General features: G+C 44.4%; 2 protein-coding genes across 5 annotated transcripts; both read right to left on the reverse strand.

The window, feature by feature from the left end:
• Positions 1-9,073: 9,073 nt before the first annotated feature.
• On the reverse strand, positions 9,074-50,839 carry mrpl27 (mitochondrial ribosomal protein L27). 4 transcript variants are annotated; one of them, XM_085907012.1, is made up of 6 exons: positions 50,699-50,815; positions 44,368-44,414; positions 27,221-27,349; positions 12,071-12,138; positions 11,783-11,974; positions 9,106-11,225 (listed from the first exon to the last, which is right to left on the reverse strand). In XM_085907012.1, the coding sequence occupies exons 2-6, from the start codon at positions 44,411-44,413 to the stop codon at positions 11,052-11,054; spliced, it is 609 nt and encodes a 202-aa protein (XP_085763138.1). In that variant the 5' UTR covers position 44,414; positions 50,699-50,815; the 3' UTR covers positions 9,106-11,051. The 4 variants fall into 4 exon arrangements, with proteins under 4 accessions (XP_085763140.1, XP_085763138.1, XP_085763139.1 ...); XM_085907013.1 differs by lacking the exon at positions 44,368-44,414 and having other exon boundaries at positions 9,228-11,225; positions 50,699-50,839; XM_085907015.1 differs by lacking the exon at positions 9,106-11,225 and having other exon boundaries at positions 11,706-11,974; positions 50,699-50,805.
• A 19,397-nt stretch (positions 50,840-70,236) lies between these two features.
• Positions 70,237-118,408, reverse strand: LOC147058885 (zinc finger protein basonuclin-1-like). The gene is given in 9 exon segments (XM_085907163.1): positions 70,237-70,315; positions 70,317-70,359; positions 70,362-72,267; positions 83,265-83,500; positions 90,115-90,217; positions 108,864-108,938; positions 114,455-114,635; positions 117,965-118,239; positions 118,298-118,408. Coding segments are annotated over 9 exon segments (3,009 nt in total).
• Between the last annotated feature and the right edge of the window lie 3,488 nt (positions 118,409-121,896).

Consider the following 121,896-nt stretch of genomic DNA (forward strand, 5'->3'; position numbering starts at 1 on the left):
TCACAGCCAACACCTCGGTCCATGTGTGACAGCCAGTTTTAAAGGCTGTTGGCACTATCCCAGAGCATATGCGCCGCTGACGTCGGACTCGTCAGAGTTGCATTTCTAATTATTCCACAGACCCATGTAACGATATATAAAGTATATATCAAATATATTAAAACAATATTATCAAACCATCTGTGTCACTCCAAATCATTAAATCCATCGATCAAATGTCTCGTCCTTTATGTCAACAACGCCACGCATGCGCCGCACAGATCTAGTATATAACTAGATTGTAGCGTTAACAAAGTACGAGGAAAGACATGGGTTTGGTAAACGACTCTTTATTTAACAAAACTAAAGTTCAACGAGCCAACAACTACTGAACTGTAACGATGAAAACATGTACAAGTTGCTACACGAAATAAAACATGTCAAATAACTGTAACATAAATAAGTTTTTCAAACCTTGTCTCTCCAACTCATTAAATCCTTCAAACGTGGGGCCCTTCGTCATCTTCGTCATTCCGTGATCGAATCATTTGTCCTTTATGTAAACAATCAGCGAGCCGCGCCGCTGACGTCACTCACAGTTCAAATTACAGTAATCCCTTGCTACATCGCGGTTCGTTTATCACGGTTTCACTACATCGCGGATTTTTGAATTTTTAAATTTGTGAAAAAATTCACATATAAGTCGCTCCTGAGTATAAGTCGACCCCCCCACCCAAACTATGAAAAAAAATGCGTCCATTTTCTGAACCGCTTTGTCCCCACGGGGTTCGCGGGCGTGCTGGAACCTATCCCAGCCGTCATCGGACAGCAGGCGGGGGACACCCTAAACTGGTTGCCAGCCAATCGCAGGGCACACAGAGAGAAACACTCATCCGCACACGCACTCATACCGAGGGGCAATTTGGAGTGCTCAATTAGCCTACCAAGCATGTTTTTGAGATGTGGGAGGAAACCGGAGTGCCCGGAGAAAACCCACGCGGGCTCGAGGAGAACATGCAAACTCCACACAGGGAGGGCCGGAGGTGGAATCGAATCCACACCCTCCTAACTGTGAGAAAGATGCGCTACCCAGTGCGCCACCGAGTCGCCATAGAAAAATAATTGACAAATATTCTCAAACCATCCCCTGATCTTGAGCTCCCAAAAGGGCAAAGAAAAACTCAAAAAAACCCTAACAGGGGAAAAATGAGAAGCCTTGAGATGGGACCACAGATGGAAGGATCCCCCTTTAAGGATCACCAGGCTGCAATGGATGCAAAGAGGGCACATAAAATACACAATATGGACTCCAGCCGAATCGGCCACTACAGGTTAATTAAAGGCCATCTCATAGAAATATGTCTTTAAATGTGTCTTAAATGTTTCTACTGAGGTAGCAGTTCTAATATCCATTGGTAGGGCATTCCAGAGCTCTGGAGTCCGAATAGAAAATGCTCAAGACCCTGCAGACATTTTCTTGGCCCTCGGTGTCACTAAAAGACTAGTGTTTTGCGAACGAAGGTTACGAGACGGAACATAAGGAACAACTAGGTTGACGAGATATGAAGGCGCTAAGCCATGCAATGATTTATAGGTTAATAGAAGAACCTTGAAGTCACATCTTAAATGGACCGGGAGCCAGTGTAAGTTGGCTAATATTGGGGTAATGTGATCAAATTTTCTTGACCGTGAGAGCAGCCTTGCAGCAGCATTTTGTACTAACTGTAGACTTTTGATGCTGGACTTGGGAGGAACAGAGAATAATGCATTACAGTAGTCCGGGCGCGACGTGATAAACGCATGTATAATAATTTCTGCATCACCGGTCAAGAGGATTGGGCGAATCTTAGCAATATTACGAAGGTGAATAAACACAATTATGGTTATATTCTTAATGTGCTTTTGAAAGGAGAGCGTTTGGTCAAATATTACCCCGAGATTAGTCACAGTATCACCTGAGTGATAGTACGGTTATGAATGATTATAGTGGTTTCCTTCAATAAATGTTGATAACGAGCTGGAATTATCAACATCTCAGTTTTATCTGGGTTAAGACGAAGGAAGTTGAGAGACATCCATTGCTTAATCTCCGCGAGGCACGCCTCAAGATTACAACAGTCCCGCGGATCTGTCATTGATAACGGCATATATAATTGGGTGTCATCCGGGTAACAGTGAAAACTAATATTATATTTACGTATTATGTCCCCGAGCGGAATCATATAAATATTAAATAGAATTGGTTCAAGTACCGATCCCTGTGGAACACCACACGTAACCTTATAGCGCTCAGAGGACGTATTCCCATGGACCACTCTGTGCGTCTTGTAGATATGAGTGAAACCAGCTTAGTGCTGACCCTGAAATACCAACACAACCTTTAAGACGCTCTAATAAAATATCGAAGTCTACAGTGTCGAAGGAAGCACTAAGATCGAGTAGTAACAATACCGATGAAGTGTTTGAATCCATATTTATGAGGAGATCATTAGTCACTTTAGCAAGTGCTGTCTCAGTGGAATGATTAGCTCTAAAACCAGACTGAAAAGATTCAAATTGATTATTAGCGACCATGTAATCAATAAGCTGCTGCGCTACTACGTTTTCAAGAAGTTTTGCTATGAATGGGAGATTTGAAACTGGCCTATAATTACTGAGACAGTCTGGGTCAAGATTTGGTCGCTTAAGTAGCGGTTTAATGGTAGCAGTTTTAAAGGCTGTTGGCACTATCCCAGAGGAGACAGACAGATTAATTATATTTAAGACCTAAGGTTTGAAATAATTCTTTAAATAGTTTGGCTGGAAGCGGGTCCAGTAAACATGTTGTTTGTTTAACCACACTAACTAATTGTGTAAGCCTTTCGAGGGACACACTTTTAAAATTTGAAAGGGTTATTGCATGATCGTCAGCGCCGGTAGTCGGCGGTCTCGACTGAGCGATGGGAATGGTCATCTTGATCTCATCCCTAATGGATTCAATCTTTCGAGCGAAGAATTTCATGAACTCGTCAGCTGAGTGAAAGGAGCTATCGGGGGTCGGCTGGCGTAGTGTTAGCTTTGGCACTGTATCAAATAGGTATTTAGGATTGTTTTTATTCAGATTAATGACTTGCGAAAAATAACGAGTTTTTGCTAAAATAAGCGCATCTTTATGTTTCAGGAGGCTGTCACGCCATGCCTCATGGAAAACCTCAAGTTTGGTTAAACGCCATTTGCGTTCATGCTTTCTACATAATTGCTTAAGCGTACTTGTTTCATCTGTGAACCACGGAGTAGGCAATCTACGGCGGGTTTTCAGACGTAGCGGCGCCAAGAGTTGATGGCATTTAACAATGTGGCATTGAATTCATTTGTAAGATTATCAATAGAGCCGGTATATGGGGGGAATACGGCAGTTGCTGGTGGCAGTAGCTCGGATAGCGCAGTTGCAGTCACGGAGTTAATATTACGACTGCTATGATTCAGTTAGTCTGAAATGCCGAAGTAAGTGGCTCTGACGGTAAATTCATGTGGATATTAAAATCGCCCATGATTATTATATTATCCGGATTTGTCACTAGATCAGCCATGAAATCTGAAAATTCATCCAGGAAGCCACAGTAAGCCCCGGGTGGACGGTAAATAACAGCAAGATAAAATGAGAACAGTGAGAACTTCTAATGTTTTAAATTCGTTAATCGAACGAGGCGTAAATCTAAGATCAGAATCTGAGATGATGGCAACACCCCCACCCTTTTTTCGAGGACGCGCCACATGTGAGTTCACAAAATTTGGAGGCGAGGCTTCGTTAAGCGGGAGCAGTTCATTAGGTTTTAACCAGGTCTGGCAAAGACCAAATACATTTCGATTATGTTCCATGATGAGGTCATTAACGAGAACTGCTTTCGTATGAAGCGATCTAATATTCATAAAACCGAGTTTAAGTGTAATCGGTCGATCAGGGTTCGTATCTATCAAAGTATTTTTAAACGAAATGAAAGTAAGATTGTGTTCTCTAGGCCTGACATCACCTCTCAATTGTTTATTAGCGCGGTGGGATGATACGACCGTAGAGTCACCTGTGCCCCGGCCTGCTCTAAAGTGACCTGTCAAGAGTGGCTCAAACAAGAGTGAAGGCGCCTTCACGGTTAGGATGAAGGCCGTCCTTCCTCAGCAGGTCGGGGCGGCCACGCTTACGTGTCTGATTGCTGCTTGTTACGACGTTGTTGCTACCCTGGTTTCTATCCCTCCCCTACACTCTCATTCGCCAAAATGTCATGATCCAAATGAAGCAAAGTAGATACGGAGTGCAGAATTTTCAATGAAAAATGGACCATGTCCTATTTATTTATAGATAAGCAGGGAAAACCTTTGTGCTTGGTGTGTTTGCAAAAAGTTTTGGTTTTGAAGGAATATAATATTCGACGCCATTACAAGACTCTTCACAGCGAAAAATATGACGGCTTGCAAGGACAACTGAGAAGAGATAAAATCAACAAATTGCAGGCGGGTCTGAGGAAACAGCAGTCAACTTTCATCCAGAGCCAACAAGTCAGTGAACCAGCGGTAAAAGCCAGCTGCCTGATTACCAGCGAAATAGTATTAGCACCAAAGCTGTATTCCGATGGTGACTTTGTTAAATGATGCATGATGAAGGCGGCTGAACTTGTACGTCCCGAGAAGCGACAGGCTTTTGCTAATTACATTAGCCTGACAAGGAATACTATAGCAGAGAATTTCACACCTATCAGGAGATTTAGACAACCACTTGAAACAGAGAGTCAAGTCATTTATTGCATTTTCTGTTGCAATTGACGAGAGCACCGACATCACAGACGTGGCACAACTGGCCTTATTTATTCGTGGAATTGATGAGACATTGACTGTTACTGAAGAGTTTCTTGAGTTGGTGCCAATGTTGGACACCACAACAGCCGAAGACATGCGGATTTGAAGGGCAAATTTGCCTCCGTAGGTCTGGACAAATTTTATGAGTATCTACTACCAGGGTACCCCAAATTAACAGCCCCAGCTGCTAAAAGATTATGCATGTTTGGGACAACCAACCTTTGTGAACACATTTTCTCAGTAATTAATATCAATAAAACAAAAATACGTGCAAGGCTCACAAACAAGCACTTAAATGACATTCTGAAAGTGACAGCTAGTCAGGACATGGCACCTGGTATTGATGCACTTGTACAGGGCAAAAGTTGCCAAGTATCAGTATTGGGGAAGATGGGCAACAAGGGTGCAAGACCCGCTTGTGAAACTAATGTCTCCAAACAAACGCAGAGCCGGCAGACTGAGGAATAGCGGACGGGCAGTCATCCCGACCGTCGAAAACCGAGGCCTGTCGGTGCTTCAACTTAATGTCGAGGGCCTTACCACCGCCAAACTCGAAGTCCTTCGGCACCTGGCCGACTCCAACAGGGTTGCGGTCCTGCTCCTACAGGAGACGCACTGCACGACCAACAACATCCTCAAGATCCCTGGGTTCCATCTCGCCGGGTCCATCAACAGCAAGCAACACGGTGTAGCAACCTTCGTTCAGACTGCAATAAGCTGGGCAGCCTGTAGCCAATCCCCACCAGGCCCCAACATCGAGTGGATGGTTACTAAAATCCATGAAACTTCAGTCATCAACATTTACAAGCACCCACCATTGAAGCTAACCACGTCACTCTGTAACTGCACCCGCTATCTACGCAGGCGACTTTAACTGTCAGCACACAGACTGGGGGTACAACCTAGCAGAGTGGCGCTGTGCAAATGGGCCTCCAACACTGTTGCCCTGCTGTTGTACAACCCCAGGGAACCCCCAATCTTCTTTTCTGCACGCTGAAACACCACCACCAACCCGGACCTGGCCTTCGCCATTTGCCGCAGCAATGACCCAAGACCGGAGAGGCGTGTCCTTGACAGGTTACCCCGCTCACACCACCGGCATTCCATCATCAAAGTTCCATCACTGGTGGAACCGGTGCCAGAGAAGCCTGTGAAGAGATAGAACTTCCGAAAAGCCAACTGGGAGTCGTATGCTGAGGAGACGGAAAGGAGGCCAGCCGGCCTACCAGACCCAGAGTCCACAGATGTGGATGCAGCCTAAGCAGCCTAATGCCAGGTCCTCCTGTGTGCGGCAAAGAAGACCATCCCACATGGGTATAACAGGAACTACATCCCAGGCTGGGATGAGGAGTGTAGCTGCCTCCTGAGTGAACACTAGAGAGCCAGCTCCAGAGAAGAGGTAGACGTAATGACAGCAGCACTGCTCGAAAAGCTGGATGCCACCCGCAAGGCAAGATGGACAGAAGTCGTTGAATCAATCAACTTCACCCATTCCAGCCACAAGTCGTGGCAGACCATCAACCAGCTTACAGGCAGAAATACATCAGCCCACAGATGCCCAGTCACTGCAGATGCAATTGCCTCCCACCTACTGAAGAATGGCCGCTTCCCGGATGCAGACAAAGACTTTGCACGGCTGACATCGCGAGGTGTCTTGTATCTCAAGAGAGGCCAACGTCGATTCCAATCTCTCGGGAGCCTTTACAGCAGAGGAACTCAGTGAGGCCATGAGCAAGCTCAAGCCGGGCAAATCCCCGGGCCGTGACAACATCCACCCGGAGTTCGTCATCCACCAGGGCCCAGCAACATCTAGATGGGTTAGTGCTTTCTTTACATCATGCTACCGGAGGCTAAAGCTCCTGAAGATCTGGCGCAGGGCCTCTGTGATAGCTCTGCTGAACCCAAATAAAGATGCGAAGGACCCCAAGTCATACAGGCCCATCTCACTGTTGAGTGTCCCATTTAAGATCTTGGAAAGAATGATACACAGCCGCACAGAGCCAGTGGTGGACTCACAGCTCCCATGGGAACAAGGTAGTTTCTGTCGAGGAAGGTCAACAGCAGACCAGGTTATCCTACTCTCCCAAGACATCGAGAACAGCTTCCAGGATAAGGAGAAAAGTGGAGTGGTATACCTGGACCTAACTGCCACATATGACACCGTGTGGCACCAGGGACTCCACCTGAGGCTGCTGAGGATGATACGGGACTGGCACATGGTGCAGTTCATCATGGAGACGCTTTCTAACCGCAGCTTTACTCTCCAAACCAGCAGTGGAAAGTGCAGTAGGCTCAGAAGACTGGGGAGCGGGGTACCGCAAGGGTCAGTTCTCTCACCAATGCTATTTAACATCTATATATACAACCTACCGGACACAGCATCCAGAAAGTATGGCTATGCAGACGACCTTGCCATCTTGCTGAGCCGACCAACATGGAAAGTGACGGAAGACAGGCATTTTTGACTGACAAAAAGTCACCATATTGTGAATATTGGTGTACAGCTTTTAGCTTTTTAGCTTGTGTTTAACAAGAAAACAAGGTATTCGAGTGATGACCTCAGTGGTCTGAGGTCATGAGAGGGAATGAAGGAACATAAGAATTTGGTCTTGAAATAGTTCATTAGACATCTTGTGCATGAGAGTATGAAACTGCTGAGTGTGTGACAGTGGGAACAAAACAAAATATGTGGTTGGTGCGAGGACGTCTGCGTTCCAGAACAAAAAGATAACCCAGGAGCAGCATGGATGACAAGACCCACAGGGCCAGCTGGTGGATAACAACTGGTGACCCTATATGGAAAACTACAACCAGGAGGAGCGAGCAAGTTATTCGGCAGGAGAAGAAAGACCAATGAGAGCAAGCTAAAGTTAACTGCAGTTTACACATAGCCAATAGAATAATGACAGAATGCCTTTGTTGATGTGCCATTTGCATATTGTGTAGTATAATTAATGGCTGGGCAACTCGGAAGTAGAGTACGTCTGCTGGTGGCAACAGAGGCGTACAGAGGTGTATTGAGAGGGACCCGAGACCCAGGTGATGTATTAGATTTGTGTGTTAGGAATAAATCCACTCGTGTGTGAAAATCTTCCTGATACCTTTCTATTGCAGAACGAGCGCGCATATTGTTGGATGAGTGGCAGTTGGGTAAGGTCACAAATTGGAGTCAGATTAGTAACTCGAGTTCATGTTAAAATAGAAAAATATTCCAACAACGGCCTGAATGAAGACATGTGCACCATGGTAGCATACCTTCGAAAGTGGTGTCTCCAGCTCAGCATTGGAAAGACTGTTGCTGCGTCATACCATCTCAGCACCAGTGAAGCAAGGAGAGAACTCATAGTGAGCATTGAGGGCAAACGCCTGGAGGTTCAAAAAGCCCCAAAGTACCTTGGCGTGCGTCTGGATCGGACCCTATCCTTCAAACAACACCTTGAAGAACTGAAGGCAAAGGTGACATCCAGGGTTGCACTGATCCGCCGCCTTGCTGGAACAACGTGGGGAGCGTCTGCTAAGACCTTGTGGATATCAACTCAAGCGCTCGTCTTTTCTGCAGCTGAGTACTGTGCCCCAGCTCTTTACACCAAAAAAAAAAAAAGAAACAAAAGGAAAGACATGATATTCTGGTGTTTTAAAACATTGTATTGTATAATTTTAATGGTCCAGCCCACTTGACATTTACCTGGGCCGTATGTGGCCCATAATGTGAAATGAGTTTGACACCCGTGCTAACCAGTGCTCCACCGAGCCGCCTACAGAAATACCAAAACAGATAAATAGACAATAAAAACCTCGGACACAACAAAAACGACAAACGAAGTAAGAGATCCACAGTAGATGCCAGGTTATCTCTTCTTAGACTTCAAAATAAAACCTCACTAAACACAGTAAACAAGGCTTAAATAGGCAGGGGAAAAACAATATGGCAACCCAGGTGACAGCTGCGGGCTCAAGCGTCATCAAAATGCGATGTGTTCATAGGGAAGATGTAAACAGGAGCATCCCCACTCGAATTTTCTTGTCAAACTGCAAGGTATCATCTTGTAAGAGCATTCAGAAATTTTAGGAGTTGCAGCGCTCTCAATAGCATTGAACCAAATTACTTTAGATTTTTTTTTGTTTTAGTAATTTTTGGGGGGCTTTGCACGCTTTGCACTTTTATGTCCCAAATTATAAATGTTTTCTTGTTCTTTGGGAAAACAAGTTAAGAAATAATACAGTCACTAAAAGTGTTTAAAGTTGGTTGAAGCAAATATAATGTTACTTTAAATATTTTGGACTTCATTTGTACATCCTTTGTTTCCTACCTCAGTCTGGCACCCACAGCAGATTGTTTGTGTTTGCACATTCTGGACCACAGTCATGTTTTTGTTTCAATTTATTAAAGAAAAAAAGACAATTCTAGCATTTTCTGCTGTATTTCAGTCTGTGGGATGATAGAAGCACCTGGATACTAATGTGAATGGAATGAGAGAAATCAATAAGAAACTGCAAATACGCTGGAGGGTAATAGTAACCTTTTTTCTTTATTCGGGGGAAGAAAATAACAATGAACTTTTAATATTTGGAACAATGAACTTAGTTATTACATTTTCAATTATGAACTATGAACGGAACTAGTGCATTTTAAAAGTTGTGAACTTTGAACTAGTTCGTGTAAAAAATGAACATTCCGAACACTGCTTACCAGATACTGCACTTTGCCAGATCAAATATGGCGGTGTCATCGCCGTACGATTCTGCACTCTGCGGGCGTGTTAAAAAATAAACACAACACAATAGGACATGTGTTAGTGCGTACCCGCGAACCAGTGCTCGCACGTAAATTTTCCTAACGCACCCAGTATTACGTTGGGAGTGATCTACATTGACGCAGGTTTACAGGCGCGTTCGAAAATAAACTCCGAGCGCACCGATTCGACAAAAACTTGGTTGCTCAAATTTGCAGTTTGGTTATTACAGGAAAAGAAAAAAGGCGATCAAGTGCACATTTCACCTACTGCTGAATGTCCGCCAGAGGGAAGCATTATCCCATCGCAGAATGGGCGCGAGCGCACTCGGCTCGACCCGAACTTCTTGTGCTCTGGCTGGGTGTTTGGCGTGCTTAAAGGCCGCGCGGGTGGTAAAAAATTTACAGTGTCATTTACCTGGAAATTAAACCCAAAATAACAAATGTACAAAGTGCGCTCGGGTGAGTAGCTGCTGTGCTACGGATTTCATGAGAGCTCCGTGCAGAGGGGCTGCTGGAACTCTCTGTCGGCAGCTAGAAGTCGTGCGGAGCCCCAGCGGCTCATAGGAAATTGACAAAGTGTCATTTTGGGGGAATATGAATGAAAAAATTGCCTGCACTTCAAGCCACGGAGCTCACTCTTGCATTCATCCACGGAGCTGGCACTTCCAGCCACGGAGCTGGCACTTTTATCCATCCAACCACGGAGCTGGATCTGACTTCCAGCCATGGAGCTGGCTCTGACTTCCAGCCACGGAGCTAGCTCTGACTTCCAGCCACGGAGCTGGCTCTTACTTCCAGCCACGGAGCTGGCACTTCCATCCATCCAGCCAAGGAGCTGGCACTTCCATCCATCCAGCCATGGAGCTGGCTCTGACTTCCAGCCACGGAGCTGGCACTTCAAGCCACAGAGGTTGCTCTTACTTCCATCCATCCAGCACCGGAGGTGGCACTTGGTTCCAGCCACAGAGGTGGCTCTTACTTCCAGCCACGGAGGTGTTTCATCCATCCATTCATCCATTCATCCATTCATCCATTCATCCATCCATCCATCCATCCATCCATCCATCCATTTTCTTTCTCTTACTCCACTGGAGTCAGGTTGTGGGTGCACCAGCTTCAATAAAAACGCCGAGAATTCCCTCTCTCCAGCCAGTTTGACCAGCCCATCCCAAATAAACCCAAGGCGTTCCCAGGCCAGTCGGGCAACATAGTCTCTCCAACGTGTCAGGGTCGTCCCCAGGGTCTCCTTCTGGTCGGACACGTCTGGAACACTTAAGAGAAGCGTCCACGAGGAATCATAATCAAATGCCCGAGCCACCTCATCTGGCTCCTCTCTCCCGGACAACTGAGCTTCTTACCCTATCGCTAAGGGAGAGTCCAGACACTCTGCGAAGATAGTTTATTTCAGCCGCTTCTATCTGGGATTGTGTTCTTTTGGTCACTACCCATAGGTAGTGAACAAGATGAGGGTAGGAACATACAACATACATCGACGGGTAAAATTATAAAATTATATCAAGAGCTTCACCTTTCGGCTCAGCTCTTCACCATGATTGATTGGTACAGACCAGTCAGTTGTGAAATGTCTGTTGTGATGCAAACTGCAGCCGCTGCATCTCCCACTCCATCCCACCCTCACTCGTGGATACTTGAAGTCCACTTGGGGCAGGATCTCCTCCCCGGCCTGAAGAAAGCATTTAATTTTTTTACGATGGAGGACCATGGTCTCAGCTTTGGAGGTGCTGATTTTCATCCCAGCCGCTTCACACTCGGCTGCGAATGACTCAAGTGGGAGCTGGAGATCACAGCTTGAAGAAGCCAACAGCACAGCACCACATCAGCAAAAAGCAGAGATGCGATGCTGAGGTCACCAAATCGGACACACACAACGCCTTGGCTGCACCGAGAAATTCAGTTGATAAAATGAAGTTATGAACAGAATCGGTGACAAAGGGCAGCCCTTGGTGGAGTCCACCTTTCACCGGAAATGAATCTGACTTATTATTATTATCATTGCTATTATTACTATTATTATGGTTGTTTTTATTATTAACTGGATGCAAAACTTCAATCCAAGTTAAATGCTCAATGAGCTGGAGTGCGACGTCTTTTCTGAAAATTTGGTTCATCTAACAGTTTTTGGAGGCAGTATAAAATATGTGAATTCGGTGTTGTGACATTTAATCATAAGATGTTGTTTTTCGTCCTCACATGAGGGTTTAGAGTTTAGACCATGCTAACCAGTTTGAAGGTGGGTTCTTGCTCAACTGGAATAATGTTGATGAATGTTTTGTAAAGCAAAGTTCCATTGGCAAGCTTGGTGATTATCTGGCTCGTCTCCACACTGCGAGGGTGGGGGATGTAGACCTCCTTGGTGAATCTGATGCAACCATCTTCAAGTGCATAAAGAGTGTTATTGGTTCCCATCCCAACCTTCAAATCAGAATGACATATGCAGTGACTGTGTTAGTGTACTTACCAGTTAAACATCAAACGGCAATGACAGGAAAACAATAAACGTGCACTCACATGTGCTCCTGGGTGGTACCTCAGCAGCCTTTGTGTTGCCAGGATGTTGCCAGCATGGACAAAGTTTCCTTGCAATAACAGAAATTATATGATGAAAATTTCATAAAATACAGTGACACCTGAGAAGTTCTGGAAACACTAGATGAAATATTACCATAATCTGAGATAAAAATAGGTTTCATGGATTTTAAAGCAGGCAACACGTTTGGGCATTAGTTTGCACGTTCACCTGATATTTCAGATGTGCAGGTTGTGATTTTTGCTCCTGCTTTCCTGTGTGGAGTTTGCATGTTCTCGCCATGCCTGAGTGGGTTTTGTAAGGATACTCGCCTGTGTGCGGGCAGCGTTGGATTGATTTTCGTTTAGTGACGGTGTGCATGTGGGTGTGGCTGGTTGTTTGTTTCTAGATGTGCCCCGTGACTGGCTGGCGACAAGTTCAGGGTGTAGTCAGCTGGAATAGGCTCCAGCGCCCCCCTGCGACCTTGAACAGGATGAGCGGTGATGAGAATGTATGGCTAGTTTAAAAGCATTAAAAGACTGAAATGACAGCAGTAATTTGTTTTTGACAATTTATTTCACTTACAGCCGCCCCCAGCTAATTTTGTGCCTCACCAGCCAGAGCGATTGATACCGCTCAGTACATCATAAAGCGCCAGCTGTGTTGATAGGACAATCGGTGTATTTCTACATCAGCTATGAACGTATTTTGACTGCAGTTGTAGCATTGTGCCACTATGGAGGAGCTACACCAACAGCAGAACTGTAAAGATTCCAAAAAAACACCAAAGAAGGCACATATTGAATATTAATTTTTTTTTCTATTATTTTTTCCAGGAAGATGTGCAATCGACATCCTGATTTTCCCTAGCAGATGATGGCTCTAAGGTCCGTCTAATTTGGAAGCGCAAGTGGTGATTGAAAAAAAAAAAGCAGAATATACACATAAACACAGTCTCAGGAAATTAGAATATTGTGATAAAGTTCTTTATTTTCTGTAATGCAATTAAAAAAAACAAAAATATCATACGTTCTGGATTCATTACAAATCAACTGAAATATTGCAAGCCTTTCATTATTTTAATATTGCTGATTATGGCATACATCTTAAAAAAACCCTCAAATATCCTATCTCAAAATGCTAGAATATCATGAAAAAGTATACCGTATTTTCACGTTTAAAAGACGCACTGTAATAAAAGGCGCAGTCTCAGTTGTGTGCCATGACTGTTTAACACACACAGAGTGCAATGGCTCATAGGACGCGAGTTTTATATAAACAATCCACGCCCACACTTCCCCCGTAAACGTTCTCATTTGCATGTTCATTTATCAACAACACACACATGCATACAAGTGTGCGTATTTAAAAATGAAGCGGGAGCAAAACTGAGTTTGGTATTCACATTTTTATTACCGGTAATGGTCATCACTTAAACCCATCGAAGTCCTCATCCTCTGTTTTCAAATTGAACAGCAGCGCTAAATCTCCAACAGAAATGGCAGGTTCACTTTCTTCACTGTCAGAGTCACTTTCCGTGCCGTGTGGCTCCTCGGATATGATGCTGGCTTTTACGAAGGCTCGAACAACAGTGCCAGCAGACATGTAAGCATGTTAGCAAGCTCGGCGTTTATGTGCTTCATTTGTTTTTTCACATCGGCTGTGAAATGGACACGCATAGTGTCACAGATCAACAGCGATGGTGATGCGTGAAAAAACCCCACCTGATCTCCCTTACATATGTTTGTGTGTATATTTATAGATAATGAGACAGAGGATGACAGCGAGTGCACAAGTGTGTGACTGTATTGAACCGACGCCCGAGCGTCATGACGTAACAACACAACAGTGCCGCTGGGGCATACCATTGTATGTGGAGGCGGGCAGGGGGTTTCCACTCCCTCTAACATCTCCCCATTTATAGATGGTACCTTATACATTGCTTCAAGCTCCCGCAAAAAAATATAAGAAACAAAACTGTGGTGCAGACCAAATTTAAAATCATTCATACTGCAAATCCACACCCACAATTCTCCCTATAACGTTCTCACGGCGCTCTTTAATACATCCGCCTTACAAAAACAACACACATCGGGACCACCGCATGGCGCGCCGCACATTTTGAAGAAAATCTAAGACATCCTAATAAAATCTAAGACCCGCGCCTAATGAACGTGAAAATACGGTACTAGTAGGATAATCACTTGAATCGTCTAATTAACTTGAAACACCTGCAAGGGTTTCCTGAGCCTTGAAAAAGACTCAGCTTGGTTCAGTAAACTAAATCACAAGTATGGGGAAGACTGCTGATCTGACTGCTGTCCAGACAACCATCATTGACACCCTCCATCAGGAGGTTAAGACACAAAAAGAAATTTCTCAAAGGGCAAGCTGTTCACAGAGTTCAGTTTCAAAGCACATCTACAAAAAGTCAGTTGGAAGGGGGAAATGTGGCAGGAAACGCTGCACAACCAAGAGAAATGACCGCAGCCTTAACAGCTTTGTGAAGAAGAGTCGCTTCCAGAATTTGGGGGAGCTTCAAAGACAGTGGACTGAAGCTGGAGTCCAGGTATCAAAAACCACTGTTCACAGACGTGTCCGGGAAATGGGCTACAATAGCTGTATTCCCATGGTCAAGCCACTTCTAAACTCAAGACAACAGAAGAAGCGTCTGACTTGGGCTATGGAAAAGAAGCACTCGACAGTTGCAGAGAGATCCAAAGTCCTCTTTTCAGACAAAAGCAAGTTTTGTATTTCATTTGGAAATCAAGGCGCCAGAGTCTGAAGAAAGGCTGGAGAGGAGCAAAATCCAAGTTGCTTGAAATCCAGTGTGAAGTTCCCACAGTCAGCGATGGTTTGGGGAGCCATGTCAGCTGCTGGTTTTGGTCCACTGTGTTTCATCAAGTCCAGGGTAAATGCAGAATTTAGAACACTACATGCTTCCGTCTGCTGAAAAGCTCTATGGAGAGGATGATTTCATTTTCCAGCATGATCTGGCACCTGCCCATAGTGCCAAAACCAGCAGTAAATGGTCTACTGACCATGGCATTACTGTCCTTGATTGGCCTGCCAATTCCCCTGACCTGAACCCCATTGAGATTTTGTGGGGTATTGTGAAGAAGAAGCTGAAAGACACCAGACCCAACAATGCAAATGAGTTAAAGGCCGCTACTGAAGCATCCTGGGCATTCATAACACCTCACCAATGCCACAGGCGGATTGCCTTCATGCCACACCGCATTGGTTGCAGTAATCCGATTCCCAACCAAGTACTGAGTGCATTAATGGACATTTTCAAAAGTTTGATTTTGTTTTGCTGTTATTTTGCTTTTTTTTTTTTTTTTACTTGGTCTGAGGAAATATTCTAATATTTTGAGACAGGATATTTGAGTTTTCTTAAGCTGCATGCCATAATCAGCAATATTAAAATCATAAAAGACTTGCAATATTTCAGTTGATTTGTAACTGTTTTTTTTTTTTATTACATTACAGAAAATAAAGAGCTTCATCACAATATTCAAATTTTCTGAGACAGTCCTGTACAACCAGATAAAGTCTCTGTCTCTAAAAAAAAAAAAAAAACATTTATTACATGTACATATTAAACCTAGTGTAAATACTAAATACGTACTAATGACAACATCCCATACATGGGAATGAGAGGTGCAGCCAAGGCTCTCTACGCAGTCACCCGGTCCGACGGTAGTGGCACCGCCTCGGGTTTTGCAGCTTTGGGTGGGCACCGGACGACTCGGATACTGTCAAGTGATGACGATTGAGCTGCGGGTTTTTCCTTTTTAACTGTACTGTAACCTTCACTGCAGCGACAAATTCATTGCTCGCCAATCGCCACCCCATGAGGACAAGTGTTTCGAAAAATTGATTTGAAGAATACAAAAATATAATGACACTGCATTGTCATCATAAACGCCATACTTGCGCTGCAAGCAGCTATTGGCTCTTTGCAGCCATGGCAACGTGGGGGAAGTGGCACATAGGACTTTTTTTTTTTTAAATAAAGTACATGAGATTAAAGGACATGACTGTTGATAAATATGACCTAGGTAATGAGTTGTTAAATACCTGTATTTCTTTTTTTTCATTTAATTTGTATTTATCTCCATTGATGTGCATTCTGATCAATACAGTTCAACTTCAGCAAGCAAACACATCTACGCATCTATGCTTGACAAGGAACAGGATAAAGAAAGTCGTATAGTTCCTGTCCCCTTCCACATAATAATTAGTCTAAATGGCTTCACAAGTCCCCTCCGTGAGTCGTCACCTTATCGTGGTGGAGGGGTTTGTGTGCCCCTATGATCCTAGGAGCCAGGTTGTCTGGGGCTTCATGCCCCTGGTAGGGTCACCCATTGCAGAAGGGTCCTAGGTGAGGGGCCAGACAAAGCACGGCTCAGAAGACCCCTGATGATGATTACAATAAATGGACGTCGTTTTCCCTCGCCCGGACGCGGGTCACCGGGGCCCCTCTCTGGAGCCAGGCCTGGAGGTGGGGCTCGAAGGCGAGCGCCTGGTGGCCGGGCCTTCGCTCATGGGGTCCGGTCGGGCATAGCCTGAAAAGAAGACGTGGGTCCCCCTTCCAATGGGCTCACCACCTATAGGAGGGGCCAAAGGGGTCGGGTGCATAGTGAGCTGGGCGGCGGCCAAGGGCGGGGACCTTGGCGGTCCGATCCCCGGCTGCAGAAATTGGCTCTAGGGACATGGAATGTCACCTCTCTGGCTGGAAAGGAGCCCGAGCTGGTGTGTGAGGCAGAAAGGTTCCGACTAGACATAGTCGGACTTGCCTCCACGCATATTTGGGCTCTGGTACAAGCCCTCTCGAGAGGGGCTGGACTCTCTTCCACTCTGGAGTTGCCCACGGTGAGAGGCGTCGAGCAGGTGTTGGCATACTTATTGCCCCCCGGCTGGGCGCCTGCACATTGGGGTTCACCCCGGTGAGCGAGAGGGTAGCCTCCCTCCGCCTTCGGGTGGGGGGACGGGTCCTGACTGTTGTCTGTGTCTATGCACCGAACGGCAGCTCAGAGTACCCACCCTTCTTAGAGTCCCTGGAGGAAGTGCTGGAGAGCGCTCCTTCTGGGGACTCCATCGTTCTACTGGGTACTTCAATGCTCACGTGGGCAATGACAGTGAGACCTGGAAGGGCGTGATTGGGAGGAACGCCCCCCCCCCGATCTGAACCCGAGCGGTGTTCTATTATTGGAATTCTGTGCTCGACACAGATTTTCTATAATGAACACCATGTTCAAGCATAAGGGTGTCCATGTGTGCACTTGGCACCAGGACACCCTAGGCCGCAGTTCGTTGATCGACCTTGTAGTCGTGTCATCGGATTTGCGGCCGCATGTTTTGGACACTCGGGTGAAGAGAGGGGCGGAGCTGTCAACTGATCACCACCTGGTGGTGGGTTGGCTACGATGGTGGGGGAAGATGCCGGTCCGACCTGGCAGGCCCAAACGCTCTGTGAGGGTCTGCTGGGAACGTTTGTCAGAATCCCCTATCAGGAAGAGCTTCAACTCCCACCTCCGGCAGAGCTTTTTCCACGTCCCGAGGGAGGCGGGGGACATTGAGTCCGAGTGGACCTTGTTCCGCGCCTCCATTGTTGAGGCAGCCGACCGGAGCTGTGGCCGTAAGGTTGTTGGTGCCTGTCGTGGCGGCAATCCCCGAACCCGGTGGTGGACACCGGCGGTAAGGGATGCTGTCAAGCTGAAGAAGGAGTCCTATAGGGCCTTTTTGGCCTGCGGGACTCCGGAGGCAGCTGACAGGTACCGGATGGCCAAGCGGAACGCGGCTTCGGCGGTTGCTGAGGAAAAAACTCGGGCGTGGGAGGAGTTTGGCGAGGCCATGGAGAATGACTTTCGGACGGCTTCGAGGAAATTCTGGTCCACCATCCGGCGTCTCAGGAGGGGGAAGCAGTGCACGGTCAACACTGTTTACAGTGGAGATGGTGTGCTGCTGACCTCGACTCGGGATGTCGTGAGTCGGTGGGGGGAATACTTCGAAGACCTCCTCAATTCCACCGACACGCCTTCCATTGTGGAAGCAGGGCCTGGGGACTCTGAGGCGGACTCTCCAATCTCGGAGGTCGAAGTCACTGAGGTAGTCAAAAAACTCCTCGGTGGCAAGGCCCCGTGGGTGGATGAGATCCGCCCGGAGTTCTTAAAGGCTCTGGATGTTGTGGGGCTGTCATGGCTGACACGCCTCTACAGCATTGCGTGGACATCGGGGACGGTGCCTCTGGATTGGCAGACTGGGGTGGTGGTTCCCCTCTTTAAGAAGGGGGACCGGAGGGTGTGTTCCAATTACAGGGGAATCACACTCCTCAGCCTCCCTGGTAAGGTCTATTCAGGGGTGCTGGAGAGGAGGATCCGTCGGGAGGTCGAACCTCGGATTCAGGAGGAGCAGTGTGGCTTTTGTCCTGGCCGTGGAACAGTGGACCAGCTCTACACCCTCGGCAGGATCCTCGAGGGTGCATGGGAGTTCGCCCAACCAGTCCACATGTGTTTTGTGGACTTGGAGAAGGCGTTCGACCGTGTCCCTTGGGAGGTTCTCTGGGGGGTGCTTCGGGAGTACGGGGTGCCGAGCCAACTGATAAGGGCGGTTCGGTCCCTGTATCACCGATGCCAGAGTTTGGTCCGCATTTCCGGCAGTAAATCGGATTCGTTCCCAGTGAGGGTTGGACTCCGCCAAGGCTGCCCTTTGTCACCGATTCTGTTCATAATTTTTATGGACAGAATTTCTAGGCGCAGCCGAGGCGTTGAGGGGGTCCAGTTTGGGGACCTCAGCATCGCGTCTCTGCTTTTTGCAGATGACGTGGTGCTGTTGGCTTCTTCAGTCCGTGATCTCCAGCTCTCACTGGAGCGGTTCGCAGCAGAGTGTGAAGCGGTCGGGATGAGGGTCAGCACCTCCAAATCCAAGTCCATGGTCCTCGGTCGGAAAAGGGTGGAATGCCCTCTCCGGATCGGGGATGAGATCCTGCCCCAAGTGGAGGAGTTCAAGTATCTTGGGGTCTTGTTCACGAGTGAGGGCAGGATGGAGCGCGAGATCGACAGGCGGATCGGTGCAGCGTCGGCAGTAATGCAGACTCTGTACCGGTCCGTCGTGGTGAAGAGAGAGCTGAGCCAAAAGGCAGAGCTATGGGTCGTGACCGAAAGAACGAGATCCAGGATACAAGCGGCTGAAATGAGTTTCCTCCGCAGGGTGTCTGGGCTCTCCCTTAGAGATAGGGTGAGAAGCTCGGTCATCCGGGAGAGACTCGGAGTAGAGCCGCTGCTCCTCCACGTTGAGAGGAGCCAGATGAGGTGGCTCGGGCATCTCATCAGGATGCCTCCTGGACGCCTCCCTGGGGAGGTGTTCCGGGCATGTCCAACCGGTAGGAGACCCCGGGGTCGACCCAGGACGTGCTGGAGAGACTACATCTCTTGGCTGGCCTGGGAACGCCTTGGGATCCCCCGGGATGAGCTGGAGGAAGTGGCTGGGGAGAGGGAGGTCTGGGAGTCCCTCCTAAAGCTGCTGCCCCCGCGACCCAACCCCGGATAAGCGGAAGAAGATGAAGGTGAAGATGAATGAAGGCTTCACAAGTATAAAAAACCAAACAAATTCATCCAAATGTAATAAAAACAAACACCAAGAAAAAGTAACTGCAAAACTTTATGAGGTAAAAACCAAACACCTCACGAGATGATACAAAATATATACAAAACCAGACAAAAAATAACGAAATTAATAAATATAATGCGAAAGGTAGGCACTTAGGGCTTTTCATATAATCTTATTCTGTCTTCATATATTTTTTTTCAATTGGAATATATTTATACAATACTTTATCTCATTGTAAAGGGAATTCCATAGTTTAACCCCCACCCTGATATACACATTTGTTTTAAAGTTCTCTGTGAATACTGATGTTTGAAATGACCTTTCCTTCGATACCAGTGGTTCTTAACCTAGGTTTGATCGAACCCGAGAGGTTCAGTGAGTCGGTCTCAGGGGTTCGGCAGACCCTCCACTGCGGTATGTCATTTGTTGTGAGTTCATGCATTGTGTTGGTTTTACTCTTTGAACACGGTGATGTTCATGCATGGCTCATTTTGTGCACCAGTAAAAAACATCTGTCTTGAATTTGAAAAACAACAAAAATTTTTTTTTATTTTTTTAGAGGCGCGTGCGCATTTTTAAAGAGGTGCAAGTGCATATGAAACTGGTGGGGTTCGGTACCTCCAACAAGGTTAAGAACCACTATTCTATACATTCTCTGAGTGACGACAAACATGTTTTTGTAAATTAGCTGGTAATGCTTTATACTTATAGCCTTAAACATAACACATACTGTCTGTAATTCACCTAGGGGTGGTAGCTTCAATTAAACAGAATTAATAATCTTAGTGTATATGCCGACGACCCGACTGTGGTGGGTCTGATCACCGGTGGCGACGAGACTCACTACAGATCGGAGGTCGACCTTTTGGCCGCATGGTGCAGGGACAACAACCTTCTGCTGAACGTCAACAAAACCAAGGAGATTATCATTGACTTCCGGAAGGGTCACACCCACCACCTGCCGCTGACCGTCGACGATTCTGTGGTGGAGAGAGTGAGCAGGGGTGAGGACCTCTCCTGGACTACCAACACTGCGCCGGTGGCGAAGAAGGCTCAGCGCCGCCTATACTTTCTGCGGAAACTCAGGCGAGCAAGTGCTCCTCCCGCCGTCATGACCACATTCTACGGTGGCACCCTTGAGAGCGTCCTCTCCAGTTGCATCGCTGTGTGGGGTGGTGGCTGCTCTGGGTACAACATGAAGGCCCTGCAGCGCATAGTGACCACTGCGAGTAAAATCATCGGGGCTCCACTCCCCTCCCTGAAGGAAGTTTACGCCTCCCGTCTCACCCGCAAAGCGGCCGCGATTGTGTGTGATGTGAGTCACCCTGCTCACTCTTTGTTTGTACTTCTGCCCTCTAGGAAGAGATACAGATGCCTGCGCTCCCGCACCACCAGACTCAGAGACAGCTTCGTGCTCCAAGCTGTCCGGATCCTGAATTCCCTCCCCCCTCCGCTACATGACGTCCTGTTCTTTTGCGCTATGATCTGGCTGTCTGCTATTTGCGCGCTTGCTCCATTTTGCTGCTCTTATTTGTCTATCTATTTATTTATTGTTTATTTGGATAATTTGCTTATTACTTATTCGTTGCTCTTGTCTGTTCATTTTTACTTTATGTGCTATTTGATGTGAGTGTTGTGTACTGTCTAGTCACCGTGGGACGGCGGGAAATGTAATTTTGATCTCTTTGTGTGCCTTGACGTGAAGAAATTGACATTAAAGCGGACTTTGACTTTGTGTACTTGATAATCTGCTTTATTAATAATTCTTATAGCTCTCTTCTGTAGTAGATACAATGCCTTTGTGTCCTATGTGTACTTCCCACACAGTAGTTGATATATGGCAATACACAATACAATATACACATTGCCTTGTAATCTAACACATATTTTACCTCATTTAATATAAAATACTTTTAGACATCTTTTGACGTACATGAGCAATATGAGATTTCAATGTCAGAGCATTATCTAGTATCACTCCTAAAAGTTCAGAAACCCTTTCAATATTATTTGCATCTATTGACAGTTCCCTTCTTTTTTCTCTTACAAAAAAATCAAACTATGTTTTTTTTAAATTTAATAATCATATATTGACATCAAACCATCTATTAAATGTAATAATTTCCTCTTCAATAATGTTTGATAATGCTTTTAAGTCATGTCCTGAATTATAAAAGTTGGTGTCGTCCGCAAATAATACAAATTCACTTTGATACCTCACATATTTCATTAATATATAAAACAAACAATTTTGGTCCCAAAACCGAACCTTGTGGGATTCCACATTCAATCCTCATGTGTTCAGATGTATTAGCCACAAAATCCACAAACTGTTGTCTATTGTCTAAATAACTTTTTATCCAGTCTAAAACTACTCTCACACCAAATGAATATAACTTCGACAATAATATAGAACAATCTATAGCAGGGCGGCTCGGTGGGGCACTGGTTGGCACAACCGCCTCACAGTTAGGAGGGTGCGGGTTCGATTCCACCTCTGACCCTTCCTGTGTGGAGTTTGCATGTTCTCCCCAAGCCCGCGTGGGTTTTCTCCGGGCACTCCGGTATCCTCCCACATCCCAAAAACATGCTTGGTAGGCCAATTGAGCACTCCAGATTGTCCCTAGGTGTGAGTGCGAGTGCGAATGGTTGTTCGTCTCTGTGTGCCCTGCGATTGGCTGGCAACCAGTTCAGGGTTTCCCCTGCCTTAGTGCCCGTTGACTGCTGGGATAGGCTCCAGCACGCCTGCAACCCCCGTGGGGACAAGCGGTATAGAAAATGGATGGATGGGTGGATAGAATCTATAGCAGGGGTGGCCAACCCACGGCTCACTCCTTGCCTGTTTTCATTCGGCTCCTTTATGTTCATATCAACCTTTGTGGTTTTTTTTTTTTATTTTGGTGCGTATTCGTTTTACTTGAGTTTAATGTGGTATTTTCATCAAACGCGCATATGCATGAGGTGAAATCCCGCAAAGGAGGAGGGGCAAACCCATTCAAGGTAACAATTACCGGAATTTTCGGACTATAAGTCGCATTTTTTTTCATAGTTTGGGTAGGGGGGGGGCAACTTATACGCAGGAGCGACTTATGTGAATCTTTTTCACAAATTTTCAAAATTCAAAAATCCACGATGTAGTGAAACCGCGATAAACGAACCAAAATGTAGCAAGGGATTACTGTAATTTGAACTGCAAGTGAGGTCAGTGGCGCCGCGTGCCGGTTGTTTACATAAAGGACAAATGATTCAATCATGGGATGACGAAGATGACAAAAGGCCCCTTGTTTGAAGGATTTAATGATTTGGAGTGACACAAGGTTTGAAAAACGTATTTATGTTATCGTTATTTGATATGTTTTATTTTGTGTAGCAACTTCTATGTTTTTATCGTTACAGTTCAGTACTTGTTGCTACCTCAGTAGAAACATTTAAGACACGTTTAAAGACACATTTCTATGATATGGCCTTTAATTAACCTGTAGTAGCCGATTCGGCTGGAGTTTGTTTTTGCTCCCTCTCCCCGACCCCACTCCCCCCACCCCTCCCTGGCGGGGGAGGTGGTTAGGTGACACCCAAGCTGACGACTGCTATCTAGATTCTCGTGGACCAATTCAGCATGAGGGAACTGCAGCGAAATACCCTCCTAGAGGACACTGCCAGGACAATCGAAGGCACCTCCGACAGCTCTTCGCTTTGGCCTGGATATCCACTTTTTGATTTCCATATTATGTATTTATGTGCCCTCTTTGCATCCATTGCAGCCTGGTGATCCTGAAAGGGGGATCCTTCCATCTGTGGTCCCTTCTCAAGGTTTCTCATTTTTCCCCTGGTAGGGGTTTTTGAGTTTTTCCTTGCCCTTTTGGGAGCCCAAGATCAGGGGATGCTTTGAGAATAATTGTCAATTGATTGTCTATGTGAAGCCCTTTGAGACTGCTTGTGATTTAGGTCTATACAAATAAACTTGACTTGACTAGTAGTTGTTGGCTCGTTGAACTCATGTTTTGTTAAATAAAGAGTCGTTTACCAAACCCACGTCTTTCCTGGTACTTTGTTAACGTTACAATATACCGTAAATTTCGGACTATAAGTCGCGATTTATATGTGATTTTTTTTTTTTAAAAATCTGCGATATTTTTTGTGAAACCGCGATAAACGAACCACGATGTAGCAAGGGATTACTGTCATTTGAACTGCAAGTGACGTCACCCCTGCCGCGCAGCGGTTGTTTACATAAAAGGATGCGTGCGTAAAAGCCATGTCCTAGCCCCATCCACCTTCCCCGGAGAGCCACCCGCCCGAGCACCGGCCCCTGACTTCCATCCACGGAGGTGAAAGAGAGCTCCCGTCAAGAAGGACCGGGCATGCGTAAAAGCCATAATAGTTTTTCAAACCTTCTGTGTCACTCCAAATCATTAAATCCTTCAAACTCTTCGTCCTCCATGTCACTTACAAACAAAGCCGCTAATGATTCCGGTAGTACGTCATCTTCGTCATCCCGTGATTGAATCCTTTGCCCTTTATGTAAACAACCGCCGCGCGGCACAGGTGACGTCACTTGCAGTTTAAATGACAGTAATCCTTTGCTACATCGCGGTTCGTTTAGCGCGGTTTAACTACATCGCGGATTTTTGAATTTTTAAAATTTGTGAGAAAAATCACATAAGTCGCTCCTCAGTATAAGTCGCCCCCCCACCCTACTTATTTGAATAACTCTGAATGTTACGTCAGGTCGTTCTCAGCTCCTTGTTTGTGTATATGTCATGTTAGCATACCTTATCGTTTAGCCTGTTGTTGCTGGTTCATGTCTGTTCTTGGTGTTGTATTTTGACAAATAAATTTGCCCCAAAAGTGCGACTTATATCTGGGGTTTTTTTTCACTTTATTGTGCATTTTATGGCTGGTACGACTTATACTCCGGAGCGACTTATAGTCCGAAAAATACGGTAGTGTCAATTTCATTCTCAAAATGGCAGGGAAACAAATGCACAGCTAACCGTAGCCCATGTAAAACCGAGCAGCCGGGGGGAGGGTGGGTGTTAGTTCATGTGTGCATATGTGTATGATGTGGCTCTTTACAGTAACACAGCTAAGTGGCCCATTTAAAACTAAGCAGGGGGGGGATGGTGTAGTTCATGTGTGCTCATGTATATGATGTGGCTCTTTGCGGTAACACTGTAAAAAATTTAAAAGTACATTTCCAAGGCCATCTGAAGTTTGACATTTCATATGACATTCGCCCAATCCTCTTCTGGATAATCCAAATGCTCTATAGAAAACGTCTGGGTTCTGAGATTTTTGTTCACCGTTCTTCTGATCATTTTGACCCTATTATGAGATCTTGCGTGGACCCCCAGATCGAGGCCATTATTGACCAAATACATATTTCCCACCATAATGTGCAAGTAAATTCTTTAATAACCAGACAATGTGATTTTCTGTATATTTTTTTTTTAATTTTGTCTCTAAAAGTTGAAAATTGATGAAAATTACAGGCATCTTTCAAGTAAGAGAATTTGCACAATTGGTGGCTGACTAAATACTTTTTTGCCCCACTGTATGTTTATCTTTCAAGCATTTTGACTCAACCCAAATGAGAAATAATTTAACTTTTTTTTTTATGGCCAACTCGCTATGCCCGTCAGTGACGGAATTGTCCATCCACTTGTCTTTGCCGGATGTATCACGTCTTATTCCCCGCTCCTCGCCGTTTTCTTGTGTATCAGTGTTCGTTGTCATGGTTTTTGTCGCGTCTCTGTTGCGCGTCTGTGCACTCGCCCTTTCCTGCCATTGTCTACCTGTAATCAGTGTAATCGCCCTCACCTGCCCCTCGTTACCTGTCTTGTAATAAAGTCCTGTCTGCGTCTCACTCCCTTTCGGATCGTTCTGTTAGACTAGGGGTCACCAACCTTTCTTAAACCGAGAGCTACTTCCGGGGTACTGAAATAGCCAATTTGCTCAATTTAGCTTTCACTAAGTGTTATTATTGTCATTTCCAGTTCACGTGTGATTTTAACTACAATAGCAAAAATACAGTCAAACCTCGGTTTTCGACCACAATCCGTTCGAGAAGTAAATCGGTCGAATTCCAAATCTATTTTTCCCATTGCAAATAATAGAAAAAAAATTTGTCCGTTCCAAGACAACAAAAAACGCCTTTTTAAAAGCATTTTTTCATTTGCGCATTTTTGTACGATTGCGCGACTGCAGCGCACCGCCGAACGCACAACCGTAGCGCGATGCCCACCGCGCAGCTGCACCGCGCTGGTCGCATCATTGTGACAGAGCCGTCGCTGAAATTTAGAAAATATTTTTAAAGTCCTGATCTACTTTCCAAAATTTTAGTGGACCTCAGTGCGCAGGGAGCTTAATTTGGGCCGATCGCGCAACCGCAGCGCACGGGCGCTCACTGTCGCGTTGCTTTAAGAGCGTTTTTGTGTTTTAGGATGGCTTTACTGCCCCCACTTGCTTTCTTTGGAAGCATGATGAGGGGTTAATACAATCCTCAAAGTAACGAAAATACAATAACTACGGAGTCAGTCGGGATCCGGGCTGCGTGGTCGGGTTTTCTCGGGTCCTCCCGGCTCATATCGCGAAGTTCGACCTCCGAATTTTTTTCAACAACTGAAGCAAAAAAATCTCAATTGTTTTTGTTCAAATTTCGAGTTGTTTGAGAACCGGGGGGTTCGGAAACCGAGGTTTGACTGTAAAATAAATAGATGCAGCTCACTGACAAGTGCCGTTATTTGAGCTAATTTTAGAACAGTCCTGCGGGCAACGCATGCGGTCCTCACGGGCGACCTGGTGCCCGTGGGCACCGTGTTGGTGACCCCTGTGTTGGACTGTTAAGCCACTGTTAGTTTGTTTCTGTAGCCCGTCCTTTTTGCCAGTCCTGTTGTGCTCCCTGTTTGGCCGTCCTGTAAATTTCTGCTTATTCCTGCCAGTTAGTCCTACCATGCTCTCCTCCTTTTTTGTCCCCCCCCCATCCTCTCCTCCACCACTCTTTTCCCTTCAATAAACCATGGTCCAAGCTGCATTTGGTTGCCCTGCTCTCTTCCACATGTGACAGAATGTCCATTTTCCGAATGAAGGAAAAAAAAAACAGGGCGGACTGAGAATGGATACAAGTGGGTTTTCGCCGGTCTGTGTAATCGTCACTAACTAGGTCAAGTGCTGACAGACCTGTTGTGTGTTATGTGTTTGTTATGGTCTGTTCACCTGTGACGCGAAAGGAACTGTGGCGTAGGGTCCTTTGCACAAGTTTGATTGCTGATGTTCTCTTGCTTGTGCGAGTGTTACATATATCAGAGAAGATGTCACCTCAGTTAAATAATGTCAAAAGAACCACTTTCATTTCCTAAGCGACAATGAACTACTGCTTTATTCTTGTTGTATCTTATGTCCTGCCATCTTTGAGACTATCAAGAAGCACACAGCTGCTCAAGAATTTAGCAGCTCTTGGGGGTCAAAGACGCTTGAGGCTTCAAATTATTCAATAGACCAGTTTCATAAAGATATTTAAAACAACATTAGATTATTACCATCTTGCTTCTTGAGGCTGTATCTTTTGCCAGCACTTTTCCCACCATGGTTCTTGCTGCTCCCACCAGCCTTCTTGGATGCAAACCTCAGTGACCACAGGAGAAAGAACTGACCAGGATCTAAATGACCTGCAACCAATATGATTAAAAGCTTTGTAAGCAATCACCTATAAAAGCTAGATCTGCAAAGCTGCATAGTGCACAAGTACAGTCACCTTTGTTACTTTTTATTTTGCACAGAATTTGCTACTTTGTTTATGTTCGATATGGAAGAAATCTGGCTGTTAAAGACAAAAAATTGACTAAAGTTTGAAATCATTGAAATCAGAATTAGGGGTAAAAGCATAAGAAATTTAATTTGACTGAAAACAGTGGCCCCTCCGTGAGTCGACACCTTATCGTGGTGGAGGGGTTTGCGTGCCCCTGTGATCCTAGGAGCCATGTTGTCTGGGGCTTCATGCCCCTGGTAGGGTCACCCATGGCAGAATGCTAGGTGAGGGGCCAGACGAAGCACGACTCAGAAGACCCCTTACGATGAATAAAATATATGGTTTACCTAGTTTTCCCTCGCCCGGACGCGGGTCACCGGGGCCCATCTCTGGAGCCAGGCCTGGAGGTGGGGCTTGAAGGCGAGCGCCTGGTGGCCGGGCCTTCGCTCATGCGGTCCAGTCGGGCATAGCCCGAAAAGAAAATGTGGGTCCCCCTTCCAATGGGCTAACCACCTATAGGAGGGGCCAAAGGGGTTGGGTGCATCGTGAGCTGGCGGCGGCCAAAAGGCGGGGATCTTGGCGGTCCGATCCCCGGCTGCAGAGGCTGGCTCTGTGGACATGGAATGTCACCTCTCTGGCTGGAAAGGAGCCTGAGCTGGTGTGTGAGGCAGAAAGGTTTTGACTAGACATAGTCGGACTTGCCTCTACACATAGTTTGGGCTCTGGTACAAGCCCTCTCGAGAGGGGCTGCACTCTCTTCCACTCTGGAGTTGCCCACGGTGAGAGGCGTTGAGCAGGTGTTGGCATACTTATTGCCCCCCGGCTGGGCGCCTGCACATTGGGGTTCACCTCGGTGAGCGAGAGGGTAGCCTCCCTCCGCCATTGGGTGGGGGGACGGGTCCTGACTGTTGTTTGTGTCTATGCACCGAACGGCAGCTCAGAGTACCCACCCTTCTTAGAGTACCTGAAGGAAGTGCTGGACAGCGCTCCTTCTGGGGACTCCATCGTTCTACTGGGTGACTTCAATGCTCACGTGGGCAATGACAGTGAGACCTGGAAGAGCGTGGTTGGGAGGAACGGCCCCCCCGATCTGAACCCGAGCGGTGTTCCATTATTGGACTTCTGTGCTCGACACAGATTTTCTATAACCAACACCATGTTCAACCATAAGGGTGTCCATGTGTGCACTTGGCACCAGGACACCCTAGGCCGCAGTTCGTTGATCGACCTTATAGTCGTGTCATCGGATTTGCGGCTGCATGTTTTGGACACTCGGGTGAAGAGAGGGGCGGAGCTGTCAACTGATCACCACTTGGTGGTGGGTTGGCTCCGATGGTGGGGGAAGATGCCGGTCCGACCTGGCAGACCCAAACGCTCTGTGAAGATCTGCTGGGAACGTCTGGCAGAATCCCCTGTCAGGAAGAGCTTCAACTCCCACCTCCGGCAGAACTTTTCTCACATCCCGGGGGAGACGGGGGACATTGAGTCCGAGTGGACCTTGTTCCGCGCCTCCATTGTTGAGGCAGCCGACCGGAGCTGTGGCCTTAAGGTTGTTGGTGCCTTTCGTGGCGGCAATCCCCGAACCCGCTGGTGGACACCGGCGGTAAGGGATGCCGTCAAGCTGAAGAAGGAGTCCTATAGGGCTGTTTTGGCCTGCAGGACTCCGGAGGCAGCTGACAGGTACCGGATGGCCAAGCGGAACGCGGCTTCGGCGGTAGCTGAGGCAAGAACCCGGGCGTGGGAGAAGTTTGGCGAGGCCATGGAGAATGACTTCCGGACGGCTTCAAGGAAATTCTGGGCCACCATCCGGCGTCTCAGGAGGGGGAAGCAGTGCACGGTCAACACTGTTTACAGCAGAGATGGTGTGCTGCTGACCACGACCCGGGATGGCGTGAGTCGGTGGGGGGAATACTTCGAAGACCTCCTCAATTCCACCGACACGCCTTCCATTGTGGAAGCAGGGCCTGAGGACTCTGAGGCGGACTCTCTAATCTCGGAGGTCGAAGTCACTGAGGTAGTTAAAAAAATCCTCGGTGGCACGGCCCCGGGGGTGGATGAGATCCGCCCGGAGTTCTAAAAGGCTCTGGATATCGTGGGGCTGTTATGGCTGACACGCCTCTGCAGCATTGCGTGGACATCGGGGACGGTGCCTCTGGATTGGCAGACTGGGGTGGTGGTTCCCCTCTTTAAGAAGGGGGACCGGAGGGTGTGTTCCAATTACAGGGAAATCACACTCCTCAGCCTCCCTGGTAAGGTCTATTCAGGGGTGCTGGAGAGGAGGATCCGTCGGGAGCTCGAGCCTCGGATTCAGGAGGAGCAGTGTGGCTTTCGTCCTGGCCGTGGAACAGTGGACCAGCTCTACACCCTCGTCAGGATCCTCGAGGATGCAAGGGAGTTCGCCCAACCAGTCCACATTTGTTTTGTGGACTTGGAGAATGCGTTCGACCGTGTCCCTCGGGAGGTTCTCTGGAGGGTGCTTCGGGAGTACGGGGTGCCGGGCCAACTGATAAGGGCGGTTCGGTCCTTGTATCACCGATGCCAGAGTTTGGTTCGATTTCCGGCAGTAAGTCGGATTCATTCCCAGTGAGGGTTGGACTCCGCCAAGGCTGCCCTTTGTCACCGATTCTGTTCATAATTTTTATGGACAGAATTTCTAGGCGCAGCCGAGGCGTTGAGGGGGTCCGGTTTGGGGACCTCAGCATCGCGTCACTGCTTTTTACAGATGACGTGGTGCTGTTGGCTTCTTCAGTCCGTGATCTCCAGCTCTCACTGGAGAGGTTTGCAGCCGAGTGTGAAGCGGTCGGGATGAGGGTCAGCACCTCCAAACCCGAGTCCATGGTATTCGGTCGGAAAAGGGTAGAATGCCCTCTCCGGATCGGGGATGAGATCCTGCCCCAAGTTAAGGAGTTCAAATATCTTGGGGTCTTGTTCACGAGTGAGAGCAGGATGGAGCGCGAGATCGACAGGCGGATCGGTGCAGCGTCGGCAGTAATGCGGACTCTGTACCGGTCCGTCGTGGTGAAGAGAGAGCTGAGCCAAATGGCAAAGCTCTCGATTTACCGGTCGATCTACGCTCCTACCCTCACCTATGGTCACGAGCTATGGGTTGTGACCGAAAGAACGAGATCCAGGATACAAGCGGCCGAAATGAGTTTCCTCCGCAGGGTGTCCGAGTTCTCCCTTAGAGATAGGGTGAGAAGCTCGGTCATCCGGGAGAGACTCTGAGTAGATCCGATGCGCTTCCACGTTGAGAGGAGCCAGATGAGGTGGCTCGGGCATCTCATCAGGATGCCTCCCAGACGCCTCCCTGGGGAGGTGTTCCGGGCATGTCCCACCGGTAGGAGACCCCGGGGTCGACCCAGAACGCGCTGGAGAGAATATGTCTCTCGGCTGGCCTGGGAATGCCTTGGGATCCCCCGGGATGAGCTGGATGAAGTGGCTGGGGAGAGGGAGGTGTGGGAGTCCCTCCTAAAGCTGCTGCCCCCGCGACCCGACCCCGGATGAGCGGATGAAAACTGTGGGTGCTTAAAATGACTATGGTGAATTAACCAATACTCTTTGGGTGCAGACAGGACAACCAAATGCGACACTGAGTCTTTATTGATGTTTGGGGAAAGGGGAAGTGGCCATCCGGTGCAGAATGGTCTATGAATGAGGCGAAAGGTTGCTCAATGATCGGGCAGTTGGTCGGGGCTGGCACCTTTCGGGCGTGGTCGGTCAGTTGTGCAGACATGGGTCAGCAACTCGGAAGCAAGGCACAAGACAAGGTACTAAGCACGAGTAGCACGGACGTGGACACAACCAAACAGGAACAGGACCAGGTAACAAGACGAACTGACGGGTGTTGGTTGGATTCATGTGTTTTAAATAGCGTCCTTAACGAGCAGGGACAGGTGATTGTCTCTGATGAGTGGGCGTGGCTGATAATCTGTGGAGGAAAGTTACCAACTGGGGGGCAGGTGGCACGGTATGTGACACAGAGCACACATTGATTCTTTTTAAATAATATTGTACGTGATATGACTGATTTTCAAATACAAACTACAAACAGAAAACAGCATAATGGAGGAAATAAAATAAACAATGAGTGTCAATTAGAGCAGGGGTTTTCAACTGGTTTTGTCGAAGGGACCACCATTAAAACCAAAAAGCAACTCGGGTACTACCGCTTTGAAGGAATATTTTATTTTGCACCAAATGAAGATAGACATATGCATATTATTTATTTGGATCTCTATGTTTATTTTGGGAATCTCAGCTACATTTGACATAATTTGAATGGATAAATGATTATCAAAATTAGCTGGAAAATAATTCAGTCTAAATAATGAAACCATTTTATTTTTAAAATTGTTACAATTATTTACCATTATTATTTCGTCGGCCACCTACAATACTGGCACAAATGACTGTGGACCACCGGTTGACAATCCCCGAATTAGAGAATCTAATTTCTGGAGAAATTTTGTGTGAAGGCTGAAAAGAATTGAAAAAATTGTGAAATGATTTAGAATGATGTAAATATATACCTGAAATGAGGAGAACATGTGGAACATGTTATGACTTAAATCAGACAAAAAATGAACAGAGGAAAAAAGAAAATCCTAAAATCTGTCATATTTTGGGAATAATGAAAAATGTAGGTACACGAATAATATAGACAGAAATAATGTGTACCCCTGATAGATCGCAGTTGAACTACCACAGGCTCTGTTTCGCAGCTTTTTTGGGCGTGGTCAGCAAATTGTGCTTTTTTTAAGTGTATGAATGGTAAATGGTGACCACTTGTACAGTGCTTGCTGCCGCTCTGGCCCGAAGCGTGTTAGCATCGTTGACCACAGTCGAAAATGTATTAAAAATCCATTTTAAATTTCACCAGTGTGGCAGAAGACCTGTGGGCATGCTTTCGGAAATACTAAGTTCCGAATGCACTCTGCCTCGCCAAACACACCACTCTCAAAATTGTGGGCTCAGACAAAATTTTTTAAATAAGACAGAAAAACTACAAAGGTCTGCTGCTTGTAGCATTATGGTTGCATGGATTAAAGCAAATAAAAAAAAAAAAGCTCCTGACAAAGTTTTTTTCAGGTCAAAATACCGTAATTTTCTGACTAGAAGTCATGATTCTTTTCATAGTTGGGGGGGGGGGGGGGGGTTATACTCAGGAGCGACTTGTATGTGAACTTTTCCACAAATTTTCAAAATTCAAAAATCCGCGATGTAGTGAAACCGCGATAAACGAACCGCGATGTAGCAAGGGATTACTGTAATTTGAACTGCAAGTGATGTCAGTGGCGCCGCGCAGCGGTTGTTTACATAAAGGATTCGATCACGGAATGAAGAAGTTGACGAAGGGCCCCACGATTGAAGGATTTAATGATTTGGAGTGATTTACCAAACCCACGTATTTCCTGGTACTTTGGTAACGCTACAATATAGTTATACACTAGATCTGTGCGGCACACGTTGTTGACATAAAGGACGAGGAATTTGATCGATGGATTTAATGATTTGGAGTGACATAGATGGTTTGATAATATTGTTGTGATATGATAGTTATTTGAAATATACTTCATATATTGTTATATGGGTCTGTGGAATAATTAGAAATGCAACTTACGAGTCCGACGTCACCTGCGCATATGCGGCATTGTTTACATAAAGGACGATCGATGGATTTAATGAATTGGAGTGACGGATGGTTTGATAAACGTGTTATTTATGTAATGCTTATTTCCAAAATATAGTCCGAAAATTACGGTACTTATTTGAATAACTCTGAATGTTATATCAGGCCCGTTCTCAGCTCCTCGTTTGTGTGTACGTCACGTTAGCATACCTTATCGTTTAGCCTGTTGTTGCTGGTTCATGTCTGTTCTTGGTGTTGGATTTTGACAAATGAATTTGCCCAAAAGTGCGATTTATACTCCAGTGCGATTTATATGCTTTCTTTCACTTAATTGTGCATTTTATGGCTGGTGCGACTTATACTCTGGAGCAATTTATAGTCCGAAAAATACGGTATATTCCCCAGTTTATTTAACCGTGTGTTAAATACCTCGGTTGAAACACTGACAGCAGTTCCATTTTTTGCCGCACAATTGCTTCTTTGAGGTTTTCGTGTTAAAAGGAGTATAGTTTGCACATGCTCTGAGCCCAATAGACCTATTTTTCTGATACAGTAATCCCTCACTATGTTGAGGTTCATTTATTGTGGCTTCAGTACATCGCGGATGCCCCCCCCAAGAAAAATATAAAAAATTTAAAATGAAAATTATAAATCGAGGAACTATGGCATCAAAGTTGCCCGCACACCAGCAGAAGGCAGGGAATGCCCACACAATTGCAGCTATAAAAAAGTTGTTATCATAATAATGAGTTCTAAAAACATATTTACAGTATTGTACCTTGTTATAATTTTTTTTTCTAAGAGTTCTAAAACAGTTGACAGTCTGTACACTAGTACCTTGTTATAAAAAAGTTGTTATAAAAGTTCTAAAAACACATTTTACAGAATGTATAATTTAGCTACATCTACATGCTACACGCACACAAACGCGTCCACACACACGCACACACAAAGTTACACTGTTACAGGTTTATAACATCAACAGTATTAACATGACCACTTCGTAGCTTGCTTTAGTGAAATTTATTTTTGACTCGCTGCCCCACGTGAAGAATCGCTGTTGTGATGCCAGTTCAGCTTGGAGCTGCTTCACTTTATCAGTGCGGTCACTCCCTGTTAGCTTGTCATGTGTGTTAGCATGTTTAGTCTGACAGTGTCTCTTAAACAAGACAACCGCCTCTTTACAAATTAGACAAACACAGTTGGCTTGATTTTAACTGAAGTATTGTAACTCCCATTTCTCTTGAAAGCGACGGCCCTCAATGTCAACTTTCCTCATTTTCTTTGCAGTCGCCATGGAAGAAATGAGCGGAGAGGGGTGGTGCCCCCACACTTTGGTAATAGGAGGAATTACAGTTTAAAGTTTCATGACTTTTTTATTCAGTTTGACCGTGCAGGCGGGCCGGCCATAAATACAGGGATGAGAATGCCAAATGTGAAAAAACACTGAAAAGTAGCTGGGGTTCAGACCAGGATGATATATATATATATATATATATATATACATATATATACATATATATACATATATATACATATACATACATATACATACATATATATACACATATATACACACATATATATACACATATACATACACATATACACACATATACACACATATACACACATATATACACATACATATATATATATACATATACATATATACATATATATATACATATACATATACATATACATACATATACATATATACATATACACATATACACATATACACATATACACACATATACACATATACACACATACATATATACACACATATACATACATACACATATATACACACACACACACACACACACACACACACACACACACACACACACACACACACACACACACACACACACACACACACACACACACACACACACACACACACACACACACACACACACACACACACACAGCTCAAAATAATTAAAGGAACACTTTGAAAACACATCAGATTTCTATGGTGAAAAAAAAGTTGGATATTTATACTGATATGGACAGTTTAATGTCTCAGGAACAAAAGGATGCCACATCTTTTGATGGAAATAAAAGTTTTCACTCTACAGAGGGCTCAGTATATAGACACCCCAAAAATCAAAGTGAAAAAATGATGTGGCAAGCTCGTCCATTTTTGCCTAAATTTAATTTCTGCAATTCAAAACTCTTTTCAATATCTTGTGTAGCCCCCACATGCTTGTATGCATGCTTGACAACGTCGCGGCATGCTCCTAATGAGACGACAGATGGTGTCTTGTGGGATGTCCTCCCAGATCTGTCTAAGGGCATAAGTGAGCACCTGCAAAGTCTAACAAGCAACCTGGCGGCGTCTGATGGACCGAAACATTATGTCCCAAAGGTGTTATATCGGGTTTAGATCAGGTGATCGTGAGGGCCATTCAATTGTGTCAATTCCTTCATGCTCCAAATACTGTCTGCATACTCTTGCCACATGAGGCCGGGAATGTCTTGGATCAGGAGGAACCCAGGACCTACTGCACCAGCGTAGGGTCTGACCATGGGTGCAAGGATTTCATCCCAATACCCAATGGCAGTCAGAATGCCGTTCTCTAGCCTGTAGAGGTCTGTTCGTCCCTCCGTGGAAATGCCTCCCCAGACCATCACTGGCCCACCACCGAACCGGTCATGCTGAATGATGTTGCAGGCAGCATAGCGCTCTCCTTGGCTTCTCCAGACCCTTTCACGTGTGTCACAGATGCTCAGGGTAAATCTGCTCTCATCTGTGAAAAGCACAGGGCACCAGTGGCGGACTTGCCAATTCTGGTGTTCTATGGCAAATGCCAATCGAGCTCCACGGTGCTGAGTAGTGAGCATAGGGCACACTACAGGACGTCATGCCCTGAGGCCACCCTCGTGAAGTCTGTTTCTGACTGTTTGGGCAAAAACATTCACACCAGTAGCCTGCTGAAGGTCATTCTGTAGGGCTTGGGCAGTGCTTAACCTGTTCCTCCTTGCTCAAAGCAGCAGATATCGGTCCTGCTGATGGGATGAGGACCATCTACGGCCCTGTGCAGCTCTCCTAGAGTAACTGCCTGTCTCCTGGAATCTCCTCCATGCTCTGGAGATTGTACTGGGAGACATCAAATCTTCTTCCAACAGCACGCATGGATGTGTCAAGAAATCGCCTCATGCTTCCATGCTTAATGACTCTTGCTAAAGCCAACACGTGGAAAAACTGTTAAAAAAGATCAAGAGGGAGGAGCTTGAAATGGCCTCCACCTGCAAAACCAGTCCCGTTTTGGGGACCATCTCGTTGTTGCCCCTCTAGTGTACCTGTTGTTAATTCCATCAACACCAATGAAGCTGAAAGTGATTAACAACCCCCTCTGCCACGTGCCAGACCAAACCCTTATCAGAAAAGTATAATTGAATTCATGCCATACCCTGATAAAAAACTGTTCCTTTAATTTTTTTGAGCAGTGTATATTGTAGCTTTAACAAAGTACCAGGAAAGACGTGGGTTTGGTAAATGGCTCTTTATTTAACTAAACAAGAGGTCAACGAGCCAACAACTACTGAACTGTAACGATAAAAACATATACAAGTTGCTACACGAAATAAAACACTATGGAGCCTCGGTTTTCGAACACAATCCGTTCCAGAAGGCTGTTCGAAAAGTGAATCGTTCGAATTCCGAATCAGGTTTTCCCATTACAAATAATGGAAAAAAATTTAATCCGTTCCAAGCAAAACAAAACCAAAACGTCATTTTTTTCATTTGCGCATTTTTGCCCGATCGCGCAACTGAAGCGCATCGCCGAATGCGCAACCGTAGCGCGTCGCTGACCGCGCAACTGCACCGCACTGGACGCATTATTGTGACAGAGCCATCGCTGAAATTTAGAAAATATTTTGAAAGTCCTAATGGACTTTCCAAAATTTAAGTGGACCTCAGTGCGCAGGGAGCTTAATCTTGTCCGATCGCGCAACTGCAGCGCATTGCTGAATGCGCAACCATAGCGCGCCGCCGACCGCGCAACTGCACCGCGCTGGTTGCATTATTGTGAAAGAGCGGTCACTAGAATTTAGAAGATATTTTGAAAGTCCTAATGGACTTTCCAAAATTGAAGTGGACCTCAGTGTGCAGGGAGCTTAATTTGGTCAGATCGCGCAACCACCCGCAGTGCAGCGGGGGGGCGCTCACTGTCGCATTGCTTTAGGGAGTGTCTTTGTGTTTTAGGATGGTTTTACTGCTCCCACTTGCTTCCTTTGGAGGCATGATTAGAGTTGATGCAATCCTCAGAGTAACGAGAATGTAATAACGGACGGAGTCTGTTGGGAAAAATGTTATATATTATCATTAGATTCTTTATGTTCCTAATGGAAGATGTTCGCTCTATGGCAGTTTGACCTTGTGCCCAGGGAATTTCCAACCGATATAGAATGTTAAGAGAACAATGGTGTTTTTCATGGTAGAGGATGCATATGGCTGGAACCATGAGTCCCTTTAAGCAAGAACATCCTGGTTTGAACAATGACATCGGTGACATTGTTTTTCTGAAATCATGAGCTGAACGTACTACTGTGAACATGAGAAGCTGTACATTTGTCTAAACTCCACCCATTGCAATTATTCAATAAAAGAAGCCAGCCTGTGGCTGGAGCGCGGTTTGGGACACACACACACAGTGTGTCCCGGGCGCCCTCCTGCAGAAGTCGTTGGCTGATGAAGACAAGTCACTATCTTTGTGAAATTCTTGGTAAATATTGAAGACCCAACATTTTTGGGGGCTCGTCCGGGATCCCAAGAAACCTGCTCGCTGATCCGAGGAGTGTTGAAGACGCCAAATCCGTGCGTGGCAGGGGTCACAGGACGCCTGAAGGAAAGCCCTGGGGAGCGATGTTCTTCCACCAGGCCAGCAAAGTCCAGTTCAGCACCTCTCGGCGGCGACGATTGATGGGGTCATCGGAGAAGTCTTTCGCAGACCCGGGTGAGTCTCTTCATTGGCAACGTGTTGGGGTTCAAGTCCCCGGTGGGGTTCGAGTCCCCGGAAAAGAGGGTACCCTGGTTAGGACGGCGGAGTCCTTGTAATGAATTACGAGGAAAAGGAATTCTGTCTACAGATGTAACTTGTAGATGAAAATACACCTTGTGTTAGAAAATCCCGCGATGTGACCCCAGAGAAGAGGGTCCACGGTAAGGACGGCGGAGTCCTTGTAATGAATTCCGAGGTACAGGAATTCGGTCTACAGATCTAACTTGTAGACGCAAAAACACCTCGTTGTGTTGGAAAATTCCACAGCGTGAATGTGTGTGAATGGTAAGACATATCTTTCGAGATTGTGTTGCATGTAACATAGTGGGGAAAAAATAATGAATTTCTGTGGAAGCACAGGCAAGAATTCACGAAACTGGTCGAAGCAGGAATTGCCACAGGAAGTCATTGTCCCACTAAAGCAAACATTCCAGCTTTAGAAATCCCTACGATTTGACAGTTGGACTAAATTGATTAAAATAACAATGTATCAGGAGATGAGAAATATGTTAAATAAGTTACCAAACTTGAGGCGATTGTCATTAAAAGTGATGAGGTCGCACGTATGTTTGTCAGACAAGGCGCACTGTTAAGGCGTGGCTCAAGCAGACGAGCCTGAGGGAAAACCTTCTTCTGCTCCTCTGCAAAACATACATCTAAATTTAAAAGACCTGAAATCTCCCCCATATAATCCCGAAAGATGTCATGGTCAGTCAATTAGACCTATACAAACAAGAAGTATGACCAAGGCTGTTAAATTTCTCCAAAGTATAAACGATGCTGATGTATGCGAATGATGCAGGTGTCAAACCTTATTGGAAGATAAAGGCCATTAATATGAGAAAATCGTAAAACCAAAGCGTCAAATAGAAGATGACGTTTGCGCAGCGTTGTTTGTTGATGTTGTTTGTGTACTGTCTTTATTGTGGGCCCTTGTTTTGTCCTTGTGTTCTCTGTGTGTCTATGTGTTAAAAAGATGAATTTGGCTAAAATAGTGTGCAAAGAAATTTACTAGACTGTGGTCTATTCTATTTGCACCGCAACACAAAAAACTAAATTATTTTGAAACTAGAAAATGCAATTTTTGGAGAAATTGCGTGTGAAGGCGAAAAAGAAGATGAATAAATACTTTGGAAATGCAACAGAATAATGTTGAAGCAGAATTTAATCAGCTGAAAAATGTAGAAATTACAGGTGAAAAATGAATTTTGTGAAATTTTGCAGACATTTTAATCAATCAATCAATCAATCAATCCTTTATTGGCCAAGTTTGAGCGTGCCATACAAGGAATTAATAATTTAATGTGAAAATGTGACATTTTGTAATTTAGCAATTTCGGGAATGTTGAAAACCTTCCCTGGTGTGATTTGAATGTGCTAAATGATGTGAATTTTTGGAATAAGTCAAAATTGGAATGGAGTGAATTGGATGAATTATGTGGAAGGAGTGGCAAATCAAAAGGTGTGAGGAATAAATATAATAGTGAATGTTGTAGAATAACATAACTTCCTCTTCAAACTAATATTAAGAGAGAGGGAAAACAAAGAGATTTGTTTGTGGGCAGAAACTGGTCCACACTGGATTAATGTGTGGCCCTGATGAGAAATTCAAAAGAAAGAGAGAACATGCTTTCTGGAATTGGATGAAGCAAAATTGTGAATTTAAGACATTGCAATGCTAAATTTAAGAGGGAATTATTGTTTGGTTGCGTTATAAGACTATACTAACAATAACATGCGAGTTAAACCCGAGAGAATGAGTTAGTTGAACTTAAAACCAACAAAAACGCTCAGATTATTTTGATGGTAATTATTTGGTGTCATTTTTTAGATTGGTGGATTCTTTTATCAAGAACCTTGAGATAGGATAAATTCGAATGAGTGTGAATTGAAAATGATGTATGACTGTGTTAACAGCTTGAAGAGAGCTTGAAGAGAATGAGACGTGTGTAATGGAGGCTGTGTGTGTGTGTGTGTGTGTGTGTGTGTGTGTGTGTGTGTGTGTGTGTGAGAGAGAGAGATGCAAATGAGCAGAAATTAACGACTGATAGGATGAGAGAAAAATGCAGGCTGAGTTACCTTTGATTTAGAATCTTAGTGAAAAACATTTTTAAGCGTGTCCTGTTTGGGTTAAGCATGATCCACACGGGAACCTAAAAAAAAACTCTTTATGAGAATCACCCCCACTTAAGAAGGGTTAACACCTTTTGAAAACAAACTGGAAAATGTGTCAAATGCAAATTTACTGCCGCCTGATTTTTCTTCCCGTTCACAGGTCAACAACCGCCCCAAGCCAGGAGACTGGGATGACATAAAGGTTGTCAAAAAGGACAAACTGGGCAAACTATGGTGGGAGAGACCATTCCAAGTCCTACTTGCCACACCCACTACCGTTAAGATCACAGAAAGACTTAGCTGAATACATCTCAGCCACTGTAAGCTGCAGAGCGCTTGGCTTCTAGGCCCTGGTCAGGGTGAAGTCTGGCTACAAAGGGGGTGTCAATTTTAGTTTGGAATCAGTCTCAAACCAGTGAAGCACTAAGAACCCTGGCCATTTAGCTCCCAAGGGGTTCAGGTGGCTTTGTGGAACTGAACAGAAAATGGCACTCAAGAGTGCTTGTCTGTGCTGTGGCTGTAGCATGCTTGCAAATGACATGGAGTGTCCAGGATCCCAAAGGGGAACGTAGAACTTCCGCTTGAATCAAGAGAATGACGACCAAACTGTTGACAAAGTATATAAAACTAAACCCAGACATACCACATGCAGACAACATGTGGTACCAGTATGTGTCAATGTCGACCAAGGACAAAGATGGTCATACAATGAGAACTTTGAGGACTGGTCATGGGACCCCAGAAACCCATACAAAACCAACACTTGTTACCAGTGAGTAAAGTTCACTGTGAGATCCGACCCAGGAAGCGTGCTGTGTGTGTGTTTCAGACTCCCCCTTCCTCCATGCAAGTTCACCTGGAGGCCAAAGTGATGGACATTAGTGAAGTGAAATGTATGGCCTCTATGGGAGAATGCTGTCTCAGTCAGTGATCCTAACGCTACCGCCCTGAACTCACAGAAAGAAACCTGTGATCAAATTATTTAGGAATGATCTCAATGTGACTGTGAAGGATGAAAGATGCCACAAGTGGCCTCAACAAAAAGGCTACCTGGAATGAAGTACACGTGTTACATCCAAGGAAATGAAACCCACAAATGCATTGACGACGACTGGGTGGGAGCCTTGAACATCTCCACTGAGTGCCAGGATAGCAGTGTGTGCACCTAACATACCACACCTGAATATACAGCATCATCAGATGACAACGGCACACAACTCTTCTGGACGTCGACACAGGGTTGTTGTGCCATCACATCCCCTGTGTTTCCAACGGAATCATGTTGATGGAATTAAGGTGGGAAACGCAAGACGCTGCATCACCACCATGAGTCTAGAAAATAGTGGCTCTGTGGACCACGAGGCTACGGAGTCCTTCCAAGTCAATGGGATGGCACATATGCATGCCTCCGTATTTGTGTCAGATCACACTGTGTTCCTCAGTCTGACACATTTTCAGGAACATCGTCAGCGAATGACACGTGCAGCTGTTGCTCCCACCTTCCGTCCTCATGACAGTGTCTGGTGCTCAGACGTACCAGATGAATGCAAACATAGAAACACAGGACAAAAAGGTGGTGCTCTGACTTTTCCCATGGGAGACGATGACACCCACATTGAGGTTGCTCTAGAAGCCCAACCTTCGTAGAGCTATGTTCCATCCCTTTTGGTGGCCGTTTGACGGCAATTGGAAGCAGTTTCTCTTGAAAGTTACAGTTTTTTAATTGCCATGCCACTATTTCTCTGTATTTTTACATTGCGCATCATACTTTGTATTCGTCACATGGTGACTAAAATGTTGACATCAGCATTTGCTGTCCAAAAATGTGATGTTTGTCCGGCGTGAACAAGATGACAGTGACCAACTTGCGTAATTTGATGCCTACCCTGTTTGATGTTGAACATGGCCAAAGCCAGATGGAGAGCTGTAGTTCTGATAAATGAATTTGTGATTTTCCATTCTTTATGTTACTATCCTATGTTATGCATGCATGTACTCATGAACTCATACATGTACATATACACCGTAATTTCCGGACTATAAGTCGCGGTTTTTGTCATAGTTTGGCTGGGGGGGGGGGGCGGACTTATACTCAGGAGCGACTTATGTGATCTTTTTCACAAATTTTCCAAATTCAAAAATCTGCGATGTAGTGACACCCCGATAAATGCACCGCGATGTAGCAAGGGATTGCTATCATTTGAACTGCAAGTGATGTCACCTGTGCATTCGATCACGGGATGACAAAGGGCCCCACGTACTACCGGCATCATTAGCGGCTTTGTTTGTAAGTGACACGGAGGAGGAAGAGTTTGAAGGATTTAATGATTTGGAGTGACACAGAAAGGTTTGAAAAACTATTATGGCTTTTACGCACGCCCGGTCCTGCTCTCTTTCACCTCTGTGGATGGAAGTCGGGGTTCGGCGCTCGGCCGGGTGGCTGTCCGGGGACGGTGGATGGGGCTCGGACATGGCTTTTACGCATGCCCGGTCACACTCAATGGAGCTTTCTTTCCCCTCTGTGGATGGAAGTCGGGGTCACTCCTGAGTATAAGTCGCCCCGCCACCCTTCTTCATCTTCACCTTCATCTTCTTCCGCTTATTCAGGGTCGGGTCGCGGGGGCAGCAGCTTTAGGAGGGACTCCCAGACCTCCCTCTCCCCAGCCACTTCCTCCAGCTCATCCCGGGGGATCCCAAGGCGTTCCCAGGCCAGCCGAGAGACGTAGTCTCTCCAGCGCGTCCTGGGTCGACCCCGGGGTCTCCTACCGGTGGGACATGCCCGGAACACCTCCCCAGGGCGGCATCCTGGAGGCATCCTGATGAGATGCCCGAGCCACTTCATCTGGCTCCTCTCAACGTGGAGGAGCAGCGGCTCTACTCCGAGTCTCTCCCGGATGACCGAGCTTCTCACCCTATCTCTAAGGGAGAGCCCGGACACCCTACGGAGGAAACTCATTTCAGCCACTTGTATCCTGGATCTCGTTCTTTCGGTCACGACCCATAGCTCGTGACCATAGGTGAGGGTAGGAGCGTAGATCGACCGGTAAATCGAGAGCTTTGCCTTTTGGCTCAGCTCTCTCTTCACCACGACGGACCGGTACAGAGTCCGCATTACTGCCGACGCTGCACCGATCCGCCTGTCCATCTCGCGCTCCATCCTGCCCTCACTCGTGAACAAGACCCCAAGATACTTGAACTCCTCCACTTGGGGCAGGATCTCATCCCCGATCCGGAGAGGGCATTCCACCCTTTTCCGACCGAGGACCATGGACTCGGATTTGGAAGTGCTTACCCTCATCCCGACCGCTTCACACTCGGCTGCGAACCGCTCTAGTGAGAGCTGGAGATCACAGACTGAAGAAGCCAACAGCACCACGTCATCTGCAAAAAGCAGAGACGCGATGCTGAGGTCCCCAAACCAGACCCCCTCAACGCCTCGGCTGCGCCTACAAATTCTGTCCATAAAAATTATGAACAGAATCGGTGACAAAGGGCAGCCTTGGCGGAGTCCAACCCTCACTGGGAACGAATCCGACTTACTGCCGGAAATGCGGACCAAACTCTGGCATCGGTGATACAGGGACCGAACCGCCCTTATCAGTTGGCTCGGCACCCCGTACTCCCGAAGCACCCTCCAGAGAACCTCCCGAGGGACACGGTCGAACGCATTCTCCAAGTCCACAAAACACATGTGGACTGGTTGGGCAAACTCCCATGCACCCTGAAGGATCCTGCCGAGGGTGTAGAGCTGGTCCACTGTTCCACGGCCAGGACGAAAGCCACACTGCTCCTCCTGAATCCGAAGTTCGACCTCCCGACGGATCCTCCTCTCCAGCACCCCTGAATAGACCTTACCAGGGAGGCTGAGGAGTGTGATTCCCCTGTAATTGGAACACACCCTCCCCTCCGGTCCCCCTTCTTAAAGAGGGGAACCACCACCCCAGTCTGCCAATCCAGAGGCCCCGCCACCCAAACTATGAAAAAAAAAACACGACTTATAGTCTGAAAATTACGGTAAATCCCTCAGGTAAGCAATAGTCGCCATAACACCACGGATTAGAGAAGGTTTCAGAAAAGAAAGCAAGAACACTGCTGGGAGGCTACCACACATGACAGCAGGAAGAAGAAAAAAGAATTGCTTACAGTATTCACACTGTAAAAAGAGGATTTTACCCTGCATTACTTGGATGAGGACTTTGGTGATGACTTCACTCTCCATTCTACAAATCAGATTAAGCACACGGGGACAATCAAAATTGTGATTATACCACCTGTGACTCTTACATTGACTGCATTGACTGAAAACCAAGGAGATCAAATGAATGACAATTCAAGCTCTGCTATAACAGCAGATACAGTGTCTTCAAAAGACACAATTCTCTCTCCACAGTGCTGCCAGTGCTGTCAATTTAGGATAGCATGGTAGGAGATACTTGAAAAATGTGTCCAAGCCCACAGAGGCAAATTTGTCCTTCAATTCCACATCACATTGCAAATCAATGATTTCAAGTTGCATGTCAATAGGCACATCGGAAAATCTGACTGAATGGTGGAAACTGTGAATTCTCTCTCAAGTTTGCTAAAGACCTGAAATAGTTTCTCAGACTCCCTCAGCAACCCTGAAATCTTGTCTTTGTACTGTTTCACATCAGGATTAACACTTGCTGCGCACACATCTCAGAGACAGGGAAAATGAGCAGGGTCTCTGCTAGTTATCTGCGTCTCCCATGACGCGAGCTTTAACTTGAATGCACATGTCACCAGGTCCGTGGCCTAGTGGTAGAGTGTCCGCCCTGAGACTGGAGGGTTGTGGGTTCAAACCCCGGCCGGGTCATATCAAAGACTATAAAAAAGGGACCCATTGACTACCTGCTTGGCACTCAGTATTAACGGGTTGGAATTGGGGGGTTAGATCACCAAATGATTCCCGGGCGCGGCACTGCTGCTGCTCACTCCTCCCCTCTCCCCCAGGGGATGGATCAAAATTACGTGGGGATGGGTTAAATGCAGAGGACAAATTTCACCACACCCAGATGTATGTGTGTGACGATGATCATTGGGACTGTTGGAACTTTATATGCTGTCATAACACTATTACGATTTTTTTTGCATCCCTGTAACATTCTGTTCAGAATATTCAAGTGCTCTATAATACCAACCATAAATGCAAGGTCCTGAAGCCAAAGTGGGCACTGTAATTCCTTAACAGGTTTTCCCTTTTTTTCCATAAATTTCCTCTCAGAGTACGGCTTTGACGCGAATGCTACTTGGCTAGCAATTACGTAGCTGGCTTTTACCGCAGCATCATTGCCATCTCGGCTCCGGGTGAAAACAGATTGTCGTTTCCACAGACCAACCAACATTTCATTTACCTTCTGTTTTCTCAGTTCTCCGTACAAGCTGTTTTTTTGCTGTTTTTCACCATGCTGAGTTTCAAAGTGGCACCAAATATCGTATTCCTTAAGCACCGAAACTTGCTGCATGTACACCAGGCACACAGGTTTCCCATTCACCTCTGTGAACATATAGGGAGAAGTCAATATTTTCTTGAAATATCTGACACTCTGTGTCCACCTTTCTCTTTGTTTGTCAAAGAAATACCACTGGTGAGGGTGCCCGTTCCAAGAGAAAAAGTGGGTAAAGCGATTGAACTGGCTAAAACACGCATCTAGCGACCAACATTTATTTATTTTTTTTAAATATAATGCAAATTCATACCCGGGCCGGACTAAACCACCTGGTGGGCTGGTTTCGACCCGTGGGCCGTACATTTGACACGCCTGGCGTAAACCTATGTATTTTATGTAATGGTGGGTGATATGACGGTATTAGATCGTTAAAGAATTTCCTGTGTTGACGATCTCATGCCGCAGAAAGATCTGGAGATTGTCTGTAGGGCACGTTGATGACGTCATAAGATGGCGCCACGGAAGGCCGCCTCGGTGACTCGTTCTCTGCTACTTTTTGTTATTTTGTATGTTTTTTGCATCTTCTGCTGCCCATCCCGGATCATTTTTAGCAGAGAAGAAATGTTAAACATCGGACAGTCTTCTCCTGGTACTTTCTCTCTGGTTTTCACTGACCCAGGCTGTTTGACGGAGATTTTAGCCAGAGCGGCAGCGCTCTACAAGCTATGCCAAAGACGGCAGCGTGGCAAGCGCGCCGGAGCCCTCGTGAAGTTAAGGCAGAGACTGTTTCGTGCTCCCCTACTATCAATTCAGCTGGCGAATGTCCGCTCCCTGGCGAACAAGATGGACAAACTGCTGCTTCTCATCCCAAGGATGTTGGCAGATCTGCTGCCCTGCGGTTCACTTAAACGTGGCTCACCGAACTCATCCCCGACCATGCCGTGCAGCTGCCTGGATTTCGGCTACTATACGCCGATCGCAGGACGAAGCTCACGGGAAAAACAAAGGGAGGTAGTCTATGTTTCTATATTAACGAAGGTTGGTGTACTGATGTCACAGTGTTGAAAGAGTCTTGCAGCCTTTTTCTAGAGACACTTCTCATGAACTGAAAATTCATGATTTGTTTTTTTTATTACATTTTTAGTCACCACGCGTATGCTCTTTGATTGTAATGGCGGCTGTTTACATTCCACCACACGCACGTGCGATCGAAGCCACGCAGCTGCTGGCTGACCAGGTAACAGACAAGGAGAAAAAAATACCAAACTCACTGATTATTGTTTTTGGTGATTTTAACAGAGCGAACCTCACACACAAACTCCCCAAATACAGACAGCACATAACGTGTCCCACCAGAGGGGCACAGACACTGGACCACTGCTACTCCGCAATAAAGGACGCATACCGCTCTGTGCTCCGTGCAGCTTTATGACTCTTGGACCACTGTCTAGTTCATCTGATCTCAACCTACAGGCAGAAATTAAAAACTTCGCCTGTGGTGAGGACTGTGAGGAAATGGACAGTGGAGTCAAAGCAAGACCTCCAAGCCTGCTTTGACTGCACCGATTGTTTTTTTTTTGAAGGTACAACTTCAGACTTGCATGCACTCACCGATACTGTGACATCATACATCAGCTTTTGTGAGGACTTGTGTGTTCAGACTAACACCTTCTGCACGTACAACAACAAACCGTGGTTTACACTAAACCTCAGGATGCGGCACAAAGCCAAGGAGGCTTAAATATAATTCATCTGTCTGTCTCCTCTGGGATAGTGCCAACAGCCTTTAAAGCCGCTATCATTGAACCGGTACTTAAGCAACCAAATCTTGACCCGGACTGTCTCAGTAACTATAGGCCAGTTTCAAATCTCCCATTCATAGCAAAACTGCTTGAAAAGGTAGTAGCGCAGCAGCTTATTGATTACCTGGTCGCTAATAATCGATATGAATCTTTTCAGTCTGGTTTTAGAGCGAATCATTCCACTGAGACACCACTTGCTAAAGTGACTAATGATCTCATAGCTATGGATTCAAACACTTCATCGGTATTGTTACTATCGATCTTAGTGCTGCCTTCGACACTGTTGACTTAGATATTTTATTAAAGCGTCTTAAAGGTTGTGTTGGTATTTCGAGGTCAGCACTAGGCTGGTTTCATTCGTATCTATCAGACAGGACGCACCAAGTGGTCCATGGCAATGCGTCCTCTGAGCTCTATAAAGTTACGTGTGGTGTCCCACAGGGATCGGTACTAGGACCAACTCTATTTAATATTTATATGACTACGCTTGGGGACATAATACGTAAATATAATATTAGTTTTGAATGTTACGCGGATGACACCCAATTATATATGCCGTTATCGATGACAGATCCGCGGCACTGTTGTAATCTTGAGGCATGCCTTGCGGAGATCAAGCAATGGATGTCTCTCAACTTCCTTCGTCTTAACCCAGATAAAACGGAGATGTTGATAATTGGTCCAGCTTGTTATCAACATTTAAGGAAACCACTATAACTATAGATAACCATACTATCACTCAGAGTGATACTGTAACTAATCTCGGGGTAATATTTGACCAAACGCTCTCCTTTCAAAAGCACATTAAGAATATAACCAGAATAGCATTTTTTCACCTTCGTAATATTGCTAAGATTCGCCCAATCCTCTCGAATTATTATATATGCATTTATCACGTCGCACCTGGACTACTGTAATGCATTATTCCCTGGTCTTCCCAAGTCCATTATCAAAAGTCTACAGTATGGCTTAGCGCCTTCATATCTCGTCGACTTAGTTGTTCCTTATGTTCCGTCTCGTAACCTTCGTTCGCAAAACGCTAGTCTTTTAGTGACACCGAGGGCCAAGAAAATGTCTGCAGGGGCTAGAGCATTTTCTATTTGGGCTCCAGAGCTCTGGAATGCCCTACCAATGGATATTAGAACTGCTACCTCAGTAGAAAACATTTAAGACATGTTTAAATACATATTTCTATGATATGGCCTTTAATTAACCTGTAGTGGCCGATTCAGCTGGAGTTTGTTTTTGCTCCCTCTCCCCGACCCCACTCCCACCATCCCACCCCGGCAGGGGAGGTGGTTAGGTGACACCCAAGCTGACGGCGGCTATCTAGATTCTCGTGGACCAATTCAGCATGAGGGAACTGCAGCGGATTACCCTCCTAGAGGATACTGCCAGGACAATCAAAGGCACCTCCGACAGCTCTTCGCTTTGGCCTGGACATCCACTTTTTGATTTCCATATTATGTATTTTATGTGCCCTCTTTGCATCTATCGCAGCCTGGTGATCCTGAAAGGGGGATCCTTCCATCTGTGGTCCCTTCTCAAGCTTTCTCATTTTTCCCCTGGTAGGGGTTTTTGAGTTTTTCCTTGCCCTTTTGGGAGCCCAAGATCAGGGGATGCTTTGAGAATAATTGTCAATTGATTGTCTATGTGAAGCCCTTTGAGACTGCTTGTGATTTAAGGCTATACAAATAGACTTGACTTGAAGCCTACAGAAGTGGCGACCGTGACCTGTTCAGAGAGGCCAGGAACACACTGAGGCCGAGAGATCAGGAAAGCTAAGAGGTGCTATGGGGAGAGTTTGGAGAGACACCTCTCTGCCAATCCTGATCCCTCATCAGTGTGGAAAGGCCTGCAGAGCATCACGGGCTTCAAGGGACCAACCCACCATCCTGTGGAGAACCCAAGGCTTTCAAACCAGCTTAACAGGTTTTACTGCAGGTTAGAATGGTCCAACCAGACAACAGGACCTCCTGCATCACAATCAACTTCCACACATCCCCACACAACCCCCCTGTTCACACCTCCATCGCCGTTATCACCTACTCTCTGTCTTTCAGAAGCCACGCCTGCACGACAGATCCGTGAGGAGGAGGTGTATCAGATGTTCCGGCGACAGAAGGTCAGGAAGCCGACCGTGACCTGTTCAGAGAGGCCAGGAACACACTGAGCTGAGAGATTAGGAAAGCAAGGGAGGAGCTATGGGCAGAGTTTGGAGAGACACCTCTCGGCCAATCCTGATCCTTCATCAGTGTGGAAAGGCCTGCAGAGCATCACGGGCTTCAAGAGACCAACCCCCCATCCTGTGGAGAACCCAAGGCTTTCAAACCAGCTTAACAGGTTTTACTGCAGGTTTGAATGGTCCAACCAGACAACAGGACCTCCTGCATCACAATCAACTTCCACACATTCCCAGACAACCACCCTGTTCACACCGCCATCGCCGTTATCACCTACTCTCTGTCTTTCAGAAGCCACGCCCGCACTACAGATCCGCGACGAGGAGGTGTATCAGATGTTCCGGAGACAGAAGGTCAGGAAGGCACCAGGACCAGATGGTGTATCCCCCTCCTGCCTGAAAGTCTGTGCTGTTAACTAATGAGTCTTGTTTAAAATGTTTATGGGGCAAAAATAATTTTGAACTCATGTAAATTTAAGGTATTTCATACAGTTTGTTCAATGTTATCTGACTCTTCAGATATGAATGAAAGGCAGAATTTGTGTTTTTAGAGTTGTTCACATCTGCCTGAGTGGCTTATTATTGGTTATTTTGTCATTTAAAAAATAAAGACAATCGGGACAATGAAATGTATTTAATAACTGTGTATTTGGATGACATTTTTGTAGTTAAAAAAATGGCCCCTTCATTTGATCAAATCTGGCCCACCTTGCATAAAGTTTGGACACCCCTGGCTGACCACAGGGGTTATTTTCGAACATAATTTTCATACAAAGTCGTCCATTAATTAACTTTGTTGCTTTTATTTAATAGGTGGCGAACGACGCTCGCCGTCGGAGCACATTAATCAGAATCAAGGTTGCGGCTGGCTTAATTTAGTCAGTCTGGAAACGTCTAGTATTAACTCTCTCTGCTCTTATGTAAATGTTTTTTTTCAACATTTACACAAACATCTTACAAAACGTTTGATACAGTGCATAAATTAACCACAAAGTCAATTATTTCAATCGTACATGAAAGTTCATCCAAAGTACTATTAATGAAAACGATGTATTCATGGTTGTCTTTTAACAGGTAGCAAAGTAAAGTGAAAACAGTAAAACATCCATTACCAGCAGCAATGTATCTGATGTAGCAGTGTCGCAGCATGGCCATGTGAAACGTTTAAGTTATGTCCGATCAAGGTCTTGTCGGGACGCAATCTGGTCTGATCAGATCAGGGGGCCAGCGCCTACTGATGATGTCACGCTACGGCAAGTCCAATGAGACGAACCACGCTAAACCGCATTTATCATGTAATGCCGCATTATTTTCTTTTAAAATTATTTTATTGTGCACTTGGAGTCACTGATGTAGGAACGTGCAATGGATCCCCCCAGGTGTTAGAGATATTTTATTATCTGTTTGGGGTCAATTGTTTTCGCCTTTTGTGCGTGTTATTTTTTTTGTTGCTCTCTCACACACACACACACACACACACACACACACACACACACACACACACACACACACACACACACGAACCTCTGCTCAGTCAAATTTATTGTGTGACATTATCATGTCACGCACCAACATGACAATGACAGAAATTTGAGACAGACCGAAGACCACATTTTCAACAATGAACATTGTGTGCATTGTATCACACAAACAAACTCTCAGTTCAACAAAGTCCACAAACAAAAACATAATAATTTACAATAGCGTTTTTTCACTGAGTATGCGTGGCGGGACAGACCATTCGTCTTAGATTGTCTTTTCAGGAGACAAGATTTTAATAACGTCACTGAGGCATTTTTTAACATACTTCCCTTCATTATATGGCTTTTTAGCCTGTGCAATGTTTTAGCCAATTGAAACAATGCAAATGTGACAGTCTCTGAGTGCTTCATAATTTTTTTGAAAAACTGTACCTGTTTTTCTGCCTGACTTTTCAAAGCGTCCAACTTGCGCTTGCGAAATTCAGTCCCTTTTGGAAAGTCCTTATCGATATTACCATGATGTGAGCTGAAGTGGTGCTGAACATTTGAAGCTTTTAAATGCGCTAATGACTTCAGACAAATCAGGCAGAATGGCTTGCCATTGCGTTCAACAGTCAAGTTTAGTCAAGTTTATTTATCCATCCATCCATCCATGGGGTCGGGTCGCAGGGGCAGCAGCTATAGGAGGGACTCCCAGTCTTCCCTCTCCCCAGCCACTTCATCCAGCTCATCCCGGGGGATCCCAAGGCGTTCCCAGGCCAGCTGAGAGACATAGTTTCTCCAGCGCGTCCTGGGTCGTCCCCGGGGTCTCCTACTGGCAGAAAATGCCAGGAACATTTCCCTAGGGAGGCGTCCAGGAGGCATCCTGATGAGATGCCCGAGCCACCTCATCTGGCTCCTCTCAACGTGGAGAAGCAGAGGCTCTACTCCGAGTGTGTCCCGGATGACCGAGCTTCTCACCATATCTCTAAGGGAAAGCCCGGTTACCCTGCGGAGGAAGCTCATTTCGGGCGCTGGTATCCTGGATCTCGTTCTTTCGGTCACGACCCATAGCTTGTAACCATAGGTGAGGGTAGGAGCATAGATCGACCGGTAAATTGAGAGCTTTGCCTTTTGGCTAAGCTCTCTCTTCACAACGACAGACCGGTACAGAGTCCGCATTACTGTCGACGCTGCAACAATCCGCCTGTCGATCTCAAAAAGTCAAAGTCAAAGTCTGCTTTATTGTCAATTTCTTCACATGTTAAGACACACAAAGAGATCGAAATTATGTTTCCCACCGTCCCACGGTGACTAGACACATTACACAACACATAGAAGCAAATAGCACAAAGAGTAAAAACGAATAGACAAGAGCAATGAATAAGTAATAAGCAAATAACCCAATAAATAAACAATAAATAAATAAATAAATAAATAAATAAATAAATAAATAAATAAATAGACAAATAAGAGGAGCAAAATGGAGCAATTGTGCATACAGCAGACAGCCACAATATAGCGCAAAAGAACAGGACATTATCAGCCGAGGGTGGAGGGGGTAAAGAATTCAGGATCCTGACAGCTTGGAGTATGAAGCTGTTGGTGAGTCTGGTAGTGCGGGATCGCAGGCATCTGTACCTCTTCCCAGAGGGCAGAAGATCAAATAAAGAGTGAGCGGGGTGACTCACATCACACACAATTGTGGTCGCCTTGCGGGAGAGACGGGAGGTGTAAATGTCCTTCAGGGAGGGGAGTGAAGCCCCAATGATTTTACTAGCTGTGTTCACTGTGCTGCAGGGCCTTCATGTTGTCTTCAGTGCAGCCACCACCCCACACAGCGATACAACTGGAGAGTACGCTCTCAATGGTGCCACGGTAGAATGTGGTCATGATGGCAGGAGGAGCACTTGCTCGCCTGAGTTTCCGCAGAAAGTACAGGCGGCGCTGAGCTTTCTAACACTCCAAGTCAAGTCAAGTCAAGTTTATTTGTATAGCCCTAAATCACAAGCAGTCTCAAAGGGCTTCACATAGACAATCAATTGACAATAATTCTCAAAGCATCCCCTGATCTTAGGCTCCCAAAAGGGCAAGGAAAAACTCAAAAACCCCTACCAGGGGAAAAATGAGAAACCTTGAGAAGGGACCACAGATGGAAGGATCCCCCTTTCAGGATCACCAGGCTGCAATGGATGCAAAGAGGGCACATAAAATACATCATATGGAAATCAAAAAGTGGATGCCCAGGCCAAAGCCAAGAGCTGTCGGAGGTGCCTTCGATTGTCCTGGCAGTGTCCTCCAGGAGGGTATTCCACTGCAGTTCCTTCATGCTGAATTGGTCCACGAGAATCTAGATAGCCATCGTCAGCATGGGTGTCACCTAACCACCACCCCAGCCGGGGAGGGGTGGGGGGAGTGGGGTCGGGGAGAGGTTAATTAAAGGCCACATCATAGAAATACGTCTTTAAACGTGTCTTAAATGTTTCTACTGAGGTAGCAGTTCTTATATCCATTGGCAGGGCATTCCAGAGCTCTGGAGCCCGAATGGAAAATGCTCTAGCCCCTGCAGACATTTTCTCGGCCCTCGGTGTCACTAAAAAACTAGCGTTTTGCGAACGAAGGTTACGAGACGGAACATAAAGAACAACTAAGTCGACGAGATATGAAGGCGCTAAGCCATGCAATGATTTATAGGTTAACAGAAGAACTTTGAAGTCACATCTTAAATGGACCGGGAGCCAATGTAAATTGGCTAATATTGGGGTAATGTGATCAAATTTTCTTGTCCGTGAGAGCAGCCTTGCAGCAGCATTTTGTACTAACTGTAGACTTTTGATGCTGGACTTGGGAAGACCAGAGAATAATGCATTACAGTAGTCCAGGCGCGACGTGATAAATGCATGTATAATAATTTCGGCATCACTGGTCGAGAGGATTGGGCGAATCTTAGCAATATTACGAAGGTGAAATAATGCTATTCTGGTTATATTTTTAATATGCTTTTGAAAGGAGAGCGTTTGGTCAAATACTACCCCAAGATTAGTTACAGTATCACTCTGAGTGATAGTACGGCTATCTAGAGTTATAGCGGTTTCCTTAAATAAATGTTGATAACGAGCTGGACCAATTATCAACATCTCAGTTTTATCTGGGTTCAGACGAAGGAAGTTGAGAGACATCCATTGCTTGATCTCTGCAAGGCATGCCTCAAGATTACAACAGTCCCGCGGATCTGTCATTGATAATGGCATATATAATTGGGTGTCATCCGCATAACATTGAAAACTAATATTATATTTACGTATTATGTTCCCAAGCGGAGTCATATAAATATTAAATAGAATTGGTCCTAGTACCGATCCTTGTGGGACACCACACGTAACTTTATAGAGCTCAGAGGACGCATTGCCATGGACCACTCGGTGCGTCCTGTCTGATAGATACAAAGGAAACCAGTGTAGTGCTGACCCCGAAATACCAACACAACCTTTAAGACGCTCTAATAAAATATTGAAGTCAACAGTGTCAAAGGCAGCACTAAGATCTAGTAGTAACAATACCGATGAAGTATTTGAATCCATAGCTAAGAGGAGATCATTAGTCACTTTAGCAAGTGCTGTCTCAGTGGAATGATTAGCTCTAAACCCAGACTGAAAAGATTCATATCGATTATTAGCGACCATGTAATCAATAACCTGCTGCGCTACTACTTTTTCCAGCAGTTTTGCTATGAATGGGAGATTTGAAACTGGCCTATAGTTACCAAGACAGTCCGGGTCAAGATTTGATCGCTTAAGTAGCGGTTTAATGATAGCGGTTTTAAAGGCTGTAGGCACTATCCCAGAGGAGATAGACAGATTAATTATATTTAGAACGGACGGTCCTTAGATTTGAAATAATTCTTTAAGTAGTTTGGTTGGAAGCGGGTCAAGTAAACATGTTGTTTGTTTAGCCGCACTAACTAATTGTGTAAGCCTTTCGAAGGACACGCTTTTAAAATTTGAAAGGGTTATCGCATGATCATCGGCGCCGGTAATCGGCGGTCCCGACTGAGTGATCGGAATGGTCATCTTGATCTCATCCCTAATGGATTCAATCTTCCGAGCAAAAAATTTCATGAACTCGTCAGCCGAGTGAAAGGAGCTATCGGGGGTTGGCTGGCGTAGTGTTAGCTTTGCCACCGTATCAAATAGGTATTTAGGATTGTTCTTATTGAGATTAATGACCTGCGAAAAATAACGAGTTTTTGCCAAGATAAGCGCATCTTTATATTTCAGGAGGCTGTCGCGCCATGCCTGATGGAAAACCTCAAGTTTGGTTAAACGCCATTTGCGCTCATGCTTTCTACTTAATTGTTTAAGCGAACGTGTTTCATCTGTGAACCACGGAGTAGGCAGTCTACGGCGAGTTTTTAGACGTAGCGGCGCCACCGAGTCAATGGCATTTAACAATGTAGCATTGAATTCATTTGTAAGATTATCAATAGAGCCGGTATATGAGGGCAATACGGCAGTTGCTGGTCGCAGTAGCTCAGATAGCGCAGTCGCAGTCATGGAGTTAATATTACGGCTGCTGTAATTCTGATTGCTCTCTTGTCTTTGACTAAGAACTAAAATTTCAAATTTTATTAAGTAGTGATCAGACAAAACAGTAGTGTATGGCAGTACTGTTATATTAGAGGTTGCCAGTCCTCGGGATAATACCAAATCTAAGGTATTACCATTCTTATGCGTTGCTACCTGTACGGCTTGCGTAAAACCAAACGTATCAATAAGAGTCTGAAACGCCGAAGTAAGTGGCTCTGACGGTAAATTCATGTGGACGTTAAAATCGCCCATGATTATTATATTATCCGCGTTTGTCACTAGATCAGCCACGAATTCTGAAAATTCATCCAGGAAGCTAGCGTAAGCCCCAGGTGGACGGTAAATAACAGCAAGATAAAATGACGGTAAAGCGGTAGATCAGACAGTGAGAACTTCAAATGTTTTAAATATGTTAGGCGAACGAGGCGTAAATCTAAGATCGGAATTCGAGATGAGGGCAACACCCCCACCCTTTTTTCGAGGACGCGCCACATGCGAGCTCACAAAATTTGGAGGCGAGGCCTCATTAAGCGGTAGCAGTTCATTAGGTTTCAACCAGGTCTCGCAAAGACCAAATATATTTAGATTATGTTCCGTGATGAGGTCATTAACGAGAACTGCTTTTGTATGAAGCGATCTAATATTCATAAAACCAAGTTTAAGTGTAATCGGTTGGTCAGGGTTTGTAATTCAGAGGATTTTTGAACGAAATGAAAGTAAGATTGTGTTCTCTAGGCCTGACATCACCTCTCAATTGTTTATTCGCGCGGCGGGACGATACGACCGTAGGAATTTGATAGTAAACATTTGGTACACACGTAATATTATCTGAAACAGGCACCATATCATCAGCTATACCGGTCGGGGTGGAGCGTTTGGATTTGTCTGCCACCTCAGTAGAAAGTGTGTTCATGTGTATTGTAGCACTATTCAAACTGTGACGCTCTAGTCTACACAAGGAGCTATGTGCATGCTGGAAGTCTAGCCTAGCGCTAGTTAACTTTAACTTAACTGCTGCCGGGCGAGTTGGGTTCGGCGCTAGCCTGGTCCGGACACCTCCGCGCTTTCCCCTCTTCTGCCTCCTAACTCCAACCTGCCCTCACTCGTGAACAAGGCCGCAAAATACTTGAACTCCTCCACTTGGGGCAGGATCTCATCCCTATCCAGAGGGCATTCTACCCTTTTCCGACCAAGGACCATGGACTTGGATTTGGAGGTGCTGACCCTCATCCCGACCGCTTCACACTCTGCTGCGAACCGCTCCAGTGAAGAAGCCAACAGCATCACGTCGTCTGCAAAAAGCAGAGACGCGATGCTGAGGTCCCTAAATTGGACACCCTCAACGCCTCGGCTGCGCCTAGAAATTCTGTTCATAAAAATTCTGAACAGAATCGGTGACAAAGGGCAGCCTTGGCGGAGTCCAACCCTCACCGGGAATGAATCCGACTTACTGCCAGAAATGGGGAACAAACTCTGGCATCGGTGATACAGGGACTGAACCGCCCCTATCAGTTGGCTCGGCACCCCGTACTCCTGAAGCCCCCACAACAGAACCTCCTGAGGGACACGGTCAAACACTTTCTCCCAGTCCACAAAACACATGTAGACTGGTTGGGAAAACTCCCTTGCACCCTCAAGGATCCTGCCAAGGGTGTAGAGCTGGTCCACTGTTCCACGGCCAGGACGAAAACCACACTACTCCTGAATCTGAGGTTCGACCTCCCGACGGACCCTCCTCTCCAGCACCCCTGAATAGACTTTACCAGGGAGGCTGAGGAGTGTGGTTCCCCTGTAATTGGAACACACCATCCGGTCCCCCTTCTCAAAGAGGGGAACCAGCACCCCAGTCTGTCAATCCAGAGGCACCGTTCCCGATGTCCACGCAATGTTGCAGAGGCGTGTCAGCCATGACAGCCTCACAACATCCAGAGCCTTTAAGAACTCCGGGCGGATCTCATCCACTCTAACTGGCGGACACGTCCCTCTAGCAGGGACAATCTCTCTAACAGAAGGGTGCAGTTGGTGCACGAAGCCGTACAAACCTCTTGATCCGCAGCCATACTTACGTGTCCGATGATTGACGGTAGACAAACGGCCACCAAACAATAGCAACTCGGAATGCTAGCTCGATTTAACGATTTAAATGATCAGCTTAACAGCAAGATTTGAAAATGCCTAAAAACGATCCTGATGATTTGAAGCAGATGTGCTGCAGTCAAAACGTCCAAACGCAGTCCCAGTTCTAATCACTTCTGATAATAATAATAAGCCAGCATTTCTTCTCAAATGCTGCTTGTTCTGCAGCGGGCTATGAGCCAGTATTCATTCTTAAATGCTTCATGTTAAAAAAGAAAAGAAAGACAAAGAAAGCGAAAGAAGAACAATGTGCGCAGCTAGGCTCTTGTTGATAAAAAAGAGAAATGGTCATTGTTTATAAGGAAGTGTACCGACTCCGGCAGTTGGGACTGAATGAATGTTGTAGATGTTGACCACGTCCCCGCGCATCAGAGACAGCTTCCACGCGTCTCTGGAGATGAAGTCATAGCGAGCCACGGCTAACACTCTGGGAGAAAACACTAACCAGAAAGGAGATCCTTTTGATATCCATCTTGACAACTATCCTTTGATATGTAAACCCAAACATAAATTATTTTAATCCTTTTGATATACATCTTGACAACTATACTTTGATATGTAAACCCAAACATAAAAAAAAAAAAAAAAAAACATAAGTTGCACCGGAGTATAAGTCGCACTTTTGGGGCAAATTTATTTGTCAAAATTCAACACCAAGAACAGACATGAACCAGCAACAACAGGCTAAACAATACGGTATGCTAACGTGACATATACACAAACGAGGAGCTGAGAACGGGCCTGATGTAACATTCAGAGTTATTCAAATAACTATTACATAAAATAACACTTTTATCAAACCATCTGTGTCACTCCAATTCAATAAATCCATTAAAGGAACATAAGAGTTTGAGCTTAAAGTAGTTCATTAGACATCCTGTGTATGAGAGTGTGAAACTGTAAAGTGCTGAGCGTGTGACGGGGGGGAGCAAAACAAGATATGTGGTGCAAGGATGTGCAAGAATGGAATGTTCCAGAACAAACGATAACCCAGGAGCAGCAAGGAGGACAAGATGACCCAGGGGCAGCTGGTGGATAACAACTGGTGACCCTGTAAGGAAAACTACAACCAGGAGGAGCCAGCAAGTGATTCTGCAGGAGAAGAAAGACCAATGAGAGCAAACTAAAGTTAACTGCAGTATACACATAACCAATAGAATAATGACAGAATGCCTTTGTTGCTGTGCCATTTGCATATTGTTTAGTATAACTCATTGCTGGGCAACTCGGATGTAGAGTACGTGTGCTGGTGGCAACAGAGGCGTACAGAGCTGTATTGAGAGGGACCCGAGACCCAGGTGCTTGTATTAGATCTGTGTGTTAGGAATAAATCCACTCGTGTGTGAAAATGCCGGCTTCCTGATACCTTTCTATTGCAGAACGAGCGCGCATATTGTTGGATGAGTGGCAGTTGGGTAAGGTCACAAATTGGAGTCAGATTAGTAACTTGAGTTTATGTTAAATTAGAAATAAATTCCAACACCATCGATCGTCCTTTATGTAAACAATAAAGTCGCATGTGCGCCGCGTATGCGCCGCTGACATCGGACTCGCTGTAAGTTGCATTTCTAATTATTCCATAGATCAATATAACAATATATAAAGTATATTTCAAATAACTATTATATAACAACAATATTACCAAACCATCTGTGTCACTCCTAATCATTAAATCCATCGATCAAATTCGTAGTCCTTTATGTCAACAACGCCGCGCGCGCCACACAGATCTAGTATAAAACTATATTGTAGCGTTACCAGAGTACCAGGAAAGACGTGGGTTTGGTAAACGGCTCTTTATTTAACAAAACAAGAGTACAACGAGCCAACAACTACTGAACTTAAACGATAAAAACATATACAAGTTGCTACACGAAATAAAATGTATCAAATTACTATAACATAAATAAGTTTTTCAAACCTTGTGTCACTCCAAATCATTAAGACCAAGATCAGGGGATGCTTTGAGAATAGTTGTCAATTGATTGTCTATGTGAAGCCCTTTGAGACTGCTTGTGATTTAGGGCTATACAAATAAACTTGACTTGACTTGAAATCCTTCAAAATTTATACTCAGGAGCGATTTATATGTGAAATTATTCCCAAATTTTCCAAATTCAAAAATCCGCGATGTAGCGAAACCGCGACAAACGAACCGTGATGTAGCAAGGGATTACTGTAATTTGAACTGCAACTGACGTCGGCGGGGCGGCACACACGTTGTTTACATAAAGGACAAAGAATTCGATCACGGGATTTAAAGACTTGGAGTGACCGAGATTGATAAAATTGTTGTTTCTAATTATATGGGCCTGTGGAATATTTTTAACTGCAACTCACAACGATCGTCGTCCGACGTCGGCAGTGTGGCGCACACGCAGCGAGAAATTCGATCGGTGGATTTAATGATTTGGAGTGACACAGATGGTTTGATAATATTGTTGTTTGTATGATAGTTATTTGATGATGGAATCTCCCGTCGGATGAGTAGACTAGCAGTTATTTCCTTTTAGCGTGGCTCCTCATGTGGGAGCGTAGCCCTAACCCTGGGACACGCAGTCTTCCACAGATACTGCAGGGGATTTTGTCCAGTGTTGACGAGAGAGAACCACGTTTCCTGTGGTTTCTCTTTTCTTGGATGGCTTCTGTCCTTGCCTGTTCAAAGCTCTCGAGTCCTTGGGTGACTTGATGTCTCCACCTTTCCCTATCGGCAGCTGTGTCCTCCCAGTTTGCTGCATCGATGATGCAGCTCTTGAGGTTGGCGTTCAGGGTGTCCCTAAATCGGAGACGGGGTCTTCCCAGGCCACGCTGTCCCTCCTTCAGCTGACCATACAGCAGCATCTTTGGTATGCGGCTATCGGACATACGGACGACATGACCTACCTACCGGAGCTGAGCCTTGGTCAGGCTTTCAATGCTGGGGAGGCTGCACTTCTGCAGGACCTCGAGGTTTGACACTTTGTCCTGCCACTTGATCTTACATATTGAACGCAGGCACCTCTGGTGGAACTGTTCCAACTGCTGGGTGTGGCGACGGTAGATGGTTTCACAGCCATAGAGCAGAGCACTCAACACTACTGCTCTGTAGATAGCAAATTTTGTGTGAAGCTTTAATAATAATAATAATAATAATAATAATAAATTATATTTATATCGCACTTTATATTCGGAGGAATCTCAAAGTGCTACATGGCAAGTAAAAACAAGAATAAAAAGCAAGGACAAGTATAAAACAACTGGACGACAACCAGGATATAAAAACAGGAATTACAGAAATGCCAAATTAAAGAAGTGAGTTTTAAGTCCGGTTTTGAAAGAGTCAGTGGATTGGGGTGCTCTTAGGTGGTCGGGGAGGGAGTTCCACAGTGTGGGGGCTGCATGGCAGAAGGCCCGGTCGCCCATGGTACGCAGCTTGGTGTTGGGGACATGGAGAAGGTGAGAATTGGATGAGCGGAGGTTTCGGGTGGCAGATTTGGGGGCAAGGAGTTCTTTGAGGTATGGGGGAGCATGTCCGAGGATGCACTGGTGAGTGAGAAGGGCGATCTTATAATTTATTTGGAATTTGATGGGGAGCCAGTGCAGAGAACGGAGGATGGGTGTGATGTGGTCGCTTTTCCGCACCCTCATCAGGATCCTAGCAGCGCAGTTTTGAATGTACTGGAGCCTCTGGAGGCTCTTGTTAGGGATCCCGATGAGGAGTGCGTTACAGTAGTCTAGCCTGGAGGAGACAAAGGCGTGGACAAGTTTCTCAGCATCTGTCAGGGTAAGTGTGGGGCGGAGTTTGGAAATGTTCCTGAGGTGGAAGAAGGAGGTTTTGCAGATGTGTTTTATGTGTGACTCTAGGTTGAGTTGAGAGTCCAGTATCACACCCAGGTCGGTGACAGTGGCTGAGAGGGGGATTGTGTGACCGGCGAATGAGATGGTTGTGATTGGGCAGGTATGGATCTGATGGGAAGTGCCAAATAACATGGCTTGGGTTTTATCGCTGTTGACTTGTAGGAAGCTGAGATTCATCCACGCCTTTATCTCCTCCAGACACAGTGAGAGGATGGATGAGGGAGATGGATGAGGCTGGTTTGCAGAGGGTGGGGGGTTGAGTTTGAGGTATAGCTGGGTGTCGTCCGCGTAACAGTGATATGAGATGCCGAACTTCCTGATTATATTGCCAAGGGGTAGCATGTAGAAAATGAAGAGGGTAGGACCGAGTACAGATCCCTGGGGGACACCGGAGGTGACTGTGTGTGTGTCTGATTTTTTCCCTCCCAGGGAAACGTACTCGGTTCGGTTCGAGAGGTAGGACTGAAGCTAGGTTAGAGCAGTGCCAGAGAATCCAGTGGAGTGAAGTTGGTTAAGGAGGATGTTGTGGTGGACAGTGTCAAATGCAGCGGACAGATCCAACAAAATGAGGAGTGACGAGGAGCCTGCATCGGCAGCCATGAGAAGGTCGTTGGTGACCCTAACAAGGGCTGTTTTGGTGCTGTGGCCAGAGCGAAAACCGGATTGAAATTTCTCAGCGATGTTATTGCGGGTGAGATGGGCGTGAAGTTGGGCTGCTACCACTTTTTCCAGAACCTTGGAGAGAAATGGGAGGTTTGATATTGGCCTGTAGTTGGCAAGGTTGTCCGGGTCAAGCGAGGGTTTTTTGAGCAGGGGGGTAATAATGGCTGTCTTCAATGCAGGGGGTACAGAGCCAGACTGGAGTGAGAGGTTGATGACATTGGTTATTAGGGGACTGATAGCTGAGATTTGATGTTTAATGAGGGCTGTGGGGAAAGGGTCCAGGGCACATGTGGAGGGTTTCATCTTTTTGATGATGTCCTCTACCTCCGACTGCAAAATAGGGGAGAAACAGCGGAGAGGCTGGACTGACCCAGGTGGAATGAAGGGGAGTGGAGGTGAAGTGGAGGGGCAGTGGAGGGGCCAGAAGAGGAGAGGAGCTGGGTGCGAATGTTGTCAACCTTAGCGGTAAAGAAGGTCATGAAGTTATTGCACACTACATCTGAGGATTCCGTTGGAGTGGTGGGTTGGGGTTTGAGAAAGTGGTTGATGGTTGAAAATAGCTGTTTTGAGTTTCCAGGGGTATTGTTTATGATGTTGGAGTAGAACTGGGCACGTGCAATCCCAAGGGCTTTTGAGTAGGCCTTCTGATGTTCTTTATAGGCCTGTTTGTGCACGGTCAGACCTGAGGCATTGAGACGACGCTCCAGGATGCGTCCAGTTGACTTCATCAGCCGCAGCTCACTGGTGTACCAGGGGGCTGAGCGTGAAAAAGTGACTGTTTTGTTTTTTATGGGGGCGTGGATACCTAGAAGTTTGGCCAAAGAGTTATTGTAATGATCCACTGCCTTGCTGACTGATGGAAAGGTCGCAGAGGAGGAGGAGAGAAGCAGGAGGTCCTGTGCTAAAGTGTCTTGGTTGATGTATTTGAAATTTCTGAAAGAGATTTGCCGCTTGGGTTTGGAGAGTGGGCGTGGGAAAGGCAGTTCCATTTGAATAAGTTTGTGGTCAGACACACCAACCTCGTGAACTTGTAGGTTGCTTATGGCCGATGAGGAAATGACAAGGTCAAGTGTATGCCCTTTGTCATGGGTGGGGACATTTACATGTTGAGTGAGGTGTAAACAGTCCAATAGTTGCAACAGGTCAGAGGCAGGGGGGCGGGAGGGGGTGTCGACATGGATGTTAACATCACCTAATATGATTAAATTAGAGGAAGTGGAGGTACAGAGGGTAGTGAGTAGATCGTATAGTTCTGGAATGAAAGCGGAGTTTGGTTTAGGAGGGCGGTAAATAAGTAAAACTGTGACAGGATATGGAGGTTTACATTTGAATGAGAGGGATTCGAATGAGGAGTGATCAGGTAGAGGGAGGGGGGACAGCTTTAGATCATGACGATGGAATACAGCAAGGCCACCGCCACGGCCAGTGCTGCGGGGTTTAGTTATGTATTTATAACCAGAGGGACAGGCTTCGTTGAGGAATTGATAGACATCCGGTGGTTGCCAGGTCTCAGTCAGGCACATTATGTCTAAGCCTTTGTCCAGGATGAGGTTGTGAATAAATGATGATTTCTGGGTGAGTGCTTGGATGTTGAGGAGATCCATTTTGATTGTGGATGTGGGGCTGCGTTTAGGTAGGGGGCGAAGAAGAGAGAAATCCACTCCACGTCTTCTGTACCACATGAAGTGCAGTCCACTGTGTGTTGGAGTGAAATTCAGTTCGTTTTGTCCTGGCCACCCCGGGGCTGCTCCGTGTTGAAATCCGTTCCGTGCCAGAGAGATATCCATTCCGTGTTTTCCCGGCAACCCGGTGTCTGTCTTGAGTCGGAGCCCGCTCCGTGTAAGAGTGGACACCACACCATGTTTTTCAGGCCACCTGGAGTACTGCAGCCCCGCTTGGTTGCTACAATAAGATCCAAGTGTGCCGGGTCTCTGATGACGTGTTGGACATGCGACGGGATATCGGGCGGTGGAGGAGCAGATGGATGGAATAGCGTTATGGGCAGGTTGGGAGAAAACAAAGTTACGATGGGTACTTCTGTGGATGTAACGAGGTCTGCGGAGAAGTCCGAGTTCTTTGATGACTGAGACACACCCTGGAATGGTGTGATTACTCAGCTCCAGCAAGCGGGGGATGGAGTAAGTTAATATAGTGCCGGTTGGAGAAAGCTGAATTTGCGTGTTAGCCATTTGCTAGGCTAATGGCTAAAAAATAAATAAATAAAACACTAAAAACACTAAAAATAAACTAATTCTGGTGGAGAATTAAATAAAACACTAAAAACACTAAAAATAAACTAATTCTGGTGGAGAAGCGGCGAACAATCAGCGCCAGCGTCCTCTCCTCAGATTGCTCACCCAGGTCAAACCACCTTTATACCATGGTTTTGCCACAGCCTCTTTGTCAGGCTTCCAAAAGATGAGCTAGCTTTGGAGATGCGCAGTGAGATCTCGCTGTCCAGAGATTGTGCTGCCTAGGTAGCAGAACCTCTCCACGGTCTTGAGGTCCGTGTTGTCAATGGATACTGATGGTGGGGGGAGCACAGCAGGGGTCTGAGGTTACGGGGGCGGTTGGAACATGGCCTCTGACTTCCCCAGGCTTATAGTCAGCCCAAAGCGCTTACAGGATTCTGCGAAGCGGTTCACAATGTGCTGGATGTCGTCTGCAGTTGTAGCTGTCAGAGCACAGTCATCAGCAAAGAGGAATTCCCGCAGTAGAGCCTCAAACGCCTTAGTCCTTGCCTGGAGCCTCCGCAAGTTGAAAAGCTTGCCACTGAAACGGAACTGGATGTAGACACCTCGGTCACAGTCTGTGAACGCGTCCAGCAGCATTGCAGAGAACAGGATGGAGGAGAGGGTTGGCGCCAGGACACATCCTTGCTTCACTCCGTTCCTGACTGGGAATGGCTCAGATACTTCACCATTTTCTAGGACCCTGGCTTGCATCCCATCACGGAAGGAAGCGATGAGAGAGGTCAGCTTCCCTGGGCAGCTAAACTTGCCAAGGATCTGCCATAGGCCCTCGCGATTGACTGTGTCAAAGGCCTTGGTGAGGTCGACAAACACTTTATAGAGACCCTTATTCTGCTCTCTGCACTTTTCTTGCAGCTGTTGGATGGCAAAGATCATGTCACAGATACCTCTGCCTGCATGGAAACCATTTTTGGATTCAGGGATAACGTTCTCAGCAACATGGTTTATGAGCGGGTTGAGGATCATTCTCGCCAAGATAATAGTTATATAAGATCATAGATGATAGTTATTTGATATATACTTTATACATAGTTATATGGACCTGTGAAATAATTTGAACTGCAACTGACAAGTCTGACATCGGCAGCGCGCCGCACACGCGGCGTTGTGTATAGAAAAGACGACAAATTCGATTGATGGATTTAATGATTTGGAGTGACACAGATGGTTTGATAAACGTGTTATGTTATAGTTATTTGGATTACTGTTAATATTACCTCAGGCTCATTCTCAGCTCTTCGTTTGTGTTTATGTCACGTTAGCATACCATATCTAGCTTAGCTTGACCCCCTCCAGTTTGCCTACCAGGCAAACAGGTCGGTGGATGATTCAGTCAACATGGGACTGCACTACATCCTGCACCACCTGGACACCCCAGGAACGTACGCCAGGATCCTGTTTGTGGACTTCAGCTCGGCGTTCAACGCTAGCGCTCCTGACATCCTCCAACAGAAGCTTTTCCAGCTCGCGGTGCCTGCCTCCACCTGTCAGTGGATCACCAGCTTCCTGACCAACAGGAGTCAGCGTGTGAAGCTGGGGAGCATCACATCTGACACCCGGACCACCAATACTGGCGTCCCTCAGGGGTGCGTCCTCTCACCACTGGTCCTCTCTCTCTACACCTACGATTTTTCCTCAGGTGACTTTCCTGTAAAGCTCCTGAAGTATGCAGACAACACCACCCTCCTCAGACTGATCCGGGACGGTGATGAGACTGCTTACAGACAGGAGGTGGAGCGGCTGGTCCACTAGTGCCGCCAAAACGACCTGGAGCTGAACCCGCTCAACCGTGGAGATGACAGTGGACTTCAGGCGAGACCCTTCAACATTTTCACCCCTTACTATCCGCAGTAATACTATACTCTCCTCAGACACCTTCAAGTTCCTGGATACCACAATCTCATGGGATCTGAAATGGACCGGCCACATAGACTCTGTCCGGAAGAAGGCCCAGCAGAGGCTGTACTTCCTGAGACAGCTCAAGAAGTTCAACCTGCCGCGGGAGCTGCTGAAGACCTTTTACACTGCCATCATCCAGTCTGTCCTCTGCACCTCCATCACTGTCTGGTTTGGATTGGCCTCCAAACCAGACAAGCACAGACTGCAGCGGACAATCAGGACTGCAGAAAAGATAATTGGAATCAACCTCTCATCTATCCAAGACTTATACCTGTCCAGGACCAGGAAACGTGCAAGACCCTTCTCACCCAGGCTGCAGTCTGTTTTAACTACTCCCCTCCGGACGGCGTTATAGAGCTCTGTACGCCAAAACCAGCAGACACAGAGACAGCTTCTTCCCCCAGGCTGTTGCTCTGATGAACTCACACCACTCTTAGAGTCTCAGAGTCATTGCTGTGCAATAACATCCTCCACACACCTTTTGTGAATTGTCTACACTGTTTGTATCATGTGTCCTCTCTGCATCCATTGCAGCCTGGTCATCCTGGAAGAGGGACCCTTCCATCTGTGGTCTCTTCTCAAGGTTTCTCATTTCCCCTAGTTGTAGTTTTGAGATTTTCCTTGGCCTCCCGGGAGTTTAAGATCAGGGGATGTTTGAGAATATTCGTCATTTTTTACATGTCCTGAGTGTTGTTAGTCACCTAAATGTTGAACAGAGGCTGTGACGTACCGAAGTAAAATTCCTTGTTTGGCACGCTCAAACATGACGAATAAAAATTCTTGAATTTTGAATATCGTTTAGCCTGTTGTTGCTCATTAATGTCTGTTCTTGGTGTTGGATTTTGTCAAATAGATTTCTCCCAAAATGCGACGGAAATATGTTTTTTTTCACTTTATTGTGCATTTTATGGCTGATGTGACGTATATTCTGGAGCGACTTTTAGTCCAAAAAAATACAGTAGTTTCTCTCGAGCGTCCTACCACAGAACTTGCACCATGCTCTCTGTGTCTGTTTGCTGGTGGCAGGAAGCTCCGTGCTCAGTGTGAACTTCCTTCACTTGTCCCACTATGGCCCTGCAGTTTTCACAGCGAAAACTTCGCTTTTCTGCAGAGCTGAAGGCACAAGTCCAAAGTCAAGGCCTTCTCCCTCAGTAGTCTTACCCGCATGCTGGCATCGTTAATCCCCACACAATCCTATCCCTCAATGTAGCAAAATTAAAATTTTCAGCAAAAACTTTGGATTTTGTGACATAACTGTCAACTGATTCAGTAATGCCTGGTGAAAAAATTATATCCACAGTTTTATTCACTGTTGGACTGCAGTAGGTGTCAAACTTCTCAGTCATGTCCTTCAACTTCAACTCAGCCTCTGTGTCTCTCATTAGTGTATCAAGCAGCTCTCTGACACTTTCTCCAACCAGATAACTGAAGAGCCTCTTCTCTCGTTATCCTTTGCCACAGTCATTCCAACATAAAGTTGAAACTTGTCCGTCTGTCTTCCATGTCTTAGACAAGTTGCTGGAGTTGAGAACACGTCTGTGGAGCTTTTGATGGTAGCTGCTGATGGTAGCTTGTCTTGCAATACTAAGCGTTGCTAACTGTTAGCGCCGCACGTCTTCTCCAGTCGAAACAACTAGACCAGAAGTGGGCAAACATTTTGACGCGGGCTGAATTGGGTTCTAAATTTTGACCGGGGGGGCCGAACCAGGAGCAGATGGATGTAGTGTTTGTGTGAAGTCATAGAAATGACATGTAGAGGTTATTGCAAAGAAGGTTTTTACTTTTAGTAGGTAGTAAAGCATGGATATTCAAAGAAAACTTTTTGAAAACAAACGCAATTATTAACAGCATTAAAAAAATATTTCACCAAAGAACTACTGTCAGTGAGTCTCATTAAATATTACACCGTTATTATGAATAATAGTTTCCATCACTTCAGCGCCTGCAGGTCTGATTTATGAAATATGTTCATCAAATGAGCCGTAATCACATCAAACGTCAAACATCACCAAATACATCATCTTGAAGAATCAGTGAAAGAATACATCTAAATAAAGTAATAAAGGAATCAATAGTATTGTTGGTCTCCCTTTGTAGCTAGTGCATCGTGTTCTGGAGTAAAATTTGTGGTAATTTTTAGGATAGAGCCCAGGTGTCGGTCCATTAACCTAGATCTGTGACGGGCTTTGTTGACGTTCATGTGGCTGAACGTCTGCTCACACACGTAGGTCGAGCCAAACTGTCCACTCTTTTTTAACAATCGTCACTCCGTGTCCACCTTTCTTTTCCTCGGGCCACTCATTTTGATGGAAGGATTTCAGGGGAAGGTTTGTGGGTGGCATTAGCGGATAACTATCTGAAAGCTCAGCGCGCGAATTACGAGAATGCTGACGTCACAGCCCACACTCGAAATTCGGCACCGATGGAAATAGAGCGGAGTGCGCCGGGTCCGTGCTACTTTCGTACACGCACTTTCGGGAGTAAATACGCGGGCGGGCGCTTCCTCATCTACTGGGGAAACATAGTAATTGCAGGAAAAATGACCACAAAAAAAAGTTTTGTCATACAATTTATTCAGGTTTGGTGGGCCGGATTAAACGGCCCCGTGGCCCGGATGTGGCCCGCGGGCCGTAGTTTGCACATTCCTGAACTGGACACAACTCACCAAAGAAGTGAGGCAAAATCCTCTGGCGCTGCCACCAAGTTATAGTGTCTGTGATTATAATAAGAAAACACATCCAGCTTGTTGCTTTGTGCCAGCTTGGTCAGCATTTATTGTACGAACGGATTTACACTGTCAATTCTTTCTCTCTTATTATTGCTTCAACTCTTTATATCAGTACGCATACATTTGGTACAAGTGATAACATTATATCATACTGTTACAGTGATTGGAAAAATAGTAATAACAATGACAAATGGCCTCGATGGGACCGGCTCGTTTCTGAGAAACAAGCTCAGTGCTCCCACTAATTCAAGGTAATTGTGAGTTTTATTTTTCTGTCGTTTATACTTGTTTTTATGCCAGTCCATCGTATTTATATATTTATTATAAATGTATTATTTAGTTAAATAAATGTATTGTTTATTTATATAAAGGCCGGTCCGTGAAAATATTTCTGACACGTAACCGGTCCGTGGCGCAAAAAAGGTTGACCACTGGTTTAAAGCACCTCCTTTTTTCCTTTTTGGATAGACGACGGAGGAGATACCCATATGTGGACTTCAGGGGAAATGTGAGTCTAATGATCCCTTACCAATTTTAATTGAACATGTAACGATGTATGAACAATTCATCTGCCATATAGCGTCTCAGAACATGTCGTATTTTCGTATTTGCCAAAATAAATGGATAAAATAGAAAAAGATAACTTGCTAAAACATGTTAACTTTTATCATTTTCCTGATAAAAAGATACATAAACTGGGCTAGTTAATGAAAAATGAACCATCCTCGCTTTCTCCTCCCTTCAAGGAACATATACATAACATAACCTATACTGTAGAAAACATTTAAGGGACATCTAGACATTATCATTACGATAAAAAAAAAAAAAGGGGTGTCACACAATGTTGTTAGCGTGTACAGAGATGTTTCAGATCACATGGACTGGGTTGATAATTTCGGAAACAAATGTTTAACTCAATTATTAGCCCCTATTTTGCTCACCACTCCACTTATGTATGAATCACAGTTGGCTTAGGCTATTGTTAATATGCACTCAGTTAACCATTTCATGAATATGAAGCTACCGCACTGCACCACTTCCATTGTATGATTTAACACACTCGTCTACGTCCTTTTACGTATTTTATATTCACGCAAGATGCAGGCTTCTCTTTTTCTCACTGATCTGGCTCCTGCGCAAGGGAAACATTGCACTGCAGCACTGCATTGCACAAGTACATCTTCTTATGGTGCACATTTTTGTAGTGCAACAGACACTGTCAAGGTTCTTAAAAGTCTTACCATAGATTTCATAGTGGGGTATCTTATCCTGACAGTCTACACAGCCCTCAGATGCTTCTTTCTTGTGGTCTAAAAGTTGAAGAGCATTCTCATTTGTCAGCCAATGCTCACTGTATTTTCGCTTTGAAATTTGTTCATCTTCATATTTTGTATTTTTACACTCTGTGCCATCAATTTCCTCATTAAAGCTGAGTTCCTGACTGTCCAACTGATTGTTACGAAGGCTCTTGATGAAATTGTTTTTTAAAGAAGAGGATGAACTAATAGTAGTTACTGTTTTTACTTGCTGTATGGTGTCATCCTTATGCTTTTGTATGGTTTGGTCTGACAAATACTTTTTACCTTTCCTTTCTTGAGCTTCATGAAAATATATTCCTTTCTCTTCATGCTCAAACTCAGCCTCCATGAAAATAATTTCCTTTTTTGCTCCATGACAACCACGGGCTTCTTTGTCTGGGTCGAGCAAAGGAATTTTCTTTTCAAAGTTAGTCCCCTTATCAGTCTGGTCATTTTGCTCCAACATCCCCTTTTCTATCTTTATGGGCATACTTGACTTTCGAGACTTTTTTTTGGGAATGGGGTCAGCATTACAGATGTCATGAACAGTAGTATGTTTAACAGACACCGATGGTGACAGTAGGGGGAGTGAGGGTAGTATTCCCGTAGCATGGGCAATTTCTGCTGGTGTAACAAGGCTGCGATAGAAAGGCAGGACTGGCTGTACTGTCTTTAAATTGGGAAAGAGAATGCCACGCTGGCCTATACTGGGGAATGAGCTCTTGTGTATCTTTAGGCCACTATCCACTTGCTCCACCGTGTAGCTATATATTGATCTGTGACGTTTTGCAGAGCAAGTTGGAATGGATGTGACTTGCTCAGATATTTTCTCTCCAGGATAGTATTCATCAGCAGATAAAATGTCCTGTATGTATTTTTGTCGGTTGTTGCGATTCAAGGACATGTGAAGTCGTGGGTTAGGATTTGCACTGTGGCGGTTGCGACTGCGCAGTGAGCTAAATACCATATTGCATCCCTCAATTGTACACTTGTGCTTTATCTTAAGGTGCACTGCATTGTAATGGATTTTAAGTGTGCCTTTGTCATAGAATGTCTTCTCACAGGCATTGCAAAATACACGACCCTTCTTCAGAGATCCTCCACCCCTACTTCCTATTGAAATCCCCAATCCAGTGTGCCCAATGCGCATCCTACCAAAGGCTGACATTTGAATCACATCAGAGATCATGGAGGTTGTGGGGGGCCCATCAGAGTAGTTGTCGCCAGTAGAAAAATCTCCCACCTCAATCTTTGTTGTTGAGGAAAGACATTCCACCTGGTTGTCTTGAAGAGCAGTGGATGTGACAGAGTTGGTACCGATATGGCTGCTGTCTGCTGAAGATGTAATTTGGCGGATTTTCTCACTAGTAATCTTTTTCTGCGCTTGATCACCTTGCCTTTGACTCTGGTGCTTTACTGACCCGTGGCATGACTCCTGGTATTGCTCATGAAGCTGCTGGCATGAACCTGTTGGAGAGCCAAGACATTGAGCTGGAAGAGAATTTAAGAGCTGGAAAGGCAATATGAAGGCCATGCTTTTAATAAGTTTCTCAAAGTGTTGCATGTTGTTGCCTTTCTGCTTCTCTGCTTTGGTTGTAGACAAGATAGCAGAAGAGCATGACTTGTTTCGCTCATTGAATGTATGAATATCTGAGATGGTCCGAGTGCTGGGAACTAATACTGATTGACCCTCCTTGTCTTGTAGAGCCATGAGTTCCACGATGGATTTGGTTTCACCAAAGCGCAGAAACTGCTGCAGAGTTGCAATCTCCTCCTCAAATGTCATAATAGCCCATCGATCCAGTACTTTTCCTGCTACATCCTACAGACAGAACAGGGGAAATAAATAGCAAAATTCTAAAGGTTATTCGGAAAGGGTATATAAATCGATACAATAGAATGAAAGTGAAATGGAAACAAAGAACATTTACGCATTAGTCTTGTGTTCTGCATTACACATTCATATTTATACTGTAGGCTTGATGACAAACCCTGCCCTAGACATGACTGCAGAAGAGAAGAATCAGATAAGGTTTTGGCACAGAGAAAAAAACTGAGATATTTTATACGGCCATATAATAATACAATCAATTCTACTCATATAAATGTAGATTGTATTGTATAGATAAATATAGATTTACACCATTTGTGTTGATTTCTGATTCATATCAATCATAATAACATACCGTATTTTTCAGACTATGAGTTAAGTCAAGTCAAGTCCAGTCAAGTTTATTTGTATAGCCCTAAATCACAAGCAGTCTCAAAGGGATTCACATAGACAAACAATGGTCAATTATTCTCAAAGCATCCCCTGATCTTGAGCTCCCAAAAGGGCAAGGAAATACTCAAATAAACCCTACCAGGGGAAAAGTGAGAAACCTTGAGAAGGGACCACAGATGGAAGGATCCCCATTTCAGGATTACCAGGCTGCAATGGATGCAAAGAGGGCATATAAAATATATAATACGGAAATCAAAAAGTGGATGTCCAGGCCAAAGCGAAGAAGAAGCGTCGTGTTTTTTTTTTTCATAGTTTGGGTGGGGTGGCGACTTATAGTCAGGAGCGATTAATATGTGAAATTATTCACAAATTTTTACTTGATCATTTAAACATTACTTATTAGTATAATTGATAACTTCACATGTTATTTTTAGTATAGTTGATCACTTCAGATGTTATTTTATCTTTATCTTCATCTTGAACATATTCAAAACATGAAAAATAGAGAAAAAACAAACAAATAAAGCAATTAACACTTTAAAGCGCCATGTCCAAGTCCATAAAAGAAACAAATAAACCAAACAAAAAACAACTGAAAAAAGGAATACGGTAATTTTCGGACCATAAATCGCTCCGGAGTATAAGTCGCATCAGCCATAAAATGCACAATAAAGTGAAAAAAGACATAGATAAGTCGCATCGGAGTATAAGTCGCAATTTTGGGGCAAATTTATTTGTCAAAATCCAACACCAAGAACAGACATTGACCAGCAACAACAGGCTAAACGATACGATACGCTAACGTGACATATTCACAAACGAGGAGCTGAGAACGGGCCTGACGTAACATTCAGAGTTATTCAAATAAGTATTACATAAATAACACGTGTCACTCCAAATCATTAAATCCTTCAAACGTGGGGCCCTTCTTCATCCCGTGATCGAATTCTTTGTCCTTTATGTAAACAACCGCCGCGTGGCACCGGTGACGTCACTTGCAGTTCAAATGACAGTAATCCCTTGCTACATCGCGGTTCGTTTATCGCAGTTTCACTACATCGCGGATTTTTGAATATTTTTGATAAACGTATTATTTATGTTATAGTTATTTTAATAACTGTTAATGTTATGTTAGGCCTGTTCTCAGCTCCTCGTTTGTGTTTATGCCACGTTAGCATACCATATCGCTTAGCCTGTTGTAGCTGGTTCATGTCTGTTCTTGGTGTTGGATTTTAAATTTTACATTTCTCCCAAAATGCGACTTTTACTCCGGTGGCACTTATATGTTTTTTCCCCCTTTATTGTGCATTTTAAGGCTGATGCGACTTGTACTCCGGAGTGACCTTTAGTCTGAAAAATACGGTATATACAGAACTAGTATTTGGCATTTTGTGTGTGAAGGCGAAGAAGCTGAATAAATACATACTTCGAGAATGCTACAGCATGATGTCAAATGATCTCATAATCTAATTTTATACAACTGTAAATAAGCTGAAAATGTTGAAGATGGAATGCAAGATGAAAAGGTTAAGTTGGAATGGATTGAATCGGTCAAAATGTAGAAATTAGAAGTGAAAAATTAAATATTGCAAAATTTTAAAAAGTGGGAAGTTTCGGGATAGGTAGGAATAAGATTAACAGCTTAAAAGTCTGGCACTTCCGGTTCAATTTAGGACACTTCTGGTTTGTGTGGGGTATTTCCAGTTCAATTTGGGGCACTCTTGGTTTGTTTGGGGCACTTCTGGTTCAATTTGGGGCACTTCCAGTTTTTTGGGGCACGTTTGGTTCAATTTAGGGCACTTGTGGTTGGTTTGGGGCACTTCTGGTTCAATTTGCGCCACTTCCGGTTCATTTTTGGGCAATTCTGGTTTACTTCCTGCTAAATTAGGGGGAACGTCCTGATCGTGTGGCGGCAGCATTTTCTTCCGCCAATTTTTTGAATGTATTTGTGTGATCTGTGGCTGCAGCATTTTTTCCCGCCATTTTTTGAATGTGTATGTGTGGTCAGTTGGCCACGGCGTCCCCCCCGCGATCTTTGAATGTGAGTCAGATACGTGACTGTTGTAATTTGCTTGTCAAAAGACTGCTGGGGCGTATTCCCCAGGGTGTCTTTCCCCCCCCTGCGATCTTTGAATGTGAGTCAGATACGTGACTGTTGTAATTTGCTTGTGAAAAGACTGCTGGGGCGTATTGCACAGTTGCCGTAATGCTAGGAAGCGATGCGACCTTGTAATTTACTAATCATACTAAAACGTACTGAAACATTTTGGCAGACCGCTGTGTACAACCAGGATGGATCAACAAATTCATCAATTGATCACTTTTTAAGGCTCTCTGCATTATGAGGTGCACTGTTCTTTTGAGTAAATTTTAAGTTTTTAAGTGCCTAATAGTGTGGAAAGTACGATAAGTCCGCAACACAGCAAGCGAAAAATATAGAATGTGAGAAGCTTGACAGGCTAAAACTAATTGGTAAACTAATGTGAAATGCAGTCATGAAAAACAGTACAGTCTGAATTATGTGTCTAGAATTGTATTAGGCTGGTGAGAAACTAAAACACATTAAAATACCAAAAATACACTCGTATATTGCTCAGGGTCACCTCTGTAAATGCGCTGACAGCGAACACTCTGTTGTATGACTTAGCATGTCAATATGGCGCTGCCTTCAGTCCAAAGTTTCATTCACTTTTATTCCAAGCCAGCACTACTTTACAGACACATGTTTAGCAGAACTCTATAATGCACGTGTTTAGCAGAACTCCATAATGTCACAAAACGTTCATTCTCCGATTGACAATATCCAGCGGGACATTTGTTTTACCATGGACATAAAACATTAGTTCATTGACTATTTATGCTCAGCTGGACAGCACAACGACCGAACGATAACACTCAAATGATAACACTGTCTTCACAAAAGTTGTTGGGTTCACACACACAGCATCGGTGATCTGCGTGAATTCGAAACCATATTTCTGTGTGTGTGTTTTCCATCAGCACACAGGGCATGTGATGCGTCAGTAGTGTTGGCGTAGTAGTGCCTGTAGTTTGCGCATGCTGCATGCTGGTTCTGCTTGCCACCTTTCTGCTTTCAGCTACCGCCACCGTCTAGCTCTCTGTTTCCGGAGGTGAAAAGAGGAGCCGAGTACATAAGCCTCCTCAGCCAGTACACAGCCTCTCCATTGCCAAGACTTGCACACACCTCCTCGTGGCCACACACGGTAACTGGTACCTTGCGGTTCCAGGCTAAGTTGTGCAGTATCTCGGAGCAGTAGTGGGCCCCAGGGGTGGCATGTAGGCCCACCGGTGTGTGGATACGCCCTACTGTCCATCAACCACTGTGGGTAAACAGCTCCAGCTAAGGGTAAATAATGAAGACCTCAACGGTGGACCAGGTGGAGGATGATGGCTGACCTAAGGGGAGCATTACAACGGGTGGGAAGGCGGATGAAGGCTGCAGCAGAAAAGGGTCACCAGTCGTCTTGAGCTCCATGCCACTGGATTCTGACCCCGATCTATCAAGGACAGTGTGGTGACTGTCTGTGCACCAGTCTCCCCACTTTAAACAAAGTCACGCACAGGCATCCTTATCAGGGAATCCACCTTACATCCCTGGTCCTATGGCGACCAGTAAGTGGCGACGGGGGCAGGAATGTGAGATCTGGAAGCCTCTAGTCACAAACTGGCACATCAGGTGGTGGGTGTTGGGTTCAGTCGCTAGGCTCTTGGAACGAGGCAGAAAGAGCCTTATGGCAGCCGCACCCATGACTGAGCAGCTCTTTTTAGGGTCCACTCTGCTCACCCCATATGGGGCTAGAAAAGGTGCCCTAAAAATAGCCTGCCTCAAATCTCCCGACTGAATTACCGCAATCAGAGGGCTCATCACTTGCGGTCGAAAACATAAAATCATGATGAATTTTGGAGCCTGGAATGTGCGCACTCTAATGGATAGTGCAACCAATGACAGACCGAAGAGGAGAACTGCGATCACACTAGAGAACTGAGGAGATGCCGGATCGACCTGGCTGCCCTTCTTGAGACCCGCCGGGCAGATGAAACCAGCTCAGTGGCCTAGAACCAGCTCAGTGGCCTAGTAGTAGAGTGTCCTCCCTGAGACTGGAAGGTTGTGGGTTCAAACCCCGGTCGGGTCATACCAAAGACTATAAAAATGGAACCCATTGCCTCCCTGCTTGGCACTCAGCATTAAGGGTTGGAAATGGGGGCTAGATCACCAAATGATTCCCGAGCGCGGCACCACTGCTGCTCACTGCTCCCCTCTCCCCCAGGGGATGGATCAAAATCACATGGGGATGGGTTAAATGCAGAGGACAATTTTCACCACACCCAGATGCATGTGTGTGACGATGATCATTGGGACTTTAACTTTACTTTTGAAAGACAACAAAAGTAGGAGAAAGGAGGCTACACTTTCTTTGGAAAGGGAAAGCTGCTGATGAACCCAGGATCCATGGTGTTGGGTTTGCCATCAGGAACCACCTCATTAGTCACCTCTCTGAACTTCCTGTGGGGATCAATGAGTGTCTCATGACTATCCGTCTGATGCTTGACAACAACAAGATGGCAACAGTTGTGAGTGCCTATGCCCCTACCTTAGACTGTGGAGGAAGTGAAAGAGACCTTCTACGCCTGCCTAAATGAGACACTGTCAAGAATCCAGAGAGGATAAGATCATTCTCTTAGGAGATTTCAACGCCAGGGTCGGCCGAGACCAAGACCTCTGGAAGGGCACCATAGGAGAGGAAGGCATCGGGAACATCAACTCTAATGGAGTTCTGCTTCTCAGCATATGTGCTCATTTCGACCTCACCATCACTAACACACTCTTTCACCAGAAAAAAAAACTTAAGGCATCCTGGAGACACCCTCGCTCCAAACAGTGGCATCTCATTGATTATGTCGTTGTACGAGCCAGGGACCGTCGTGATGTGAACATCACAAGGGCCATGATTGACACCGATGACTGCTGGACAGATCATCGACTCATACGCTCCACGTTATCCATCAAACTCAGGAGGAAGAGGAGGGTACAAAAGAAGCAGATCAGGCCAAGACTTAACCTTGGAGGTCTGAATAACACTGTCATTCAACAGAGGCTTCAGGCCTGTCTTGGGGAAAGTCTTCAACAGGAAAACCCTGATAACATCAAACAGCACTGGAGCCTGCTCAAATCCACTATCCTTGATACCTGCAAAACCACCCTTGGATACAAGTAAAAAAAAAAAACATCGGGACTGGTTTGATGAAAACGACTGCGATAGAACAGCTCATCTTCAATAAAAGGAAAACCTTTCGTGCCTGCCAAAATGACATAACATGCCAGATCAAATGAGCGGCTCACTCCAGAACTAAGGCGGAAGTCCAGAGCCGTGTGAGGGAACTCAAGAACTCCAGGTGGACAGAAAGGGCTCAAAGTCATTGCCCGTGTTCTGGCGAACCGAATGCTACCACTGTCTGAGAAAATACTCCCAGAATCACAGTGTGGTTTCTGTCCATCCAGAGGTACAGCCGACATGATCTTCACAGCACGCCAACTCCAGGAGAAATTCCGTGAACATGGGCAGCCTCTGTATATGGCCTTCATAGACCTGACAAAGGCCTTTGACACTGTAGACTGCCAGGCCCTGTGGAGTATACTAACAAGGTATAGCTGCCATGAGAAGTACCTAAGGATACTGAGGCATGTCAGCCACAGTGCTCACCAACAGTGGCTCAGAGTTCAAGCCCTTCGAAACTGGTGTGAAAAAGGGATGCATCATTGCACCAACCCTGTTCGCAATCTTCATAGCTGCAATACTCCACCTTATTGGCGAGGAGCTGCCTCAGGGGATCCCAATTGTCTACAGGACTGATGGCAGGCTCTTCAACCTGCTCAGGTTCAAAGCCAAGAGCAAGGTCTCCAACACCACCATCATGGAGCTCCAATATGCTGATGATTACGCCATCGCAGCACACTCTGCCGAGGACCTCCAGGGCATCCTGAATGTGTTTGCTAAGGCATACAGAGCCCTGGTTCTAACATTGAACATCACAAAGACCCAGGTCCTACATCAACCTCCACCCAACCCACCATAAAAGTGGACAACACCCCACTTGAAACTGTTGACCACTTCCCCTACCTTGGCAGCCTTCTTTCATCTAAAGCTGACAGACTCAGAGATCAACCTGGCTGAGCTGTGCTAGTGGAGCGTATGCAAGACTCAGGAAAAGAGCCTTTGAAGACCAGGATTTAAAGGCCCAAACAAAGCTCCTGGTTTACAGGGCTGTTGTCCTCCCTACCCTGTTGTATGGAGCTGAGTCTTGGACCACCTATAGCCGGTACCTCAAAGCCCTGGAAGGGCATCACCAGAGATCTCTGCGGAACATGCTGAGGATCAGTTGGGTAGACAGATGCACCAACATCAGCATTCTGGAGGAAGCAAACATGCTCAGCATCAACACCACAATAATGCAGCACCAACTCCGATAGACAGGTCACGTCATCCGCATGCCCAACACACGCCTCCGCAAACAGATCCTCTACTCACAGCTGAAGAAAGTTCAGTGAGCTGCCGGCGGCCAAAATAAATGCTTCATGGACAGGATCAGCCTGAAGAAGTTTCACATCACATCAAATGACTGGGAGCACTGTGTACTGGACAGGCGCACTTGGAAAAAATCCTTGGAAGAAGGAGCTACATATCATGAACTGGAACTCCGTGGCATCGCAGAAACGAAGCGAAAGCACTGCAAGGAAAGACAGAAAAAGGCTCTCCCACCACAAACCACCTTGACTTTCCCATGCCCATACTACACCAAAATATGTGGATCGCAGATCGGCCTCCACAGCCACCTGAGGACCCACAAGTAGATGACCCTAGGAGGGGACAGTCATACTCACTTCGAGTGACCGCCGATGATGATGATGATGGTGTGTGTATGTATGTGTGTGCATGTGTGTGTGTGTGTGTGTGTGTGTGTGTGTGTGTGTGTGTGTGTGTGTGTGTGTGTGTGTGTGTGTGCATATTAACAGTGATGGGGAAACTGAAACACAATTTTTTTTTACTTGAAGATGCGGAACTTGTGGCTGTCAGTCTGCTCTGCCCCGCCCTCACTCTGCTGATCACCAACACCTCATCACTCTAACAGCCTTCACCTGCTCACCATTCAGACAAGCCAATATATACATATATACAGCCTTGCTCTACTCATTCTTTGCCAGATTGTTTACGTTCCCATGCCTGATGTAGATATAGATTACAAAAATCTGATTAGCTAAAAATAACAATCAGTACATATACGATTAGTTTAACTTCAAAATATTCAGATTTAGCCACATGAATATGGATTTTGAACATTTGGTTTGAATAATCATTAAACACTAATAAAACACAGTGTTCAGTGGCTTGCATGAGAAATTCTTAAACATTGTTGGAAAAGGAGGGGGAAATGTTTCTATACAAAAACATGGGCGGCAAAGAACAGTAGCTCTGATCATGTTGGGAGAGAACAAAACGTTATTAGGCATCAACATTGAGGAGGAGAAAGTATAAACTGTCCAGGGACTAACAAATAAGGCATTTGGAATCACCAGTGTTGAAAGAGGTGGTTCGAGTTATGTTTGCAGGAATGGACGCTGTCCAAGAGACTAGCAGTATGGCAGAAGTCATGTGAAGAGTCTGAAAAAGGACAAGACCAACAGCCTCCACCTTCATAAAATTGTAGAGAGAGTAAGCAAACCTATATATTGTAAGGATTGCCTGAATTAGTATTCGCTTTTTTAAACTTATTTATGAATGCAGACTGTAATAATACAGTACAATAAAATTTAACAGAATTTTTTGTAAGTTTGATTTGTTTCAGGTGCATTTTCCTTAAAGGCATTACAGACGATCCTTCCAACAGCTCAGTAACAAGAGCTATGTCTATTTTTGAATACTATGCATGTGCAGGTCCTTCCTCCCCACCCTTCCCATAGAGTGCGTGGTTTTTTTCGGACTATAAGTCGCTCCAGAGTATAAGTCGCACCAGCCATAAAATGCACAATAAAGTGAAAAAAAAAACATATATAAGTCACACCGGAGTATAAGTCGCACTTTTGGGGCAAATTTATTTGTCAAAATTCAAAACCAAGAACAGACATGAACCAGCAACAACAGGCTAAACAATACGGTATGCTAACGTGACATATACACAAACGAGGAGCAGAGAACGGGCCTGACGTAACATTCAGAGTTATTCAAATAACTATTACATAAAATAACACTTTTATCAAACCATCTGTGTCACTCAAATTCAATAAATCCATCGATCGTCCTTTATGTAAACAATGCCGCGTATGTGCCGCATATGCGCCGCTGACATCGGACCCGTTGTAAGTTGCATTTCTAATTATTCCACAGACCCATATAACGATATAGAAAGTATATTTCAAATAACTATCATATAACAATATTATCAAAACATCTGTGTCATTCCTCATCATTAAATCCATGGATCAAATTCCTCGTCCTTTATGTCAACAATGCCGCGCACGCCGCACAGATTTAGTATATAACTATATTGTAGCGTTAACAAAGTACCAGAAAAGAAGTGGGTTTGGTAAACGGCTCTTTATTTAACAAAACAAGAGTTTAACAAGCCAACAACTACTGAACTGTAACGATAAAAACATACTCAAGTTGCTACACAAAATAAAATATATCGAATAACTATAACATAAGTTTCTCAAACCTTGTGTCACTCCAAATCATTAAATCCTTCAAACGTGGGGCCCTTCATCATCTTCGTTGATGCCCCAGTGATCAGTACCGGTATCCCCTGCCATGGGAGATGGAACGCATTGAGATTGAGTGAAAGGCGGAAGACAATACCAGGTTATTTTCTATAAATTCCTTTTCTTTTATCACGTTCTCACTTGCATTCTATGCGAGGTGTGTTCAATGACCACTCATACAGTCAGAAAACTCTTCAATTGCACCAAAAAGTCCTAACGAGTACGTAAGCACATTAAAGGGAGTACGTGGAAACATAAAATCATTTATTTGCCTGTCTTCTCAGAGATATCTTTAGCGAGTGTAGAAAAGTCAGGAGGTCAAAAATGAAGAAACGCTTATACTTTATAAGGTTTGGAAAAGCAAAAAAAAAAAAAAAGAAAGCTGTTGTTTTGTTTTGTTTGTGTGTTTTACACAGAATAATAGGACAAAAAGTGTGACTTTTGGGATAGTCCGGCACGCATTATTAGCTTTTACACTGATTTTAATGGGAAACCTTGCTTCCACTTAACGCTTCTACTCACAACGCCGAATGCAGAACCAATTAAAGTTCGTAAGTAGAGGTACCACTCGATATATGTATATTACCTTATTGAAGATTTATTAAATTTTCAGGTTTGTCTTTTTTTCCCCCCTCATAACTGACTATGAAAAACTGGACAAATGACGGAATTATAATGTTAATTTTCAGTCCTAAATTCTACAATTTCTGTGTTGGGAATTTAAGAGTGTTCTATAAATTCACGGCAAAAACTGGTGTGTTAATATCTACTATTTATCGGGTAGGTCGCGGAGGCAGCAGCTTTAGCTTTCCCAAACTTTCCTATCCACCGTCACTTCTTCCAACACTGCCGGATTCCCAGGCCAGACATAGTCGAGCCAGCGTGTCCTGGGTCCTTTCCGGAGTGTACTGCTGGTGGGACATGGAGGAGGTACACTAATCAGATGCCTGAGCCACCTCATCTGGCTCTTCTCAATGCAGAGGTGCAGCCAAACTTCTCAACCCATCTCTAAGGAAGGGCCTGGACTACCTGCCAAGGAAATCCATTTTGTTTGCTTGGATCTGGGATCTTTCTGCCATGACCCAGAGCTTGTGACCATAGGTTAGGGTAGGAACAAAAGAGCAACCGCTAAATCGAGACATTTTCCTTTTGACTCAGCTCCTTCTTCACCACAACAGACCAGTACAAGGTACATGACAGCTGCACTAATCCGAAAGTCAAAGTCGGCTTTGTTGTCAATTCCTTTACATGCCAAGACACACAAAGAGATCGAAATTGCGTTTCCCATTATCCCACGGTGACAAGACATAAAACATCCAAGGAAACAAAAACAAAAAGTAAAAACAAGAACGCACATACAATGAATAAACAAGAGCAATGGACAAAAAAGAAAGAAAGAAAGAAAGAAAGAAAGAAAGAAAGAAAGAAAGAAAGAAAGAAAGAAAGAAAGAAAGAAAGAAAGAAAGAAAGAAAGAAAGAAAGAAATAAGAGCAAAAATGGAGCAAATGTGCATACAGCAGAGTTCAGGATCCTACCAGCCTGGAGTATGATCCTGATCCGCCTGTCATCCCACACTCAATCCTGCCCTAATTCGACTGAATACTATAAAATTTGAAAATAATTGATACAATTAAGAAATGGCATGAATAAATAAAAAAGAGAAGCAAGAGAGATGATTGTATGTTTGCATGCAACTGTGTGTGGTTGTAGAATCGTCACTTTACAGACCGTAAAGTCTATTAGTCTTACTGAGCAAAAGGGGAAACAAGTTAAGCTTAAATATAAATCATCTAAGTAAATGTAAGTCACTTGTTTTTACCTGCAGTACATATCCTCGTATGTAGTCCTGTAGTGTCCAGTCAAGTGCATTGAGGATCCTGATAACCTCTTCTTGCTTGAGAACAGAGAGAAGGCGGTCCAAAAGGATCTTAAGGCGTATGGGAATAGCTTGGGTCCCATACAGCATCAAGCTGCAGATGTCAAACACCACGCTGGTATTCACAATCTCCACCTGGCCATGCTGATACATCTCCTGCACCTTCAATTTACTAAGGGCTAGAACATAAAAATGGGTGGGGGTTGGTGAGGAGGGAGTCACATTCCCCAAAAGTTAAATTTGTAGTACAGTACCACAATGTGGAAACAAAACACTCGTTACATTTGTTTTTGTTTTTTTGCCAATGGGATTGTGAACTAATACAAAATAAATGTTTACTAAAATATTGTTAAATTTGTATATTTGTACAGCCAAAATATGTTTTACAGCCCAGGAAGTTTATACAACTATTATCTGTCGACTGTGAGTAATGTGTGCAGTGTTGTACCAGATCACGTTCAATAAAGGAGTTCAATCAAAAGATATTTATAAGCTTACCGTAATTTTCAGACTATAAGTCGCGTTTTTTTTCATAGTTTGGGTGGTAGGGCGACTTATGCTCAGGAGCGACTTATATGTGATTTTTTTCACAAATTTTCAAAATTCAAAAATCCGCGATGTAGTGAAACCGCGATAAACGAACCGCGATGTAGCAAGGGATTACTGTCATTTGCACTGCAAGTGACGTCACCGGTGCCGCGCGGCGGTTGTTTACGTAAAGGACAAAGGATTCTATCACAGGATGACGAAGGGCCCCACGTTTGAAGGATTTAATGATTTGGAGTGACTCAAGGTTTGAAAAACTTACTTATGTTATAGTTATTCGATATATTTTATGTCATGTAGCAACTTGTATATGTTTTTATTGTTACAGTTCAGTAGTTGTTGGCTCATTGAACTCTGTTTTGTTAAATAAAGAGCCGTTTACCAAACCCACATCTTTCCTGGTACTTTGTTAACACTACAATATAGTTATATACTAGATCTGTGTGGCGCGCGCGCGGCATTGTTGACATAAAGGACGAGGAATTTGATCGATGGATTTAATGATTAGGAGTGACACAGATGGTTTGATAATATTGTTGTTGTATGATAGTTATTTGAAACATACTTTATATATTGTTATATGGGTCTGTGGAATAATTAGAAATGCAACTTACGAGTCCGATGTCAGCGGCGCGGCGCATATGCGGTGCATACGCAGCATTGTTTACATAAAGGACGATCGATGGATTTAATGAATTGGAGTGACACAGATGGTTTGATAAACGTATTATTTACGTAATATTTATTTGAATAACTCAGAATGTTACGTCAGGCTCAATCTCAGCTCCTCGTTTGTGTATATGTCACGTTAGCATACCGTATCGTTTAGCCTGCTGTTGCTGGTTCATGTCTGTTCTTGGTGTTGGATTGAATAAATTTGCCCCAAAAGTGCGACTTAAACTCCGGTGCGACTTATATATGTTTTTTTCACTTTATTTTTTATGGCTGGTGCGACTTATACTCCGGAGCGACTTATAGTACGAAAATTACGGTAATTGGTTATAACTATTAATGGCGAGCTACAGCTGGGCATCAACTTCATATTTTGGGCCAAGTGAAGGGAGTGCATTTTTGCTTCGTGGACAGTTTTGTTTTTGTGAATGCGCTGATTCTAGGGTATTGAAGGCAGTTCATTTTGTTAAAGGGTGCCATGTTTTCTCTTCTTATGTGACTTAGATTTAGACCTGCTAAAAGTACTGTAAATAAGGCTTAATTAGGTAGGGGAAAACGATGTAGCAACACCGGCCACAAACAGTTGCATAGTGCGTGCGTCATCAAAATGTGATGTGTGCTTAGAGGAGCAAAGAAAGTGTGATGACACTTCAGTCGATGTAAACTCAGTCGCACGACAAGCATCCCCACTTGCACTTTCTTGTCAAAAGCAACGGATAAGGTATCGTGAGCATTTAGGGTTCTATGAGAGCATTTAGGATTTTTATGAAAGGTTGCAGTGCTTGCGCTCAGTGGCGTTGAACCACAAATTACTCTTAATGAGTGTTTTTTGTTGTTTTAGTAACTTATTTGGGCTTTGCACCTTTACCTTTGCACTTTTATGTCCCAAATTCTAAACGTTTTCTGGTTCTTTGAGGCAACAAGTTACAAAATAATAATTTCACAAAACATGAAAAGTTAGTTATAGCAAATATAATGTTATTTTAAATGTTTTGCACATCCTTTGTTTCATGCCTCAGTCTGACATCTAGACTGTTTGTGTTTGCACATTCGGGGCCACAGTTATATTTTTGTCTTTGTTTCCTCTCGTATTTGAGACTGGAGGGTGGTAGCAGCACCTGGTATTAGTGTGAATGGAATGAGTTAAAACAATGAGAAAATGCCGATATGCCATAGGGTAAAAGCTCACAGCAACTTTTTTATTTGGGGGAAGAAAACAACTGAACTTTTCAATTTTGAAACAGTGAACTTAAGAAATTCAATTATGAACTATAAATTGAACAAGTTCATTTTAAAATTTGTGAACTGAATTTTGAACTTGTTCATGTAGAAAATGAACTTTCCCAACACTGGATGTGCGTATTATTTAACACATTTACTCTACATAGTTTGGGCAAAATATTTTTAGAATGTGCAAATTCAAACAATGCAAGAACCACAAGTAAAGCATGTCCTTTGCCATGCAATTTATGTCAAAAATTAAACGTGAAGGCTGAGCTTTGAATGATATTGAACAATGTGGATTGCTATTAAATGACCTGGAATGAGCTGAATATGTTTAAGTTGGAATCGTTTCAATTGTTTGATATACCATATTTTTCGGACTGAAAGTCGCTCCGAAATATAGGTCGCATTAGCCATAAAATTAACAATAACATGAAAAAAACATATACAAGTCGCTCCGGAGTATAAGTCGCATTTTGGGGGAAATTTATTCAACAAAATCCAACACCAAGAACAGACATGAGGCGAGCAACAACAGGCTCAACGATAGGTATACTAACGTGACATAAACACAAACGAAGAGCTGAGAACGGGCCTGACGTAGCAGTTATTCTAATAACTATTACATAAATAACACGTTTATAAAACCATCTGTGTCACTCCAATTCATTAAATCCAGCGATCGTCCTTTATGTAAACAATGCCGCGTATGCGCCGCATATGTGCTGTGCCGCTGACATCGGACTCCTAAGTTGCATTTCTAATTATTCCACAGACCCATATAACAATATATAAAGTATATTTCAAATAACTATCATATTACAACAATATGATCAAACCATTTGTCACTCCAAATCGATCAAATTCCTCGTCCTTTGTCAACAACGCCGCGGATTGACGTCAGCCTCGTCGTTATTCCACAGATCTAGTATATAACTATATTGTAGCGTTAACAAAGTCGACTTCCATCCCCGGAGGTGGCATTTCCAGTCACGGAGGTGAAAGAGAGCTCCATAGAATCAGACCGGGCGTGCGTAAAAGCCATGTTGGATAGCCAACCGGCCGAGCGCCGTCCCCTGACTTCCATCCACGGAGGTGAAAGAGAGCTCCGTAGAGTAGGACCGGGTGTGCGTAAAAGCCATGTCCGAGCCCCATCCACCGTCCCCGGACAGCCACCCGGCTGAGCGCCGGCCTGCGACTTTCATCCACGGAGATGAAAGAGAGCTCCCATCGAGAAGGACAGGGCGTGCGTAATAGTTTTTCAAACCTTCTGTGTCACTCCAAATCAGTAAATCCTTCAAACTCTTCATCCTCCGTGTCACTTACAAACAAAGCCGCTAATGATGCCGGTAGTATGTGGGGCCCTTCATCATATTCCACATCCCGTGATTGAATCTTTGTCCTTTATGTAAACAACCGCCGCGCCACTGACGTCGCTTGAAATTCAAATTACAGCAATCCTTTGCTACATCGCGGTTCGTTTTTTGCGGTTTCCCCCCTTTTTTTTTTTTTTTTTTACGAAAATTTGTGAAAAAAATCACATAAGTCACTCCTCAGTACAAGTCACCCCCCACCCAAACTAAGAAAACAATCGCGACTTATAGTCCGAAAATTACGGTATTTGGAGTCTGGGGATGAATCTCTAGAAACTCTGATTTAGTCATAAGTTGAGAGTTTTAAATGGTTACAAATTGAATCAGTCAAAAATGTCAAAACTAGATAAAAAAAGAAAAAATCTCTTGTTCAAATTGGAGGTAAAATAATTAAAATACGGGGCCAGAAAAAATCACATCATATATTTTTGAAAATTAATTTAAAACTAGAGCTCCAGACAGCTTTAAAGGGCCCTTACAACTTTGGGGTACTGACACTTTGAGGTACGTTGGTACATTGGGGCCGCCCATAGTTTCAAGACAAACTGATAAAACCTCTAGAGTCCCTCTAGATTATGCAACATCCATAAAAGGCCAAAGATTAGGCCAATTTGAAAAAGAAAAATCAAAATGGTAGGCTGCCTGTTAGGTTTACCAAATTGCTCCAAAAGTCATTATTGTTGGTCTTTGGCTGTTTACACACACCACCAAATTTTAGTAGATATACATATACTAATGTAGAACTGGGGCTGTTAACAAACTTTAGGGGACACGGCCTGAGCCATTTTTTTTAATCGCATGATAAACTAATAATTTATTGATGATTTTGCCTGCCCTGATGTGTGCAAAGTTGAATGAGTTTTTGTGCAAGTTTACATAGACCATCAAATTTAATGTTTCAGGGAAATCTGAGTCCTGAACTATCTTGCAAGCCAATATAAAGTAGATCTTGTTGACCTGTGAGGAGAAAAACAGTAAAGAATAAAACATATGTTTCCTGTAACCACTGACACTACCATGACAATGATATATAAGTTTGGAGATGTCCTTCAGGCCTAAACTGTCATCTAATGTGCAAAATTTGACAAGATAGGATCCTGTGGGTAATGTTACAGCAAATTTTAAAGTCAAAGCTGTCACGTTTCTTCTCCACATTGATCCTGGAGGCTAACTTTCCACCACACACATTGCAAGCGGCCCTCGCGCTAATTAGCGCTCATCGCTGTCACCTGTTCCTCATTACCCGTTCATCTGTATATTTAAATACCGGTCTCCTCTTGGTCAGTTTGTCTGCTCGCTGGATTTCTCACAACTGATCTCTGCTACTAAATCCTGTCTGGCTCGACCATGATTGATTCAGACCCTGCCTGACACGACCACGATTGCCTGTACCCAACTGCGAGTTTGCTGTGCGTTGCTTGACCTGACGACGCTTGTTCCTCTCTCCTGATATCCCCCGTCTGCCTGCCCTGATATTTGCTGCCAGCCTATCTATATCTGACTTTCTGGCTGCCTCCCTTCGACCCCGTGAACACCTAGCCGTGTCCTGACACCTGTCACTACCCAATTCCACCTTTTCCTTGACCACTGTCCAGACTCTCCTTCCTCCTCGGTCCTGTTTTCCCGTTGCTGCTACCCTGCCCAGACCTTCATTCTCCCACTTTCCTTTTCCATTCCTACTAAACTTAAGTTTGTGCTGCATCTGGTTGTCCTGCCCCGTTCGTGACAAAGGCCATACTGAATTTTAAAGTAAATTCAAAAGGCCTGCCTTCCTGTTTGTTGACCATAGAGCCTTTTTGTAGGTCTTGGGCTGTTACATATACCACCATTTTTTCATAGAACTACTTAAAAGGTATAACCAAAGCTGGGAAATAAACTCAAGTAAAACTGGCTGGAATTGAATAATTGCAATTCCATTCATTTTAATGGGAAATATTAGTACCTTGATTCATGAATATTTCAGGTTACAAATGAGCTCGTGGACCCAATTCAGCAATTTGATGTTCCACTGTCATTAAAATGTAGTCCAACTGACAGCAGGGCCCAACACACAGCAAACTATGCATTTTCTGAATACCCTCTTAATTATACTGACTACAGACATGCTCCATATTTCGGACTATAAACCGCTACTTTTTGCACAAGCTTTGAACGCCTGCGGCTTGTAGTTCGGTGCGGCATATCTATGGTTGTGGACCGCTGTTGTGCGGCACCGTTTTGCTGGACAGAGCGATGTGTGACCAGACACAGGGTCACTGGGGAGAAGAGCAGCGTGTTGATCGCATGTCCGTCCACCAGGCAAATAGTGCTACATTATTGGCACGAACAAGAGACAGAATGAGATTAAGACCGACATTACCGGAGAAAGTAAGCTTTCATAAACAAACCATCATTATGGGAGATGAAAGAAAATTGAGCTGCTGCATTTAGTGTAGAGGTTTCCTCTGGCCACGAGACGGCACTGGGCTATTTTTGATGACATCTTGCTGCGTCACCCTTTTCAGAATTTTTTAAATCCGGGTCATGTCTTCTCGGGAGCTTTATGTGGAGCTTGAATCGCATTCCCAACTTTAACCCTGTAAGTGGTCCTATTTCATTTATTATTAGTTGTGTGTTGCTCATGTTCCCTGCATATTAAGTCTATTGTAGTTGTCGCTGATGTTATGCATGTTTGCAGAGCTCCATCTCTTCATCTCAATAAATATAATGTTAATAAAAGGTATGAGTCCCCAAAGAACCATCCTTTTCCTGATCATCCTCTTTCAATTCTATTACAAATGATAATTCAACATTAAAACACCTGCGGCTTGTATATGGATATTACAAGATTTCCCCCTAATTTTTGCTGGTGCATTTTATAATCTGGTGCCGTTTATAGTCCAGAAATTACAGTACTGTCGATTAGGAATGGCCTGTCATCCATTTTCAGAGCTGTGGAACTCCAAGTCAATTGTATGAAAAAGGATTTCAGATCTTACCGTGTGCAACCCAGCCATGCTTGCAGTTTTCACACTGACGTCTTTTCTGCTTTCCAGGCTTAAAGTTGTCACAGTTGCAATTCAACAAAGTGCAACAGGTAGCCTACCAAAAAAAGTATAAATGTCAAGGTTCAAAATGTTTTGAAAATGATAATTTTTCACGTGAACAATAAAAACAGAGCAGTAAACAGTTAGGTAAATATCTCATTTTAGCAATTTTAATAATTTAAATTTTTAGTTCTGGCTTGTGCTTTATTGCTCTTTTTTTAACTATGGTCAAGTAAAAAAAACAACAACAACCCTTTTCTCATCCCTCAGTAACAAAACACATCAGTGAACAGCTATAAAAAATGTCCAATTAGGCTAATCCAAAACAATTCTGATGCTGCTTACTCTAACACAATAAACATCTCAAACAGGTGCACAGAATGTTCAACAGGCTGAAACATACACCCTCTGAGACGCACGCGCATGCACACACACACACACACATACGCGCACACACACGCACACAAGTCAAGATTCAAGATTCAAGAAGAATTTATTCGCCATGTTTGAGCGTGCCAAACAAGGAATTTGACTTCATTACATCACAGTCTCTGTTCAACATTTAGGTGACTAACAACACTCAGGACATGTGAAAATGACTGGATTATAAGGCGCACCCTCATTGAATTTTTTTGTTTTAGAAATTATTTCATATATAGGGCGCACTGGAGTAAAAGGCGCATAATATAGAAGCTATACTGCAACAAACTGAGGTTGACCAGGGTATGCATCCACTAGCCAATAACCAATGAGCCCTTTGTAAACAATCGAGTTTCTCAGACTATCTCCTATAAAATGATCAGAACTGACTAAAGTTCGATCTAACGCATTAGTACTGCTTACCTATGTTTCCCTTCCATATCGATACGTAAATTCCCATGAGCCTCAGCAAAGTGTAAACAATCGCGTTTCTCAAGCGAGCTCCTATAAAATGATCGGAACTGACTAAAGTTCGATCTAACATATTGGTACTGCTTACCTATGTTTCCCTTCCATATCGATCAGTAAATTTACTCGAAACATTAACAGAGCAGCCTATTTTGAAATGAAATAACCTCACGGGTACAACAGCTATTCAGTGACGCCCCCTGACCACGGTTGCCGTAATGTTGGGAAGCGATGCGACCTTGTAATTTACTAGTTGTATTATACCGTACATTTTGGCAGAGCACTGTGTACAATCAGTATGGATCAACAAATTGATCAATTGATCCATATATAAGGCGCATCGGACTATAAGGTGCACTGTCGGCTTTTGAGAAAATTTTTGGTTTTGGGGTGCGCCTTATAGTCCGGAAAATACGGTATACAGATTGCAAGGCAGTCTTGTGTTATCTGATGATGACCATGGATCGGTATGATTAGGTTGACATCTGTACTGGAAAAAAAAAGACAACAGTGAAGGTTTACGATGTGGTGGCTGCGCTCAATGTTGACATTTTTTTCTGTTGTAGACGCTACACAAATGTCAATGACAACGTTCAATATGCGCGCTCGTGTGACTCGCGCAGAAAGCCCTCAGGAGGACTGCTCTGATAGCGCTGGTAAAAGCGCTGTATTCATATTTCTTTTACAGAGTAATCCCAAGGTCTACAATGGGTGGTGCCTGATGTACATAGAGTTCATCTTTGTCGAAGCTGTTGGCGACACGCACAGAGGCCACGGATGATGAAACAAGGACTGCAATGGCTTTAAAAAAAAAAACGACTCCAAAGGGGGCTATCAAAAGCCCACAAGAGAGTGATGTTTATATTGTTTTTCGCCGACCTGGTTGTTTTGTTTGATATGTCCTTCATAAAACATGCATATATATATATTGTAACGTAGTAGTTTTGTTCTATTAAATAGCCACCATTTTTTAATACTGTATGTATAGTTTTACATTTTTAAACATATGATTCAAAAACATTGCACATTTATTTTTTTAAGATGGTTGGATAATGTTTGAAAAAAAAAAATTTTAGGTTCTGCAGGTCTGTATCAGGCTGTCAGTGATCAGCAGACGGTGCACCCTGACAGTTTCATCTTCGCTGGTGATTTTAATCATGCTGACCTGAAGTTTGTCTTTCCAAAGCTTCACCAGCATGTTAATTTTCCAACTCGTGGTGACAGCTTCCTGGACCTGGTCTACACTGCACATAAAGCAGCTTTCAAGGCCACCACCCTCCCCCACATCGGACTTTCTGACCATGTCACCGTTCTGCTTACGCCCGCGTACAGACAGAGAGTGAGAACTTCCAGGCTGGTTCGCAAGCGAGTTAGAGTGTGGCCTGAGGGGGCCTCTGATGCTCTTCAAGACTGCTTTGGCACTACGGACTGGGAAATGTTGAAGCAAATGGCCACATGCAACGATCGGACGGACATTGAGGAGTACATCGCAAAGTGCATTGATGATGTGACCCTCACTAAGTATGTCGTCGCTCGGGCTAACTGGAAGCCATGGCTGACAGGGGCTGTCCTCGGGCTGCTGAGGGCCAGAGACAAAGCGTACAGGGCTGGGGATGTAGCGGGCGTGAGATCAGCCAGGGCGAAGCTGTCCCGGGGCATCAAGGATGCAAAAAAGGTGTTCTCTTCCAAGATCACTGCCCACTTCAAGGACAGCAGGGATGCTCGAGGCCTGTGGCGAGGCATACAGACCATCACGGACTACAAGGCCGCGCCGCGGAGCTGTGAGGGCGACGTCCCTCTGCGCAACGAACTGAACCGCTTCTTTGTTCGCTTCGACGCTCAGAACGACACTTGCCCGCTGAAGCCCCCTTCCCCTCCGGGCGAGCAGCCCCTGTGCCTCTCTGCCATTAGCGTGAGGAGGGCGCTTGCTGCTATCAACACCCGTAAGGCGGCGGGCCCGGACAACATCCCGGGACGGGCGCTGAAGGACTGCGCTGAGGAGCGTCTTCACGGACATCTTTAACATTTCGCTGCAGCAGGCCATCGTCCCGTCATGCTTCAAGGCTGCCACCTGACCCCCATCGTCATGAAGTGCTTTGAGCGGCTTGTCTTGGCGCACGTCAGATCTGTTCTTCCCCCCACCCTTCCAGTTTGCCTTCCGACCCAATCGGTCCTCTGAGGATGCTGTCTGCTCTGCCCTCACCCACCTGGAGAACAGAGACTCGTATGTGAGATTGCCGTTTGTGGACTTTAGTTCTGCATTCAACACCATTGTTCCACAGCGTCTCATTTGCAAGCTCGACAAGCTGGGCCTCAGTACCTCCCTTTGCAACTGGCTACTGGACTTCCTCTGTCAGAGGCCTCAAGTAGTCCGTGTGGGAGACAATGTCTCCGGCAGCATCACGCTGAGCACGGGGGCCCCTCAAGGCTGCGTGCTCAGTCCACTGCTCTTCACCCTGCTGATGCATGACTGCACTGTGACCTACAGCAGCAACCACATGCTGAAATATGCCGACGACACGACTGTGGTGGCTCTGATCACCGGTGGCGACGAGACTCCCTACAGATCGGAGGTCGACCTTTTGGCCGCATGGTGCAGGGACAACAACCTTCTGCTGAACGTCAACAAGACCAAGGAGATTATCATTGACTTCCGGAAGGGTCAAACCCACCACCTGCCGCTGACCGTCGACGGTGCTGTGGTGGAGAGAGTGAGCAGCACCAGATTCCTGGGGGTGCACATCAGTGAGGGCCTCTCCTGGACCACCAACGCTGCGTCGCTGGCGAAGAAAGCTCAGCGCCGCCTGTGCTTTCTGTGGAAACTCAGGCGAGCAAGTGCTCCTCCCGCCATCATGACCACATTCTACCGTGGCACCATTGAGATCGTCCTCTCCAGTTGTATCGCTGTGTGGGGTGGTGGCTGCTCTGAGTACAACATGAAGGCCCTGCAGCGTATAGTGAACACTGCAAGTAAAATCATCGGGGCTCCACTCCCCTCCCTGAAGGACGTTTACGCCTCCCGTCTCACCCGCAAAGCGGCCGCGATTGTGTGTGATGTGAGTCACCCCCCTCACTCTTTGTTTGTGCTTCTGCCCTCTAGGAAGAGGTACAGATGCCTGCGCTCCCGCACCACCAGACTCAGAAACAGCTTTGTACTCCAAGCTGTCCAGATCCTGAATTCCCTCCACCTTAATAAAAGAAATATTAAAGAAATTAAAGAAGGCATCTGATGATGTAGTGTTTTGGGTAACAGAGAGAGAGAGTGGAGAGAAAGCTCAGAAAGCACTGTATTGCAGGCAGGAGGATGATGAGACGGGGCCTATCAGCAGCCAGGCAAGGAAAATAGATAACACATAAGAGCTGAAGTGGAAGGAGGAGAATTAGAAGAAATAAAAGAGCGCAAAAGAAAACACATGCTACAACTTTAAACAAAAGATCATAGAGAAGTTGAATCTGCAAATACATGACATAGATGAACACTAGGGGTCACCACCCTCCCCCCTTATGGGTCAAGAGACAGAGCCACCAGACAGAAAAGCCTGCTAGAAATGAATTGGTTAAAGAAAATGGGAGCAGACTATCGATTGAGACCTAAAAACAAAATGTTGCTTTCAGCCCCATTCGCTGAAGACATGAATATTGAAGATTCAGAATTAACCCCAAACATGCCACTATATCCAATGATACAAGTGGCCAACCCAAATTATGATCCAGGTAATGAACAAAGAGAACAAAGCAAAATGATAATGAAACTTTTGATGAATATCGAGTGCGCATGACAGTAGTGTTTAAAATACACAGTGGACTGGTAGAAGATAATGCACCCCAAGGTGCTTATCAGCAACAATTAAAAAATGCCATCCGTGCAGGGTCCAGGCCAGCAATACATAGCTGGATGACCAAACATTATATAGGCATGAACACCGGAACTTTAGAGGAATACATAAATCACGCTCTCCATGCAGAAAAAGTAGTCAAAGAAAAAAAAACGTGAAAACAAAAGACACTTTTTGGTAGATCAGGATAGTGACACTTTTTACCAAAATACAGGCAAAGGGTGGAAAGGCCAGAGGGGGTGAGGAGCATCTAACAGAGGCTTCAGGGGCAGAGGCAGAGGGAAAGGATTTGTCCAACCTAGTCAAATAGAATGGAGTTGCAGAGAAGAAGGTCAGATGGCACGTGACTGCACAAATGAACAAAGACAGTTATGACTAGGCCAAGATCAAATTAAATAAGTGGGAACCTGGCTGCCAAAATTAAAGAGAAATTAGCTGAAATATACAGGAGATTTGTGTTAAAAGGAAAAATTAAGATAAACACTGAAGTTAAAATTTGCAAAATGCATTGAAAAGAATTACAAATAGCTTCTAAAAGTAAAATAGAGAATAAATCAGACAAATGAGACGAGCAAAAAGGTGTGTTCTTAGTGCGCTCTATGTGGTCTTTTATGTTGTGCGTCAACCTTTTGTGCTAGTGTGTTTGTGTGTGTGCGCGCAGAAGATCTTCATGAGTGGGTGTGTATATGTGGGTGTGAGTGAGATGTGTGTCCTATGAAAGAAATTAGTCATGGAGAATGTTCAGGAGGCTGTTAGTGATAATAGGGAAATTGAGAAGTGGACGATGGTGTGTTTAAGTTGGTTGGAGAAACTCAGATGAGCAAGGTGTGGCAGTAGAGAAAATAAGGCGTGTGTGGCAGTAGAGAAAATAAGACGTGCGTGGCAGAAAGTGACTAGATCGGTGGCTCGATAGGACGAGAATAAGAGCCACCAAATGTTGCGTAGAAGACAATGAAAGATGTCGAATGTGAACATGATGAAGGGGGCAACAGCAAAGTTGGCCTGCCCTTTGAGAGGGTGAGACTGATGAGCGTGCCTGCGCTCGCGCGTAGTCGCAGGTCTGGGCCGGCATCGTGATTGTTGCAGGAAATGGCCAGCCTGTGTCCAATCAACATAAATGCACGGGGGGCGCTATGGCTGCGGGCGAGGCAGGGACAGTGTGAGTTTCTCAGAGAATGTTTGAAGCAGTAATGCTTAAGGAAGATGTGACAATATTTGCATGAAGGATAAAAGGCACTGATGAGAAAAAAAGTATAACCAAAATGTAAAAATAGACGACGTTTGTGAACTGTGTCTCTGCTGTTTTTGTGTTGTCAGTGTTATGTGTTAAAAGGATGAAATTGGCTAACATAGGTGCAGAAAAGAATTTATTAGACTGTAGTCTATCTGATGTGCACCACAACACAAAAACGATTTTGTAAAAATAGGAAGTGAAGAAAAGCAAGCAATTTGTTTATGGGCAGAAACTGGCCCACACTGCATTGATGCCTAGCCATGATGAAACAAAATTTGACAGATGGAAAGAACTTGCTTTCTGGAATTGGATGAAGCAAAATTATGAAATAACGACATCTCAAAGCTAAATTTAAAAGGAATAGTCGATTGGTTGTGTCAAGACTATATAAGTTTTTACATTTGTGAATAAGAGAGCGATTGAGTTAGTTGAAGTTAAGAAACAACAACAATTAACTATTATATTAATTTACTAGCAGTTATTTTGTTGATTTTTATTTTTTTTCGATTAGTGGATTGGTTTGTCACCTTGAGGAAGGAAAAATTAGGATGAGGAACACGAGTTGAGACAACCAATTACACACGCAGAACATGTTTGGACTGGGACACTGAGAAGCATTTTGAAAGATGTGTCAAATTAAATGATGATGGAATCGTATGTAGTAATACAACACTTTACTACATATGGGTTCTCTAAGTTATACATTTAAGATAAAACATAAATTTTGATTTTTATTCAAATTTATAAGATTCTTGTGGTAAACGATGAGAAAATTATTGAAAAGTAACTAAAGAAACTACAAGAAAGTGAAAATGTCAAATACTTTGTAAGCTGGGTTGTTCCCCATTCGGGGAAGCCATCCATTTACTTGCTAAGCTAGTTGTGGAAGCAGTCCAATTGCCACGGAAAGTAGCTATATGCACGTGTGCAGGGCACACACACATGAGACTGATAAGGTGTCAAGAGGTAACAGGCTTGCAGACAGAACCGCATAGTTGCAGCGTAAAAGACACTTCAATTTTTTTACACACAAGAAGCAGATTAAATCACTGAAACATTTTCAAAGATGTGCAGCGAGAAAGTCCATAGACTGAAATTCAATAATGGACGAAAAGAGGGGCAAGAGTAGACAATGGCATCTATCAATAACCGGAGGACAGACCTATCCTACCAAAGAACCTATACAAATGGGCAGGAATATTGAGCCATGGTGCGTGTCACATGGCTCAAGAGGAGGGATAGTGGGGCAGTTCAGTCGGCTTTATACAACATATGGATTTGATTCATATTCAAAACATTTCTTAAAAAAAAAATGTAGAGCTTGTTTAACATGTGCTAAACACAATCCACAAGGTTATAATGCCAGGTCATAATAGATGCATTCTCAAAATGGATTGAATTGGCTTCAAAATAAACACTGAATGCCTTAACAGTGACAAAAACGTTAAGTAAAGAAATAATACCGGGATATGGGATTTACATTTTCATTATAATGGGGGACACTTTGTAAATCAAGTAATAGGTAGAATTAGTACAATGTTCCATAAAGACTTAAACATCACTGTGCACATCATCGTCGAAGTGTGAAAAAGTGCATGGAAGGAACTGGAAGATCATGGACAAAATGTTTAGACCTGGTCGAACTGTACATAAACATTACGTACTGTGGGTTTAACCCGTATGAAAAATTGTTTGGGCGACAATATAGATTACCATGTTTTAAAACCAAGTGGGAAACTAAGGATGATTCAAATTTGGCAGATTACATGAGAAAAATATTTAAAAGGCAACAAAGAACAAACCGCGTTCTCATAAAAAGTAGTGAAAAGGAAATGCTGGTATTCTTCCAAGTGGGAAGGGCCAAATTGAATATTGATAACTCCACCAACTAGCATTAAAATTGCAGAAAGCTCGGTTGAGGTGGACCTAGCAAATTACAAAAGGGTCATTTCTTTTGAGGTAACATTCAAACGGAAAAGGTGAGCCAAAGGAAGCCTTACGTCTTAGAGAAATCCCGGGAACAAGAAAATGGAACAATGACGTTATTGCATGTTGGGTGGCTAAATCTGTTGCCATTTTGTTAACTTCAACAATATGGTATTTGTGGGAACTAGGAATCATAATGAATAAGACAGAGATGAGTGGGCAACTTATATAGATCACCCCCAAAATTATGCTGCATTGTGTCAATTTAAAAGATCAATTTGACCTTTGCAGTGTGATCCGTTGTGTCGCATCTGAACTGCCATGGAGAAAGTATGATGTTTATTTGTGTACTTTGTCAACAACCGCTGTCGATGTGTAATGGAATTAATATCTCTAAAATGAATGTAGATAATTGGTTTCAGGTAACTATAAGAGTAACTGGTAAAAGAAACAATTGATTGCTAATGGCAAAACAAGCTGCAAACCAGAAAAAAAATGTCATATGTATGGGTTTGCGACCGATTCTTTATGTTGTACCGTTGCCATTGACCAAAGATTGTGTGAAATCTGTCACGTCTACTGGATTGTGAAATGTGTGACAGAGCATTCTATATAATATCCTTCTTCTTCACCTTCATCTTCTTCCGCTTATCCGGGGTCGGGTCGCGGGGGCAGCAGCTTTAGGAGGGACTCCCAGACCTCCCTCTCCCCAGCCACTTCCTCCAGCTCATCCCGGGGGATCCCAAGGCGTTCCCAGGCCAGCCGAGAGACGTAGTCTCTCCAGCGCGTCCTGGGTCGACCCCGGGGTCTCCTACCGGTGGGACATGCCCGGAACACCTCCCCGGGGAGGCGTCCAGGAGGCATCCTGATGAGATGCCCGAGCCACTTCATCTGGCTCCTCTCAACGTGCAGGAGCAGCGGCTGTACTCCGAGTCTCTCCCGGATGACCGAGCTTCTCACCCTATCTCTAAGGGAGAGCCCGGACACCCTGCGGAGGAAACTCATTTCAGCCGCTTGTATCCTGGATCTCGTTCTTTCGGTCACGACCCATAGCTCGTGACCATAGGTGAGGGTAGGAGCGTAGATCGACCGGTAAATCGAGAGCTTTGCCATTTGGCTCAGCTCTCTCTTTACCACGACGGACCGGTACAGAGTCCGCATTACTGCCGACGCTGCACCGATCCGTCTGTCGATCTCACGCTCCATCCTGCCCTCACTCGTGAACAAGACCCCAAGATACTTGAACTCCTCCACTTGGGGCAGGATCTCATCCCCGATCCGGAGAGGGCATTCCACCCTTTTCCGACCGAGGACCATGGACTCGGATTTGGAAGACCCCGGACTGTTGAACAACTGAAGCGGTTCATCAAGCAAGAATGGGAAAGAATTCCACATGAGAAGCGAAGAGAATTAGCCTCCTCTCTTCCAAAACGTTTATTGAGTGTTATTAAAAGGAAAGGTGATGTAACAAAGCGGTAAAAATGCCCTTTCCCAACTTCTACTGCACGTGTTGCAGCCATAAAATTCTAAATTAATTATTTTTGGAAAAATAAAATAAAAGTTATGAGTTTGAGCATTAAATATGTTGTCTTTGTAGTGTGTTCAATTGAATATAGGTTGAAAAGGATTTTCAAATCATTGTATTTTGTTTTTATTTACATTTGACACAATTTCCCAACTTCAACCGAATCCGGTTTATAGTTGCATATAATTTAAGTTTGTTTAAGGAACTGCATACCAGTTACCTCACATTTACTTAATGTGTGTTGAAGTGTTTTGGGCTAGTTACTCATTATTATTGTGTGTTGTGTTAGTTTACCAAGAAGATAAACTTAGCAAAGGTTTAGTTGGATTGTTCGACAGGAAAGCGCCATTCAACATGCTTCAAGTTGTCTGATCACAGTCGAGGACGAGTCAGCCAACCATGGAGAAGACAGCCGGTTGAGGAAACAGGACAGACTCTGCAATTCTAGTGCTGGGGTCACGGGCCAACAATTAAATGCTGAATCACACCACACTACATTCCTTAGATAGGCAGCGTTGCTACAGTTCCAAACCCCCTCCCTTTAGTGTAGCAACACCTTTGTAACCAGGGCAACCAAAACATTAAAAAGAGGAGTACGCAGAGTAATGACTCAGAATTGATGGAGATTGTAACTGAGTTTTCTTTCTCTATCATTCTCCTCGCGAGTAAGCCTATCCTGGTTGTCTTGTCCTCTTTGTTCCAGCGTGTGATTTAATGTCTGATCGTACTTAGACCTGACAGAGACCCACTTACATCGTCAATGACTACTGTACCACTGCAACATGTATGTACACGAACGTGAAACAAGAAATGGTATCGCCACTATATATCATTCTATTCTATTCTATTCTATTCTATTCTATAGAAAAAGACATATATTTTGGTAAACAACTTTTTATCCTTAATTAAATTATAGATTACAACTTTAAAGACATTTCAAGTGCTCATTCCATGGTTGTAGAAAATCCAATAAAGAATAAAATAGTCAAATTGCTTTTCTAAGTTTTTTTCATCACGCTCTATTTTTATATTGCAGATCAGAGCAGAGTTTTTACGAGTTACAATGGTTCCCTCGGAGACAAAAGTCATCGCTGAAGTGGGCAAATATATTCCCAAACAGTTTAAAAAAAGTTAAAAGGTAAGTGTTTGTAATTGTAATTGTTAGGGTTGAATAGATTAGGTTGATCATATTATGTTGGAATGTAATCAGTGGTGATTGACCTAAGCTTGTCCTGTCTTAACAAAGTAGTAGAACAAAGTGCTAAGATCCTTTGCACTGATTGACCAATTGTAGAAGACGCAATCAAAGTTGTTTTGTCTACTCAACATCGTAAAACATCCCCCGCTATGATGTGATCAGAGGCCAGGTGTTTCACCCCCACCTTGGCCACAACACATGTAAATTGTCACCCCCACCCTTCTTTTCTCAATAAATACTCTCTTGCATGGGTGCAGCGGCAGACTTTGTTCGGACAGTGCTGTGTCAACAGCAACGAACAAATTCTCCACTTGCAGAATTTGTTCGGACATTGTTGTATCTACAATGACGAACAAATTCTCCACGTGCAAGTGTTCAAAGGGCATACTGTCTCCTGTGTTGTTCTTGCACAGTAAGTTAGAGTCGGAACATCTCTAACATTTTGGTGCCGTGACCCGGATCCAACATACCCACTGCTGATCGACGGAGGACGACGTGCTGCATTGTCGACAAGCCAGCGTCCATTAGGAGGACCTGGTAAAGAAAAGACCTGGCAAGTAAATTCTTCGCTGGGCCAGCATCTAAGGTCTGCCTTCGTCGAACAACAGTGGATTGACGGAATCCGGCAGTGCAACGAACCAGGGGACAAGTAAGTTAAAGCCCTAAAAATTGTGTGATTGTGTTGTTGTGAAAGGGGTTGAAAGAAAAAAAAAGAAAAAAAAAAAAAAAGATACGGCTTTGGTTTGTCCGAGCTATGAGATACGGCTTTGGTTTGTCCGAGCTATGAGATACGGCTCTGGTTTGTCCGAGCTATGAGATACGGCTTTGGTTTGTCCGAGCTATGAGATACGGCTTTGGTTTGTCCGAGCTATGAGATACGGCTTTGGTTTGTCCGAGCTATGAGATACGGCTTTGGTTTGTCCGAGCTATGAGATACGGCTCTGGTTTGTCCGAGCTATGAGATACGGCTTTGGTTTGTCCGAGCTATGAGATACGGCTTTGGTTTGTCCGAGCTATGAAGTTTACGGTTTGGTTTATCCGAGCTATGAGATACGGCTTTGGTTTGTCCGAGCTAAGAAACAGCTGGGGTTCTCGCCCCAGGGGAAGGAACAGGCTAAGAAAAAGAAAAAACAGAGCTTTTTCTTAATTGAAGAAGGGCATAGATTCTTTTTTTGGTCTGTTTTTCCGAGCTGTTTGCATGAAAGTTGTGTGATTGAGAGTGTGAATGGTAGTATAAATTTAAAAAAAAAACAAAAAAAAGGTCAATTCACTACTTTTGGTTCAGATGCTTACTTAATTTTTTTTGTAAAGCATGTCCTGTTTGTGTAGGTCAATTCACTACCTTTGGTTCAGATGCTTACTTAATTTTTTTTTGTAAAGCATGTCCTGTTTGTGTAAAACATAATCCACAAGGAAACATGAGACCTAAGAGAGGCTCGTTTCCAAAACCATCTTACCCATTCCAAATCATGCACATGGATTTTATTGGACTCACAGAAAAGAACCTGTGATCAAACTCTTTTGGATTAATGTCAACGCAACTGTTAAAGGACGAACGTTGCCGCAAGTGGCCTACACAGAGAGACCAGCTGAAGTGAACTATACATGTTACATCCAAGGAAACAAGACCCACAAATGCATCAACGACGACTGCTCTCCAGGAGGACACTGGATGGGAGCTTTGGATGTCACTGCTAAGTGTCAGGATGAGAGAGCCATTTCAAGTGGTTGTCCGATGCTGCCCGCCAACTGGACAAGTGTCTGCACCAGTGTGGGTGACAGACCACACCTACAGGATACAACATCATCAGCTGACGACAGCACGCAACTCTTCTGCACGTCCAACTCTTCTGCACGTCGACGCAGGACCGTTGTGACCTTTGACTCTCATGATCCTGTCTGGGGATGGTTCTGGACTTGATGACTGCAACACGACGGTTCCAGCAAGGAAGCATATCCACCATCACCAGCGTCCCCGCCCCCAATTCAAATAGAGGCAGAATAATCCTCTTCCCCCTTGGTGGCCAGGTAGTCTACCCTGGCCACTGAAGACGACAACCACACGGCAGACACTTCCAGGTTCTCCCCCGACGAAGCAGTGCTGCAGAGGGGGTGAGAATTGTGCTCACCCTCCAACAGTGGGCGTGCCAAGCCCCCGACGGCTGAACAATCACGAGCAATTTTTGTCTTGACTGTTGTTATTGGTAACATTCTGGTCGCCTAAGGCAGAGGGACCGTGTGAGACTTTTCCTGCATTATAACATCTTGCCGCAGGTTTTTCACTCACACACTAAAATTGATCTACGTAGATTGCAATGATACGCTGTTTCTGTGTGTTTGTTGTTTTGGTTTTTTTGTTTTTTAAATTGTTTTTCTTGACAACATCATATGATAAACAGGAGGGATATGTTAGGGTTGAATAGATTAGGTTGATCATATTATGTTGGAATGTAATCAGTGGTGATTGACCTAAGCTTGTCCTGTCTTAACAAAGTAGTAGAACAAAGTGCTAAGATCCTTTGCACTGATTGACCAATTGTAGAAGACGCAATCAAAGTTGTTTTGTCTACTCAACATCGTAAAACATCCCCCGCTATGATGTGATCAGAGGCCAGGTGTTTCACCCCCACCTTGGCCACCACACATGTAAATTGTCACCCCCACCCTTCTTTTCTCAATAAATACTCTCTTGCATGGGTGCAGCGGCAGACTTTGTTCGGACAGTGCTGTGTCAACAGCAACGAACAAATTCTCCACTTGCAGAATTTGTTCGGACATTGTTGTATCTACAATGACGAACAAATTCTCCACGTGCAAGTGTTCAAAGGGCATACTGTCTCCTGTGTTGTTCTTGCACAGTAAGTTAGAGTCGGAACATCTCTAACAGTAATCATTTGTAACCTTTCTAAATTACACAGTGGACATCAAAATTAGAAGAGAATGTGCCATCAAATTGCTCGTGATCTACTTAGGTTGAGCAACTTTTAAAAGAATAGCAGTGACATAAAAAATATATATATTGTGTAAAAGTTGTTCATCCTCAGTCAGTAAGACTGCTATCTTGATGAATTACACATCTACAAAACATCCATCCATTTTCTGAACCGCTTAGTCCCCACGGGGGTCGCGGGCGTGCTGGAGCCTATCCCAGCCGTCATCGGGCAGTAGGCGGGGGACACCCTGAACCGGTTGCCAGCCAATCGCAGGGCACACAGAGACGAACAACCATCCGCACTCGCATTCATACCTAGGGACAATTTAGAGTCTTCAATCGGCCTACCAAGCATGTTTTTGGGATGTGGGAGGAAACCGGAGTGCCCGGAGAAAACCCACGCGGGCTCGGGGAGAACATGCAAACTCCACACAGGGAGGGCCGGAGGTGGAATCGAACCCGCACCCTCCTAACTGTGAGGCGGACGTGCTACTCAGTGCTCCACCGAGCCGCCCATCTACAAAACAATTTCTTGTAATTTTCATAATTGTGGTTTGAGGATAATTTAACAGGAATGTGTATAGTTTTTTTTATTTGACCTTTCATTCCAAATGAATATTGCCTCCAAATATTGGTTGTGGGTCTATTCAAATGCTAATGTTCGGGGTTAGCCCAGATTGAAGTACCATAATTTTCGGACTATAATTCGCGTTTTTTTGTCATAGTTTGGGTGGGGGGGCGATTTATACTCAGGAGTGACTTATATGTGATTTTTTTCACAAATTTTCAAAATTCAAAAATCGGCGATGTAGTGAAACCGCGATAAACGAACCGCGATGTAGCAAGGGATTACTGTCATTTGTGACGTCACCGGTGCCGCGCGGCGGTTGTTTACATAAAGGACAAAGGATTCGATCACAGGATGACGAAGGGCCCCACGTTTGAAGGATTTAATGATTTGGAGTGACACAAGGTTTGAAAAACTTATTTATGTTATAGTTATTCGATATATTTTATTTCGTGTAGCAACTTGTATATCTTTTTATTGTTACAGTTCAGTAGTTGTTGGCTCGTTGAACTCTTGTTTTGTTAAATAAAGAGCCGTTTACCAAACCCACATCTTTCCTGGTACTTTGTTAACACTACAATATAGTTATATACTAGATCTGTGCGGCGCGCGCGCAGCATTGTTGTCATAAAGGACGAGGAATTTGATCGATGGATTTAATGATTAGGAGTGACACAGATGGTTTGATAATATTGTTGTATGATAGTTATTTGAAATATACTTTATATATCATTATCTGTGGAATAATTAGAAATGCAACTTACGAGTCCGATGTCAGCGGCGCGGCGCATATGCGGTGCATACGCGGCATTGTTTACATAAAGGACGATCGATGGATTTAATGAATTGGAGTGACGAAGGGCCCCACATACTACCGGCATCATTAGCGGCTTTGTTTGTAAGTGACACGGAGGACGAAGACTTTGAAGGATTTAATGATTTGGAGTGACACAGAAGGTTTGAAAAACTATTATAGCTTTTACACACGCCCGGTCCTTCTCGACGCGAGCGCTCTTTCACCTCCGTGGATGGAAGTCGGGGGCCGGCGCTCGGCCGGGTGGCTGTCCGGGGACGGTGGATGAGGCTCGGACATGGCTTTTACGCACGCCCGGTCCTATTTATGGAGCTCTCTTCCACCTTCGTGGCTGGAAGTTCAGTAGTTGTTGGCTCGTTGAACTCTTGTTTTGTTAAATAAAGAGCCGTTTACCAAACCCACATCTTTCCTGGAACTTTGTTAACGCTACAATATAGTTATATACTAGATCTCTGCGGTGCACGCGCGGCGTTGTTGACATAAAGAACGAGGAATTTGATCGATGGATTTAATGATTTGGAGTGACACAGATGGTTTGATAATATTGTTGTAATATGATAGTTATTTGAAATATACTTTATATATCGTTAATGGGTCTGTGGAATAATTAGAAATGCAACTTACAACAACGTCAGCATATGCGGCCCATACGCGGCATTGTTTACATAAAGCACGATCAATGGATTTAATGAATTGGAGTGACACAGATGGTTTGATAAACGTGTTATTTATGTAATACTTACTTGATCAAGTCTGAATGTTACGTCAGGCCCGTTCTCAGCTCCTCGTTTGTGTATATGTCACGTTAGCATACCGTATAGTTTAGCCTGTTGTTGCTGGCTCATGTCTGTTTTTGGTGTTGGATTTTGACAAATATATTTGCCCCAAAAGTGCGACTTATACTCCGGTGCAAATTATATATGTTTTTTTTCACTCTATTGTTCATTTTATGGCTGGTGCGACTTATACTCCGAGCGACTTATAGTCCAAAAATTACGGTATATACGTCTCTCAATCGTTTAAACAGTAGTCTAACTTCCCAAGCACATTTGATACGATACAACTAATAATATGATTTTGACAACAGCCGAACAGTACAGTTTCTTATTTTTCTGCGTTATTGCTATTTTTGTGCAGTTATAGGCAAAGGAAGAATTTGACATTGAGAAATTGGAGCAAGAAACTTTTTCACCTGGGGAGAGAAGATCCTTTGAATCACCAGAAGACATTTGCATGAGTGCATTTATACTACAGTATGGATGCATATTTTTTCAATTTGAAAGACGACCAGAATTACAGGCTGTGTGCTATATAAGCTGGAGAGTAAATGTATTGATGACATTTTCCAATAATTAGTTATAGTTACTCACTACTTGGTAAAAAAGTAACTATGTTAGTAACTGAATTACTTCATAATAAAAATAACCAGAGAAAGTAACTATTTGCGTTACTATAAAAAAGTTGCTGTATGTCAAAGAATTTAGATTTTTCTGAGCAGTTTACACAAGTCAGTTGAAATGAGTAGAACAGATAGGTTAAGGTACATGACCATCTATATGTTCTTAAAGTACTTTGTTCACAACAAAAGTAAACATATCAACAACATGAAGTGCGTTTAACTCCATCCATCCATTTTCTGAACCGCTTAGTCCCCACGGGGGTCGCGGGCGTGCTGGAGCCTATCCCAGCCGTCATTGGGCAGTAGGCGGGGGACACCCTGAACTTGTTGCCAACAAATCGCAGGGCACACAGAGACGAACAACCATTTGCACTCGCACTCACACCTAGGGACAATTTGGAGTGCTCAATCGGCCTATCAAGCATGTTTTTGGGATGTGGGAGGAAACCGGAATGCCCGGAGAAAACCCACGCGGACACGGGGAGAACATGCAAACTCCACACAGGGAGGGCCGGTAACCAGGGCAACCAAAACCCTGGTCAAGCGTGTTGTTCAAATTCTTGGAACATAATGACCGTACACAAATGCATCGTTCACTTGATCGACATAAAATCTGTGTCTATCAGACTTATTGGCCTGGGCAATGATGTATCATTGATATATTTAAGCTCAGCAAGCACATGTAGAATATATGGCAATTGATGCCACAAAGGTGCACTTGGCAATTCTTTGAATCTCGTGTTCTTTTAAAGCCCGCTTGGTACTTAATATTTCCCCCCACTACCTTTTATTAGTCTACTAATGGATGGGATTCACTGTGCATTTCTTCAAGCTGCGGAATATCAATTTCACACGGCTGTTTCTAGTGTCAAGTGTAGAATTTCAGGTACTGACCGTTACGTTAACCAAAGTTAAAGTCCAAAATAAAGTCAGAATTCTGAGAATAAAGTCAGAACTCTGACTTTAAAGTCAGAATTCCCAATTTCTGACTTTAAACTCAGAATTCTGACTTTATTCTCAGAATTCTGACTTTAAAGTAGGAATTCTGACTTCTGAGAAAAAAAGTCAGAAACCTGTCACCCCTCGTTTTTTTTTTCTTCACTGGCCCTAATCCTCTTCCGTAATAAACACGTCTCTGGTTTAGCCAATCATAATCACTTATCTCATTGTTAACCCACCCAGTCTCCACTTTGTGTGTGGAACAGCCAGGGTTGCGTCAGGATTACGCAGTTCATTCAACCAATACATAGTAATTCACCGCATTTAACGTTCAGTAACGATAACCGCGTTATAATGACGGAAACAGTAATTCGTTACCACGTTACGGAAAAAATAACGGCTTTACCTAACGCCGTTATTTTAAACGCCGTTATCCAAACAGTGCCCTCTTAATAGTTCATTGAACCTGATTACTTTTTTTGATATTTATCTAATCAGATATTTCTTTAATTGTTTTATAAAATAATTTAGACTTTTTGTGTTTTCCTCACCATGTAAAGAACAGTGTTAATCATAGTATAAAATTATTAAATTTTATTCAGAAAGCTTGAGCATTTTTTGTTGTAAGAATAGTGTGTCTGTATGTGTGTGTGTGCGTGTGTGTGTGTGGTGTGCGTGTGTATATGCGTGTTTGTGTGTGCGTGTGTGTGTGCGTATGTAAAATGAGTTCCAATGTATTAAATTGGTTACATTCAGGAAGGATTTTCATGTTAAACTGAACGAATTTGTTCCATTAAGTAATCAATCCTATTTAATTACTTCAAATTAGGGCAAAAATATAGTATATGTATCGGTCGGTTTTAAATGACAATAATTGGAGGTAAAACGCAGAGGTTACACCAGTTGAATAGTTGAATATGGTGCATTACTATTGAAGCCGAAATATTGACTGTGACGGATTACCTCAATTTTCTTTTAAGGTTAATTAGGGTTTTTTGTTTTTTCGATCTAGGTTACCTTTCAAATATTAAATAATAAAATAAAATACTCTGCATCACAGTGCATGTAGCATTTAAGTATAAAAAAATAATAATACTGTGCTTATTTTCCAACCAGTTGCAGTACATAGCCTTCATCAGATATTAAACAATGATGTGATCCATGCATAAGAATAGAGGAACTTCCCAATCTAATTTCTTTGCTTCATGTGAAGTCAGGGTCATATTTTGTACACTTCTGAAAAGCATCCTTTATTTTTGGATGAGTATGATGCTGCTGGCTTTGCTCTGGCCTGTCCTCCCACTTGCCTAATTATAATGCTCTACGATGCTGGACATAAAGTTAACGGTACTTCGCCAAGCAGCTCATAAAGGCTAGGCTTATCATAGCAACACTATTCGATGTGGGCAGCAACGGTAACACGGGAATCAAAATGTACCCACCTTGAATTCCTTGTAAAAGTCTGGATGTCGTTCTTTTAGATCAGGGTGTTGAGCTTTGCGCAGTTGTACTGTGTCCTCCAATTGAAGGCGCGTCGCGAGTGAAACTTAAACTTAACAGTCAGTGCGTTTACATGACACTTGAGAAATTCGGATAATTGCCGTTATCCAACACGATTTACCATGTATACACCTTTCTCCGATAACCCTAACCCGCGCAACTGAAAGTTAAAAATAAACTGACTCCAAGTTGAATCACATATTACAAAGCCCCAAAGATGTCTCTTTCAAAGCCTGCAGTGAAGAGAAAGGTCGGTGATGCGCACAGATAATTTCAGGAAAGGTGGGGAGTGCAATATTTCTTTGTTGAGCACAAGGGCACCTCGACGTGTCATTTTTGCACTGAAAAAGTTGCGGTGCACAAGGAATACAATTTGAAACTTCATTATACAACAAGACATGCTCAGGAGTACGATAAATACCAGGGAGATGAGTGTTGGCTCTCTCATCTCCCTGGTATTTTCGGTTGCCAGTCTTACAAAACGTCTGCTGAGGCAACAAGGTTTCTTTAAGAAAGCAACCACAGAGAATAATGCAGCAGTTGAAGCTAGTTACGTCGTTAGTGAGATTTTTATAAAAAAAAATTATTAATTTATTTAATTTATTATTTTGTGTTGAAAATAAAGATATTTGAGAACATTGGCATGTTTTATTAGCCCTTTTGTAGTCAGTCAATATGTGGTTTCTTCAGTCGTCTGTATCTGCTGTATGATCATTATTATTTTATTTATTATTACAGATTGATTGATTTTTTAAATTAATTTTTCATTCATTTATTTAATTCATTATTTTGTGTTAAAAATAAAGATATTTGAGAACATTGAAATGTTTTATCAGCGCTTTTCTTGTGGAAATCCTGATGCGGCTCAGCCTCACTTAGACTCTCCCTCTACCGCCCCCCAGGTAAATAGAATTTGAGACCCCTGTTTTAGATGTTTCACTAAGTTGGATGTGTTTCCCTTCTTGTCTAGAAATGATGATGGCATCTTTCGCATACAGATATTTGAGGATCAACTATTAATCCCAAATGCAAAGTACCTTAAATGCACAATACGTGACTTTTTTGTGTTTTTCTTTTCAACAAATAGATGTGCTGCTATTGCTGCAGTTGTAGATGACGCCAATGCGCGTGCCACTGCCATGTTGCATGCTGTGAGAGCACATGTACAGTAGCAGGGAAGCACGTCATCAGACGCTGCGTGGGTTGCTAGATAACCACTCTTTTACACCCCCCTAAACAAAACAAAAGTGGCAGCCACATCTCCCTCTTTCCTTTGTTACCAATGTTACTTTGGGTATTGCTGAAAAGCCAGGACCGTCATTTTTTTAGAATATTGCCTTCGACTTGGTCCCAAAGTATCGGTTCTCGTTACAACCTAGTGGCGAGAAGGGAAAAATTATTGATGTGACCACAGAGAATCTTATAAATTAACAACAATGATAAATATGAAACTTTTTGAAGTGTATGTAAATGAAGGGTTGCCATATTGGCCAGGGCCAGCTTTGTAAAATAACCACAACGTTTCTCTCCTTCAAATGCTTAGTGTTTCTTTTACACGTTTGAGATAGACTGATACATTGATTTTTCAAGGCCGATACTGATAAGTAACTGCGCTCAATAACTGATTTTTGGAGCCAATAATTTTTTTGCAGTAAAGGGAAAATTTTTCCGTTGACATTTTTAATTATTCAAATGACTTAATTTCTAGTACATGGCTTTAAGCACATGTAAATGTTTGTTTGTTTAATCCAATACAATTCAATCCATAGAGAAAATAACTTTTAATTGTAACACAAAGCACAGGGAGCGGCAAAGCTCAGCAGCGTGTCTTTTAAAGTTAAATGAAACTGTAACAAATGAATAGCTCCCTAAAATATTCTAGTCCAATTTAAATTGTAAAATATTCAATACAAGTAAAATTTTAATCTCTCAATTACAGCTACTATCTTGGAATGAAGTACATAAACAATGTATCCCCAAAGCAGCTACTGGCCAACATGTCACCAGTGTGACGTGCCTTTAGACATCTTAACATCTCAAGTAACCTATTCATGATTGTTTATCAGACTTCAGATTAATATTAAAAATAAAAGTCGATGCAAACCTGCACCAAAATGTGGAGTATCCGCCCCGATAGGCTAATTATCTATGACTAACATTGCAACATTTGCATTGGGGCGATGTGGACTTTCCACGTTTTCCCTGAGTCTATGTTGGTTATCTCTGGGTTCTACAGTTATATCCCACATTCTAAAAATATGCATGGCAGTATGCTGGCATATATTTCCATTTCACATTCCACCTCTCATTTAAAAGTCAGCTGGGATTGGCTCCAGCACACCTGGAACTTTAGTGAGGCTAAGTGGTACAGAGAATAAAATCATGAGTATGACAATATTAGAATTTACAGGTAGGTACCAAACATGTATTCATTTTTAGTTCACTTTGAGATTATATAAAATTGGATTGTAGCTATGATTATTAATGTATAACAAAATACATTTAGATATATTTCCCTAGAAAAATTAAAAGCCCGATTCAATGGAAGTTAGTGGAATAAATGAATAATAAAAGAATATTAAATTGGAAATATTGGAATGTGTATTAAAGACCTTTCCTGAATGCAAGTTAGATGCATGCATCTGGCATCAAAACGTAGCGATCCGGCTATTCAAACGGTCATATGGTCAGTTTGTATGAATTGATATGGTTACTTTTTCAACATCATATTTTGATGGGTAGTAATTAATATCCAAATCTCTTTTTAACATAGTATAAACAAAATTATTTTGGTTGAAGCAGTGTGTATATTGTGCATATCCATAAGTTAATTTCAAATAACACAATGACTGCTATAGAATTTCATTTCTCATCTAACAGTCAGCGAGGATAGGCTCCAGCACTCCAGGAACTTTAGTGAGGCTAAGTGGTCCAGAGAATGGATAGATGAGATCATGAACGTGACAGTATTACAATCTACAACTACCACTCCTGTATGCATTTTTAGATCACTTTGAGATGATGAAAAATTTCATTGTAGCTATGATTATTAACCTATAACAAAATACATTTAAATATAAAGATAAAATAGAGATTGTTCTCGATCTGTGGTTCTTAACCTGAGTTCGATCGAACCCTAGGGGTTCGGTGAGTCAGTCTCAGGTGTTAGGCAGAGCCTCCACAGGTCTGAACACACCTGATTTATCGTGTAAATTTGTGATGACGGATATCTAAACTGGTTTCGCAAAGGCAACAGCAGAAGTCACACTTATTTGCAGGTATGTAATTTGTTTTGAGTTCATGCATTGTGTTGGTTTTGTATTTTGAACAAGGTGATGTTCATGCTCGGCTCATTTTGTGCATCAGAAAAAACAATGTTGTCTTAAATTTGAAAAAAATAATTGTATTTTTAATTAAAGAGGTGAATGCGCATATGAAACTGGTGGGGTTCGGTACTTCCAATAAAGTTAAGAACCACTGTTCTAGATCAATTAAAGTCCCGCTTAAATGGACGTTCATGGAATAAATGGTTAAGAATAATAAAAAGGAAATATTGGAATGTGTATTTAAAACCTTTCCTGTATGTAAATCAGATGTGTGCGTTTGGCATCAAATGTAGCAATCCGGTTATTTAAATTGTCATGTGGTCATTTTATATTAATTGATTTTTTGATGGGTATTAGTTATAATCCTAATCACAATGACTGCTATAGAATTTCAAATAGGGATAAAAGTTAATGAATGTGGCAAAAGTACTAATACATCCAAAAAAGCCAAGTTGTAACTGTCAGGGATCTACACAGTTTTACTTCAGTTTACCTTTATCAAACTTGCTTCACTGCAGCGTGGGAATAAACTGAATTTATGAAATTATCTTCTTACCTCAGCCATTTTCATTATCTTCAGTCAGAAGTTCCCAAGGGTATCTTCCCTGTGAGTCCTGAAATTAACTGCTCCCAACTCTCCTGTTCGGGCAAGTACTAATGCGAAAATGCCATCACACTACACTCAGCAGTTTCTCCCGCTACAATAACCACACAATTTCTCTCTCTCTCTCTCTCTCTCTCTCTCTCTCTCTCTCTCTCTCTCTCTCTCTCTCTCTCTCTCTCTCTCTCTCTCTCTCTCTCTCTCTCTCACACACACACACACGTATGCACGCATGCACACTCTCACACACACGCATGCACACAGGCACACACCCTCTTCGAGTCACATGGCAGTCCCCTCACAGCTGGCTGGAAGAGGGCATAACACTCATCTTTCACAGATATTTGATCAAAAGGTACCACAATATGCTTGAGGCTCTTCTAATGCAGTCAGAGTTAGGGTTCTTAGATTCATATTGGGAAGAGGTGGATACGAGCAAGGCCCAGTGAGCCTAAACTTTACCACAGAGTTCTTGAGGGGTTCTTGAAGTTCTTGAAGGGTGTATTCAGACCAAAGTCTTTTAGTTCGCTTGTTTGGTCTAGGCCAAAAGCAGAACCAATTTTTTTCATTTAGTGTGGTTCCTACTCATACTGTACATTTTGCGAGTGAAGTATATTTTGTAAAAACATCCAGGCTTCTGACGATCTGTGCTCCCATTGGACGGCAATGACCAGAGCACAGACCTGGAAACGAAGGAAAACATACGAGTCCTATGTCCTGCATTGCTGTTCTGCATAATTGTGCTGTTGGTTCAGATCTACGCTGTTTGTATTTACACCTGAAGCGAACTGCACCAGAGTTTGTTTGGAAGCGAACCACTTCTGTAGTCTAAATCTGGTTCTTTAATCCGCACCAGGATTTGTTTGCGTGTATTCACACCTGCATCAAAGGTCCGGACCAGTTTTAGAATCGAACCCTGGTCCTTTTAAAGTGGAACAAACAGTCAGGTCTGAATACACCCTTAGAAACATGAAAATGTACACAAACTATTTCAGCATCAGGAAATAATTCTGTATAATGTTTGACATTTGTATCAAAACCCATATTCAATGTAAGTACTTTTAGACAGGTTTTACATTTGTGCAGATGTCTAGGCGAGATCTTGAGCCCAGAAATGATCATATCATTCAGTTTATATTGTTGGTCGATATCTTCTACTCTGTTGGTGAGAATTTTTATCAGATGGTCTTTCTTGGGATTCACAGCTTTGAGAAATGCAATTATTTTGGTTTCTAATCCAATCAATCAAGTCTCCATTTCCATAATACTCCTCGAACTGTCTCTGATCTCCTCTCCAGTCTCTTGAAGAGTGTCGAGTTCTCTGCTGATTTTTTTTCACAGAGCTCCTAGAGTTTTCAGCTGATTTTTGATTTCTTCCAAAGCATTGGCCGTTCTCAGAGAACGGAAAGGCTCGGACGTACAGGCGATGCAGAACAGACTGAACATCGATGATGTGTTCAGGAATGGTCTTTGAGAAGATTAAAATGGGCACCTTTGTGGCCTCGGTGGAAAAAGTCCAAGGCTGAAGAGAGAATTGAATTTGGCAGCTCGACGAAAATGTACGAACCTGTCGAGGATTACGGTCCAATCTTTACGGGCTTCCGACCTTGGGTTCCAGAACATCTGGAACCGACATTTGTGCAGTGGCCAGTGGAACCTCGGTTGTTGGGCGCAACTGCGCAAGGCAAATGGGAGTTGGCAAAACGGTTGTGGGCGCTAGGTTCTGCCGCATCTGATGCATCAGCTCGATGAGCTTCTTCATCTCCTCGGATAGTTTGTCAATGACCCTACGCGCGAACCACTCGATCCATTCCAGGAGTTCATGCGCTGGTCGTGAGTCGGTCAGTTCATACTGTCAGAAGCAGGACAGGACAACCAAATGCGATACAAACTGCTTTATTTGATAAAAGGGAAGTGGGAGACTGGAACGCTGACAGAGAAGGAGCAGCGAAGACTGCGCAGGCACCAGCTGAGTGCCCGGCAGGTCGCTTTCGGACTGGGGACACGCTAGCTGGCAGATCGACGGGCAGATGTATGTGAGCTGTGACAGCATGGAGTCACTCTTTTTGTTATCAAAATAACCATGCAAATTGAGAAGGAAGGAGTATTAGTTGATTGGGATCAAATTAAGGATATACATTTGGGTCAATAAAAAGTATGCGTTTAAGAGAAAAGATTTGGAGTACCGTATTTTCTGCACCATGAGGCGCACTTCAAAAGCCTTTAATTTTCCCCAAAAACAAAGGTGCATCTTTCAATAAGGTGCACGTTATGTGTGGACCAAATTCCAAAATCTGTAAAGTTGTTTTGTGTGGCTTCCGTAATATTCAGGTCAAGTCAAGTCAAGTTTATCTGTATTAAGCCCTAAATCACAAGCAGTCTCAAAGGGCTTCGCATAGACAAACAATTGACAATTATTCTCAAAGCATCCCCTGATCTTGAGCTCCCAAAAGGGCAAGGAAAAACTAAAAAAAAAACCTACCAGGGGAAAAATGAGAAACCTTGAGAAGGGACCACAGATGGAAGGATCCCCCTTTCAGGATCACCAGGCTGCAATGAATGCAAAGAGGGCACAAAAAATACATAATATGGAAATCAAAAAGTGGATGTCCAGGCCAAAGCGAAGAGCTGTCGGAGGAGCCCTCGATCGTCCTGGCAGTGTCTTCAAGGAGGGTAATCCGCTGCAGTTCCCTCATCCTGAATTGGTCCACGAGAATCTAGATAGGCACTGTCAACTTGGGTGTCACCTAACCACCTCCCCAGCCGAGGAGGGGTGGGGGGAGTGGGGTCGGGGAGAGGGAGCAAAAACAAACTCCAGCTGAATCGGCCACTACAGGTTAATTAAAGGCCATATCATAGAAATATGTCTTTAAACGTGTCTTAAATGTCGTAATTTAAACGTGTCTACTGAGGTAGCAGTTCTAATATCCATTGGTAGGGCATTCCAGAGCTCTGGAGCCCGAATAGAAAATGCTCTTGACCCTGCACACATTTTCTTGGCCCTCTGTGTCGTAATGGCGTAATGTGAAGGCCCTATGAACCAATCAGAGGACATTATATTTGATGTAGATCGGAGCAAAAAACAATCAGAGGACTGGACGTAACACATAGAGGAGTACGTACCTCCACCGCCATTGGTAAATAAATACTATCGTTTGTGCAAAGTAAACAGCATTAGGACCCTTTAAAATGGCATGGACAAAGAGACATGCTTGCAAGGCACAATTAGAGCTTTCTGGAAAGCCAGGATCATTGCAGAAGAGCAAGGTTACAATGACAAGACAATGAGGAGAGGGAACTTGGCATGTTTAATAGCTTCATCTTCTTCATCTTCACCTTCATCTTCTTCCGCTTATCCGGGGTCGGGTCGCGGGGGCAGCAGCTTTAGGAGGGACTCCCAGACCTCCCTCTCCCCAGCCACTTCCTCCAGCTCATCCCGGGGGATCCCAAGGCGTTCCCAGGCCAGCCGAGAGACGTAGTCTCTCCAGCGCGTCCTGGGTCGACCCCGGGGTCTCCTACCGGTGGGACATGCCCGGAACACCTCCCCAGGGAGGCGTCCAGGAGGCGTCCTGATGAGATGCCCGAGCCACCTCATCTGGCTCCTCTCAACGTGGAGGAGCAGCAGCTGTACTCCGAGTCTCTCCCGGATGACCGAGCTTCTCACCCTATCTCTAAGGGAGAGCCCGGACACCCTGCGGAGGAAACTCATTTCAGCCGCTTGTATCCTGGATCTCGTTCTTTCGGTCACGGCCCATAGCTCGTGACCATAGGTGAGGGTAGGAGCGTAGATCGACCGGTAAATCGAGAGCTTTGCCATTTGGCTCAGCTCTGTCTTTACCACGACGGACCGGTACAGAGTCCGCATTACTGCCGACGCTGCACCAATCTGCCTGTCGATCTCGCGCTCCATCCTGCCCTCACTCGTGAACAAGACCCCAAGATACTTGAACTCCTCCACTTGGGGCAGGATCTCATCCCCGATCTGGAGAGGGCATTCCACCCTTTTCCGACCGAGGACCATGGACTCGGATTTGGAGGTGCATACCCTCATCCGACCGCTTCACACTCGGCTGCGAACCGCTCCAGTGAGAGCTGGAGATCACGGACTGAAGAAGCCAACAGCAACAGCCAACAACTATGGCTGTATGTGTTGTGTAATGTGTCTAGTCATCGTGGGACGGTGGGAAACGTAATTTTGATCTCTTTGTGTGTCTTAATGTGAAGAAATTGACAATAAAGCAGACTTTGACTTTGATGAGTGGAAGGGGGTACCGGTTCTTGATCGTGATTTGATTGAGTGGGCTATAGTCTGTGCAGGGGCGTAGGGTACCGTCTTTCTTGCCCACGAAAAATAATCCGGACCCTGCAGGGGACGATGACGGTCTAATTAAACTTGCTTTAAGAGACGCGTCAATATAATCATTCAGGGCCTGTTTTTCGGGTGCCTTGTATTTCGATATCAATGGCGCAATCATATGGACGGTGGGGCGGTAGAGAGGTGGCCTTCACTTTACTGAATAGCTCTACAAGTTGGTGATAACACTCGGGTACTCCTGTCAGACCGGGGGTTTCTGGGTTTAGGGCAGAGGAAATAGAAACAGGGTCAGTATCACATTTAGAGTCAATCGGGGGTTAGATTCGAGACATGAAACTTGGCAATGGGATCCCCGTCCCCTTATTTCTCCGGATTCCCAGTCTATGGCTGGGTTGTGCCGTTTTAGCCATGGATATCTGAGGATAAGAGGGTTTATATGGGAGGTTACGACATGCAATCTTAATTTCTCATGATGGTTGCCAAAAGATAGAGAGATGGTTTCAGTTACGTGAGTAATATCAAAAAGCGCTTTTCAATTGAGCGCCTTAGCTTTCACTGTCGTGTCTAACAGTTCAGTCTTGACCCCTAATCTTTGAACGAATGACCAGTCGACCAAACTCTCATCGGCCCCGGAGTCTATTAGCACCCCGAGTTCAGTGTCTTTTCCTCAACAAGTAATTGTGCCGATGGATAGGCCCCGAACCTTCTGATTGGTAGCAGAAAAGGTACTCACCATCAGGCCTTTCCTCACCGGGCAGGAGGAGAGGATATGTCCTTGCGCACCACAATAATAACATCTACCCTCCTGGCGTCGGCGCTGGCTTTCCTCCTCGGTCAACGTAGCTCTGCCCAACTGCATGGGTTCGAGGAGACGGTGGAGTCAGGTTCGGCGTAAGACGGTGCGCCTCTAGGGGCGAAGATCCGGCCACTGATGTGGGGGAGAATGCGGGTGTGTTCCTGCATGCGCGCTGCCTCTTCCATTCGTGTAGTTGATTGTCCGTGCGAATGGCTAGAGTGATGAGAGTGTCGAGGTCGGTGGGGAGGTCGAGGGGGATGAGTTGATTCTTGGATGGGCCCTGAAAGGCCCCTGAGAAAGATGTCATACAGGGCCATAGGGTTCCGCCCGCTTTCTACAGCCAGAGTGCGGAAGCGGATCGCGTAGTCCCCGACAGACTCCCGACCCTGGGTCAGCTGGCAAAGCTCCCGAGCCTTCTCCCGATCTGAGGAGATTGGATCGAACACCATACGCAGGGCCTCGATGAAGGCGAGAATGACACGTGACAGAATCCCTAGCCCATTCGGCAGTCGCCCACGCCTGGGCCCTTCCCGTTAGGTAGGAGACCATAAAGGCCACCCGGGAGCGATCCGTGGGGAATTCGCCTGGAGACCGCTCGAACTGCATTTCGCACTCTGTAATGAAGGCTCTACTGAGCCCGGATTCCCCGGAGTAGCGTTCCGGAGGAGCCAGTCTGGAGCCCACGGCAATGGGAGCGATAGCAGGAGGGGCCGCAGGGGAGGCAGCTGGTGGACTGGGCGTCGCCGCTGATCCCGCGGTCAAAAGCGAGAGAACTTCCTGCATCTGCTTGCTCAGCAGTCCCACCTTGTTAGCCACCACCCCTCTGAATTCTTCCTGGCTCTTTGCGAGCCCTTGGACTCAGACCCAGAGCCTCCACTTGCTCCTGGTGTTGGGCGAGCTGCGACGCCTAGGAGCGCACTGCAACGGTCAGCTGCTCCGACTCTGCCGAGTCCATTACTGGCCAGTGCATACTGTCAGACTTGGATCAAGGAGAGGACTCGGATGCAGAGTGAGGAAAAAATAAAAAATAAAAAAATCGCCTCAAAAGAGGGAAAACAAGGTGGCCAAAAACAAAAACTGAAATCCTCAGAGCTAGGCTTGACGACAAAGGTTTCCTCACAAAAACTAGTTTCTCAAAAGGTATCATAAAACTCACACAATCGCTGGTGCTCTGGACGGGACAAGACGCACTGGTACAAGACAAGGGGAAGACTGACTAAATACACACAGAAGGGCAAGGACACAGGTGTACACAATCAGGATCAAGGGCACACGATCAGGATCAGGGAAGACAAGCAGACTGACGCACAGAGGAAGGGCCCACGAACTGAAGCGAGAGGAGAGTTACTTATCAAAATAAAACAAGAAGTGACAATACGACAAAAAGACAAGACAACAATAACCCACAAAACATGACGGTATGACAAACACGTCCATTTAAGCTCTGGAACCATGCACTCCTGTGTGAATTAACATTACATGTATCCTCCAAGTGTTGGCCTGTTTTTCTTCGCTGCACTTCAGCTGTTATGTCCTTATTTCTTACATAATGTCTGTGCCAGTCTGTAGCTACTGTATCAACAGTAAATTTATGATTCTGTTCAAAGAAGAGTACTTTGTAACAAGAAAAAAAAGCAGAGAGCACTTTCAATGTGTAGCAAAAGATTACTCGTTTATGTGGGAGGTACAGGGCTTTCATAGAGATTGCTTTTATATATAACAGCACAAGTGTAAGTCAAAATAGCTACTGAGTGCTCTTCAAATATTAACACAGTACTAAAGGTTATTTGTCCCTAATATGGATACATTTTCAATCTACTTATGTGGTAGAGTGTGACCACATATAAAATACCCAGTGGTAAGCTCACAACCACAAAAAGTAAAATAAATTCTTGACTCGATTTAAACTATTTTTTTTGTGCTAAAACATATTGCCTACCCATCTGACTTTCTGTGTGTGTGTGTGTGTGTGTGTGTGTGTGTGTGTGTGTGTGTGTGTGTGTGTGTGTGTGTGTGTGTGTGTGTGCGTGCGCGCGCGCTGCGTGTGTGTTTGAAGGGGGTATCATCATGTTTCAGTGAAGCTACATGAAAAATGTACACCTGTATTGGAGATTTAACAGTATTTTGGGTGTACAAAAAGTATTATTCATTCATTCATTCATTCATTCATTCATTCATCTTTCGAAGTGTTTATCCTCATGAGTGTTGCAGGTGTGCTGGGGCTTATCCCAGCGGTCTTTGGTGGGGTAGACCCTTAACTACTCGCCAGCCAATTGGAGTGCATACAGACAAACAGTTACAATCACATCTATGGACAATTTAGAGCAGACATGGCCAAATTCCGGCCCTCGGGCCAAATGCAGCCTGTGTCTAAATTTAAACTGGCCCGAAACATTGTATCATAAAATCAATAATGAGTGGCCTGTTGGTACTGTCGCGGGGACCTGCATTCTCCAGAGCGAGCCACAGAAATGAAACTCGTCCTAATGGGAACGCGCACATAAGCCAGCGCTCATGATCGGTTGCGAGCGTGTCTCCTCTGTCCCTTTCCAGTTCACGTGCACGCAAGTGTCCGTTTGCAAGATAGTTACACAGACATTTCCTCATTGAAATGTCCACACTCTTAAGGCACCGCTAAAATCAGAGACACTGCACAGGGAAAGGCAACCCCCCCCCAAAAAAAACGGACTACTGGTGAGAACTGTCTACTTCGTACTAACTCTTCACACTACTATGCGTCTGCGCCGCCCACTCAGTGATCACAAACAACAAAAAGACTAGGGTTAGGGTTGACAAATCTTTATTGTATGATTATGTTGGAATGTAGACTAGAATAATTACCGTATTTTCACGTTTATTAGACGTGGGTTAACGTCTTAGATTTTCTTCAAAACGTGCAGCGCGCCCTATCATGCGGTGGTCCTGATGTGTGTTGTTGTTGTAAGGCGGACATATTAAAGAGCACCATGAGAACGTTACAGGGAGAATTGTGGGCGTGGATTTGCAGTACGCCCCGCCCTGTGTGTGTTTTGTTGTTGTTGTAAGGCGGACGTAGTAGAGAACGCCATGAGAAAGTTGAAGGGGGAAGTCAGGGCGGTGGAAGTGTGGGCGTGGATTGTATATAATAGAACAGGTACATGCGTGATGCAAAACATCGTTGTTATGACAACAGTGAAAATGGCAAAGAGACACGCGTATCAAGCATAGTTCAAACTGAAGGACATCAGCTACGCATGGAAATTGAGCAGAGAATTTGAAATCAGCGGATCAGTGGTTCGCAAGTGGAGGAAGCTGAAAAACGAGCTCCGACAGGTCAAGAAGACGCAGCTGAGTTTCCGCGGAAGTAAGGCAAGGTGGCCCGAGTTAGAGGAAAGTCTCGAACAGTGGATCATCGAGCAAAGAATGAGTGGGAGAAGCGTTTCGACGGTCACCATTCGACTAAGAGCAGCAACGCAAGCAGAAGAAATGAAAATGGAACATTTTCAAGGAGGTCCGTCTTGGTGCGTTCGTTTGATGAAACTGTGCCATTTTTCCATCCGGACCAGGACTACGTTAGCGCAGCAACTTCCAGCGGATTATAATGAAAAGCTGGCCATCTTCCGCTCCTACTGCAGCAAACGCATCGCCGACAAACACATCCAGCCCAGCCACATCACCAACATGGACAATGTGCCGCTCACTTTCAACATCCCAGCTCAGTGTCCTAGTGGTAGAGTGTCCACCTTGAGACTGGAAGGTTGTGGGTTCAAACCTGGGTCACACCAGAGACTATAAAAATGGGACCCATTGCCTCTCTGCTTGGCACTCAGCATTAAGGGCTGGAATTGGGAGGTTAGATCGCCAAAATTATTCCTGAGTGCTGCTCACTGCTCCCCTCTCCCCCAGGGGATGGATCAAAGTCACACGGAGATGGGTTAAATGCAGAGGACAAATTTCA

This window comes from Syngnathus leptorhynchus, chromosome 3, assembly GCF_054491065.1.
Source record: "Syngnathus leptorhynchus isolate UIUO chromosome 3, UIUO_Slep, whole genome shotgun sequence".
Classification (NCBI taxonomy): domain Eukaryota; kingdom Metazoa; phylum Chordata; class Actinopteri; order Syngnathiformes; family Syngnathidae; genus Syngnathus; species Syngnathus leptorhynchus.

What these genes read in the sequence shown, in the direction of transcription:
- mrpl27 (XM_085907012.1), bottom strand. Translation starts at nt 44,413, where the DNA reads ATGGAGAGTGAAGTCATCACCAAAGTCCTCATCCAAGTAATGCAGG. An exon ending in CCTCATCCAAGTAATGCAGG is followed by an intron (nt 27,350 to 44,367) that starts GTAAAATCCTCT and finishes TATTGGTTGCAG; the next exon opens with GTCATTTAGATCCTGGTCAG. An exon ending in GGTACCACCCAGGAGCACAT is followed by an intron (nt 11,975 to 12,070) that starts GTGAGTGCACGT and finishes TCTGATTTGAAG; the next exon opens with GTTGGGATGGGAACCAATAA.